Genomic DNA, 130,000 nt, shown 5'->3' with positions numbered 1-130,000 from the left:
TTACTGAGGGCTGAGCGACAGGTGGATTTACCTGAGATTTACAACCCAATCACATCGTTCGTCCGTGCACGTCAGGGGAGGAAGCTAGCTGTACATTTTCACTCTCAGTTTTGTGTCAGTGCTTCAGTTCTGGTCCAGGCAGTAAAAGCACTCAGCTGGGGTTTGGGAACTGGTTCTTCTGATTGGTCCACACGTTTCAGTTTCCACCTTCCTTAGTTTGTGTGTTCTACTGCAGTTTATTGTCAGGAGTACTGTTCACACAGTACTGCTCACACCGCTCACACCGTACTGCTCACACCGCTCACACAGTACTGCACACACAGTACTGCTCACACCGCTCACACAGTACTGCACACACAGTACTGTTCACACAGTACTGCTCACACCGTACTGCTCACACCGTACTGCTCACACAGTACTGCTCACACCGCTCACACAGTACTGCTCACACCGTACTGCTCACACCGCTCACACAGTACTGCACACACAGTACTGTTCACACAGTACTGCTCACACCGTACTGCTCACACCGTACTGCTCACACCGCTCACACAGTACTGCACACACAGTACTGTTCACACAGTACTGCTCACACCGTACTGCTCACACCGTACTGTTCACACAGTACTGCTCACACCGCTCACACCGTACTGCTCACACCGCTCACACAGTACTGCACACACAGTACTGCTCACACCGCTCACACAGTACTGCACACACAGTACTGCTCACACAGTACTGCTCACACCGCTCACACCGTACTGCTCACACAGTACTGCTCACACCGTACTGCTCACACTGTACTGCACACAGTACAGAAGCCAAAGAGAAGAAGAAGAAGAAGAAGAAGAGGAGGAGGGTGGGTCAGAAGGCTTTTTGTGGACGTATTGATCGTAAGAGGAGACACACTTGGACTGTGTGTGTGTGTGTGTGTGTGACCTCATTAATAATTCAGAGCAGCCCAGTGCAGTCTGGGAGGGTGAAAAACAGGAGGAATCCAGAGAAAGAAAAGGAGCAGAGAGAAATGAAGAGTGTGTGTGCATGTGTGTGTGTGTGTGTGTGTGTGTGTGTGTGAGTGTGTGTGTGTGTGTGTGTGTCTGCACGTGTGTGTGTGCTTGTGTATGTGTGTGTGTGTGTGTGTGTGTGTGTGTGTCTATATTTAGGCAGCAGCAGTGGTGCTGAGTGGACTGACATTTCCCAGACAAACAGGGAACTCCCAGACGTCCTGTGAGTTCACAGAGAGACCAGAGGCGGACACTCAGGACACGCAGCCAATCAGATCGATCGGACCAATCAGAGCTTAACACATGAAAAAAACAAATAAAAGGTGTAAAATAACTGTGATGGAACTGCCTCCACCCTCACCTCCATCACCTCCACATGGTCCTGAGCTTCCCTGTGCAGTCTCATTCTGCCCGTTGTGGACCCCACCTGTTCCTAACTACACCATGTGGCCAAAAGTGTGTGGACAGCTCACACAGGTATGAGTCAGGTGGGGGTCAGATCGACTCTGGACCTCCATCACCTGGTCTGAACACCATCAAAGGAGTCTTTCCCCAACACGTCATCAGTCCTAAGTTTAAAACTCATCTCGTCCACAAACTGCTGCTCCGTCGTCCCTGTTGAATAACCACCTCCAGCTTCAATATCTTCCTCCTCCTCCTCTTCCCTCTCCTTCTCCTCCTCCTCTCCCTCCTCCTCCTCCTCCTCCTCCTCTTCCCTCTCCTCCTCCTCCTCTTCCCTCTCCTCCTCCTCCTCTCCCTCCTCCTCCTCCTCTTCCTTCTCCTCCTCCTCCTCCTCCTCCTCCTCTCCCTCCTCCTCCTTCTCCTCCTCCTCTTTCCTCTCCTCCTCCTCCTCTCCCTCCTCCTCCTCCTCTCCCTCCTCCTCCTCCTCTCCCTCCTCCTCTCCCTCCTCCTCCTCCTCTTCCCTCTCCTCCTCCTCCTCCTCCTCTTCCCTCTCCTCCTCCTCCTCCTCTCCCTCCTCCTCCTCCTCCCCTCCTCCTCGGTGTCTCATCGTCTGGTGTGGAGCCTCCAGAGGAGGAAGCTAATAAAGTGGCTGACTGTGTGACTGTGTTGACGTATGAAGTGAAGCTCATTTCAGTGTTAGCCTGCTCCGTCCTCTGTGCCCGCGTGTTGACCGGGTTTGAGCCAATCACAGGGCAGGATTGTATTTAAAACTCTGCAGTGGAGCCCAGTAAACACTGAAAAGCGTCGCTAACGTGGAGTTTGTCTCATGTCTAATTTATCGGAGCTCCTCCTCGATGAATGATTGATGCTGAGGTGTAAAGAGCTGAGCCTGGATCGGGCTCACCTGAGTGCCAGGTGGCAGCCGTCAGGTGGCTCATTCTTGCATCACTCAGTAGCCTCACACGTCTACTGATTCAGCAGATCACATGTGAAGGTGAAGTTGGTTTCTGTCACTATGGTAACCTGGCAGATAAACAAGCTGTGGTGTTCTTCTCTTATGTCAACACGTAATCCAGTCGTCGTTCTGTTCTCATTAAAGTGAATCTGTGAGTGAAGTCGTCACATTGATGTGGTGAAGTAAAAAGTACAACAGTGAAGTACTCTCTGAGTGCAGTACTTTATCTATGTTATGAAAATGGCAAATAACACCTGGTTGATGTTGTGTTATTATGTCAACAAAAGGGCACAAGTTTCTGACAAATTAAATCAATCAATAAAAATGTTCATTGATACAACCTGAAACAGTTTGGTCGCTGTGGACAACACTGACCAAACAGAACACAAGGAAAAGTTTTAAAGGAAAGCAAACAGTTTTTGAACTTTAAATTGTCATCTTTTTTCTGTATCTTTGCTCAGTGAGAAAAGTCTGTGTTTACATGTTTTAACTTCAGTTTCTCACACGTTAAAAGTTAAACAAAAGTACACTATATGGACAAAAGTATTGGGACAGCTGCCCTTCACACCAACAGGGACTTTAATGACGTCTCATTGTAAACACACAGACAGCTTTGCAGCTCTAACAGCTTCCACTCTTCTGTGAAGGCTTTCCACAACATGTTGGAGTGTTTCTGTGGGAATTTGTGCCCATTCATGCAGTAGAGCATTTGTGAGGTCACACACTGATGTTGGACCAAAAGGCCTGGCTCACAATCTCCGTTCCAGTTCATCCCAAAGGTGTTGGATGGGGTTGAGGTCAGGGCTCTGTGTGGGCCAGTCAAGTTCTTCCACACCAAACTCATCCAACCATGTCTTTATGGAGCTTTGCTTTGTGCACTGGGGCACAGTCATGCTGGAATAGAAGACATTTGTAAACAGTTGACAGCGTAGAGTCCTGCTGCAGGACTCAGTCCTGTCGTCCTGCAGCAGCCCTCGATAACAGCGAGACATGATGTCCATCTCTCTGTGTTTCTCTCTCTCAGAGGACGTTCGCTGACCCACAGTTTATAATTTAACACTCATTCATGATAGATGACACACTCAGAACGAGTTGAATTCAGGCACAAAGTTCTGCGTTCGGAGCTGAAAGAGGGAGTGGAAAACAATTTGGACTGAAGGAGGAGGAGGAGACAAAGACTTTCTGTACTCCGTCTGCATGCATTCAAAAACAGGAGGAGGAAACCATGCAGACACGCAGCTGTGAGCAGAAACACACACACACACACACACACGAGAAGGTCAATGGGTGGTCGACTTCCAATAAAGGCAGCGAGTAGGCACTTCCTTCTCACGCAAGCCTACCTCCACCTCTTCCACACACACACACACACACACACTTACACTTAGACTCTCTCATTCGTGTACTAAACGTCTTTGCTGTGCAGAATCTCTGAAGGCCTCACCTGTGGGTGGACGCGGCTGTGAGGACGTGACAAGTCGAGCACGTCAAACATGTTGAACATGTTGAACAAGTCGAACACAGCGAGCACGGCCAACATGTCGAGGACGGCAAACATGGCCGCCCGCTCAGAGGCCCCTCACTCACAGAGGTCGTCCTGTAAAGCTTAGACTTATGATCTGTACGTGTTATTTATGTGAGCTAACGTCCTTTTTGACCAAAGTCAAATCTTATAAAGTACATTTGGTATTTTTCAGGCATTTGTGCTCTCACTCTGATGCACCACCAAGGAAGTTCAGTTCAGAGGTCCTCTTTGACTTGGACCTACTATAAAGTATTTAGAATCCACACACGCACACACGCACACACACACGCACACACTGAGCTGTTCCTCCAGACAGCAGCAGATATCATCTTGACATGCTTGTTCTATAATTAAACGTCGTTCAGAGGAGGATCGGACTGCAGCTGCACGAGACACACAACGCCTTCCTTCCTGTCCAACCAGCTACTGTTACACACACACACACACACACACACACACACACACACTGTATACGTGCCCACATGACGGGCTTGCAGGAACACGTTTCCTCCTGTATCTGGATCTTGAACATGTCTTGTGTCGACGTGGACGCTGATGTCTGATCAGTCCTGATGTTTTAGGACTCTTCTGGTGTTGGCCTAAAGTTAAAAAATATCTTGGGATGAATATTTCATTTACACGCAGTCTTTCTGTCAGGAAACAAATCGGACTAGAGAGTGTGTGTGTGTGTGTGTGCTGTTTTGGGTTGTCCTGTTCTGATTATTGATCCATTAACGTCACTGTGATGTTGCGGCTGCATGTGGAGTTCATTTGAATTACTTTAGAGACTGCTGGATCAATATCTTTATCCATAATAATACATCATAATTTATTTGTTGATTATATATTTGTTCTATTCATCTGGATGACACTAAGTAGCAATGAAAGGTAATGTTTCCCTCTGAGATGTAGACTATAAGTAAAACTCTTAAAGTACAAATTAATCGAATTTTTTGTTATGAAGAGTTCTTGAGTAAATGTACTTCGTTACTTTACGCTGCAATCTAACAGGCTGACTCATCATTTCATTTTTTACTCACTCATCTTCAGTTTTCAGTTTCTTTGTATTGCTAAACAGCGCCACCCCGGGTTGTAACTGCAGTGAACGTCAGTCTGTCTGTGGTGAAAAGTGGTACTGCACCCACACCGCTGAGGTCGCCCTACGTCGACCCAGCTGAAGTTGGTAAACTTTGATTAAACTTTGATTAAAAAATACTGTGAAGCTGCCACGTGTGCTCCCGAAAGTGTAATTGTTATGGAGAAACACCACACGGCCTCACAACGAAGAAGAACGTTAGCTTAAGTCATTCATGAAACAACCAGCAGAGTTAGCGTGAGCTGCTCTCACGCTGCGGCTAATGCTGTTAGCCGACAGCTACGACGTGGGCGGAGGTGAGCGGGACAACAGCGACAGGTGGATGTTGTGTTGTGGAGAGTAACTACGAGTAACTACGTCAGCTCTATGAAGGAAGGAGACAAGTGATGTGAGTCACATACACCTGCTGTGTGCTTGTTTTCGTGGTTTAAATGTACTGCTGTGGCTGAATGTATGTGGTTATTTATTAGCTAACCTCCCCACAGACACAACCACGTTTAATATTTCCTCATTTTATCAACACGTGGATCAGAACATTAATTATATTAAGAGATTTTACTGGGGAAAAAATACTTGCTTACATCAGGAATAAACTAAAGTCTGTGAAGTAAGCGGACGTTAATATCGCGATGTGTGAAAAGTAGCTTGTGGACATTCTGTGGACTGAGTGGACTGAGTGGACAGACTGTCGGTCAACATGCTCGTTAGCTGCTGTGTAGTGAAGCGATCTGAGGGACAGACATGAAGACAAAGGGAGGTGGACGGCGGTTTGAGCTGAGGAGACAGAGAGATAAAGTGGTGCTGCACATGAGGAGGAGAAGAAGAAGAAGAAGAAGAAGAAGAAGAAGAAGAAGAAGAAGAAGTGGTTACTGGTCTGTCAGGTGATGGAGGAGAGCAGCAGGTAATGGCTGCTCTCTTGTGTGGATTTCATCTTCATTTCTCTCAGGCATCTTAATGCATCCACACATCTGTGTGTGTGTGTGTGTGAAGGAGGGGGGTGAAAGAAAGAAGTAAAAGGAAGCTTATATAAAACTGAAATACAAAACAATAATTTTCCTGGCTGATATGAAACATATGAAACTTGTTTGGCTGCAGGCTTACAGCTCTGACCAATCACACGCTCTTCTGCAGGCCCAGGTGATGACATCATCTTCGAGGACATCCAATTAGATGATGCTATGTGACAAGATTTGACTCTCCTGTTTAATGCACATGTTTTTATGTCCTCATTATTATTATTATTGTATTGAATATAGAGAGGGAATAAAATCAGGTCAGTGAGCTTGAGTAGAGAATCTGTTTTTTCTTTTCAGAACGGTTTTGCTAGCACCACCGTGAGTGAACGCAGCTCTGCTACAGCAGCAGGCTTCAGAGTGTGTAGTCATTCAGAATATGGCAGAAGGTTTGCACGACATTATGAAACAGGTTGGACTGCGGTGTTCAGACAAACGTGCCTTCATGTTACTAGGAGGAGTCGTATTTTACAGATCTTCCCAGTGATGCTCTGGGTGGCTTCAGTCGCCCGCCGCAGAGCCTTCCTGTCCCTGGCCGTGCACATCCCAGCCCAGTTTGTGATGTTTCCGGTCGGGCTGCTTCCTGTCGCTCCGCTGGTCGTCTCAGGGAGATTTAGCCTTCTAAAGTTTCCTGAGGAAGTCCAGCCGTTTCTGAGCTTTCTTTACCAGGGTGGAGATGTGTGATGTCCACGGCAGGTTGTCTGTGGTCGACCTGATCCCGTCCATCTGCTCCACCTCTGCGGCACCGACGAGGACAGGGAAGGCGAGCCGCAGGTCCATCTCTGCCGTCCAAATACTTCATGTACTGATAACATGCCTCTGTATGGGTGCACAGTGTGAGCAGGAAGTCCTCGGGTGTTTGTTCAGTTTTCCGGTCAGTTTCGTGGAGGAGATGGTGCTGGATGCTGAGCTGAAGCCGGCAGCCAGCGCTGTGATGTGGGTGAGTGGAGACTGGGTGGAGACTGGGTGGAGATCCTCTGTGGATCTGCTGGCTCTGAATGCAAACCGGTGAGGGTCTGGTCTGGATGTGCTGAAGAACCAGTCTCTCAGGTGCTTCCTTGTCACCTGACACACGCTTGTCTCAGATTTCACACTTTAAAGGTGAATTCCAGTATTTTTACACCTGGACCCCACATGTACATATTTGGTTGTGTAAGTGGTTCATATTCTCCTGTCTGTCTGTCTGTCTCTCTGTCAGTGGAAGGTTTGGGGTCCTGGTGAAACCTGATGCTGTCTGTGGTTCTGCCTGTCTGCCCTGCTGATCCTCTCTTTGTGTCAGACTGAACTGTCACACACTGCAGCAACGTGATCGTGTGTGAGCCGTCTTACCTGTCGCCTCACCTGTCCGTCTCTCCTCCCTGCACTCTCTACCTGTTCGGACCCGTCTGCCTGTCCGCTCTCTCCCGTAACCTGATCCTGTCTGTCTGCTGTCTCCTCAGTCTGTCGCCCATCAGTCCTCCATCCCGTCACACTTTCTGTGACATGAATGTGAACTGTTACATTCCCGCAGAATCAAATCGCACTGCTGTCTGAATGGGGCAGATGTTTGATTAGTTATTCACATCACGACTTGTTTGTGGTCGCCTCCTCAGACTGACAGGCCCATCAGGTGCTGATGTGTCCGCCCTGCAGGTTTTCCATCATACCGTCCAGTCTTCATCAGGTGACCCCGTCATCAGTGTTTGAGTCCTGATTCACTTGTGTGCTCCTGTTGTGTGTCTGTCTGCCTGCCTGGCGTCCCGCCTGTCTGTCTGTCTGCCTGCGAGGCGTTCGGGGCCAGTGTTTCTTTCAGCCAGAGGCAGCTCCTTTATATTCAGTGTGCGTCTGTCAGCGTACCTGTCGTCCTTATCTACCTGTGGATCAGTGAGCGACACGCTGAGCCGACGACCGCTGAGCTCTGGCTTCATCCCCAGATTCACTTTGTGTTGTGCTGTCAGACGTGTGGATGACGAGTCCCGTCCGCCAGCCGGGACCTGAATGCTGCATTGGCGTGTGGCGTTGACGAACAGGCCGTCTGCTGCTCTGATGGCGGCCAGATAAACGCGGGACAAAGAGAGATCAAAGTGGAAAGTTTCCAGCTCAGACTGGGCCCACGGGACCCGCTGACCTGATGGAAACTGAACCCGGGTTCCATTCAGTGACAGCATCAGATTCAGATCACATTTTTCACACAACACACACTCAGGTGTGCCAACAAAAGCAAAGCGAGGCTGCAAGGCGAGCGATTGTTTTTATCCTCTGAACGGCCGGTTAGTTTTCCTTCATCAAATCTCACAAATATTTGTTTATTTATTTCCTCTTAATTAATTTGAGAATTTACAGTTTCTGTGAGATTATATGTATTACGTGTCAGGCTTGTTTAAATGTGGGCTCGTGCTTGTGTCAGATGGGGATGTAAACCTTAACACTAGTTAGCTTGGTTAGCTTGGTCAGCTAGCTCCTGGTCCAGGAGGAGATGTATGTTTCCTCCTGCGCGGGGATGCAGATGCTGTGGACGGTTAGCTGGGACTGAGCTCGACCTTAATTTGTTTCCGTGCTCTCACCAGATGTGTCTGTTGTGCTGTTGTTGTTGTTGTGGTTCTCTGTGTTTGCGTACTGCCCCCCAGTGGATGGGAGTGTGACAGCAGTTTGGCTTCACATCAGCAGCTCTGTGTGAACTTAATCCTTCGGCTGCTTCTGGTTCAAAACATCAGAATGTCAGTAAACATAACGTCCAGCCGTCTTCAGCTCTGCAGGGGTTTGGTCTTAAAGTCTGGGACACATTAACATGTTGACCTGATGATGGAGTGATCACAGCTCATCCATCACGTGACACATCACGCCGCTGAGCTCCTTCAGCCTGCCTCAGTGATTGGAGGACCAAGCAGCAGCGACACGAGACGGCCCGACAGAACACGGAACAACGCGGAGGAACAGACTGAGAGAAATTAAAGAACAAACTAATAGAATCAAGATGGAAAAGAAATGAACAGAAGACACGAAGATGGAGAGAAGACGTGTGATGCTGTAATCAGACCTCAGGCTGTTCCTTCTCAATTACAGCCTCCTACACTGTGTGTCTATATAAAGACATGGACATTCTGATTGTTCTTGTGTGAGTGTGTGTGCGCATGTGTGTGTGTGTGTGCGTGTGTGTGTCTTGCCGCAGTGCCACATCTCTCTCCTCCCACTCTGAAGCTAAAAACAAACGCGGCGGCTCTCATTACACACACTGAGAGTCCAATCAATACACTGAGGCCTCTGGGGGCCCACCCTGCACTCTGACTGTGTGTGTGTGTGCGTGCGCGTGTGTGTGTGCGTGCGCGCGTGTGTGTGCGTGCATCAGCCATAAGTTGAGTCTGTTTAAGGTTGTGAGTGTAAAGTTGTCAGTCAGACGAACAAACAAGAGTGAAGAATGATCAGAGTGCAGACCTGCACCAGGTGTGTGTGTGTGTGTGTGTGTGTGTGTGTGTGTGTGTGTGTGTGTGTGTGAGAGCAGAGGAAGGCTGCTGCTCGACATGCAAAACTCCATTAAAGTCATCACACACGTCCTGTAAGACTGGAGAAGCCGTCGAGGGCTCGTCCAGAGCAGTTATTAGCCAAGCAGTGGTTTGAATGTTCCTCCCCTCGTCAGTCCAGCAGACACACTGCTCAGTGATTAAAGCAATTATTGGTATCTGGTGAGGCCTTCACTGTCTGTTGGACAAAGACTGTAAGACATTGAAAAGTGTGTTCTTTCAGGATGTTGTTGGTGTCTGTTGTTAAAAGAGCCTGACGGAGTCTGTCATCAACACACACACTCTCACACACACAGTCTATATTTAGCTGACTGCTGCAGGAGAAAACTCGTGAATTTTTAACTCTCTCACTCTCCGGCAGACGTGGGGATCGCCGTGGCAACTCCCTGGTTTCCCGGGGCGTTTGGAGAGCCCCGTTACAACATCACTTTGTCCTCACACACACACACACACCTGTATCTGTGAGGACTCCTGATGCTCTGTGGTTTGGTTTAAACTCCTACTGATCCTAATGACAGCTGCTGATGACACTCTAAGCTAACTGCTAAACGTTAGCGTGTTAGCATTTAGCACAGCTGCTCCTGGCTGTCAGCTCCTCTCCTGCTAAGACCTGACAAACCTCCCACCTCCTCTGATTTCCTTTCTTCTCCTCATCTTTCACCTCCTCATCTCGCTTTAGTTCGTTCTTTTCTCCTGCTCTCATCAGGCCTCATCTTTCCTCTCCTCTAATCTCTTCTTTCACTTCAACTCCTGCCCTTTTACCCTCCTCTCATCTTTTCCTGCGCCTCCCTTCTCTCATTTCGCCTCCTCTTTCCTCCCTCCTCCTGCTGACCTCCTCCTCACATTTCTGTCCTCCCTTCTCTTCCCTCTCTCCTTTCTCCTCCTCTGTTTCTGTTTTCTCCTCTCTGCTTTCATTTGTCCTCTTCCCCTCCTCCCGAAACAAGGACACAACGTGAAGCCCACGATAGGACAAAGTTGTCCGGCGCCAGTCGATTCCAACCAGTGAATCTGACGGTAAACGTTCACCTGCACTGAAAAAGTCGCCGGGCTTTGCAGGATGTTGTCTTCAGCAGCTGGACGTTTCACTTGTCTGGAACCTCGATGTCTTCCAGCAGCAACTAGAAACTCTGATTCAGTTCAAAATCAGCTTTTACACAGGAACAGAGACAGACAGGTGGAGACACAGACAGACAGGTGGAGATGCAGACAGAGAGACAGGTGGGGAGAGACAGACAGGTGGAGACACAGACAGCCTCCTCTGAGGTTTCCTTTTAATTATAACTTTGTTTGTAAGAACTCATCTCTTCAATTAACCCTCGGCCCGGCCAATCAGATGGTATCTCGTTAAGGCGGACCCCGTCAGCGGCGAACGGTCACCTCTCTAATCCGCCTGTCTCTGTGGGACAGGAAGTGCCGTCCAGCTAATTAGCCGTGAGCGAAGTAGCGTCTCCCTGCTGAGAGCCCTAAACTCGACCTCCATCACCAAACCTGACGGAGAGCAGAGAGTTTTCAGTGCCAGAGAGGATTGTGGGTAGGATGGCTGATATGCTGTCACCTGCAGAGATTAAAACTACCAAACTTCACTCAACTTCCCACTGCAAAACTTTGAGAGGTTGACACCAAAGACAGCCAGGATGTAGACTGAGCCCCTCAGACGCATTTCGCTCTCTGCAGATTGAAACTGAACCAAAGAACCAAACCTCATTATCAGATTCAGATCTTGGAAAGACATTCAGAGCCCACTTGGTGTTTCATTGCAATGTTTTGGGCCAAAGACTTGTGATGCTCAGCTGTCACTTTGAAAATAAGACTGAGGGGGTTGAATAGTTTTTAGGTTAAACTACATCCAGTATCTGTTCCTGTCTCGCTTCCTTTAGGATCCACTGGACCGTCGTTTACGAAAGGAAAGGAGGTGACTGCAGCTGGCTGTTCAGGAAAGCAAACGATCAACACGACCAACAAATCATCATGTAAGTTCCTGCTGCTCTTTCAAAGTTCGGTGCGCAGACGTATAATCAGATCATAGCCAACACATGAACCATATGAAGTCCGTCCTCCAACAAAAACAGACTTGTTTCTCCAGATGACGTTTTTTCAGATTTTTATTGTTCCAATAATTAGTTGTCATGATCGTTGTCAGTGTCATAAATAGATCCGTTGATTCTTCATACAGTTAGAAGTCATATCACAGCGTATGTACACAGATTTAAACATTACAAACAGAAACAAAGCAAGAGTCTCTGCCCAGCACATAGACTGATCCCGCTTTGTCAGTGCGCTGCAGACTCAGAAAATCACTTCAGTGTTTTCAGCGCAGCTCGACTGGCTCCTGACCTGTACGCTCCGACGGGTGACGCATCATTTAGGAAAGCGGACTGGGTTGAACAGGAGCAACATGATACTCGTTTGTCCTTCCTGTCCCGGCACAAGTAAAGCTGCACTGGAAACACACAAGTGTTCACCTGTTTTCAGATTCTTATGGGTTTTTTTTTTTTTTTTTTGCAATGTACAAACAGAAAGAAAGCAGAAATGTACAGGCAGTTACAACATAAAGCATCCAGGATATAGTCAGTCACCAGAAGCATCCTGTGGCAGACATTCAGTCCAGGACATAGTCAGAGCCCATGGGAAGGAAAGGAAATAAAGGGGCAGAGCAGACAGGACAACATTTGACTTTCATTTCCTGTCAAAAGTTTAACTTCAAACTTTATACAAAATCACAAAACAGAAGCAGATTTATTGATATGGGCAAAATAATAATAATGTATTGTTTGAAGCAGGAAGTAGACCCTGCCCAACAGAGGCATCAAACTCACAAAATCAGCAGCCACAGCTGAGGGTTTCACTTGTTTTTCCTACACTGTTTGGTGTCTGCAAAATAAAACACGTTACAGTTCAGGTGATCCAACATGTAGACACGGAAACCAAAGGACGCAGACGGACCGACTGTTCAGTTTTCACCGAGACGCTCACAATTTACTTTCATTTTATGTTCTCGCACATCTGAAATTTTTAATTTTGTCTTATTTTCATGCAGTTTTTTGTTTTTGAATTTTAAAATAAAGTGATGAAGTTCATGAACCTTTTTTGGAATAAAACACCAAGTAACCAGCCACAATCACACACCATGGGAAAAGACTGACTGAACGGAACACAGAGTAGTTTTACATCATCGCTGGGCTGCAGAGACACCAGGAAGTAACCACAGCCCAACATAGAAGCAGTCCGTAGTTTCAGACGTTTTTATGTGGCTGAAGCTTTCCTCTGCTGGCTGGTCGCACGTCCTGATCGTCACACTGAACCTCGTGTTTGCCACATGTACTCGTTTTTATTCCTGTGATGTCTGAGTTAGCTTCTCGGCTGATGCTTCAGTTGGATGATGAACACGGCTGAACTGCGAGTCTGACAAACTTGCTCTCATGTCCTGCATCAGCAGCAGGTCTTTGCTCAGTTGTCATGGAGATATTTCCTGTGAGGTGATGACTTCACCGTGACTGAGCAGACATCAAGCTGCTAATGAAGGCCATGAGAGGTGGCTGAAAGCTCTGGGAGAAAACGTCTTGTGATGAAGAATTTTTTTGAATGCAATTATAAAGTACAATTTGGTTGGAATCGGTTGCACATCGCAGATGCTCCAGCACATAGACAAACCCCTGATGTACAGTATCAGTTTGTTGCAGACAGGAAGCTCAGGACATAGCCAGGACTCAGCAGACATTAGATTGCTAAAGCGACAGTCTGAAATCACTTGAAGACGTAGAAATTAATTGGAGCAAACAGTTGTAGTCTGTGTTAGTATGTTTTCCATGTTGTAACCAGGGCTTGACACAGGAACTGAGTGATGCAGTCTAATTGCAGTACATTCAAATAGCAAGACAACTTGTCCATTCCTTCTGGACTGAAGTTTCCTCCCTTCGCATCTCTTCATCGAGATACAACAGATGGACTAATTCCAGCATTTACTCACAGCCCGTCACACAGCGATGTAGTGAAATCATAGCAGCTGCAGTCAGTAGTCAAGGCCCAATGTATGATGATAACAGCAGGGAGAAATGTTGGTTCCAGGTGTTAGTCTGAGCCCAGGTCACACCCTCCAGCTGAGGAGAACAGCAGTAGTGAGAAGGAGGGGAAGGAATGGATGAATCCAGGAGATAGTCTCACCCCGACCCAGCCGCTCCGGCACAAGGACTGCTCTCCTTACTGAGACGGACTAATTCCTGGGACAGTAGTTCCAGGTCCTAAAACAGAGACAGTATAATATGAGCCCAGCTGACGACATGTCTTCATATCAGTACGGCTGATCACATTCATGTCAGCATGAAGAGAGCGAGCGTCCCTGATCAGGAGGTCAAAGGTCACACAGAGCACAGCTGACAGCCAATTAGCAGTGCTAACAGGTTACGTTTACACTGTGAAGCTGTTCGTGTTTCCTTTTGAATCAGCTCGAACGACTGACAGTCAGATGTGAAATCAGTCCAGGTCAGGTCATCGTCTCGTGGCCGTTTGTGTGTGTGTGTGTGTGCGCTACCTTCTGCAGGTGCATGTTCTTGGTCAGCTGCTCCTCCAACATGTTCTGCAGCTTCTTGTTCATCTCTCTCAGATTCTCGTCTCCGGGTTTGACCAGATCTCTGAGGACTGAACCCAGACCTCCACGGTCTCCCTGGGAGCCTCCATGGCCTCCGACTGCACTACCTGACACGTCTGAGGAGGAGAGGAAGGAGGAGTTACGCACCATACACATATGATCCCAGTGAATAACAGTCGAACTGTGGGTCTGATGACACTGTGGCTGATAAACGTGACATGCAGGACAACATGGAGGCAGCCAGCAGGAACAGGATGACTGCCAACCACGGCAGGCCGAGGGAAGACGAGGAGGACCACTCGTCCGCCTCACTGATAACTCAGAGGCCTTATGTCTCAAAGTGGAAGCACGATGCTGTCCTCACTGCGGTGACGGAGACGCCACAGAGGAGGAGCTTCATCGCCTGCAGCTCAGGAGCATCCAAACGCCAAGCCTGTGGTGGACCACAAAGCTTCACGTACTGATGCTGCTGCAGAGGAGCTACAGCGTGTTCAACCCGGCAGCACAGAAGATCCACACATTCAGCACAGCTTCGGGCTGAACATGCTGACTGTGCACTGTGTGTGTGTGTGCTGTAAATATTTAACAGCTGAACACCTGGACGTGGATTTACAGCTTCACACAGCAGGAGAACAGCTGGATGTTTCCACTGAATCAACCAGCAGCAGTCTGAACTCTGAAGACGTCACAGTTTGCTTTCTGTAGCATCATTAGCATTACTGTTATGTAGCAGTAGTAGCAGTATCAGTAGCAGTATTTTCCACCACCATGCAGACGGAAGCTGCTCACAATGAGCTCTGTGGATAAGAAAGACGTGTTGCTGTTGAGGTTTGATTTGGGGTGAACTGTCCCTTTAACCCAGCCTCTCTCTGATTAAATCTAATCCATCTGCACAACAGACAACAAGTCAGTGACTCAGAGCGTGACGGCAAAGTTACCAGTCAGTCGGCAGGAACCTTCAGGATCAATCACCTCCTCGTTCAGAGGAAACACCAGCTGCTCAGTGTGGACGGAGTCTGAACAGGAGCTGCTGAGGAGCTCTGAAGCACTCAGGGCTTCACCACGAGCTTTGACTACATGTCTCTCACACACACACACACAGTCCAGCTCAGCTCGCAGTGTTACTGCCCATTAGCTTCACCAGTACTACAGTGTTAGTGGGAGAGAAGAGAATGAAACCAGCCAGACATGAAATTGAAAACAGAAGCAAACAGGATGAGCTGGAGGAAGAGCTAACTGTTGGTACAGCAACCCAGACAGCTTTTACTTCTGAGAGATCAACTGCTTTCCTTTGATTCTGTCCAAAACCCCGACCAGAGTGGTGGACATGTGGTGGGTCTGCTTCAGGGCCCACAGACAGCGCCAAGTTAACAGCATCAGCTTCAGCTTAGGATTCAGGAGGAGTGATGGTGGCAGCGAAATCAGCTAACAGGCAACTGATCGTACTGACTGATCAGGTGTGGATCAGGAAAATGTCTTCCGGGGGACAACAGGACAAAAGTTAACTGATGCTGATAGCGTCCAGCTCGGTGTCTGTGTCCACCCAGAGAGACGGGACAGACAAAAGAGTGAATGCTGATTGGTGGGAACAACACGAGCACAGTGTCGGACCTTAAACTGAATTCACTGCTGACGACATCCTCGCCTCACCTGCGTGAGTGTGTGCATGTCTCACCTCTGCGGCTGTCCATCACGTAGGTCTCGATGATGGCGCTCTTCCTGCAGATATCTTCAGCCATTGATGAACAGCTCACCTCCAGATGTTTGACCTGAAGAAGAATAAGACAACGTTCAGAGTGGAGTACAAGTACGCGCAGGAGGTAAAAGTCCTGCTTTGCACATCAAAACGAACGCCTGCAGCCCTGAAACAGCAGAGGATGTTAATAATTCATCTGAAACATAAAAGCAGGCTGAACTTTTCACTGTCGACCCGAGTGAAGCGTTCAAACCTCGAGCCTGGACGTCACAGGACCACATGCTAAAGGACAGGGACACGTGAGATGTGGTTGTCATGGGAACAGAGCAGGGACACCTCACCTTCTCCTCCAGCATCCACTTCTCCTGCTGGACCTCGGCGAGCCTCTGGAACAACTCTCCGACCTCGTCGTCGGACAATTCAGCAGGACGCTGGGACTGAGGACTGCCGCCTCCAGACTGCCGGACAGAGACGAGACAGACACACAGACAGGAGAGTGTAAAGGCCTCACTGTGCTCGCTGTATCGTCAGTAGGGACAATCAGTCCACTCCTCAATTAGTCTGTCTCACTAGACTCCACTAAGCGGTGGTCACGTGAAAGTCAGTTCTCCTCCAGTCCTGAAGGAGGCGCTGATGCACCTGAAGCTGTTAAAACTCACTGAACTTTAGAAACTGTAACAACACAGAAACAGAGGGGAGGATGATGATGGCATAGTTCAGGGTGTCATCATCACATCGCCGTGGTAACAGTACACGACCCGTCACACACAGCAGGTCACATGATGTCGAGCAGACAGAGAGAGAGGCAGCTGGAGAGAAGCTAATGAGACCTTGTTCTGATTGGTCGGCTGAGTCTCCTTCATCATGTCTCTGTAGGAGAAGGAGGACACCGAGGACGAGTCTCCGGTCTGCTGAGTGCGACTGGGACTGTTGATCTCTGAGAGGACGAGCTCCTCCAGACCTGCAGAGACACAGAGAGACTGTGTGGAAGCACCCTTTAATCTGGCACATGGTCCCTTTGAAGAGCTACCTGACGAGGAGGGGGACCTCAGGGTTCATCAGTACTCTGTGACCTCATCCACCAGAGCTCAGACCTTCAGCCAGAGTCCAGTGGAAGCATTTCAGCATTCAGTTGAACAAATGTAAGCACCATCATTTCAGTTTGAATGTGTGGACGTGCAGACACACGCTCCTGAGAGCGTCCACATTTCACTGAGGACGGGGAATCTACCAGTTTGTTATTTACCAACTAAATTTATAAGTATTTTGTAGTCTGGACAACTACAGTTAGAATACAGCAGTGGACCGTCCCTTTAACGTATAGGGCCGTCCCATTAAGGACAGCGGACTGTCCCTTTAAGGCAGGTGCTCTGAGGGGGCAGAGATAAGCAGGCTACTTTAAAATGTCTGATTCTCAGTTTGTGCAGGAGAGCCTTTTAAACATTCATCACTGCTCATAGATTATACATGATGCTGAGGACTGCCCTACACCACTGTGTGTGTGTGTGTGTGTGTGTGTGTGTGTGTGTGTGTGTGTGTTTCGCCAGCAGACGCCAGTGTGTCCACCTCAGCTTTGGGAATCAGAGCGCTGCATTAAATATTGAGCAGCAGGTTCCGGGCTGAGCCAGGACCTCCTGATGCAGGGTTAGCACACGGCCGATTATCAGACCCAACGGTCGCATTACGATCACATCTCAGCCACTTAGGACACACACACACACACACACACAGTACTGTTGTCTCTCCTTACTGAAGCATTTAAAGGGGAATGCTGTCCATTTAAGCCCGGCATGTCAAACCGGTCCACAGGAGGGCCGGTGTGGCTGCAGGTTTTCTTTCCAACCAAGCAGCAGCGCACCAGACTTGACTCATTTAATCAACTGATCTCCGTCTTCAGACAGCTGATTGGTCAAACAGTGTGCTCTTGGTTGGTTGGAGCAAAAACCTGCAGCCACACCGGCCCTCCTGTGGACCGGTTTGACATATGTGATTTAAGCGGTTTAAATACTCGTGGTTTGAGTGTGACGTCGGGCTCTGCTTCACTGACAAAGTGTTTGTCAGCAACTGGCAGAAAAACATGGACTTCCTGTGTGTTTAACGAGCTGCAGTCAGAGGACAAACGACCGACAGTTTTTCCTCTGTGAGGAGTTTCCTCATTGACAGGACAGTTACTGACAAGACAACACGTGTTGTTAAAGGTCAAACTGCTGAGCGTTACTGAGGTGTTTAACCGAACCCCGAGTCTGAAGACGTCTCACGTCTGAGAGTGAACCCAACTCTCAGGTCAGGTGTGTGTGCATGTACCTGTCCTGGTCTTGGTGTTGGTCAGGATCTCCTGAAGTCTCTCCTGCAGTTTGTCAGCTCGCTTCCTCTCCAGCTGCAGCTGCCGCTTCAAGTCTTTCAGCTGGACACACACAGACAGACACACACACACACACACAGTCCAGGATTTACTTTTTAATTATTATTTTCCATGCATGGCTGCTCTTAAATTACTCTGCAAAATATATTCCGTCTCATCTCAATTCAGATTGTGTCTGTCTGCCCGTCACTCCTCCATCCGTCTGTCCGTCCATCAGGACATCAGTCCATAAACGTTTACTCACCGCTGCACTTCCCTTCTTCTCTAAAATCCTCTGTCCGTCCACCGTGTCTTTTATCTCCTGCGGACACAAACACTTGGGTTATACAGCGGAGTCTTGCAGACGGGTCGTTTGAGTGTTTTACTCTGTAAACCAATCAGCATCATCTCTCTGATGTTTGATGATGAGCATCGCGGCTGACGCTGTGCTGATGCACAACAGCTGACACAACACAGGAGGCTCCGCTCGGTTCTGGACCATAAAGACGACCTCGTGTCTGCTCATACTTCACTCAGTTGGACACACAGAGCGAACTGATGCCAGATCAGTTCAGCCTCGTCAGTATACCAGTTGTAGTAGTAGCAGTATGTTTGTAGTATTAGCAGCTTGCTGTTACCTGTTTGAGTTTTCCGATGCTTTCATTGTGCTCATCCCTCTGTTTCTCCACCTTCTCCAGCTGCTGCTTCAGTCCCTCCATCTCTGACTGCTTCTCCTGCAGGACACACGGGGACACTGGGTTTAAACCGGGACTTCAAGCTGGGAGCACAGTGACACCACAGGTGCTCATAGATTCTTATCACAACTTTGTTTGTTCAAGTGTTCATTTTTCTGATCAGTGTGGTTTGAATGAGTTAGTTGATGCTATGGAACGGGGCTGAAACGAGTCCTGATTGGCTCAGACGGCATCACTACTGCACAGACTCTGGCTCCAAATGACATCACCAGAACAAGATGGCAGCGCTCATATCAGGGCTATTTTGGCTTCTTATTATCTTTATGAATGTCAGTATTCTGAAGAAAACCCAAAGAGTCTACGTTTAATGTGATAAATCCTGACACTTAAAAAGCTGAAAACATCAAATGTTTGACATTTTTTACCTGCAAAATGACTGAAATGATTAACTGATTTCAGTTGGTCACTAATTTGTTGCAGCTCTGCTTGGCGAGCGTCTCATTGTGTTTCACACCTGCTGTCTCCTCTCGGGTGGGAGGGACAGGAGGAAAACTTTTCTTCCTCTGAAAACGGTTCACAAGGCCACATTCTCCACCTCCACTGATGCCCCCTCGCTCTTAATCCAGCCGACTGAGGGGGAAACGCGCTTCATTCTCCTCTAATCTTCTGCTGCTAATTAATTTGACTAAAGACTACATTAAAAACACCCACAGGCTGCAGCCGCCCACCTGACGGGGGGGAAAAGAATCTGCAACTTCTGAAGGAAAACTACTGCGTCTGTGAACACACACACACACACACACAGCTCATTAGGCAGGACGAGCTGTCTGTTCACCTCTGAAACACTCAGATTTTACTACACTGACAGTCAACAGAGCAGACAAGACGAGAAATCTTAAAACACTCGGCGACCTGACATGAAATACGCACAGCGAAGAACTGAGGACAGCAGATCATCAGGAGGGCTGCGTCCCATCGCAGGCGCCGTCGCAGTCCGAGACGTGACGAGTGAAATTCATTCCGGCCACACTCGGCGTAACTGATTAGACTTCCTCCATCTTTAATTAACTTTTCCTATTAAGTTTCCTCATTCTGCTCTTAGCAGTGAGCTGTTATCCAGCAGATAACACACACACAGTTAACAGTCTTCAGGGAGAAACCGTCCCACAGGAGCACAAAGCCTGTCTGGTAATCTGATTGGCTGAAAGGACTTGTTACATCCACACTGACACATCCCATGATGCTCAGCGGGTCGTGCCTCAGTGGTTCGTTATCAAATTGTAACGAGAACAAACGTATAAGCTTGATTCAGTGAGCTGGCAGGCAGCACATTAAGAAAGTGACATATTTTGTCATTGGAGGGAACTCACTCCAACGAAATTTGTGCTCTGCATTTAACCCACCCAAGTGACGTGCACACACACACAGCAAACCCGGAGCAGTGGGCGACCGCGTGCAGCGCCCGGGGAGCAGTGGGGGTTAGGTACCTTGCTCAAGGGTACCTCAGCCATGGACACCGGGACGGGGAATCGAACCAGCGATCCACCGGTTACGGGTCCAACACCCTAACCGCTGATCCACGACTGCCCTTAAAAGCAGAGGACAGCGCCCGCGGTTCGTACCCCTGGCCCGCGGACCGATGGAGCATTGAAAACATCAGATACGTTTTTTTTTGGAAGTAACCGCTGAGCTAAACCTCCATCACATCACAGACGTGTTAACAGACTCAACAGAGAGAGTGTGTGTGTGTGTGTGTGTGTGTGTGTGTGTGTGTGTGTGCCACCGTCATGTCGTTAGCTCTGACACATCAGAAGACAGTGACTGAAGGTGAACAAAGTGTGAACTGAAACGCTGGTGGACGCTCGCTAATCCACCACAGTGACACCATTTAACCTGTCTGCGTTACCATGGAGACAGCTACGCTTTAATTAGAAACGCACATTCAGTTGGAGCTGGATGGGATTCAACACACAAACACCCACACTGACTGCATGTATAAACAAACAACTCCCACAAACACATAAATATGTATACTTAATATATTTATACTTCAGATTTCCTGAAACATCTTGTACTGTGTGTGTGTGTGTGTACCTCCAGCTGAAGTGTGTGTTCTTTGTGCAGCTGTTGGATCTCATCCTGATGTTCCACACACTTCTTCTCTAAGTTCTCCTGCAGAGACAGCACACTGTTAGACGAATGGGAGGACGTCCTGATTGGACCTGACTGAGTTGTCACTCAGCAGGAAGCCCCGCCCTCAAGTGTTCCCTGCTCTATGGGCTGTTTGACTCTAGATGTGACTGTAATTTACACAACGAACTTCATGCTGTGTTGAAGAAGACTTGAAACTGGCGACTGATGAGGAAACGGTTGACTTGCTGTTGAAGGACTTCACACAAAGGCTGCATAACTTTCACCTTTAAAACCCTCCGCCAACCAGACTTCCTGTGTGGGACTGCGAGGCCACGACGCGCAGCTGACGCCATATGCATACGTGAAAACATGCTTCATTTACTTGTACTTTTCATACTTGAGTTTCTTGCCAGAAAGCTTCTTTAAATATTTTAGTACATTTAACATCAGATACTTTTACTCGAGTATTATTTGTATATCTGAGTGTTATTTTTACTTAATATTTTAGCACTTTCACTTTTTACCCAGCGGTGATGTCACCGTGTGACGGCTAACGAGTCAACAGCCGCACTGACCTCAGCCTCCTTCAGTCGCCTCTCGAACCATCCTTTGGTTCCCTCCATGGACAGAACCTGAGCCTGCAGCTCCTCCACCTGCTGCTGAAGACCCTCCAGCTCTTTGGTCCGAGCCTGACAACACACACGCACACACAGGGATAGTGTTGATGTGGAGGAGGAGCACAATCACAACACACTGCTGGTTTGATGTCAGACAGACAGACTGACAAGAATTCACTTTCCAGACTTCCTCATCTTTAACTTCCTGTCCTTGGTTCGCCTACTTCCTGTCTGTGCCCTCCTTATTTCGCTTCCTGTTTACCTTTTCATCTCTAAGCTGTTGTCGGATCTCCTCCTCAGAGCGATTCTTGTCTTCATGGAGTCCTCTGAGCTCCCTCTCATATCGAGCCCTCACCCCGAGGACCTAAGAGGGGGAGGAAACAAGGAGAGGAAACAGGACCGGCGGGTCAGATTCCAGCGTGATGGTTTGCATTTGTATGTGTTTGAGCTCTCTGTGCCTCACCTCCTTCTCGTGCTGCAGTTTGAGGTCTGACAGCGCCTCCTTGTGGTCAGACTTCTCCTGGTTCAGCTGTATGGCCATGTCGTCCAACATGGCCTTCCTCTTCTCTGCTGTCTGTTCCCGCACACACACACACACACACACACGTTATGTTGTGATTAATGTTAGTGTGTTTAAAAGCTTAAAGGTTCTGTGTGTGTGCGTGTGTGTGTACCTTCTTAGCTTCGTCCAGCTCTCTCAGCAGTTTGTCCTTCTCTTGTCCTTCTTCTGTTAACTGCTCCAACAACTTCCTGTTGGCAAAATTTGACTCCTGAAAGAAGGAAAGAGACAGACGGAGGAACCAGGACGTCAACAGAGTGCAGACGTCTCGTTCAACAAATGTTTGCATCTTTGTCCCACTGAGGACACAATGAAGAGAAAAATGCAAAAAAGAAAAGAATCGAAAATAAACAATGTTGTTTTTGTGATGTACTACTGCTGGGGAGTTAAACGGAACCATTGCCAGCGTTTGGGTGGAGATGGGGCTCCAGTATTGAGTTCCCACCCACACACCCATCTGAGCCAATGAGGAGCAGCACTCAGCTGTCAATCATGATGTTTCAGCCCCTTGTTATAGCATCTAATTAAAACCAAACTGTTCAGAAAAATGAACACTTGAACAAACAATGTGATAAAAACTACCTAAAATGACAGAAACCATTTGACATACGCTTTGAGTTTTTGGTTTGGCTCATGTCCCATCTGTTAACATGGAGGGGGAGGAGCTTATGAGCTGAACTGCAGCCAGCCACCAGGGGGCGTCCAGATGTTTGGACATCTCTCATGTCAACCACCTTTATATACAGTCCATATACTGGTTCAGTAATTTCAAGACAAACAGAATCTAAACTTCCCGTCATGTGATGTTGACAGTATTACATACGTTGATGTGGTTTCAAAGCAGCCTGATCAGCTGCAGCATCCAGTCAGTGATTTATCATGACAAGTTTATCAGGTCGATATGTTTGTTTCCTCCAAACACAACTTAGAGTAAGGAGACGTCCTTCACAATAACAAACTGATCTAGTAAGTGAAGCAAGACGAACACTTAGTACTAACAGTACTAACACCACTCTGTAAAAATACTCCATTAAAAGCCTCACCTGCAGCTGGGAGTCCAGGTCGTCCCTCTGAGCCAGCAGACTCTCATGTTCGACTCGTCTCTGCTGCAGTTCGGCCGTCAGCGCCTCCTGCTGCTCACGTAACAGATTCATCTCCTGCGTCTTCACTGTCTGGATCTGCACGTCAGTTAGAAACTTCAATTAAAACAATCAGACCTCTCTAAACAAAACGTCCCGTTAGTGGTGATGGTGACTGGTGGTGAAGCTTAACGAGTCAGTATGACGTCGCAAACTGCAGGTGGCAGCAGAAGAGTAAAAAGCAGCAGAAGGGCAGAAGTGAACAGGAAATGAATGAAGAGGACAACAGATGACTCTAATCTCACATTTTATTTTGTCACATTTTCTGCTGTTCAGTGAACAGTTCAGACGGAGTCGACTCAGTGCTGTCAGTGAAGCAGATGAGGAACCTACACAGGGTTCTAGCTCAGGTTATGTATGAAGTGTAGCGAGGTCTTCAGGTGTTGGGGAGTCTGTGTGAGCCGCTGGTCTTCAGTGAAGACTTCGCCTTGTGTTAACATCGGTGGAGTTTTATCACCACCAAGCTGAAACAGGTCGCAGCTCAGAAATCAGTTCACGCTGAGTATCTACACCCACCAACCGCCAGGTGAAGCTAACTGAACCAAGTGACAAAGCTAACGTCAGCATGCTAATATCTCACCCGTTTAAACAGTCAACGAGGTAAAACAATAAATTATGGTTCAAAATGATTCCATCTGTAAGGTTTTATACAACATTTCACTCACAATAACACGTTCATCAAATATGTTATCCTAAATTAGCTGCTGTCAATTAATCTTGACTGGACAACATTACAGCTGTATCCTAGCAACCAATTTACATATACATTTTTTCTAGTTTAAATATTTCTTAAGTTTTACCAGTCCTTTATTTCAGTAAATCACCAACTACTCCAACTAAGTCCTGTCTATAGATGTGGTTGCGATTTATTTAAGTATTAATGTTCTGCCGCTAGTACTAGCAGCAACCGAAGTCAGGATTCTAGGACAGTTTTATACTTGTTTTGTTTTTTGTGTTAATTTAGTTCTATGCCAGGTCCTCAGGGGAAACGTTAGTTTCAGACCATCAGTCTACGGTTAAGGTTCTAGAAAAGGGTTCTAAGCAAGGTCTGAGATATAATTACCTGTTCAAGAGCACACAGGTTGGTCCTCAAAGCACTGTTCTCCTGTAAAATGAGTAAGGTGTTCTAGATAAATCTGTTCAGGATCAGCACCAGTATAAACCTAACTTATGGGCAGACAGTTTTCAGATTAGATCTGTTGGTAGCGATGTTCCTCCTGTAGCTATTGGGTAAATTCTTGATAAGATTTGTATTTCTGAGCTTGTAAGTTGGGTTCAAGAGTACTAGTTCTGGAGTACCCAGAACCCCAAAGTTCTAAGTGATGTTCTCAGGTATATCATCAGCTCCTGAGCAACAACATTATCAGTCTTGTTTTAAGCTTCAAACAGAATTCTCTGGGGGTTTTTAATCATGGTTCTATGTGATGTTCTCCTTGTACCGAGGAACACTGTTTTGGGGACAAACCTCTAGATGATGTTCTCTTGGTTTATTACCTGTTCTAGAGCAGCTAGGTTTGTCCTCAGAGCATCGTTCTCCTGCAGGATGCTGTCCACCTGCTCCTGACTGACTGCACTCTGATTGGCTACCTGCAGTACCAACCCACCGCAGGCATGCGAAGAACAGGACAGAAAGAACCGAAAACAACAGAAAGAAACCAGCCAAGAGTACCAATAAAGCAGCAACCAGAAAACAAGAATGAGATGGAAAAAGACAGAAAGAGAGGAGGATAAGAGAAAGACAAAGCAGTTGAGGCAGAAAACACCAGACTTTTCCACTGCCAAAGTGTATACAGAAAACAGTTTTCCTGCCATGTGAAAAGCTCCTGGTCTGTTTCCCTGCATGCATCGAGTCCTTCCTCCCTCTTCCTGTTCTGGTCGTGTGTGTGTGTTACCTGGTCTTTCAGAGTGTGTACAGCCAGTTCGTGTTCCTTTTCTTTGCTCTGCAGCTGCTCTCTGAGCTCTGCTGCCGTCTGAACCAGAACACAAACAAAGTCCAGTCACTGTGCTGCTTTAAATGGATTCCTACATGATGTGGTCATTCACCACATACTTCTACTTCAGTAAGTTCTTGAGTGGAGTATTTTTACACAGTGGTATTGGCTGTGTGTCTCAGAGGTTTGACCTGGTTGGCTGCTGTGAGGTCAGCTTGGAGTTTCTGGATGCGGATGTTCATGGCTTTCAGCTCCTCCTCCTTCCTTTGGTTGATCTCGTCAATCTTCGTCCTGCAGACAGACAAACAGCATGTGAACACCTGCTGCACAGCACACAGACACACAGTACTGACAATACTGACAGTACCGAGCGCAGTAGCAGTACTAGCAGTAGAGTTAGTGCAGTTCTGACCTGCTGTCGTTGTACAGAACTTCTTTCTCTCCCTGCAGACGCTGAAAGCTGAGACAAAACAAGAGAAACAAACTTTAGGATCCATCATCGGAGTTCTTAGTCGGTTCAGTCAAACATCCGTTGTGGCTGCTGTTCCTAACGTGTGTCAGTGTAATGTGAAGGCGTCTCACCTCTCCTGCTTCTTCTTTAGCTTGTCAGACAGCTGGAGGACAGACAGGAAGTGAGAGTTTAAAGTTTGTTGTAAGAGTCTTTAAGAAGACGTGATGTTTGTGGCAGCATAACGTTTGACCTTTTGTGCGGTCATCAGTTACCTTGGTTATCTCTTCCTGCAGTTTGGTGATCTCAGCCTGTTTGGACGCCTGGAGGCAGACACACGTGAACGTACACTTTGAGAGCGAAAGAGCACACACACACATCTCACTGGCTTCTTTCCATGCAGTTTGAGCTCCAAAAGCACAGCATCTGTGTCCTCTGTGTGCCTAAAGATTCATGTTTCCGCAAGTCCAGCGACTACACGACAGCTCGGTGTCGTCATTTAACAGTCATTACTTTTATTCATGTTCATATTCACAAGGGGCGGCTCTGATTCAGACTGATTCCTGTGGCTTCAACAAACATGAGATGTTTCTTCCCATTCCCGCAGCAGCAGCAAGAAGCAGTTTTCAAAGCAATGACTGTTCGCTCCAGGTTGATGTGAAATGCATGCTGGGACATCTGGCTTCTCTAAAGCATCCTTGATGAAAGAACTTGGCCTCAAATCAGGACTAGAAAACGGACTCGGAACGGGCCGTTCTCTCGCTCTCTTTCCTAATCAATAATCAATACAGGTTGTTCTTATTTTTGACTGTGTGTGTCCAAGCAGCTGTGCGATGCCTGAGCAGTGATCACTGGACCATTTTAAAGGTCCTGAGAGAAGAGCTGCAGTCTTCTGCTGCTCTGCTACATGCTGACATGTCACCGCTGCTCCACAGCTGCCATTTATGTTCCTGTCATGAATTATTCAACTTCCTGTCACACACACACAACCATTTTTATTTGATCTATTTTACCCTGCTGCTCAGTCTGATGTGAGGCCTTTAAATAAGCTCAGTGTGGGCGGCCATCTGCCTTGTTCGGTTGGGTTGTGGGCACGCAGACAGACATGCAGACACGCAGACAGACACGTAGCAGAGCAGAGGTGTTTTACACATCCCTGTGCAGTTTGTCATTAACACCTAATGGCAATGAATAACCTAAAAAAACAGACTTAAGGTATGAGAAATTATCTGTGTGTCTTGGACAGAGCTGTCAGGTGTGACTCAGGTGTGTGTTGGGAGTAATTCAGGTGTGTGTCAGGTGAGACTCAGGTGTGTGTCAGTACCTCCAGCGTGTGGATCTGCTCCCTCAGCAGCCTCTTCTCCTCCTGCTCGGTGTTCAGTGCCATCTCCAGCTCTGGTCCAAAGCAGTGAGTTATTGGACAGAGAGCAGCCGACCAGCCTAGCGCTGCCTGCTTAGCTACAATCGTCTCTACGCTCTTCTCTGACAGGCCTAAAGGGGGCGCTGCACACAGCAGGGGCAGTCTGTTAGGCCAGACACACACTGCAGCAGCTCGTCACCTCTACGCCACGTCTGAGAGCTTCTCTCTGGAGGCCACACCTCAGTCTGACATTTTGTGTTTTGGCTGCAAAGTCAAACGCCGACCATGAAACGTCAAGGCGTACCGGGTTGTTAGTGGGGCATTCGCTGACGACGCGCTCATGAGAACTCTCTCATTCAGGTCAGTTTGTTTGTTGAGCTTTCATTAGAAATTTATATGACGTCAGAGTTGGTCATTTTTTTTCTAACCTCGTGTCAAAAAGGAGGATCAGTTTGTCAGTATTGATACCAAAATAAAAGTTTGAGTCTGAGTGAAAACTCACACTTCACATGTAAATCATGAACTCTTTGACCAAAGCACACACCAGCAACATCCTGTGGTGAGTGTTCAAGGGCTGAATGCTCAGAAACTTTTGCTGATGTTTTAGTCTCCAAATCCTCTTTAATCCTCTTTGTTTTGTCAGATTGTAAAACACTTTGAATTGCATTTAATTGTTTAAAAAAGTATAAAAAGTAAAAAAAAAAAAGTATAAATAAACACTGACTGATTGATTGATTGATTCATAACAGATCTACTTTTAGATATTTGGTATATTATTATATTTTCACTTAGTGTCGCAAGGTGTGAAGTCAAACTTGAGGTACAAATTCCTGAACTCCATCTGTCACGTATAAATACTGCAGTAGTATTACTGTAACGCAGTGAACTGGAGTCAACTGGTTTTGGCTTTGCAGCTTTGCCAGCAGATTACGGAGTCTTGCTGATGTTCGCCGACTGATGCCCACTGGGTCGGTCGGCCTGTAGTGTGTGTCTGCCTTCAGCCAGCTCACTGCTCTACGCTGCCTCCTCACCCTCCTCACCCTCCCACCTCAAACACAGGCCACAATTCAAAGAGTACCGAGAAGACGTGAAGGAGAGGTGGACCTGCTCTGGAAAATACAACAAGGCTTTTATCTGCTCGTGTTGGAGGATTTGGGATCATAAGCACTGTGACAAGTCTTCACTTCAGACCAGCGAAGAGACTTCAGGGACTGAGGTGATGCATTCAAGGACACAGAACAGTAAGAGGAGGAGTGGTGGACTGTTGTGAGGATGCACCTTGAAACAGGAGAATCTATTACTGCAAATTTGTTCATTGTTCTGTCCAGCCTGTCACACCGCTCTTCACCACACACAAGCACAAAAAACTCATGTAGCTGCAAGATGCTGGAGTGTCCTTGAATGCATCAGCTCACTTCAACTGAGAGTTTCAGCCAGTTTCAGCCCTGAACAAACCAATCAGGTCATGATCGGATGACATAAGTAAACACAACCTAACGTTTTACTTCACTGACTGCTGCGAGACTCGTCGTGTTTCCTCGTGTCGAGACTCACACCAACACTGAACATCTCTGCGAGCCAAAGCTCCCCAAAACACCATGCATGGATTGATCCGCTTCTGGAAATAGTCCTCAATAGTCCCCAACAGCTGTGTGAGCAGCTGGCTGGTTTGGGAGGAGCCTTGAAAAGTTCATGTTTGCAGTAGGGACCGACGGGCCACGACAGGAAGTCAGACGGCGCTGAGGCGAACGCGTTGTTGGTGTGAGTCTGAACATGAGATTTACTGACTTAAAGAAAAACACCAGACTGAAAGCCAAAGGATAACTGGAAAAAACACACCTGTCTGATGTCATCACTGATTTGTATGAATGATTTAGACAAAGCTGAAAATAATCTGATAACTGACACAATCTGACAACCAAAAACTCGGCGAGCTCGATTTAACTCGGACCAGCATGTGTTCAGCGGTGAGCATAAAGGCAGCACACCGAGCTCACTGACGGGTTATGGTGGAGAACTCGGTTTCTTCACATGTGAAATTCAGAAGCTCTGCTGGTCTACGAGTCGACTGAGCTGTGAAGCTCCGATGTCCAAAGGTCAGACTAACAGAACATATTACAGCAAACACAGAAGGTTTTCACAAGTCAAGCAACTGGATGTGATCAGACCAGAGAGTCTTGAAGGACCACATGAGAGGAAAGGAGTTTCTGTGTAAAGGGAAGTGCTGTCTGATAAGTCAGGAAGTGTAAACTCACCATGAAGCTGCTTCCCTGTGAGCTCCAGCTGAGCCTCCGTCTGTCAGCAGAGACAAAACCGACACACAGATCATCGAGTGTCCGTTCTGGGATTCATTAATCTCACATGTTATTTCACTGTTTCTGGGACAACGCAGGAAGCAGTCAGACGTACGTCGATGTCAATCACCTGTTCCAGGCTGTCATTGGCTCCCTCTGCTGCAGGCTCCTCCCCTCTCCCTGTGACGTCAGAGACTCCGTTGGCGCTGGCTAACCCGTCGGTCTCCGTGGTAACGCCCTGGAGCTCTCTGTCGCAGCGCTCCTGGAGGGCTGAGGGAGAATCACAGTCGGTCACACCCGGGTTCATCAGGTATTCGTTAGCTGACTGAGTGACCGATCGATGGTCGAATCTCACCAGCTGTTTGGTTTTATTTTTATTTTCACTTTGTGTCTTGCTTCTCTGTTTTATTCTGAAGAACTTTGATCAAAAAGGTGCCAAAGAAATACGCGTTTCCTAACTGATGACCTGGTACACAGAGAGGACAGCAGCAAGTAAACATAACAACAACATGACTCGTCTGTGCCGACATGTCCGACTCCACCCGCCCTCGTCACACACTCCAAACACACACCTTTCATTTTCTTCTGGAGGGTGGAGTTTTCAGCCTGGAGGCGGAGAAGTTCTCCATCGACAGGACTGGAGGCGGGGTTGGATGCAGAGGCGGCTCCTCCTTCCTTCAGGCCCTGGTTCTCCTGTTCCAGCTGCTCAATCTGCGTGCACAGCTGGAAAAAACAACAACAATGGCATCAACATCCGGCGTGGCGTTCGAGGACCCGAAGGGCTTGGAGAATAAAGGTAGACTGCACAGAGAGAAAACTCTGTGTTTCATCCTGTTCCTGTGTTTGATCTCTATGAGGTCCATCCAGCTGTTCACAGTGAAAAACTGCTACTACAGTGACCTACATTCAGCATGGTTCCTGAACGCATCCTGATGATAAATGAAAACAAGGTGTACGTCATGAGGAGAAGTCAGACGTACTTTGGAGAGCTCGGCCATCAGCGTGCTGTTCTGTAGCCTGAAGTCCTCCTCCTGACTGTGCAGCTTCCCCTGAAGCATCTCGTTCTCACTCAGCAGTGCGTCCACCTCCTGAAACAGCAGCCAGCCAGAGGACAGACGTCCACAGGTCAAACTCTACAAACACCTTCACTGTCTTTAAATGAACGCAGCGGCTACTTGTGGGAAAAAGTAAGAAAACCTTCACGACAAACAAGAAAAGAACTGATGGTTAAAGTAACAGAAGAAGAAGAAGAAGATCAGATATGTACAGCTGTCAGAGGTGACAGGTGAAGACCACTAGAGGGTGCTGTAACCTGTGCTAACCATAACGACCACAGAAGAAGACTCACCTGCGCTTTCTTGCTTTTGTTGAGAGCCTGAGGAGGAAGACAGACGTAACATGAGCTGAAATAAGACGCCTCATTACAACACGCAACAGTCGAGATGCAGAGAATTCATTTAGAAGAGTGAAGCACTGATTACCTTCTGTGCTTTGACAAAATCTCTTTCCAAAACCACATTCTTCTGACGGACGGCGTTCAGCTCTGAAACACAACAGCAAAGTCATCCCCGAGTCAGGAATCCACGTTATTTCAAAGAGGAAAACAAGGAGACGCCTTCACTCTACCCGTCACCGATGTTTCAGATGCTTCCTGCTCCTGCACACCTGACTCAGGTGATCAACTCGTCATCGGCCCCGCGCCCGGCTGATCACCTGAATGAGGCGTGTTGGAGGACGAGAACATCTGAAGCCTGGAGAGCAGGAAGTCCACAGCTCCCTGACTGGTCAGAGCCGTCTGAGGCGACGTTTAAAGACCCTCCCCTTATGTTTATCTCAAATTCATCTTTGACATAAAGTTCAGAAGTTTTCTACACTTTGGCTATCATGATATCATATGTGGCAGGTATGAGTCACTTACACACCAACATGTGTGAAGACAGGCCTCAGGTTTAAAAATGCTGCAATTTCCCTTTAATGTGGTGACGAAGACATCACAAAACAAAGCACACAAACATCATGGAACACACAGGAAGGACTGAGGAGGGTTTTACCTGCCGTGTTCTTCCTGAGATCATCAGACAGCTGGTAGTTCTGAGTCCGCAGCTCCAACAGCTGAGCCTGCACGCGCACACACACACGCACACACAGCATTATCACTGCACCTCACTACCCTGCTGCAGACTGAATCCACGGGTTGTGTGAGCGGTGACCCGCCTGTTGTGATCATAATGTCACGTTGTGAGGGTCGACGGGATGAAATCGAACACTTCATTATCATTTTCATCTCTGCTTCCGGTGGGACTCCATCCCAGGTCCAGAATGAGAACGAGAGCCAGACCCAGAGTCTGGCCCAGAATGAGAGCCTCTTATAAGGAAGTACCTGAAGCCCACAGGAATATGGGCGCCGACAGCCGTTCACATCAGTGGACGCGCTGTCATACTGTCAACGTACAGGCACGCGAGTGTGGGACGTCTGTATGTGAGGTGGACTGCAGGTGCGAGTGTTCACCTCGTGGGTGTGGATCGAGTTAAATCAACACGCGGAGATCTTTACTGATCCTCGCTGACGACACTGCGGGGCTGCTGGATCACACGGGTCGCCCTTCACCATGTAAACAGAACCACTATGTGCAGTTAGCATGCTAACAGGTGTCACACACCGGCAGACTGTGAGGCTAACGCTGTAACTGTGCTGAGAATGAACAACAAACCCCGCTGTGTGTTAGCCTGACGCAGACCCCGTGACTGTCATCGGGCCGAGTGTCCCGTCAGGGCTAACAAGTCGGCTCACTGACAGATACAAAAAACTAAAATAAGATAAAAATAAGGGTTAGCACCAGGAAAGCTACGTGGAACAATTTCTCCTTCTGCTGTTTCCAGAGCAGGAGGCTAAGCTAAGTTAGCTCACTAGCCAATCGACACCGACCTAGCATACAGTACAGTCCGCTGCCTGTTTGACAGGCTTCCACCAGTTTGTTACTATCTGATCAGATCAACAGCACAGCTCAGACTGACCGTCACCTTCCAATATCACATTAACACAAGCCGAGCCGCCGGGCGTAACGCTGAACCCCGTTAACTACTCCCACCCGAGCGGCTAACGGTTAGCATGAGCGAGCGGACGCGCCTGCCAGTGATGCCGCACCTGTCAGCAGAACGGACAGGTGTTGTTCACACAGCTGACAGCTATCTGTGCGTGAGCCCACCGACCCGAAATAACAGCCGTCACATTTTTTCCTCACCTGCATCCGATGAAACTCCTCCTCAGACAGAGCCTGCGACATGGCCATGTTTACTTGGACTGCCAGCTAGCAGGCTAAGCTAGCGGAGGAAACGGAGCGGCTAAGAGATAGGATGAGCAGGAGCCGGGACAGAGGTCTCACTCCGACTCTGTTTCTAACAACCGAGAATGGACTACAGTGTTTTCAGCTGGTGTCTGCTGATGGAATGTAACGAAGTACATTTACTCAGAACTGTGCTTCAGTACAGTTTTGATTTACTCCACTTTATCCTAATACTCCCCTACTGCTTTACCTTTTTTGACAGCTTTGATCAGGATGCTACGTATTACAGATTTGACAGTGAGCTGTAGAGTATTGTTACTGGATGAACTCATCAACTCTCGCTTGTTGTTCTGTTTGATTTGTCTTATTTTGATGTTGATATCTGCCATTTGTTGTGTCCCTCCGGTCTCTGTGTCCTACGTGTTGCTGTCTGACTGACTGGTGGGGACGCATGTTGGCACCTACGTCACCCTGAGGAAGGAAGCGGCCGTCTGACACACGTTGGCACATTAAAGTTTAGCAAGCAAACATTGTGAACTTGGTGTGATTTCAAAGTTTCCCCGCACTTCCTCCCCGCCCCGCCGTCCACGCGGAGACACGGCTACCTGCTGCTGAATGATTAACCAGCAGGAGTCACGCAGAGACAGAAGTGAGAGCCTCAGAGGTGGAGACACAGTTTCAGTTTTCCGTTGGTCAGTCAGCAGCTCGTCACTCACACACACTCACACACACACAGTCTGAGCAGGTCGGCTCAGGTGTTGGATGTTGTCTCTGCGACATGGAGCTGCTGTCCTCCCTGCTGTCCTCGCTGAGGACCGTGGATCCCGGGACTCTGGATCAGGAGTACAACGTGAGTGAGTCTTCAGTTCTGTGTGTGTCTGTGGGGGGACCGGGTTCACAGCTGGACACCGTCGAGCTGTGAGTTTAGCTTTGGTGCTTAAAACTCAGATCAGTTTTCTCTGAGAACAAAACCCTGACGCGAGCGCGACGCGACGTCCAAAGGTCTGCAGTCCGCCTTAACACATGAGAGGAGCTGGAAGTGAAGTGAGAAGGTGGTGCGTCAGGACTCAGGTTCGTGCTGATGGAGGCTTACAGAGCGCGCGTCAGGACTCAGGTTCGTGCTGATGGAGGCTTACAGAGCGCGCGTCAGGACTCAGGTTCGTGCTGATGGAGGCTTACAGAGCGCGCGTCAGGACTCAGGTTCGTGCTGATGGAGGCTTACAGAGCGCGCGTCAGGACTCAGGTTCGTGCTGATGGAGGCTTACAGAGCGCGCGTCAGGACTCAGGTTCGTGCTGATGGAGGCTTACAGAGCGCGCGTCAGGACTCAGGTTCGTGCTGATGGAGGCTTACAGAGCGCGCGTCAGGACTCAGGTTCGTGCTGATGGAGGCTTACAGAGCGCGCGCGCACACACACACACACACACACACACACACACACACACACACACACACACACTCGACGTGTTCTGCTTTCCTGGAAAAAGCTGCCGCGGTGCCGGCTGACCTCTGCGCTCTCCATTCAAATGAGCTGCAGCCCGGGATCTGATAGAGAGGCCGGGCTGCTGATCTGAGCCCAGAGCACCAAATCCAGAACAAAGATCCTCCTCTGTCAGGAAGAACCGGAACAGGTCTCACGTGGCTGCGCCGTGTCTCTTATTGGACCTGCACCGCTCACAGACTCACAAAGTTTATTTACATACATTCAAATGTGTGCAGTGCAGAACACCTTTTAAAGAGCTGGTCTTTGTGCCTCTCATGAGACCACGACAGGATCAGTTCTGAGGTGCTCACACACCAAACTGACGAAGTCTGTGCTGCTTTGGCTTTGACTCTGATGCTCAGCTGTACCGCCTCTGAGTCCTCGAGTCCTCAGGACCTGCAGGACCTCCTCTGCCCACCACTGTGGCCCGAGACCTCAAAGGTCCAACGCCTTTTAATTCCATTAACATCCGGTTTGTTGGGTCTCACGAAGCAGACTGTGGACACACACACATACATACACTTTGTTTACTGACAGTGTGGTGTTTGTGGACAAAGCATCAAAACGTCAGTGATGCTCATGGATCAGGATCCTGTTGGACAGCAGGCGAAGGTAAACGAGTCCGTCCAGAGCCAGCGGCTCAGTCACGTCCCGACATGCCGTGAGGACACCGCAGGGAGGTTGGACTCAGGCAGAAATAACCTGCAGACTGTCTGTGACTGTCTGCTGTTTGGACTGAGTGTCTGTCTGTCTGTCTGTCCACACTCAGAGGACTTGGTGTGAACCTGCAGAGGACCTGCTACCCGTTGTTGTCTGAGTCTTTCACACGCGCACGCCACATTTACTTCCTAAATTAAACGTCTTACGAGAGACAAACCACAGCCTTCTGTCAGCTGGACACTTTGTCCACCGCCACACTGTCTTCATTTCCTGTTGCCCACAAACCGCAGCCTCTCAGGTGCAGTAAAAGCCTCAGTGAGACACTTTGTCCTCCCCTGAGTTTACTGCAGTCTTTACAGGCTTTCACAGGACGGCTCTAAACACACGTCACACACACACTTTGTTTCGGTGTGTGTGTGTGTGTGTGTGTACCTGGAGGTGACTCACTCAGCACTCCTGCTTCCTCTTTCTGGCTGGTTCGTTATTAATCCAGCAGCGCTGCTTCCTTGTTGTCGTCGTTCCTGGAATGACTCATCAGGATGAAGTGTGAACACCTGAGAGGCTCAAGTCCGTTTGCCTTATTTTCCCTGAACGCATCGTCGTGTCTGTGAGGTGTTAACCAAACCACACAGCAGCCACCAACATCGCAGAAACACAAAGTGACCAAATAACTCAGGCCTCCTCCGGAAGCTGAACTGAAGCTGAAAATGAATAAATGTTCCACACAGCTTTAGAAGTCAGGCTTCAGAGGAAAATGATTCATTTTAATGTTGGTGCAGCTTCAGGCTGTCAGCCGTTTTTCACTCGAATCTCATGAGAACTTCTCAGGTTCTCTGAACATCACAGAGAGGAAAGCATGCGGTGCAGGTGACTGTCCTCCCACTGCTGCATTCAAGTACACTCCTCTCAGGACATCTGAGAACAGTTGGCTGCTGTGTAAATATGATGAAGGACATGAAGCAGATCACAAGGCTTTGGTCTGCTTTGAAGTGCGAGATGTCGGACTGTCCTCAAATGCACCAACACAATGTGTTTCTGCTCATGGGAGCTTCTGTCACCAAACTGCTGAAACAGGAACTGTGTGTGTGTGTGTGTGTGTGGGCGCGCGTGCGTGCGTGTGTGTGTGTGCATGTCTTTGGGGCAGGTGGTGCGTTCACAGACCTCCATGTTAAAGAGAGAACTGGGTTTGACCACTGAGGCCGGAGCCCTGAAGGAAAACATCAAGAAGAACAGATACAAAGACATCCTGCCATGTAGGAACACACACTGTGTCCTCATGTCCTTCTGTCCATCCTCACATGTACAGCACACCGTGTTACAGAAATATCAGACATAAAATCCCTCAGTGTGTGTGTGTGTGTGTGTGTAGATGACCAGACTCGGGTGGTTTTGTCTCTACTGACTGCAGACTGTGACTCTGATTACATCAACGCCAGCTTCATCAAGGTGACCACTGCTTCACTCCTCCTTCTCCTTCTCCTTCTCCTTCTCCTTCTCCTTCTCCTCCACCTTCTCATCCTCTTCCTCCTCCTCCTCCTCTTCCTCCTTCTCCTTCTCCTTCTCCTTCTCCTCCACCTTCTCCTCCACCTTCTCATCCTCTTCCTCCTCCTCCTCCTCTTCCTCCTCCTCCAGGTCCCATAGAAACCTGTTATACAGTCTTGTAAAGTAATTAAGTACACTAACCGAATTACAAGTTTGAGGTACTTGTACTTTATTTGAGTATTTCATGCCTTTTTGCAGCTTTGTTTCACTGTTTTTATCTGTCGGCTTTTGTTACTTCACAAAGTGGACTTTCTCACTGGTTATGCTGTGTTTGATCGGCTCTGAGCTGTGCTGTAATGCTGGTGTTTGTCCTGCAGGGGGCGTCAGCAGACAGAAGGTACATCGCCTCCCAGGCTCCTCTGAGCTCCACTCTGACCGACTTCTGGAGGATGATCTGGCAGCAGGATGTCAAGGTCCAACACACACACTCATCAGTTGTTATTTATATTTTTGAGCAGGAATTAGTCTGGGCCACACGCAGTGAAAGTGATTGCAAAGGAATCAAATGGATTGAAATGAACTTAATCGATAACGTTATGAAGTGGGTAGAGGAGGCTGTGTCTAATGTCTGGCCCTGTCGTGTCTCTGTGTTCCAGGTGATAGTCATGGCCTGCAGAGAGATAGAGATGGGAAAGGTAAAAACAAGAAGACAAACATTTCCAGTCCACCTCTTCTCATCAGTTTATTTGGTTAGGAAAAGAAAAAAAATCCAAAGCTTAAAATCTTATAAAAAAAACATTAGAAGAATTTCCCTTCAGGGATAAATAAATGAATTTCTGATTCTAATATAAAACTATAAGGTCCAAGAGGCAGACAGCGAAGCAAAACTCTGCTTAATCAGGAACAATACAACAACAACTCCCACAATCCCACACTGCTTCATGACATCATCAACGTGCGCCTTCTGCTCTCACAGAGACACTTTGTCCTCTGCAGAAAAAGTGTGAGTGTTACTGGACCCCAGTTCACCAGTCGGCTGCATTTGGACCCTTTACTGTCCACAGCGTAAGACACACACACACACACACACACACACGCACACACACACACACACACAATAATTCTAATGTACTTGCAGTTTATAGCTTCATGTAGTAAAGACAGAGCAGTATTGCAGTAGAAGTACTGCAGTATTGCATCTGCATGTGGCAGGTCAAACAAGCGTGCTGCGTGTTGTTCCTGTTTGTTTCCAGCAGGGGGAGACACGTCCTGATGAGGACCTGGTGGTCAGGACTCTGACTGTCACATACCAGCAGGTAAGAACAGGATCAGGTTCCTGAGGGGCTTTCTGGATTACAGTTTTGTCAGTCTGAACAGGAGGAGGACTGGGACTGAAGCACATGTTCCTGATGGAGCAGACCTTCACCCTCACGCGGGTTCAGGTCCAAACCGTCTCGGCTTGCTGTCGTCCCTTCAGTAGCTGCTCGCCTCCTCGATGATCCCAAAGCATCACATCACTTCCTGTCTGTGGCGTCTTTTGTCCTCAGCACTTTCTGATCAAACTCCTTTTTCTCCAACACTTTATTTGGGGCTCAGTTTTTAAAACAAACACCCTCCCCCTCCCCTCCCCCCCGGTCCTCCCTCTCCTCCCCCTTCAGGGCAGCCGCTCACTGACTCAGTATCAGTTCTTGTCCTGGCCCGATCATGACGTTCCCTCTGAGGCTGCAGGAGTCCTGGACCTGCTGGAGAGAGCCAGGAACAGCCAGGGAACACACACCTCGCCTCTGCTGATACACTGCAGGTACACACACACACACACACACACACACACACACACTCCATCCGCCTCTAAACGGCTGTTCATTCCACATCATTACTGACGCTTGTTTTTGCCAGCAGCACAGATCTCAGGTCAGATGGTCATTAACATTCAACAGGCTGTATCACACATATGGCAACTCCTCTCTCTCTCTCTCTCACACACACACACACAGACAGAAAGCAGGAGGCTGTGAATATGCAGCAGGTAACACCTGCTAACGATGGCGCAGTTAACATGCACACTGCATCTGTTCCTGTGTGTGTGTGTGTGTGTGTGTGTGTGTGTGTCAGTGCCGGCTGTGGGAGGACAGGAGTCATCTGTGCACTCGACTACATCCACGACCTGCTGGTTACAGAGGTAACACACGCTAACACCACACATGGCCACTGAATCACAGACACAAATACTGCAGTACTCATACTGCTGTGAAGTAAACTTTGACTTTTCACTGTGTGTGTTTTGTGCTGCTTTCATCTCACTTCATATTTCGTCCTCCATAAAAGAGGAAATGAAATAAGAGCAGTAACACAAATCATCTGGGCTTCAGATGTCAACCACAAACTTCATGGGTTGTTGTCAGCTTGGAGCTAAACTCAGTCAACAGTCTTTGTCTGTCATGCAGCAGATCACATCAGACTTCAGCATCCTGAGGGTGGTCCTGGAGCTGAGGAGACAGAGACCGTCGGCCGTCCAGACTAAAGTACGTGACCCTACGGCATCAGGCCCGTTTCTCCTGAACACCTTTTGACGCTTTTATTTTGAAATACCCGATCAAAGACAAGCCAGCAATTTAACGCCCGACGCTCTTCCATGTGGGAGTGCGTGTTTATGTGGGAACTGGACTGGAATTAAGATGACTGACAGTCAGTGTGAGGCTGAACAACAGATGATATGTTTTACCATCTGGTGATCAGGAGGTTTACAGGACGCAAACATCTGCAGCTCCACCTTCACCTTCAGCTACACACCTTTAGCTCACCTGCGTGTGCACTGGGCCACAGTCAACAAACTGTTGCCACAAAGTTGGAAGCATAGCATTGTCCAAAATGTCTTGGTATGCTGAAGCATTAAGATTTCCCTTCACTGGAAGTCAGGGGCCGAGCCCAAACCCTGAGGAACAGCCCCATGTCTATGTAGTGTACTTGTACTTTACTTGAGTACTTCCACTTTGTGCACCTTCGTGCTTCTCCTCCACTGTGTGAATATTTTCAGTGCAGCCTCTCAGTTCTTCTTCTTCTTCCCCTCCGTTCTGCCAGTAACACAGTCAGCGATTCCTTTATTCAAACACGATGACGCACATCCTCTCCAGAACGTCAGCTCCAACTCCGTGAGGGACAATTTACTGAAACTTTTCTGTCTCCTGTGCAGGACCAGTATGAGTTCATCTTCACCGCGGTCGCCGTCATGTTCGAGCGAGCCCTGCAGACCGCCAGTGGTCCGCTGTACTGCAACCTGTCACAGGTAAAACACACACGGGACACGTTCACCACGAAGGGTTAATTATGAAGCAGCACGCTGGAGTCAGTGTTGAAGGAAGTAGACAGAAAGAGGAAGTGGACCCTGAGTCTGACTTCCTGCATGCAAACTCACTGCTGCAGACGGTCTGACAGCAGAAGGACACACACACACACCGAAGCGTGTGTGCTGGTCAACACTCTACAGGGAGAAACTCACTGAAACTGAAGCAGACGTAGCAGAGGACGCATGCTGACAGGTAGGTGGACTCCACGTGAAGCTGCAGGGACACATTCAGTCCTCCTGCAGTCCACCAGCCCCCTGGACCCTGTGGACTTCGTGAGGCTGTGTTACTGCTCATTTTGTCTCTGTGTGTCTGCTTAACGAGATCTGGAGCTCAACCGGACAACCAGGTCACATGTTACTCGATCAGAGAGGACACGCTGACGTTTGGAAACACATTTGTACTGCGTTCTGGTGGTACAGGAAGAATTCAGCTGCTGTACTTCAGTAACAGTACTAATACCACACTGTAAAAATACTCTGCAACGAGTCAAACTCTGTGTTCAAACTGCTACTTCAGGAACAGCTTGTGAGTATAATCAGGAACATGAACTCCGAGTACTCAGAGTACTCCGAGTACTCCTGTCCTGTCTGACCTCAGATCAGCTGACTCCTGCAGGAGCTTCCTGCTGCAGCTCATTGTGACTGCAGCTGATGATTCCTGAGTTCCTGCAGGTTCACGAGCTCAGCTGAAGACCAGCCAGAGTCAGTCAGATAAAAGCAGTCAAGTGTGTGTCAGCATGTCGGCTGTGGGGGGAAGAACATCACTGAAACGACCGTTAATACGTTAAGACTTTATTTAAGGCCTGGAAATTTTTCAAGACCTGAAAATAACCTGGAAAACTGAACTAACCTGCTGTGCTGCTTTCTGCTCTCCAGCTGAAGGCACCAGAGCAGAAAACCAAGAGAACACCTGCTTCCTCCAGCAAGAGGTACCTGTCTGTCTGTCTGTCTGTCTGTCTGTGTCTGTCTGTCTGCCTGCCTGCCTGCCTGTCTGTCTGTCTGCCTGCCTGTCTGCCTGCCTTTCTGTCTGTCTGCCTGTCTGTCTGTATGCCTGTCTGTCTGCCTGCCTGCCTTTCTGTCTGTCTGTCTGTCTGCCTGCCCGTCTGTCTGCCTGCCTGCCTGCCTGCCTGCCTGCCTGCCTGTCTGTCTGTCTGCCTGCCTGTCTGCCTGCCTTTCTGTCTGTCTGCCTGTCTGTCTGTATGCCCGTCTGTCTGTCTGCCTGCCTGCCTGTCTGCCTGCCTTTCTGTCTGTCTGTCTGTCTGTCTGCCTGTCTGTCTGTATGCCTGCCTGTCTGTCTGTCTGCCTGCCTGCCTGTCTGCCTGCCTGCCTGCCTGTCTGTATGCCTGCCTGCCTGCCTGCCTGTCTGCCTGCCTGCCTGCCTGTCTGTATGCCTGCCTGCCTGTTTGTCTGTCTGCCTGCCTGTTGGCTGAGAGGCGTCTCACCCCGAGGTGTTAATTTAACACTTTCTCACCCTCCTCCATCCCTCCATCCCCATATGTTACCACGTTACCATGGAAACGGAGCAGAGTGAGGGCACCTGGGAAGAGAGAGGACAGCTGAAGGAGAGGGAGGATGAGGAGATTTGAGTAAGAGGAGAAATGAGAAATGATCTGGAGGAAAGTGAAGCAGGAGGATGGAGGAGTGGGAGGAGTGGTGATGGATTAAAAACCTTTCTCCTCTTCCTCTTAAGGGTGAGGTGGTTATTAAGGTGTGTGTGTGTGGGGGGGGGGGGGGTGTAAGGGGCCCCTAATGGATGAGGACGAAATGTCTTCAAGAACCCTGACAAGTCCAGATGCCCTAAGAACTTACTACGCAGAGGATGAAGAGATTAAAGTTCCCTTTCTTTCAGTAAACCTGCTTTCCCTCCTGTGTCGCGGTAACCATGACGATTGCGATCACACAGCCAGAGCAGGAAGTTGAGGGCAGAGTGACTTCCTGCTGAAATGCAAATATGCAGAGCAGCAAAAGTAGTGTTAAACTGACGGCGGACGACTGATGTTCTCTCAGCTGTGCAGTGCATCATGGTACCTGAAGTCCAAATATGTGTCTCATGTGGCCCTGCCATTTTTCTGTCCTTTCCACTTCCTGTTTTGTCTCTTAGCTTCCAGATCCTATAGCTGCTATTGTAGAGATAATAATACAAGACAAAAATCTGGCCTCTGATTGGATTCTGATTGGAAATGGTGAACAGGAGGAGGTCATGTGACCTCAGCTCAGCTTGTGTTGCAGCAGTGCATTAGCTTGATGCATGAATTTCTATTTGATACTGTGTATTTCATTGATAACATGATTTCGAATGATGAAAAAGTAGACTGTGTGCAACAGTCGCTAAAAGAAGATATTAAACAAGAATATTCTATAATTATTTATACTTTTTCTTTGTCAATTTTAATGACACTGATCGTTTTGTTAAATAAGTATGTGACTTTACAAAGTAATTCTCAGTATATTAAAGCAAATTGGAATCTTTTGCAAACCAGATGTTGTAATCACAGGAAGTTTTCCTATTCGACACAGCCCCATGAGTGCACACAGCAGAAACCAGCAGAATTAAACAGCACCACATGGGCTGCCCAGCTAGCAGCGCGCTAAGAGGCATTAGCATGTTAGCGCGCTGCTAGCTCAATACTTTCAGGAACACGTGCAAAATGTGAAAGCAAGCTGCTGGTGTTTGTTCTCACTTTTTGTTCTGCTGTTTTTGGCTAGAGAGGAACATTAAAAATGTTAAACGGCTAGAAAGAAAACTTCCTCCCTGTGATTCACATGTGGAGAGGAGTTCATGATAAACCCGAAGGACTTGTTTGAACTCTGTTAGTGCACGTCTTCTTGTGTTTTCACTCTTAAAACCTTTTGCTTTGACCTTACAGAGCTGGGGTCAGGATCTGGCTAGCTTAGCTTAGCATAAAGACCGGAAGCAGGCGGTAAACAGCTAGCTGGGCTCTGTGGACACTTCAGAAATGCAGCTCTGAAGCTCACTAACAAACAGAAATGTAGAAAAGTTTTCATGGGGATCCTGTGCGATAGCTCTGTTAGCAGCTAACATTCCTTTATCATATCTCTCTCTTTCTTTATGTATACAGACAGTCACAAAAGACTGACATGAGTGACACATATGCTGTGGTCAACAAGCCCAAACATCCCCACCCACCTTCAACTAGCTCCACCCACTCCGCTGTGGCCACGCCCAGATACAGCAGTGAGAGCAGGTAAAGATACACCTGAGGTTCCTGTTCGCATCTCACCTGTTTCAGGTCGTATCAAACACTCGTCTCGTTTGTTAACCCTCAGGACTCTTCCCCCGTCCCATCACTATGACAACGATCCTGTGGGAGCTCCGGTCTACAGCACCGTCAGACACCGAGCTAAACCCTCTGCCACACCTGTCTATGACACAGCAATGCCAGCCAATCACAGGCCGGGGGAGGGGCCATCATCACCCAACAAAAACGGGGAATATCATTTGATGCCAGGTAACAAGGAGTGGGAGGGAAGGGTGGGTGGAGGAAAAACAGAAGGAAGTGAGAGATGATGAAAACAGATTTGTGATAAACATAAATAAATTTCTCTTCCAGCTGAACCTTTTTCACCAGCAGACGATGACTATGAGGATCTCTCCTCCTCCTCGCTGTCAGAAATGACCAACCTCTGTTCACCTGGTGGTATCGGTCAGTACACCTGCACAGATGCTCTCTGACTTTAAAGGAGCAGTCCGTCATTTTGAGAGCAGAAACATAAAAACAACACATTATATCAGTTAGCAGTTAGCAATTCGTATCTTGTCGCTGAGATGTTGGTTTTCATTGTCGACGGTGCTCGACTTCTCTGTGTTTTGAGCGTGTGCTTAAGAGCGTTCTGTTGTTTTTCAGGCTTTAATTGTCGTATTCAGAAGCCCAGAGGACCCAGAGATCCTCCTGCCGAGTGGAGCCGCCTGGAGAGATGAAACACCCGAACCGGGTCAGCTGGACTGGATGAATGGGACTGGAGTCGTGCATTAAGCGTGCGGGTTGACGTGGTGCTTGTCGTTTTGTCCTCCTGCTGGTCACACCCAGCGTTTCTGTCATGTTCGTGTTTCTGCACAGCAGGTGGTCACGTCTGTGTTTTACAGACTGTTTCTGAGGAGAACTTCACGTAGGAGCAGGAGGAGGATTCGCCTGGACACGGTTTCAAACCCCACAGCTGTTTCTGATTGGGTCTTTCATATGTATTCTGACGGACTCCGAAGAGTTAAAGGGAAATTTCTGTATTTTTAAATTTGGGTGAATCTCACCGTGTTCTGACTAATTGGTTATTATTATTCTGCACGCCCAGACTCAGCTATACATCTCCACAAAATTGTGACTGGCTAATCAATTCAATAATAATATTAATGGTTTAGTTTGTGATTGTTGCTGTTGCTGTTCTTTACTTGACTGATGATTACAATATGTTAGCACATCTTTCTGTAAAAGTTTTAAATCAGGTATTCCCACTGCCTGGATTAGCTTCCTGAGCACCTCAGTGAGAAACGTTACTAACCTATCACTGATAAGGACGCGTGTGTGTGTGTGTGTGTGATTACACAACGTCACACGTTTACCTGCAGGTAAAACACAAGTACAGCCAAGTGTACTTCAGGTATCAAAAGTAAAGGTACTCATTATGCAGCGTGAGCCTTTTCACTCTGATGAGTTCATGTGTGAGCGGCTTTTTATTGGTGAAGGTGATTTTAAATATTTTGTATGGAGGACAACAAATGTCACACAACTATAGAACATTTCATTCATTTATAATTAATTTTACATTCAAAATATGCATTAATAAATGTATAAATTAATAAATTTAGCAATGCTAACAATACCCGTATATCTTACATACGATTGTCAGAAGTCGAAACAAAGCGCTCTGGGATGAACATTTTTTTGTTTCTTTTGTAAAATTGAACTATTTATTGGTGGATTAATTTTTTCACTTTTCTCTTTTTTTGTCATCCATTAAAATATCAAATAACCAATGACTTTGTAATTTACTGTCAGTTTGAAATGTGTCGTCACAAACACTAAACAACTCTGGCATCAGACGTCGAGCAGCTCTCCTCACGACGGCCGAACTTTACGTGTCAAATGTGTGAAATAACCTTTGAACCCGGAGCCAAACTGATTTCATGAAACCCCTGCAGTTCCACTGCTGACCACCAGGAGGCAGCAGAGCAACAAAAAAACAGCAGCGCAGAGACCCCCAAAACTCTGTGTTCAGCTTCATGCTCTGCTCTCTGCACTCAAGGGCGTTTACAGGATGTCATCCATTGAGATGAGGTGTAGTGGCGACCAGCTGGCCCCGCCCATCGTGCGCACACCTGAGCAGCAGCAGCAGCAGCAGGAGGAGGAGGAGCCAAATGAAATCTGTGCAGCTTTGGCTGAGCGAGTGTTCAATCAGCTGATCAGTAAACTGCAGTTTGTTTGGTTGTGTTTTGTATTTCATAAAGAAAAGTTTTGAGCAAAACGTTTGACGGCTTTCAGTTTGTGTGAAACTGAACTGAAGTTTCAGGAGGTTCAAACTGCAGGAGGACAAATCAGCTGCTTCACATGCTTTCATCTGTTTGCTTTGCCAACACAAATAACATAAATTCATGTGTCATAAGAGTGAAAAATGGAGACGAGAGAAAGTTAACATGAGAGAGAGAGACAGAGAGAGGAAGAGGAGTCCTGCCGCTGAGCCCTGTTGCTAGGCAACTGTGCAGCTCCCCTTTGAAGTTTCCCTCATTGTTTTTTTTTCTGAACAATCAGGTCAGAGCGAGACTCAGCAGTAACCATAGTAACCACCTCAGCACCAAGCTTGGCGGCCATCCCGTCCCCGGAGAGAGAGACAGAGGGACAGACACAGACAGAGGGACACACAGAGAGCAGAACTTCTTCAGCCTGAGTTCAGGCTCTCAGGCAGGCGCCCACCTGTCAGGAAACACTCGGGGCAAAGCTCATCCACAGAGACGAAGCCGTCTTTCTCCCTTTGGCCTCTAGAGGGCAGAAAAACTCAACACCAAACGTGTCCTCATGTTGTCGACCCTGATGTCATGTTCTCAGGTTCAGCTGTGTGTTTCAGGAATCTCACGTCGTCCATCTTTGTGTGCAGTCAGTGAGAGGAAGCAGAAGGTTCAGAGCAGAAAGCAAAGAAACACCAACTCCATGTTTCAGAGATCCCTGCATGTTCTGCTTTCAGACTGTTTGGGTTCTGAACAATAAACTGTGTCAACACACACACACACACACACACACACACACACATATGTGTTGTGTATCAGACAAACCTCAGAGAAGTGGAAATAAATAAAGACAGAGACAGAGAATTTGTTCTGCTCTGCGGCTTCGACCTCACAAAGTCAGGATTTAACTCACAGCTGCACACACACACACACACACACACACACACACAGAGGTCCATTGTCATGCATGCTGCTGGCTGTTTCACGCCGACTTAAAAAGATTAACGGGTGATCGGCATCAATTTACACAGAAGGAGGGGAGGGATCTCTTCGAGACGCAGAGATGGATATATGGTGTTCAAATTAATTATTTTACTGAAGCAAAATAAACCAAATGAATCCAACTTGTAGACAATCATCAGAGAAGAATATGAATGAATGTTTTTGTGTGAAAATTAGTTTGTTGGTTGATAGCCTCCAGAAGATGTTAAAACCCCCGGCTGCCCTTGAGCAAGGCACCAACCCAACAACACTCAAATTTTTCCTGCCCGTCCGGTGGGGGAATCGAACCAGCGACCTTCCAAGCACAAGCCGCTTCTCCAACCTCTAGGCCACGGCACGGTCTGTGTGTTCACTCACTGATGGTTAAATGCAGAGAAGAATTTTGGTGTATGCAAAAAATATACTGACAATAAAGTTTGAAGGTTTTTAGCTTTTCTGTATCCAACGTATCCTTTCATTTGGGGCTGATGATGGAAGTGGCTGAAGAGTGAGCCATCTCGCTTCATTCCCATCTCTGTTGAGGCCTGCACATGCTCAGTACTGATCAGGTGCAGTCACTGAATGGACACAGAATGTCAACATGTGTCATGGCATTGCGACAGGAAAAGGTTTTGGTGTTGTGACCTGCTCTGATTGGCTGTGACTGAATCCTGTTCGCTGTATTCAGACGTTTTTCAGGTACCGCGGGACTGATGACCTCTGTGATCTATCAGCGACCTGCGGAGCGCTCACGTGACCAGTTATGTCACCAAATCGATGAGCTGTTTGGTTCATCACCACACACGCCAACCACAAGCCGTGGATGACGGCGGACGGTGACAGGACAGGCCTGAGAATCCACAGCCACTTCCTGGACAGCGGCGACACTCGGCGCATGCGGCAGGTGACCCCGGCCATCACAGGGCGACCGCACCCGCCCGTGACGGTGACGCCTCGGATGTGCTGGACCACTTCCCTGCAAGGTCTGAAGCACAGTAATGCTGTTTGTTTGTCGTCCGCTGATGAAGGTTCTCCTCCCTCACTCCTCCTCTCATCTGATTTCTTTTTCCAGGGTCGTGTCTTCCACAGGAGGGAAGCTGACAAACTGACGGAGAAGAAAAAGAAACAAGCAGAAGGAAAAGGAGGGAGATGAAATGGGAGGAGTGGAAAGAACAGAAGAAGCTGAGATGAAAAGAGGAGAGGGACCGACCACCTCAAGTGGCTTCAATTAAGAAAATTACAGAGCGAGAGAAACAGAAAGAAGGAAAAACCCAAACTGTCAAACTGAGAGTTGATTACAGGGTGAACCTTGTGCCTGCAGCCCAGAGTCCTGCAGGATCTAACCCCAGTCTAAACCTGAACCTGAACCCAGCCCCGACCAAAGGCTTATTTTAGGCTCCAGCTGGAAACACTGAGTCTGCTGCTGCAGTCAGACGCGACTTCACGCCACCTTCGCCTCCTTACGCCCGACTGTCAGATGTGTCGATGAAGCTCAGACTGCTCGCTTCCTGTCGTTCGCTTCAGTGTCTTTTGTTTCCTGTGAGTTGGACACGAGGACTAAAGGACACTTTCATTTCATTAAGCCACTTTTCGTGACAGTAGTGTCGTCACCCTCTTCAGCCAATCACACGTCCCCATGCTCAGCAACAGGTCAACAACAACCACCAGAATTGGCTCCCGTTTGCTCTCGTTGGATAGAGAGATAGATAGATAGATAGATAGATAGATAGATAGATAGATGGATAGATAGATAGATACTTTATTGATCCCAAGGGAAATTCAAGCATCCAGTAGAACATTACAGCAGTGTAGGTTAGTCAAAAGTAAGCAAACAAACAACCAAACAAGGCCTAACTGTTAGTGGGAAAAACAGACTAAACATAAACTAAATAAGCTAACATGTGCTACATAAAGTACAACAGAGTGCAGAGAAAGCAGGTGGACCAGACTGACTGTGTGTATAAAAGCAGAGACTAAAGAGCCACAGTGTGAACACATGTAAACACATTGTTACTCAGAAATGAGTCATAAAGTGCAGGTAAACAGTATAAGGTGCATAGTGGATTAAATGTCCAATAAATAAATGTGATTTCTGCGCCTGATGTGACTCAGGCTCAGACTGTCGCTGGGGTCGTGACCCCTGAACATCCAGAGATGTGTTGTAGAGTCTGTTTAGCTCCTGTTAGCTCCTGTTAGCAACAAGAATGTCAATGTTATTCAGAGGAAGCATAAGGCTGACGGTACTGTTGTACTTTTACTGCATGAAGATGGGAGTATTAGTATTACTCTTATTGTTGTTACTTCATGAAGCTGATGATTCTGCTGTACTTTTACTTGAGTAGGAGCTCAAGTCTTAATTGGACGTTCACATTCTGATGATCTGACAACGGCTGCTGCTGGCAGGGAATCTCCCACAATGCATTGCAGCAGGTTGGATAAATCCTGTTCCACATTCATGTCAGACACTCTGATCTCTTTCCTCAAAACACAAATACATGTTTGTACACATATGAATCCTTACGCGCTCCACCCTGACCTAAAGTCAGCCTCTGTTGCCCTGACCTGTCTGTCTGACTTACCCTGAGCCCGTCTGCCCACCTGTCTGTCTTCCTGTCTCACTGTCTCTGTGTGGCCTGCAGCAGCTCGTCTGACTCTGACTCATCAGGCCGTCAGGATGTGACAAATCAGCAACCACACAATATGTTCTGTTTTACTGTTGTTTTTAGATCAGTGTGTGTGTGTGTGCTTGTGTGTGTGTGTACCTTACATTTCATTATCAAATAAATATGAAGTAAATGTACTTTTAGAGGACTACATAACAACATAACTCGAGTTGTACGTTCATGTTTGAACTGCTTAATGTGTTTAAGAGTACTTATACTACTTATACTTCTTATATTTCACTTGTTATGAAGTTATGTGGTTTCACGTTACCACAGATTCAGGTGTAAAGTACTTTAAATAACAAAATACACTTTTACTTTATGTGTACTTTAAAGCGAGCTAACGTGCTAACAGGCCTCGGGTCACCTTCTGCCAGTGGAGGACTGACTGTCTGGCTGCTGATTGGCTGCCTGTCCCACTCAGAGTTGCAGTTGACTCCGCCCATGTGTGACGTCACAGTGTACTGACACACCCTGGCGTGCACTTCTACATCACTTCACCAAACAGTTCCATCACTTTGTACTCCATATCTCCTGCACTCATCACCTTCCTTCTCTGTCTTGTTTTCTGAACTTTCTCTCCACCTCCTCCCCCTCTTCTCTCTCTCCCTCCTTCCATCTCCTCCCCCCTCTTCTCTCTCTCCCTCCTTCCATCTCCTCCCCCTCTTCTCTCTCTCTCTCTCTCCCTCTCCCTCCTTCCATCTCCTCCCCCCTCTTCTCTCTCTCCCTCCTTCCATCTCCTCCCCCCTCTTCTCTCTCTCCTCCCCCTCTTCTCTCTCTCTCTCTCTCCCTCTCCCTCCTTCCATCTCCTCCCCCCTCTTCTCTCTCTCCCTCCTTCCATCTCCTCCCCCCTCTTCTCTCTCTCTCTCTCTCCCTCTCTCTCTCTCTCTCTCTCTCCCTCCTTCCATCTCCTCCCCCTCTTCTCTCTCTCTCTCTCTCTCCCTCCTTCCATCTCCTCCCCCCTCTTCTCTCTCTCCCTCCTTCCATCTCCTCCCCCCTCTTCTCTCTCTCCCTCCTTCCATCTCCTCCCCCCTCTTCTCTCTCTCTCTCTCTCCCTCTCTCTCTCTCTCTCTCTCTCCCTCCTTCCATCTCCTCCCCCTCTTCTCTCTCTCTCTCTCTCTCCCTCCTTCCACCTCCTCCCCCTCTTCTCTCTCTCTCTCTCTCTCCCTCCTTCCATCTCCTCCCCCCTCTTCTCTCTCTCCCTCCTTCCACCTCCTCCCCCTCTTCTCTCTCTCTCTCTCTCTCCCTCCTTCCATCTCCTCCCCCCTCTTCTCTCTCTCCCTCCTTCCACCTCCTCCCCCTCTTCTCTCTCTCTCTCTCTCTCCCTCCTTCCATCTCCTCCCCCCTCTTCTCTCTCTCCCTCCTTCCACCTCCTCCCCCTCTTCTCTCTCTCTCTCTCTCTCTCTCTCCCTCCTTCCATCTCCTCCCCCTCTTCTCTCTCTCTCTCTCTCCCTCCTTCCATCTCCTCCCCCCTCTTCTCTCTCTCCCTCCTTCCACCTCCTCCCCCCTCTTCTCTCTCTCCCTCCTTCCATCTCCTCCTCCCTCTTCTCTCTCTCCCTCCTTCCTTCTCCCCCCCTCCTCTCTCTCTCTCTCTCTCTCCCTCCTTCCATCTCCTCCCCCTCTTCTCTCTCTCTCTCTCTCCCTCCTTCCATCTCCTCCCCCTCTTCTCTCTCTCTCTCTCTCCCTCCTTCCATCTCCTCCCCCCTCTTCTCCCTCTTTCTCTTCATATCTCTCACTTTTTGATTTTCTCTGTTTGTGTTTCTTCTCTTCTTCTCTGTAAATCAGTTGTTTTCTCTCCTTCTTTCAGTCCTTTGCTGATTTTCTGTTGTCCTCCACTTCTCCATCTCATCCCTTCATTTTCCCTGTATTGTCATGCATCTCCTCACTCGCCATCATTCTTTATCTCTATATATACACCACTGCACCTCTCTATACATATCCATCCCTCTCTCCCCGCCCTCCCCCTCTGTCTCTCCCCCTCCCCCCTCTCCCTCTCTCTCTCTCTCTCTGTCTCTCAGTGTGAGTCATGCTCTCTCTCTCAGACTCTCTCCACATCTGGCTTTAGGAGGAGAAAAACAGCAGATTAAGGAGTCGGACTGAACCAAATGACAGTTTTTGTTGGGGGGGAGGCTGTTAACCAACCTTAAAAACACGTACGTCCACCATTTAACCATAAAATCGACTATTAATTCCTGTTTGGTTTATTAAAATGTTGTCAGTCGTGAATCTGCGCCTTCAGTCAGCCGTCGACTTGAAGTTTTAGTGGGTGTGATTGGCCTGCTTTGGTTGGGGCGCCCCTCCCAGCCGGGTGCAGAGTGGTACGGTCCAGAAGGAGGGGGGGGGGGGGGGCTGGCAGTGGCGGAGCAGGGGCAGACCGAGCCGAGCCAAGCCGAGGCAGGCTGTGTGTGAATGGGGGAGACGCGCCGCGCCGCTCCGAGATCCGCTCTTTCTGTTCTGGATTACTGATTCACTGTTGAACCTGCCCGGACTCCTCCTGCTGCTCCACCTGAGCGCAGCTCCCTCAGGTTTCATGTGAGGAGAAGAAGAAGAAGAAGAAAGGAGAGCAGCAGCGCGCGTGGGACTGTGGATTTAAATAAGTGATTGGACTTTTCTGCGCGTTTCCGTCCAGGTAAGTCCGGAGGTGTTTGGGGGCCGTGTGGGGCCGAGCGGGCTGGGAGGTTGTCCGTGTCCTGGTGGCAGATCTCGGGGTAGCGGGGTGGAGGTGGAGGTGGAGGAGGTGAAGGGGGGTGTATGCGTGTGGATGTTTTGGGGGAAAACGCCTCGACTCCCCTCCGCATCAGCGCTCATTTGCTGCTTCTGCTCCGTGTTTTTTCCGGATGGAAATGTCCTCCCTTTCCACAGTTTTCCCCGCAGTGAGTGGGGGTGAGGAGCGGGGCCGGGTGGGGGTTGATACCCCAGGTAGGGCTGCAGTTCCCTCCGGGGTATTCCGCAGGCACGTCCGGCCTGCTGGCGCACCGAGCGGAGCGCCTCGCTTCTCCTTTTCACCCGTTTTCAACTGCTTGATTCGATGCGTGAAAGAGGCGGTTTGTGGCTGCAAATGTGTGTGTTTTTCTGTGCGTGGAGGGGGAGAGTGGGGGAGGTGGGGGAGGAGGGGGTCTGGGAGGTAGCGAGGCTCCAGACGCCGATCCATTAAAGAAGAACAAAGGGGGGAGGCGGCAGAAAAACGTTTAAAATCGCAAGAGAAAACGCAGAAAAGGCGTGAAAACGTCCCGTCCGGGCGGCGCGGGGCCGCCGCGGGGCCGCTGCCCGCACTTCACGCACAAAATCCCCTTTTGTGAGCTTCTGAATCCGCCTCCATCCGTCCGTCCATGTGCTGAAGAGGAGCCTCCATCCTCTGAACCACCGATACTGATCGATTTATGTTCCAGGTCGAATCAGCAGAAACGATCGATCTGTTCGGCAGGTTTCGGAATCGGAAGACGCGATCGTTTTCGTTCGACTGATCGATGGAAATGATCGTATCCATCCAGGGCAGGCTGAAGGTTATTAATCACGTAGCCGGTCGGTTGTGTAACGTGTGATTATTGAGCTCCTGATCGATCCTCAAATAACTTTTCAAGATCCCAACTTTAAAATGATCAGAGTGATCAGCTGTAATGATAAGGGGGATAAAATGGAGACTGATTGATTGATTGATTCATTCATTCATTCATTCATGTGAACAGAATGAGTCAGAGAGCCTGAATCAGCAGCACATCCAACCGATCAGTAATCAATAATTGTTTGGTAATGATTCTGTGTGGATGTAACTTGATTAAAATCACAGATTAAAGCTGGAAGGAACGCAGCTGTTTGATAATCAATCATTTGAATTGATAGTTTTCAGATTCCCGCACTTCGCCTGTTTGGGGTTTTCAGTTTTTCTTTGTCTTCTTGCTCAGTCAGCTGATTAGTTTTGTTCTCTTAGTCGTTCAAAACAAATATTTTCTTTTAGGCCAAACAGTTCAGAAAATAATCATCAGAATGATCAATAACCAATAATCTAAATCATCATCAGCTGCATTTAGGAGCCTCAGCTGTAAACAGGAGTTGAGAAAATTCTTCCCGTTTCCAGCCGATCACAAATCAAAGAAACAGAAGGGAGTATTGATTAAATTCACAGCAATAAACCAATGAAACATCAGGAGGAAACACAAACAGCAGAATAAAAGAAGAAGAAACACACACACACACACACCACACACAGTCACATGACCACTGTGTGTTTTTAAATCATTAAGAGACGAGGATGAGGATGGTGGGATGAAGATCAGTCAGCGTTTCACTGCACGTGTGTGTGCGTGTGTGAGCGTGTGTGTGTGTGTGTTCTGACTGTAGTCCGACTGTTCTGTCCACAGCAGTTTGACTCGCGGTCCGAACTGATCGGGGGCCGTTTGCTGACCGAGGCGTCCATGTTTGTTTTAGTTTGCTGTGATGCGAGCTGAACGCAGCTTGTTGTCTGTAATTCTTGCGCCGATGGCGTGTGATCCCGTTAAGCAGCACGTGAAGTCTGTTGTCCACAGAGAGACAGCAAAGCGAGCCGTTTGTGACGTGTTGGTGCTCCTTGTGACGGCGTTTCGTGTGGCGATGGGGCGGAGACGGGACTCGGACGTCCCGACCCTTCACCGGGTCGGCTTTGGTTTACCTGACGATGTTCACGCTGTGTTAGCATGCTAAGAGTAACAACACATTAGCATGTTAGCATCGCTCGGGGCTCAGAGCCAACAGGAAGTCAGTAACACTGAGGTCAGAGGTCACTGCTCTCCAAAGGGCTCGAATTGCTGCCGTCTCTGGTTTCACTTTGAGCTTCACGGAGCTAACGACCACTTCAGCTTCAGCAGCTCAGTGAGCTGGTCCGGAAAGGCCGCGATGTGGTGGGCGTGCAGCTGGAGCGTGCTGTCTCAGTTTCACGCTATCTTGGACTGTGTCCCCCACCCAGTCCACAATGTCCTGGTCAGGGACAGGAGTTGGACAGACTCAGTCCCCCTCGATGCTCCACAGAGCGGCGCAGGAAGTCGTTCATTATGTTTCTAACCGCTGATTTCTCAGATACAAACGGGAAGTTTAAACTCGGACTGATCGACTCGCCTGAAACAAAATTAGGAAACACAAAGCAAACTGAGCTGAACCTGTGAGGTTCGATGTCGTCTAATAAAATATTGTGTTCGTTATCGGAGGCAGCTGAAACCGGTCGCCACCTTCTGCAGTAACATTAAGCAACGCAGCGTTAGCCTCGCGCAGCATCCAAAAGCCTCCCCTGAGTCCCCAGAGTGAAGGTTCCTGCCTGTGCTGTCAGTGAGCTCAAAGGGGACCCCTGCTGGACACTCAGGTGTCCTACGCACACAAATCAGCACAATCATACTAATTAGTTTAATAACCGACGAGTGAGGCGAGTGGTGCTTAATCGGCTAAGTCGAGCACACGCTCAGATTTCAAAATTCACAGTGCGACTTTTTTAAGACGTGAGCGCGGAGAAGTTTTTATTACGCACAGGAAGGATGTGATGCAGTGTGGGGAGGAGCCATTCAAAGCCCAAAGCTCCCAGGAAACCAAACCGCCGGCGAGCTGCCCTGTGCAGGAACATTCACACCTCGGGCCTTTTCACACAGCCAGCTTCACTGTCCGGCTGCACATCTATCACACGTCACTGTGTGTGTGTGTGTGTGTGTGATGGGATTTCCTCCTCCTCAGTTGAATCCTGCCATTGGAAATCCATTACTGCTGCTTATTATGGAATATTGATCATACGCATGCGTGTGTGTGTGTGTGTGTCTGTAAATTAAATCTACAGCACTTTGTCTTTCTGCAACACAAACACACATTTGCAGTTAGACTCTAAATAAACACACACACACACACACGCTGAGTCAGTGATGGAGTCGGTTCTGAGATAATGCTGAGTCAGCAGTCAGACTCTGATATGATGTTGTCAGCCTGCAGCCTTCACTTCTGAGCCTCCATAACCTGTCTGTCTGTCTGTCTGTCTGTCTGTCTGTCTGTCTGTCGGTCGGTCTGTCTGTCCTGCTGCAGTGATGTCATCTCTCTGTAGGCCAACATTAAAGTGGGCTGAGTGTGTGTGTCTGTGTGTGTGTGCTCAGATTTGCGTTATGACTTTAAGAGGAGGAGGAGGAGGTTTGTGGTTGCTGAACTTGGAGTGTGTCGGGTACTTTTTGTAAACGCAGCTTCTCCTCCATCGACGTTTTTTTCGTTGTACTTGAAGTACAGCTTTACTGTGATCGCAGTACTCTCACAGTGATACCAGCAGAGTACTCAGTGAAAACACTTTGTTCCACCTGAACTTTGTTTAGTTAAATGTCTCACCTCGACGTCGGCTGAAGTCCAGACCGGAGACGAGCCTGCCGGCGTTCAGCCACAGTCTGATGAGTCTAAAGGATCTTTGATCCTGAACCTCCACTCATTTCATTTTTCATGTACTGGAACCGTGAGCAGCGAACACGTCCTCACTAGAGTGAAAACACTCGACAGTATCAGCCTCAGGTGTGACACTGCAAGCCCAAAACACACACATCTTCTTATCAGAGTACACACACACACACACACACACGCTGAGGAACAGGCAGGAAACACTCAGCTGACACTCTTCACTTCCTCCCTCGTTGCCTCCTGACCTCCAACAGCTGTGTGTTCATGTGTGTGTGTGTGTTTGGCCCTGAGAGAGGTCAGGGTCAAACACATACACACACGTGTGTGTGTGTGTGTGTCCTTCCACAGTCTGTGTTTTCCACATCAACATGTAAGTGAAACACGAGCAGTGGATGGATGAAGAGGCTCAGTGACACAGAAGTAAACGTCCTTAACTCAACCTTGTCCTTGTCATCTATTGTCTCTGGCCACGTGTTGAGTCTCATAAAATCCACTTCTGTAGTCCACATAGTAAATATACACGAAATTTGCCCGTATGTTCGCCAGTCGTGGTTTCGGCCCACGGTGGACCATCCCGTCGTCGTTTCAGCAGCGAGAGGTCGCCCGCAGGGTTTAAATCCACGTCAGGTCCGAGCTCGCTCACCTTCTGCAACAGATCTGAAGTCTGCGTTTGTTACGGTTGGTGACCCAGCACGGTGGTCTCATTGAAGTGAATGAGCCAGCCTGTCAGGCACCTCAGTGCTGCACCGTAAGGGTTTCGGGTGTGAGACCGTTTTGTGGCTTTGTGTCACTCGCCCATGCAGCTACGTGAATGAATCTGGTCGCAGTGCTGCACAGGTTTCATTCCTTTGCAGGTTTTTGCTGATGAGCCGCAGGTTGCGCGTCTGCAGACCGTCAGTTTTCAGGTGGATTCCTCTGTGGATCGTATAAACAGCGTTGTTGCTGCTCTAACATGGCGGCCGACCGTCAGCCCCCAGCAGGCTGACTGTCTGTGAAGGAGACTCTGGAAGCTGCTCTAGTGGCTGAAGCTCCCAGATCCTGAGAGGCTGCAGGACTTTTTCAAACGTCCCAAACACTTTGACAGCAGTGAAGCATAATGACAACCAACGGGATCTTTAGTATAAACTCAGTTGCTCTTTTGTGATAACAGAAGATATAAAAAGGCTAAATGGACACGTGTATGTTTGCTAACAGGCTTTGTGCCTTTACATCCATCTTATTCACTGGGAGCTCCAACAAGACTTTGTGGTTTGGACTTTGTCGCGTTCGTCATGGTGGCAGATCTTCCTTAAGGAGCAGATAAATCCAGATGTCATCATCAGGAGACTTGAAGATCAGTTCTTCCCACAGCCTGAGGTCTCCATGATCTGAAGATGAAGTCCTCAACATCAAATCTGTGTCGACAGGGTAACAGACATTACCTGAAGATGATCTCCTGGGAACGAGGCGCCACTCTGTCTTCTTTTTGAACACTCTGTGAGAACATCGCTGTGAAATGAAACCTCGTGGCCGTTAAACGACTGGAACAGCAGCACAGCTCTGTTTCCCACCCTGCCCTGGACGGACTTCACACGTTTTAAAATAGCTGCTGTTAACGTTCTCGGCTGAAGGCGTCAGGTAAATGGGTTTTATCAGATGCTAATGAAGCCAGCAGCGAGAGCGTCGGCTCCACAGACCTTAAACAAGAAAAGCCTTTCAGCCTTAACCCCAGCAGAAACCCTGATGGACACGTCTGATTTCGTCTCAGCTGGGAGATAAAATCCTGTAATGCTTGACGTTTAAAGGACCATCCTGGTGTTTTTGCACGTTTCAGCTCATTTATCACACAGCTTGTACATTTGACAAGTTTCTCGGGTCAACGCTGAGTCAAACAGAACTTGAAAAGCTATCAGGCTCTTTGGCTTCACACCCCAACCACCACCAAAGACGCAACAGCAGCCTGCAGGTCTTCAAACTACATATCTGACAAATATTCTCAAGTCACGGTTTGTCCTGACTTGTAGTTATCTACAGGCTGTAACGGCAGAGACCTTCGGGGGCTGAACTGGGCCGATCCAGCAGCACATCTCAAAGCGGCTCTGCTGGGAGCTCCTGGTTCGCCTTGACGTGTTATGATGCCAGAGGACTGAATGGGCCGAAGGTTTGACCCCAGCAGCTGCCTGGCTGGTCCTTAAACTCCTGTGTGTCTCCGCTGTGCTGACGACGGACAGACGGCCTCTGTTTTCAGTCTCTGCCAAATTACCAATTAAGGCCGTTCTCTTTAATTCAATTCATTAGAGTCTGAGCTCTCGTCCCAGTGAGAGCCAATCACAGCAGCCCGGTTAGAGACTGCTGGAATGTTTCTGTGTTCACTGACCTGAGATCAGCCAGAGCAGAAAACACTACCAGACGCATGTCTGTGCAGTCTGCTGGTCAGCTGGACCATCAGTCTGTTTTATAGGACTTTAGTTGAAGATCACATGTGATCTGTTGACTGATTGCTTGATTGACGACCCAAACGGATCAGGGTTCCCTCACTGAATGAGCTCGTTCGTGGTTATTGCCAGGCTGCAGTTCTTGATGAGAATATTAAATCTTCTTTTCTGATTTGAATGTACAGAAAATGAGAGAAAACAGCAGCAGCGTCTCCTCGGAAAGCAGCCTCACGGCTCGACTCTGGACGGTCTTTAAAGGCCCGCCGTCCTGCTGCGTAAAATGAAAATGAGCCCCCAGCTGAATCGTAAAGGTTTAAAAATGAAGGTCAGAACACGTTTTATTCCTCACAGACGCTGCTGCTGACTCTGCTGTTCATCCATCCGTCCTGATGCTCTGCTGCTCCTGCACTTCGGTCACATTTACATTTTGTTCAGAATTTTGGCGCCCACTCTTCCTTGTTGATGCTCTGACTTTTCTCGCTGATAACTGTCATACGTGTGAGCTGTTGCAGACGTCCACTGTCGACTCCTAACCATCACCCATCACCCATCAGCTCCAGAAAAGCTCATTTTGATGAGAGTTTACGATTCGTGATGTCTTCTGTACAGAACGTGATGAAGTCCAGCGGAGTCTCAGCTACTGGAACCGATCAGCGTCACGTCTGTGAGCTCTTCATGACCTCGGAGCAGATAAATTTAGCCCTCAGTGCAGTTAACTGCAGCGGGACTTGGCTGTCGGTCACAGGCAGGAGTAAACTTTGGTTGGGTTTTCTTCCCCCTGCAGGCAGTGCAGTGTTGATCTGAGGAGGGGTCAAAGGTCACCAGAACCGCTCGATGAATGAGCTTCCTGTTGGTCCACGCATGTTCACAGATCGTGTTTTGTTTTGAATCCTCCAGTGAGGAGCTTATCATGTCTCATCATCATCATCACTAAAACCAGTGGGAATGGAGTTTGAGTTGAGGTGAAGCTCTGAAAGAACACGAAGCGTCTTCATTTGAATTTAAAGTTTCCACTTCAAGTTGAAGCCCCGCAGGTGATCAGACTGGCTGTGAGCACTGAAAGCAGTTCAAGTCTAAACGGTGAAGACAACAGACGTGTCGGCTGTCAGTTGAAGATGAACGACTCTCTTTCTGTCTGAGATGTTCAAGTGGAACACGGATGGAGTCGGTATGTGGTTAGCCTAGCTTAGCATAAAGGCTCAAAGTGAAACAGCTAGCCGAGCTCCACCCAGAATTCAGTAACGCATCAGCCAGCACCTCTGAAGGTCTGAACGGTCAAAAAGAATCACCGTCTTCCTGTACCTGACTTTTTGACTGCAAAGAGCTCATTTTAGTTAATATGCAGTTGCAGCAGTTAACACGTGTGTTGTGCTAAAGCAGCTAATTTTTAATTTAATTTAAGTTACTTTATTAATCCCAAGCTGGGAATTGATTTCTCTGCATTTAACCCATCACTGATTGAAACACACACACACGCAACATGCAGTGAAACACACACAGGAGCAGTGGGCTGCATCAAGCGCCCAGGGACCATATTGGGGGTTAAGTGCCTTGCTCAAGGGCACATCATCACTCCACCACACTCAAATTTTTCCTGCCCGTCCGGTGGGGGAATCGAACCAGCAACCTTCCGATCACAAGCCGCTTCTCCAACCTCTAGGCCACGGCTGCCCCCAGAAGCTGCAAAGCTCAGCAGAGCAGCAGAGATGGTGACATTAATGTGGCTTTAACCAGTTCAACGCACAGTATCAGCCTGTAGCAGATGTTTAACTCCAGTCTGACCCACAGAGCCAACATGGCCGCCGCTGTGACCGCCGAGGCTTTGTTTAGACTGTCAGAGTCTCTGGTTTCCATCAGCTGATCCATTAAATAAAGAAACTTCAACCATCTCACGGTCATGTGATTAATAGTGTTTCCCTCTAATGAAATAACAGTTTGATAGACTGAAGATGGTGAACATTGTGCGCGTGTGTGCGTGTGTGTGGTCACAGACCTTGTGGTAATGACACGAGTCCTAATAGATGGACTGTTTTATACACACACGCACCGCTAATGGAGCAGTTATTTCACGGTCTTTTGCTGTGGAGTTGGCTGCTGACATCAACAGCGACCTGCTAATTGCCGTCCAATGACATCACGGCGGGCTGAGGTGCACACGCGTGCAGTAAGACGAGACTGTGAGCAGCCGTTTGTTGAAACCGACCAGATGAAACGCGTTGATCTGTGAGCTTCGCAGGTGCTGCCAGGTGGATTTTGTTCCCGTTAATGTGGCGTTGTGGTCCTTTATGCTAAGATGCTCAGCTAATAGAAAACATGGTTTGTTGCTATGCAGAAAATCGGTTTCCTGCCACATGAACAGTTTCAACATGAACACTGTTGCAGCTAAAAGATGTATTTCAGATGATTTTAATGTGTGTTCATTCAGGTCAGACAGAACAAAATGATGTTCTGCCTCCCGCCTTCATGTTGAACGAGCCTCAGAGTGACGGCAGCGGCAGGCCGTCGTCAGTTTGGTGACACGAGGAGAGCAGCAGCAGGGCAGAGCTCAGATTTACAGACAGACAGTGAACTCACCGGGCCGCCTGTTAGCCTGTTAGCGCTGTAGCTGCTAACAGCATGGTGAGTCAGTTTGCAGAGGTTTGTAATTACAGAGGCCGGCCGAGAGGAAGAGGCAGTAAAATGAAAGTGGACGTATTAAAGTACACGGTGGTTTACAGTTCACTGTGTTTATGTAATTACAGGAAGTGACACAACAATCAGACTAAACGAGATCAGAGCCACTGTTAGGCCCCGTGCGACAGATTTACTGTCTCACTGTCTCACCCTGAAGAGCAAAGACATTTAATGGCCCAATCTGGACATTTTTGATCAAAGAAACAAAACCACGTGAATCCGCTTCCAGGGACACGCAGAGCAGCTGTGCGTTCAGATTTCACACAGGTTTCAGATGCGGAACATGTTGAACACATGTAACACTGACAGTCTCTGTCTTCGAGCTCACGTCCTCAGCAGTGTCCTCCAGATCCTCCTGGAGGATCCTGAAGTTTATCCAGGCCAGGTCAGATGTATAACTGCTCCAGTTCCTTCTGGATCCACTTCAGGGTCTCCTCCCAGTTGGACTTGCCCAATAGGATCCTGACCAGATATTAAAACCGCCTCAGCAGCCTCAGACTCTAGGACGGAGTCTCGAAGCTCGTTTGGCCACTTGTGTCCACGTTCTTGTTCTTTTGGTCGCTACTCAGATCTCGAGTCCTCAGGTGAGGGCCGAAGCTTTGCCTTCGGGCTCAGTTCCCTCTGAACCACAGAGGTCGGTCTCAGTGCCCTTGTTGCTGCTCACCACTGAATGCGTTAATTGTTTAGTCCATAAAAGGTCAAGATGTCTTCACTGTCCCTCTTTAGTCCAAAACCTAAACTCCTGTGAGTTCCTGTGGGACTGAGAAAAGCAGAAACAAGTCAGGAGTTTGGCTACACAGATGGATGCAGTGAAGCTGTCTGTCTGTCTGTCTGTCTCTCTGTCTGCCTGTCTGTCTGTGTCCAGCTCTCAGCTCCTGTAAGACCACCCTGAAGCTCTCAGCACCCAAGGCGACCCTGCAGTCCTCTCCACCAGGAAGCTGCAGCACAATGTGCCTTTGTTGTGTGTTTATTGGAGCCTGAGCCTCAGACAGAGCACCACTCACATAGATGGATGGTGGAGGAGGGGGTCAGAGGGGGTGGATGCAGATGGAGGTGATGGAGGGGGTGAGGACAGGGTGGGGTGGTTTATGGCTCCTAGTTAGGCGGCGAAGTGGGCGTGGTCACGTCCTTCCTGGTTAACTTCAGACTGAATGTAAAAACATTTAAAACGTTCTCACTCAACAATACGTTGAAGATAAAACAAAATGATGACACAAAGTGATCTGAGAAGATTTAAGTTTGCTTTCCATAAAATGACTCAGCAAAACCCTGAAATAAGCTGCTGTTCACAGGAGCAAGTAGCGACTCGGCTGTTTGAGTCTATTAGCTTTGTCTCAAAAACAAAAGTAATCACGTGGTTAAGATTTAAGATAAGAACTTTATTGATCCCACAGGAAATTGTTGATCAGATCTCTAAATGTTTTTGTCGGTGAAGGCCTGAAGATTTGATTCTCACTGTGTCTGTTAACGTGTGTGCACTGAATGAACCTACGGTGGCCTGTTAGGGCCAACCATAAACATTTCATTTATCTGGAAGAATGAAGGACGTTGGTTAGTTCGTCTCTGAGGTGTGAACCATCCGTCCAGGTTGTAAACACGACGTGTTTACGAGAGCGACGTGTCATCACACCTGTCAGAAAGTCCAGCTCACCTGCAGTCGCGGCGAGGACGTCGGCGGGAACGTTTCTCCTGACGCTGAGGCAACGTTAACGCAGCCTTAACTTGGCTCAGCAGTGAGCTTCTTGAGCCAACCCAGGACTCACTGTTAGCATGAGAACACACACACACACACACACACACACAGAGCAGAGTGATGGATGCTCCAGTGAAATCGTAGTCCAGTTAGAGAAACTCTATCTGTCTCCTCTGTCTGCCCAGCTGTCTGTTGTCTTCTCACACACACACACACACACACACACACACACACACACACACTCTGGTCCATCTGTCGACCTCTCCTCTCTCTGGTCTCCCCTCAGCTCAGTAGGCTAATTAACTAATGTGCTGATCTTTCACTGCCTCTTTGTGTTTGTGTGTGTGTGTGTGTGTGTGTGTGTGTGTGTGTGGCAGGGTTAATTGTTGGACTCGGCTTACTGTACCTCTGCCGCTCGAGTAAAAACTTTATTACCCTTCCATTAAGAAGACGTCAACTCCGTGTTCCACAGCAGACTCTTCTTCTTCTCCTTGATCTTCTTGTTCTTCTTCTTTGCCTTCTTCTCCTTCTTGATCTTCTTCTTCTTCTTCTTCTTGATCTTCTCCTTCTTCTCCTGCCGTCTGATTCGAAGCGGTCAGTCTCAGCTGATATTCTCTCTGCTGCTGCTGGTCGTCGCTGAAACGCGTCTCGTGGTGATGTGATGGGTGAAAAGCTGTGCTCTCGATGAGCATCGCGACCGTCTTCACTGCTGATTATTCTGCAGATGCTATCGATCGATCAGTTAGTCTGTGAAATGTCAGAAAACTGTGAGTGTGCAGTGACGTCTTTTTTACCTGACCAACAGTCCAAACCCAAACCTACACGCTGGAGATCAGTTAATGCAGTCAGCAGCAGTTCCTGTCACTGATGGAGGCTTCGCCATCAGTTCATGAACGCAGCATCAAAATTAAAGTTGGTAGAAACGCTGGGAGCAAACGCAGGCGGCAAATCAAACGTTTTCATTCAAGGCACGACTGTAGATCAAGATTACACTGATTTGTGCAGGGGTTTTAGAGTGTGTGTGTGTGAGAGAGAGATCAGCTGTCAGTCAAACCCAAACGCAGTAAAAATGGCTGCCAGGATGAGAGTGAAATTTCCATGCAGCTCAGTGTTACTGGAGCTGCGGAGGCTTTATGAGGGGATCAGTGAGAAGACAGACGGAAACAGATCAATACCTCGCTGTGCCCCGATCTCTCTCTCTCTCTCTCACACACACACACACACACAGCTCATCTTCACACTCGTGTGTTACAGGCTGCTTCTTGTAAAAATAATATCAGGTTTTAAAGTTCCTCATCAGGTTGACGCTGAGTTCACAGTGAAGTTTATTCATCTGCAAAATGTCGGATAATAAAGTCAGGGTTCGTAGGTCAGAGTCCAGGTGTGTCACCACAGGCTGAGCTCCACCTCGTCAGCCCAAACCACCTTTGGTTCTGCCGGGTCAGAGATTCACTTGCCGTGGCAGCTCACAAGAACAGAAGAAGAGTGCAAAAAGTGTGCAAAAACAGTTACAAAAAATATATAGAGATAAATGAACAAATGTCCTGTTGAGCTGTACAGTCTAACAGCAGTGGGAATGAAGGAGCTGCTGTAGCTCCTTCCTACACTGAGGGTGTAGGAGGATGGCGATGGACTTCCAGAGAAGAACATTACCACTTACACCAGTGAACGTCCAGGGCTCGGACATTGAGATGGTGGACAATTTTAAGTATCTGGGTGTTCACCTCAACCATAAACTGGTCACATAACACCGATGTCCTGTACAAGAAGGGCCAAAGTCGCCTCCACCTTCTGAGGAGACTGAGGTCCTTTGGAGTGTGCAGGCCCCTCCTAAGGACTTTTTATGACTCTGTGGTAGCCTCTGCTATTCACTACGCTGTGGTCTGTTGGGGACCGGGACAGGAAGAGACTGAACAAGCTGGTCAGGAGGGCCAGCTCTGTCCTGGGCTGCCCACTGGACTCTGTGGAGCAGGTGGGTGAGAGGAGGACGTTAGCCAAGCTGACATCCATCATGGACAACACCTCTCACCCTCTGCATCAGACAGTAGAGGCTCTGAGCAGCTCCTTCAGCGGCAGACTGCTACACCCTCAGTGTAGGAAGGAGCTACAGCAGCTCCTTCATTCCCACTGCTGTTAGACTGTACAGCTCAACAGTCTAGTCCTCATTTCCTCCCTTATGAGGACTTTTATATAGCTGTATATTGTACTGTGTTTGCTGTACTTTGTAAATTGTTAATTTATTTTACCTTTATATATATTTTTTGTAACTGTTTTTGCACACTTCTTGCACTCTTTTTCTGTTCCTGTGAGCAGCCACGACAAGTGAATTTGTCCACTGCGGGATCAATAAAGTTCATCTTATCTTCTAAATGTCTCCAACAGGCTCCTGTAGTCGAGCGTGTGCAGCCTCCTCACATTTCCTGTCTCTCTCTCCACAGCCATGTCCCTCTGAAGCTGACTCTTCATCAGACCTGCAGCCAGCTCTTCTCTCCTCCTCCCCTCCTCTCCTCCTCCATCCCTCCATCCTCTCCTCCTCCTCCTCCTCTCTTTATCCGCCATGCTCCCTTCCCTTTCCTCTCCTTTTCTCCTCTTTGTCCTCCTCTCCCTCCTCCTCCTGTCCTCCCCCCTCCTCTCTGCCCCAGCTGTTCCTCCCCCTCCTTCTATGCCGTCGGGCTGGGCGGTGTACCGAGCGCTGGACACCTCCCTGACCCACCTGACCGTCCACCGGAGGACAGGTGAGGTGTTTGTCGGTGCCGTCAACCGAGTGCTGAAGCTGTCGGCCAATCTGACGGAGCTGAGGAGTCACATGACCGGACCTGTGGAGGACAACGCCAAGTGTTACCCTCCGCCCAGCGTCAGGGCCTGCGCTCACAGGTCTGTCCACACCATCTGACTGTTTTCTACACCTGTGTGTATACTGCCTGTCTGTCCACTTCACCTGTCTGTCTCTGCCCTCAGACTGGAGTCGTCCGACAATGTGAACAAATTCTTACTGGTGGATTACACTGGGAACAGACTGGTGGCCTGCGGCTCGATCTGGCAGGGCGTCTGTCAGTTTCTCAGACTGGAGGATCTGTTCAAACTGGGAGAGCCGCATCACCGCAAAGAGCACTACCTGTCTGGAGCCAGAGAGGCTGACGGGATGGCAGGTGAGCTGGGGTGGAGGGGGGCGGAGTCAGATACACCTGAACAGGTCGAAAGTTGAGAGAAAAGGAAGGAAGTTCTGAAAGCTGTTGTTGATCCTGTTTTGTTTTCTTCACAGTCTGCCGTCGTGTGAGCTGTAGAGAGGTCTAAGGTGTGTTAGCTTAGCTTAGCTTAGCATAAAGTCTGAAGCCTCACAGCTGATGGAGTGTGGACGAGTCTGTTAGCCAACAGGACACAACATTCAGAACAGGCAACTTTGGTGCATTTCTTCACTTTTGGTGGCTAACAGTTTCTCTTTGTGCTAAGCTAAGCTAAACACAAGCCTGTTTTGTTTTGGAAAAGTGTGTTATAGTTTGAAGTTCACTTTGTAAAGTATACTTTATGTACAAAAGTATTGGGACAGCAGCCCATCACACCAACAGGGTCTTTAATGACGTCTCATTGTAAACACACAGACAGCTTTGCAGCTCTAACAGCTTCCACTCTTCTGTGAAGGCTTTCCACAACATGTTGGAGTGTTTCTGTGGGAATTTGTGCCCATTCATGCAGTAGAGCATTTGTGAGGTCACACACTGATGTTGGACCAAAAGGCCTGGCTCACAATCTCCGTTCCAGTTCATCCCAAAGGTGTTGGATGGGGTTGAGGTATTTTCATCACTGAGGTCCTAGTAAACAAGCAGTCGTGATGTGCAGGTTCACACTCAGCAGATTTTGTGCTGACGTCATGCCGAAGTTTCAGTGAAAAACAAAGCTCTGGTGTTTCCCGCCTGCTTTGTTCTTGAGAAGCTGGCAAAGTGTTTCAAGCTGCGTGTGTCAATCATGCGTTAGGATGTCAAAATGTTTTGCAGGTTTTTATGCAAAATCAATTGCTGTAGTTTTCAGTGGGAACAAAAAGCTGAATGAAGGCTGTCGGCACAGAACAGCAGATGAGTGACAAGCTAACACACCACACTGGAGTGATTCACACTCATAGCTCTGCTGAAGGGAGGGAAGATGAGTGGCACCCCAGTGAAAACCCTTCTCACCTGGGGCCTCTCAGGAGCCGAGCTCTGTGCTTCTGCTGGTGTTTTCACTGCACTTTACAAACTGTTTCAGGCTTCACGAGGTCCATATGGAGTATCTGCATGCAGCTCAGAGTTGGTGTCTGCAGGTCCTGTGTCCACAGCTGTGTCAGAGCAGGAGATCCACGCTCACATCCACGGGCACAAGCTGCTCGCTGCCCGAAAAGGGCGTCGGACAGGATGAGCCGCCCCGTAGTGTTTCTGTTTGCTGCGTTGTTCACTTCTCTGTGTTCTTGTTTGGCTGCACTGTTTCTGTTTCTTTCTGTGATGTGATGTCACATTTCATCAACCAATCACAATCAGCAGCACTGCTTCCAGTCCCTGAAAGTATGGGAGGTCACCTCCTCAGCAGGGCTCCAGTTTAGGTCCAGGGACTCGTTGCCAGAACTGAGCAGTGGAAACAGAACTGCAGACGGTGGCTGCACAGTTTAAGTCCTGCAGTAGAAAAGGAGGGAAAAAGTAGAAAAATGCCTGATTGGTTTGATTCGACAGAGGACATGTTCGTGTTGAATCATCAGAAAGCACGCCAGTAAGAACAGAGGTCACCTGTCAATAGGCCTCATGAGTTTGTTCCTCCCCTCCAGGTGTGGTTGTCGGTGAGGACGACTGGATGGCCGACCCAAAGAGGAAGAAGCCGTTGAAGGGCGACAGCCGCCTGTTCATCGGAGCCGCCATTGATGGAAAGTCCGAGTATTTCCCCACTCTGTCCAGCAGGAAGCTGGTGGAGGACGAGGAGAGCGCTCACATGTTCTCGCTGGTCTACCAGGACGAGTTTGTCTCCTCACAGATCAAGATCCCGTCGGACACGCTGTCCCTGTACCCGGCCTTCGACATCTACTACGTCTACGGCTTCTCCAGCCGCACATACGTCTACTTCCTGACTCTGCAGCTGGACACGCAGCTGACTCAGATGGACGCCGGCGGGGAGAAGTTCTTCACCTCTAAGATCGTCAGGATGTGCTCCAACGACACTGAGTTCTACTCCTATGTGGAGTTTCCTCTGGGCTGCACCAAAGACGGCGTGGAGTACCGACTGGTCCAGGCCGCCTACAAACAGAAACCAGGGCGACGGCTGGCCCAGGCACTCGGCTTGTCCGAGGACGACGACGTCCTCTTTGTCGTCTTCTCGCAGGTAATCTGCCTCCCTCTGTCCTCGATGGATGTCTGTTATTTTCTTTATCACTTGTTTGTCTTTATCCTTCTTTCTCTGCCTCTTCCTTGTTCTTTGTGTCCGCTTGGTCTTTCTTTTGGTTCCTTTTACTGTAGTTGTCCCCCTTGTCTCCGTCTCCGTTCTTCTGTCTCTGTGATGCCTCTGGGCGTTGTAGGCTCACTCTCTGCCTGGTGATTTTGTGTGTTTTCAGGGTCAGAAGAATCGCTCTAACCCTCCCAGAGAGACCGTCCTGTGTCTGTTCACCCTCCACGACATCAACCTGGCCATGAGAGAGAGGATCCGCTCCTGTTACCGCGGCGAGGGGCGGCTCTCGTTGCCGTGGTTACTCAACAAGGAGCTGCCCTGCATCCACACGGTGAGAAGTCGCTCTGTCACATTCTCAGAACGAGCCTGCTGCCGGTTTACTCACATCAGGGGGGTTTGGACTAGATTGTAGAGTTATGATAGAGTTCTGAAACACTGGGAGGGACCTCGTGTGTTAGCGCCTTGTGAAAAGTCTTCGCAGCCCATTCTGTGGAAGGAAACACTAAACAGACCGAGAACCGAACGAGAACACGTGAACCTGCTGCTCGGGTTCATGAAGCGCTTAATGACTTGGTGATTAACGCTCCAGTCCTGCTCCAGTCCTGCTCCAGTCCTGCTCCAGTCCTGCTCCAGTTTCAGGCTCCAGTCCTGCTCCAGTTTCAGCAGGTGGAAGAAAACCAGCTACAAGCTTTCTTCAGGTCTTTGTTTCTGTCCCACTGAGGATACTGTACACCATGTGGCCTGAAGCTGCCTTCAGGCTGCAACACACACACACACACACACACACACACACACACACTGGACTGTAAGCACAAATAGACTAGATTTGAATGGAAAAGAAGATGATAACATATAAAAACCAAAATGAAGAGAAGGACAGAAGAGATCCCCGCCTCTGTCTCTCTCTCTCTCTCTCTCTCTCTCTCTCTCTCTCTCCCTCCCTCTCTCTCTCTCTCTCCCTCTCTCTGTCTCTGTCTCTGTCTCTGCAGTGGGGTTATTTCAGGTCGGGGGTAGATGATGTTCTTATTCATGGCAGTAATGGCCTGCAGTGGTAACCATGGCAACTGAACAGGGAAACCCGCCAGGATCCGAGTCTGGGGGCCAGGCTTGAATTTGGGAATGGGATGTTGGAAGGGAGGGAGGGGGGAGGGGGCATCAGCCCACCAACCAACCAACTGACCAATCACAGCCAATCAGCCATACACTGATGAATGTGACAAAATATAAGATTGTGTGTGTGTGTGTGTGGAGGGGGAGGGCAAAGACAGAGGAGATAGGGCCAGTGTCCAGGCCCTGACCTCCTTCTTTTGTCATGAACAGAGGGGTGTGTGTGTGTGTGTGTATGTGTGTGTGTGTCTCACTGAAGTAAACACAGTGCAGTGTGAAGCTCCGTGTTTGTCTTTCCACCAGAAACAGGTGGAGCCCGACTAAACTACAGCCTTTTGCTGTGTTTCTGTACTGAACTGAAGCGTCTGACAGTCTCAGGCTCTTCAGCTCAGCCTCTGAGCTCAGCATAGGAAACATTCAGGAAGTAGCGTCTCCGACCGCTTCGACCAGTCAAGGTGACAGCCGTCAGCCGACTCTGGTCAGCGCTGAACCTGTGAGGACAAGCAGGCCCCCTGAGGGAAACCAGACTGAGTGGACTGCGTGTTCTGATCCCCTGACAGAGTGAGACGTCTTCTCTCTAACTCATCACTTCGGTCTCAGGAGTCCAGTTAAACTGTGATTCATATCAGATCAGGGATCTAAACCGACAAACTTGATCATTTGTGATCAGCACCTTCATTATCTGATCCAGAGGAGATCAGTGTCAGATTTAGTATCCACAGCTGAAGCTCACAAACTCAGAGGACTTTATGACACACACTGAGATGTTTAGGCCTCACAATCAACTGAACAAAATCTGGCTTCATTTTTCTCATAAGTCTAAGTTTAAAAACACGTGTTTTCCTGTGTGTCCACGCTGAAGGCTTCAGTGTGATCTGAGTTTATTGTCCAGCTCGTCTGCAGCTGAGCCGTCTCGCGGCCGTCTGTCCTGGGGACAAACCCACATCGGGCTCACTGCAGCATCATTTCACAGCCCGTTCAACAGACAGATGCAGGCATCGGACGTTCAGCGAAGTAAAAATCGATGAAACGTTATGTCCTGCAAAAACGGACTCTGAGCTTCACAGCTTCTCTGTCATCCTTCAGATTTCTGCCCGTTTCTGCTGCTGAGAAGCATCCAGGCCTTAACCCGCTAATGACAGGGTGTTAGCCAGCCTCACTGAGAGTGTGTGTGTGTGTGTGTGTGTGTGTGTGTGTGGTGCCTGTAATAAGCCTCCTCCCTGCTTCTGTAACACACAGACGTACAGAGATATGAAACGCTGCAGGACTCACATTGAACCCGACATGATGTTTTCCCCGTGCAGCACAAATGAACAGGAGCGTGTAGGCGGGGCAACGACAGAGTGATTGACGGGCATCTCAGCCAATCGCAGTGAGCTGCTTCTTGCTTCATCTTTGTTTTCTGCAGTGTTCAGTGGACAGTTTTGCACGGACCTCCGAGGTCCAGTCGCCATGAAACTATCAGAAAATAAGCTTCGATTTTTTTGATTGGCCGCTGGTTGTCACTGGCCGTCTCTTCATGACGGAGGGGCCGACCTCCTCATTCTGCTGGGGTCCACCCTCTCAGGAATGGACTGGAAATCGGGCTCGTAGTTTGACTGTAACCCTGCTGGAAGGGAAACATCACCGCCCAGACAGCAGCGCCCCCTGCCTGAATTCATGTGAGCTGCATGTGAGATACGCTACAGCGACATCCTGCAGCCACGTGAATCTGACAGAAACACTTCAAATAAAGACAAACCCCCACAGCGTCTCGCTCTCCTTCTTTCTCTGATGATTTCAACAAGTGAAATCAAAAGGTTTTCGTACACTAAATCAGCCTGTGCAGTAGTTGTGGTAATAGTATTTTGTACTAAATGGAAGAAGCAGTCATTTTAATTTTCCCTCTTTCCTTCTTCCACAGCCGAAGCAGATCGGAGACGATTTCTGCGGCCTGGTGTTGAACCAGCCGCTGGGAGGCCTGAGGGTCATCGAGGGGAACCCGCTGTACGAGGACCGGACCGAGGGCATGGGCGCCGTGGCTGCCTACACCTACGGAGAACACACGGTGGTGTTCGTGGGAACCCGGAGCGGACAGCTGAAGAAGGTAGGGAGACATGGAGACAGGAGGGAGGGATGAATGGGTGGGTGGATGGATGGATGGGTGGATTGATGAGTGGGTGAGTGGATTAATGGATGGATGAGTGAGTGGGTGGATGAGTGGGTGGGTGTTGATTTGGGCTGCTGTGAGGGAAGAAAAGTTTGTCTGTGCTGAAGGAAAAAGAGAAGAAACGACTGAAGCGTCTGTGCTGCTTCCTCTGCTCAAATGGTCGCATGAATCTTTTAAAATCCCTTTTGGGTCTTCGACTGCTTTCTAGAGTTTCTATTTACGGAGGGGAGCGAGGAAGATGGAGGGAAAATTGCCTTATTCATGTTTAAATTCACTGCAGGCTCTCAGCAAACAGAAACGGTGTGTCTGTCTGCGTTTCCTGTCGCCTTCACTTCTCGTTTCCTGTCGGCCATCTTGAAACAAAACGGATCCTCTTCGCCTCAAAGCGTTTGGCTGGTTCATGTTCACCACAGTGTGTGTGAAGACTGAGCTCGTGAACATCTGACGTCGTGTCGTCGGTTTTCATTTTGCAGTCAAATGAAGGAGCTCGTTGGCGTGTGACCATCTGAATGTTTCCTGCTGAACCTTTGAAAAGCCCAGCACACCTCACAGAGTACTGACACATGGCGTCACCTCGGGGCCAAAGTCCGACCGTCCAAACCTCAAATTCGTTAAAATGATTAAAAAATTGAACGGAAAAGCAGCAGGTGATCGTCACAGTAGTAATTAATCAAATAACCGATTCAGCTGCGCTTGCGTTTACACTTTTTGTGCCAAAGTCTTCCTCACTGACAGAATAACTGAATGAACGGTAATATGAAAATAAGTGCAGACATGAGTTCATTTGCTTCGGTATTGATTCCCTGTTTGTTTACTTTCCCATTTAACTTTAATCTTATTTATTTATTTGCGTTTCATGTATTTATTTGTGCGATTCTTCATGTATTTGGCCGTCGAGTGTATTCTCAGGTAGTCCAGTCGATAACCAACAGGCCAAAGGTCGACGTCGTGGTGCATTTAACAGCAGATTATTTCTTTGTTTTTCGGTCGTCCGTACCTTCCAGCAGCAGACCCTCCAACAATAATAAGAGTGAAGAATGTGATAAATATTTCATTTCTCGCGGATGCTCGGTTTGTGCTGTGCAGCTGCCGGCTCGGCTCTTGTTGTTATCTGTTCTGAAAGGAATCTGAGCCTTGTTTTGATTTCATCACGCAGCAAACAGTCGGTTCATTTCCAGGGTTTTTATTGGCAGGCGGGACAGGTGAACAGGAGCAGGACCAGAGGCCGTCCTCTCTGCAGAGACATGTCGGGAAAACGTCCCACTTAGCAGCAGCACATGTGTTCTGTATGGTTTAATGGCTGTTTCCCTGCAGGACAGACGCTGTCCTCTCTGCAAGGTTCAAGACTCGACCGAGTCTTCTTTTGTTATGAACTTCAGGTTGGTGTTGTTTGAATGAAACATGGCGGTCGGTCTGAAAGGTCAAATCATGCATGTGAATCGTCTGACAGGAGGAAAACTTGTGCGCACATCCTCCACTGCGCTCCACACATCCATCTGCATCAGCAGCTGTTTAAATTAAAAGATGCGTTTAAAAAGCTCTTCATCTGACCTCACAATCATCTCCACTTTCCAGCTGCAGGAAGGATGAATTTTAATTGCCTGAAAAGTAAAAATGGAGGCTGCTCACCCCGCTCACCTCTCCTCCCACACAGCTGCTGCTTTAATATTCATGGACGTGGGGAGAAATTCCTCTGAAAGCTGACCTCGGATGGAGGGAGGAACGCAGGGAGAGCCCGAGGTGGCGTCTGTGCAGCGAGCACATTCGGTGGAAGTGGTCGGGTTTGATTGTGGATGTTGGCGGAGAACACTTTTATTCTATGTTTAGTGAAGCCTCCTCCTCCTCCTCCTCCTCCTCCTCCTCCACCCTCTGAGCTGCTGCAGTCCAACCAGACGCTTAGAAACAGGCGAGGAGGACGAAGTCAAGCTGCCACGGAGTCTGCTGAACAACAGCCTTCATGTTTCCCATCAGTTATCAGACAGAATCGTCTTCCTCAGCGCTGCGACTGCTTTCAGGTCGTTTCTGTAGTGATTCATGTATTTATTATTGTCACATAGACACGCCTACATGTCTGAGCTACACACACATACACATGTAGGTCGGCTGCGTACACGCTGAGATGGCGTGAGGACAGAGGATACTGCGATTAACATCATGATATAACATCTCTTTACATATTCACGTTTAGCTCCAGCCTCAGCCTGAACCTTACAGGCCTCCCTCCTCTTCATCGTGATGATGATGATGTGTGTAAACAGAGACTGGTGGGGCACACCTGGACACAAAACCTGCAGAAAACACACCTTTCCTGAAGTATCTGCACGAGCATAGCTGTGAACTCATTCCTCCGTGTCTGCTGGAGCGTCCCACTGGTCTCCAACTGGGACAAATGAACTGAATTAAGGAGAAGACTCACATAAGAAGACATATTGTCCATCGTTAGGATGTGGACACCACAGAGAAACTCAGCAGAAACATTCAGATTTCCTCTGGGCGGGCTGCCTTTACAGAAGGTTTACCATACCTTCATCATCATCATAACCCTCATCATCCTCATCATCATCATCATCCTCCTCATTCTCATCATCATCCTCCTCATCTTCATCATCATCATCATCATCCTCATCTTCATCCTCATCATCCTCTGGTGTCTGCTGGTGTTTGTCGCTGACAGGAGAGTAGAGCCCCGCTAACCGTTTCCCCTGCTGCCAGTCTTTATGCTAAGCTAGGCTAGCAGCTGTCAGCTCGGAGGTTAAAATGAGCCTCCCTGATGGCCTCTCTGTGTGCTTCAGTCCTGGTGAACCCATGACTCCAGAGAGCCTTCTAGTCCTGATTCAGACTCTGCTGCTGGCTGTGTCTTCCCACAGAGACAGAAACAAGTCGTAAGTCCTCCGTCCACTTCTGTCCCTCTGTCCTCTGCTGCGTCCAAACGTCTTGTCATTTTACTCCACCAGTGAGAAAATACTCCTGTTGTGGTCCTCCTGGTTGGTCCTCATGTTCTGCTGCTTTGTGTTTACCTGACAGCTGAAACAGTCAATCAGTCAGTTAGCCGATTGAGAGGAAATGACTCTGATGATGTTTTACTGAAGGATCTGAATTCTTCTTCCAACACTCATCCTCTCAGAAAGTCTAAGACTGACTACAGTGAGTGTGTTTTCCCATTTGTGGAGACTTTCTGACTGTTTGGGCTTCACGTCATCGTTCAGACTGAAGCGAGAAAACAGCGTCTCCCTCTCGTTCTATCTTTCCAGATGTGTTTGTGTTTTTCCTGGCATTTGAGTGGAACTCCTGCAGAGTTTGTTTTGCTCTCAGAGGTCCCAGTGACGAACTGACCCAGGACCACAGACACCACAGACAGACTGAGGACTGGTTGCATGTACAGATAAAACCAGGATCAGCATCAACACAGCAGTGAGCTCAGCTGTTCCCCAAAGGTTCCCCCTCACAGACAAACGGGACGGGACGGGACGGGACGGGACAGTCCCTTCTGCTCCGTATGAACAAACCAGTTGTTGTGTTAGAACCAGTTCGAGCTGTGTGTGGAGGTCTGAGCCAGAGCGAGGACCAAACAGGAACCAAAACCTGAAGCCTCGCAGCGATGTTTAGTTTGTGCGACCACACACAGAGGAAACCTCGGCGTGTTCCGACAGGGAGCTAAATCCAGATGAAACGCACACTTCTAACCCTTTCTTTAAACTGCAGCTCCACCCTGCTTCAAGTACAGAGAGTCAGACCGGGATCTGACCAGTTCGACCACAGTCCTCAACCACTGCTTCTCAGCTGGGCGTCAGGTGCCCAGAAGACACCATGAAAAGAATGGCGGAGGACTCAGACACGTCTGGTGTTTCAGACAGGTCATTCAGGAAGTTCTGCTGTGAACACCTGATGAAACTCCCAGGACTCTCCTGCCTCCCAGTTTCCCCCCCAGAGTCAGTCAGATCAGTCACAATTCACCTGAGACTCGCTCCTTCATTTTGACAGAATTGCAAAGGGAGTTCTGAATGTGCGTGCCAGGCTCAGACTGGCTGCTGTCAGCCAGAAAACGAGGGAAATGTTATCCAGAATAATCCAAATTACCTGCCAACAGGAGAGCCCACAGGTGTCTCAAATCTGTCATACGAGATCACAGAAAATAATTCCTGAATCTTTTTTGTTTAAAGATGTCTGCCTCCTCTTGAACACAATGGAACAACGTGACGCTTCAATGTGCTCAGAACAATGAAAAACCACATCTGCACAACTCAACGCTCAGAATCACCACAGGGCTTCTCAGGATTTCCACCGAGCTTGTGAGCAGTTTCACGTAGGAACTGTAGTAGTACACGTAGTATCACCATGCTAAGGGAGACGTGCACCGTGACAGGGCCGGGCCAGCTGAGTCCCCCTGAGTCCAGTCTTAATGCTAAGCTAAGCTAAGCATACAGACAGTCTCGAGCATCTCGTCAGGTTGATGAGATAACATAAGATGAACTTTATTGATCCCACAGCTCACAAGAACAGAATAGAGTGCAAAACGTGTGCAAAACAGTTTATAAATGAACAGTTTTACAGTAAACCCTGTACAACACACTGCTGTACAGGCTGCGTGCATGTCAGCAGTTGGTTGTGGAAAATAGAACTGAGCTGTTCTACGTTCTGCATTGAGACTTGGTGTTGACCTGGCAGAGTCTCTGGGGTTCTGGACTGGTCTGAGGTGGTTCATTTTGTGCAGTGACAGTAGAATTACTTCAAATCAAATGCTGTTAGAAGTGACAACAGTACATATTCTCAGCATCGTCAAATAAGTTTTTCTAGTAGAATTGTGTGTTTGTGCTTATCGCAGTTCTTACTTTATTCAGTCTTTGTATCTCTAGTTGTTACGTTGTGTATTGTAGTTATGAAAGATGCAGTAGTAGTAGTTGTAGTGGTACCAGTATTAGTACAGTAGCAGTTCATCGTTGTATCGTTAGTACACTCAGTTAGTAACAGTTAGTAGTTGTAGTAGCAGCAGTATTGTAGGTACTGGTTGTAGTAGTAGTGGCAGTCGCCGTGGCAACAGCAGTAATAGATTTCCCATCTATCAGTGCTGTTTTTGTGTCTGCCGATTGGCCCAGAGAGTGTGATGTCATCAGCATGTTGAGAGAGAACGAGGCGACAGGAAGCTGGAGGGGACGTCCCAGGAGGAGGGGTGTGTGTGTGTGTGTGTGTGTGTGTGTGTGTGTGTGTGTGTGTGTCAGCAGCTCTTTGTTCTGCTTCCAAAGCAAACAGGCCTGAGGGGAGAGAGGAGACACGCTGCACTGACCGCACCTCCCCGAACACACACACACACACACACACACACACACACACAGACAGCTGACCTATCAGAGTGGGTCGTGTGGAGGCCCTTATTTTTTTATGGTTGTGGTTTCTGTTTGGTCTTGCAGGTCGGTTTGTCTTGAAACAACACTGTGTAAAGGCTGTCATGACTAAACGGGTAGGAGATGGACCCCCTCAGTACCTTTATGGAAGTGTTTGGTGTCAGACTGTATTTCTTTGGAAAAACTAAGATTTGGTATTAAGGGTCAGAAAGACCTTTTTACAGCAAAGTTTGACAGTGTTAGAGTACCTGGGAACTCAGAGTGCAGCTACCTGGAATGGTAGACCTAATAAGGACTTTTGTGATCATTGCTGTGGATGCATTGTGGATTTGCTACATATCTCACATAATCTGCATATGCACTGTGCTGGGCTGTTATAATTTATAAACTGATCTCAGATCAGATTCACGACCCAAAGGACAGTGTGCTCATTGAGAGGAAGTGTTAGCCTCACCTGCAGATTCCCGTCAGGTGTGACTGATGACTGTTCAGCAGGTCCTAACAGGACAGCCTGTGTTCACAAATGATTCCCATTAAAGGTGCATTCCACTGATTTCACCCCCAGATAACCAGTCAGCTCAGCCTGTTGCTGTGGGCGGATACATGAAACGTGTTGTCACCCTTAAACGTCTTGTCTTTGGACCAGCAGGTGGTCTCTTTTACTCTTGTTTTACACGGCGTTCCAGCTCTTCAGGTGCTACTGCTGCTGCTGGTACTGCAAGACACTGCAAGGCACTGTGAGGTACTGCGAGGTACTGCGAGGCACTGTAATGTACTGCGAGGTACTGTTAGGTACTGCGAGGCACTGTGAGGTACTGCGAGGTACTGTTAGGTACTGCGAGGCACTGTGAGGTACTGCGAGGTACTGCGAGGCATTGCGAGGCACTGTGAGGTACTGCGAGGTACTGTTAGGTACTGTGAGGTACTTTGAGGTACTGTGAGGTACTGTGAGGTACTGCGAGGTACTGTGAGGTACTGCGAGGTACTGCGAGGTACTGTGAGGTACTGCGAGGTACTGCGAGGTACTGCGAGGTACTGTGAGGTACTGCGAGGTACTGCGAGGCATTGCGAGGCACTGTGAGGTACTGCGAGGTACTGTTAGGTACTGTGAGGTACTTTGAGGTACTGCGAGGTACTGTGAGGTACTGTGAGGTACTGTGAGGTACTGCGAGGTACTGTGAGGTACTGTGAGGTACTGCGAGGTACTGTGAGGTACTGTGAGGTACTGTGAGGTACTGTGAGGCACTGTGAGGTAGTGTGAGGTACTGAGTACTGCTTGTACTCGTCCAGCTGGCTGGCATCTCTTTGTGTCAGTCAGTATAAAATCTTTCCATGAACTGACACACTGGAGGCCTTTTCTTTCTTTTCCAGCATTTTTACACTTCCTCCTCCTCCTCCTCCTCCTCCTCTTTTCCATTAGCACAAAGTGAATTAGCTGAGATGAGTCAGCCAATCAGCTGTGGCATTCAGAGGGAACAGAGCCATTATTGGCTAATGAGACGACAGGGAATTGAAGCTTTTATTCTAATAACAGTAATGTGTGTTTGTAACCGAGCTGCCTGCACCTGCTTCTCTCTTCTCCCAAACATCCCGGCGACTGGGGAGCGAGTCGTCGCAGCCAGAGAGGGAAACGAATCTGTTGATTTAGATTCATATCGATGATCATTATTAGGAGAAGCCTGCACCTGTTTCTCTGGAGTCTGGAGACGAACCAAAGCTCAGTCGACTTCAGGGACGTCGGAGCTGCTTTCCACAATGAAGACGTGATTGTTGATTAACTTTTGTTCTGTGAGGCGGCTGCACCTGCGTGTCTCACCTGTCGAGAGAACGTTTAACCTCCTGTCTTTCTACCTTCACCTGCACCAGAAAACTGGCTGCGGGGATTTAAAGAAGTGTTTGATTTCAGGCTGTGACTTTATTCATCCATAAAATCATGAAAGTTTTAATTCACCCATTTTAATAAACGTGCTCTGAAGTGTCACCGGGTTTGGTGAGCCGACTTGTCCTCTAGCGCCACCATGAGGATTTCAGGGAAACATCTCACGTCGTGAAATGTGGTGGAGACCCTCGTGAGCGTGTTAGCATTTAGCTAGCAGCAGCCTCATGAGCAGGTTCATGATCCCCAGAGGGTGAGCCTCAACGTCAGCTGTGACACGTTCACATCAGCAACCTGCGCTTCGCAGCTGTCGATTACAGTTTGAAATTCACCGATCAGTTTTCAACAGTCTCAAAACCAGACTCCCAGCCAGTCACATCACTCGCTCAGCAAAGGGACGCCGCTGATTGGTTAAAGGTTGTGAGAAGGAATTAATGGTAATGGTGACGCACACACACACGCGCACATCAATTAGCCGATAAGCAGGGATACTTTGAGGTTGAACTAATGTTGATTGGTGTGTGATTGGAGCTGGAAGCTTCACACCTGAGATCACTACACACACACACTCTCACACACACACACACACACACACAAACACACGTGTCTATACAGAAACATGAACTGCTCACACACATTTCCTTTCTGTTCACTCTGAGCTAAGGACCAGCTGGTGTTTTTGTTTTGATTGGCTATAAATTGGATTAGAGAAGACTGTTAGTTGCCATGGTGACAGAGGAATCACCTCCTCCTCCTGTCTTCCTGATTTGGACATTTGATTTGTGGCAAATTAACCAGTCAGATACCTGAGTGGAGTGTGTGTGTGTGTGTGTGTGTGTGTGTGTGTGTGTGTGTGTTCATTACTCATACCTGTGATGGATCAGTGATGTCACCGTGATGTCACAGTGACATCACAAGTCCAGTAACTTCTGTGTATGGAGGCCAAAGGTCAGAAATGTGCCCGAAAGCTTCTCAGACACTTCTGTCTCTGTGTGTTACTGAGCACGTGCAGTGGCTCCCCTCCACTACTTCCTCTTTCCTCCTGCAAATAAACAACTGCAAGCAAAATAAACACACGCGTCATTTGGAGTAGGAGAGGACATTTTAACAAGTTTATTTACTCCTCTCGTGTGTGAAGTAACTGCTGTCATCTTGTGTCAGAGTCAGGCTGAGAAGAACACGAGGCCTTTGAGTACACACAGTAGAACTACTAAAACAGTACTTTGGTAAAGTTTGGTACTGAGGTAACCACCACGTCACACCAGATCAGCCATGTTTTCTCTGAGTGTGATGTTGGCCCATCGTGGTCATCATGATGTCCTGATCCCACCTGCTGCAGCTCCACCTGCAGACTGCAGCTCCGCCTCCTGGCCGTATCTGTTTGGCTGTAACAGTAGTCTGCCCCCACCCAACCTCCACCAATCACAGCCTGTGAATGGATCAGGCAAAACAGGCCTCTTCTGAAGCCTGGAGGTGGATTTATGTCTCTGCCTGGACTGACAGCTGCTGTCAGGGGCACAGAAGTGTGTGAGTGTGTGTGTGTGTGGTTGTGTGTGTGTGAGTGTGTGTGTTTGTGCGTGCGTCTGTGTGTGTGTGTCTGTGTGTGTGTATGTGAGTGAGTGTTTCCAGATGTGTTGGTCAGAAGCAGATGTGGGATCAGTGCCTGTGATGAAGCTGTAAGCTGCTGTCACTGAAGTCTGGCTGGCTGTTGAAGATGTTCACAGAATTACTGAGTCATTTCTTGATTTTACAGAATCCCACGTGTGGTTGGATGTAATTTGTAAAAGCGAAAGCTGCGCTTTGCTGAGGCAGCGCCGCCACAGATGTAGCATCGTTAGCCGACTGTAGCTGTTAGCCCATTAGCTGCTAATGGAGCCGCGGCGTGGCGTCACTTAGCTCTGCTGCCAGCAGCTGCAGGTGTGAAACCTGCTGATAAAATGTGTGCAGGAGCCAAACCCTCAAAGTGTGTTTGGATTTGAACACATGGAGTCCATTGATCAGAACACGGCCTGACCTCCACTGGTCACATGTAGCTGTCTGTGAGAAGGAGGAAGCCTGCAGGACTGCAGCACGTCCTCTCAGTGTGTGTGTGTGTTAGCACTGGCGTGTCGTGGTGCTAACTGGGTGAACACAGCACTGATTTACTGTGTTTGTCTGACTGTTTGACCTCTGTGTGCGTGAAGCGATGCCATCAGTCCATCAGGAGACGAACACAGTCAGCGAAGGCAGCATTGCGGCCCTGAAGGGGTCACACATTACACTGCAGATGGTAACGTTCAGCCGCAGTTTGGTCATGTTTACGCTACTAAACATCTCGGGGTTCACAGCGTTAAACACACGTTACAAAGAGCAGCGAGGAGGAGCTCCCCCTGCTGGTTATCTGAGAGAAGCCACAGTGGGCCATCATTTTATTGTTCTTACGTCTTACATTACATTAGCTGTAGGGTAACTCTGTGTGTGTGTCTGTCTGGGTGTGTGTGTGTGTGTGTGTGTGTGTGTGTGTGTGTGTGTGTGTGTGTGTCATCTGGACTCACCTTGGGAAATGACTTCATCTGCTTCTCTCGCTCGTCTCTTCTCTTTCTTTTCTCTCTCTCCTTATTGACTGTGTTTTACAGCAAAATCCATAAAGTTTGTCCCAAAGGACACGTTTCAGCCTGACGTCACACACACACGCACACAAACATGCACACAAACACACACAGAGTTGTAAAAACAGTGTGTGGTCTGAATTAAAAGCGAGTGAGTCTATCTGCTTCCTCCCTCTCTCTCTTTCATGGCTCGTCTACAAAATATTCTGTAAAGCTGTGTGTGTGTGTGTGTGTGTGTGTGTGTGTGTGTGTGTGTGTGTGTGTGTGTGTGTGTGGTGAGCCACTGAGCTGCTGCCACACCCAGTCTAAATCTGAACATGGTCGGACTTCTGAAAAACAGTACACACTCCAACAGACGACAGTGTATGTGTATGTGTGTGCGTGTGTGTGTGTGTGCGTGTGTGTGTGTGGGTTCCTGAATGAGCAGATTTTAACTTTGACCTCGTTGTTTGCCATCCTTGCTGCTCCACACGTCATGCGTGTGTTTCATCATATGTGTGTTTTAATGAAAAGCCACCAGCAGGCTTTTATTGTGAAACAACCACAGGAAGTGTTGTTGGTGATGTTTCATTTTGAAATGTGGTGGTTTGTGTAGTAAAGATGAAAGTGGTTGCTGAAGGAGACTGGAAACGACAAAGCTGAGCTGAAGCTCCGACCTGCCGTCAGACTGGAGGTTAAAACACAACTTTAATGTCATTTATTGTGAATTCATGTGGAATCGCTGCTTCCTGTTGGCTCAGGTGGACTTTTGGTTTCTGGTTGAAAAGTTGAAAAGCTTGAGCTCGTGAGCTCGGCTTGCTCACAGACTCATGCTTCCTGCAGCTCGGTCGGAGTTCCAGAGCTTCAGACTCACAGCATCGCTTCTTTAACTCGGCCGACGTGTTAGCAATGAGACATTTAATGTACAGTTTATGGACAAAAGTATTGGGCCATCTACAACCAGGTGGACGGAGAGAGAGAAGGAGGACGGGCAGCAAACACATGAGAAGAAGGGAGAAGAGGAAGAGGAGGAGGAAGAGGAGGGACAAAATGTTTGAGCTTTAATCCACTGAGCACCTGAAACTGGGTCACATTAACAGAACATACAGAAGAGCAGGAGGAGGAGGAGGACTGTGTGTGTGTGTGTGTGTGTGTGTGTGTGTGAGAGAGAGAGAGAGCTCCTGATGATGACAGTCCCTGTCGTGGGCCAACAGCAGATTCACACTCTGCTGTCACTCATTTGTGTTTCCATGGTTACCAGGTGACCAATTACAAGCTCCTTCAGCATCAGTCTGATTGAAACAGAATTTTTTGTCTCATGGAGTTCGTTAACAGTCTGATGTTTGTCACTGAGACACACACACTCCACAGCGAGTGTGTGTGTGTGTGTGTGTGTGTGTGCGCACTGAAATGACCAACAGTCATTTTATTTTGTGCAGAAGTTAATGAGCTCTTTGGGGCGTCTCTGTCTCCGTCTCACCTGGATCGTGTTAAGGAGCTCAACAACCTGATCGTCCAGTACAGGAAGTGAATGAACATTTTCCTCTGTCTCTGTGTGAGTTAACGAGCGCCGGAGTCGGCCCGACACCCTGCACTCCCGCCTGTCGGTCGCCTCGACGCCCTGGCCGTCAGTCGGCCCGACGCCCCGCCCTCCGCCCGTCTGAGCTCACGCTGGTCGCAGTTGGATGCCGTGAGACGACGTAAACACACACATTCTGATGGGGTCTTTTGGCAGACTGCTCCTTTAAGACTTGTGTTTGTCCTGACAGAACGGAGTCCCTCCCAGACTCAGGTGGACACGGACGTGACGAGGACGTCTTTCCCGGTCAGGAGCTCCAGCTCAGCCGCTTTTAAACGCTAACGTGTCAAACGTGTTCTGCTTCCAGCTCCTCAGAAGTCAGGATCCGCAGCTCGTCTTCATGACAGAGCTGCAGAACTTCCTGACAGGAAGTTGGGTTCTGGGGGTTTGGACGGCTGGATGGACAACAGGGGACACCTGGAGACGTCACTTTGGGCTTCAGGAAACTGAGCATTTTTCACTTTTCATTTGACGGACTAATCGATTGATCAGTCAATCGTCTGGTGATTTTCTCTGTTGTGGACGTGCAGAAACACACAGTGTGTACAGCTGTGTGGTACACAGGACCTGTACTGCAGTACTTTCTGCTTCAGACACACAGCCAATTACAGAGTTTAGTTTACACTGACATTCCTGTGTGTCCTGCTTCTCGTCAGTGAGACACAAACACAAGGAGGTCTGTCTGCCTGCCTGTCTGTCTGTCTGCCTGTCTGTCTGCCTGCCTGCCTGCCTGTCTGTCTGTCTGCCTGCCTGCCTGCCTGCCTGCCTGCCTGCCTGTCTGCCTGCCTGCCTGCCTGTCTGTCTGCCTGCCTGTCTGTCTGTATTAGTACCAGGACATTCCTCGTGAGAAGGACGTTTTCTGCTCTTCAAACACCCCGCCACAGTAAAGTACATGATGTTAGAACAAACTTGTTGTAGTTTTTCAAGATTAAAGCATGAAGTTCTGATGCTGATTCTTTGCAGATTTGGTTTATTGATCAACATTTTAATCAACTAATAACTAATAACTGAAGCACCAGCAGTATCACACACATTGCAGTTCTCCTACTGAGTACTTTAAGTAGATTTTGATGCTAATACTCTTGTACTTTTACTTAAGAGGGATTTTGAATGAAGGACTTTTTATTGTCTTTGTTCACCACTTTTCCTTCAGTCCTGCCTCCACCAGCACACACACACACACACACACACACACACACGCACACCTTCAGCCCGATGTGGTCTGACGTGGGTTTCGGTCTTATCAAGGCGGCTTCGTGTTTATCAGTGGGTCACTGAAGTCCTGGTTCCACCTCAGCGTGACACAGTGGACCAACAGCTGGCTGAAACACTGTGTCTCCATCACACGGCTGAGAGCAGCGGAGCACCAAGTTTCCCTGTTCCTCCACCAGCACCACCCTCCTCTTCCTCCTCTTCCTCCTCTCCTTCTTCCTTTTGCATCATCTCCCTCTCTCTGCTCACAGCTGCCCTACATAGTGAAGGATGGATACTGTTGCATCACCACACACTCACACACTCACACACACACACACACACACACACACACACACACACACACACACACACACACACACAGATGCCTTCATATCACACACTCACACACACACACACACACACACACACAGATGCCTTCATATCACACACACACACTCACACACACACACACACACACACACACACACAGATGCCTTCATATCACACACTCACACACACACACACACACACACAGATGCCTTCATATCACACACACGCAGAGAGAGAGAGGGGTGTATTAATTATTATTCGGTTGCCAAGGAGATGATGGAAGAACGAGCAAATCTGTCAGCTCCCCAAAGAGACTGAAGACTCTTCACACTTCATCCTCCCTCCGTCTTCATCTCGTCTCGTTCTGCCGCTCGGTCCGAGGGGGGTGTGCATCATCTGTTATATCATATGTGAGTGTTGCCATGGTGATGGTAATGCAGGCCTGCCGCGGCACTTGTGTCTATCAGTCCTGAGAGCTGAATCAATTAGTTGATTAATCCTTTAGTCCACAGATTAATGATTGAAGTCGTTTGTCGGCGTTCCCTCGTTCACGCTTTTCAAACGAGTCGAGCTGCACGGAGGAGAAAACGTCATCACAGTTAAATCAGCACATTTCCAATGGAGCTTCTGACTGGCGTTTTTGTTTTCTTGATGAAGACAAGACAAGCAGTTGAAATCATTTGATGGACACAACTACCAAAATAAGAGTCCTGGCATAAAAAATACGCAGAAATGTCCTTTAACTGCACTGTCACCGATCGTTTTATTTGATCAGTAAATTACTAGAAAGACAGACAGACAGACAGACAGACAGACAGTATGTGTGTGCGTGTGCGTATGTCCTGCTGCTTTCACCTCCTCTGTCACTTTTAGTTAGTGTGTGTGTGTGTGTGTGTGTGTGTGTGTGTGTGTGTGTGCGCCTGAGGGGTTAAAACCATCAGTTGGTGGTCTCAGTATTGTCTACAATGCGTGTGTGTGTGTGTGTATGTGTGTGTGTGTGTGTGTGTGTGTGTGTGTATTGGGGGAAGGGAAGGAACTAATAAGCTTAACTGCCTCCCACTGCCTGTTTCACCCTTCAGTGCCCTTCCTCCTCCTCCTCCTCCTCCTCCTCCTCCTCCTCCCTCAGGCTCTGATGGCTGACTGAACAATGTTTAGTGTCTGTCTGAAGGAGCTAATGGATAGAATGGCCCTCCAGACACACACGTACACACACACATGCACACACACATGCACACACACACACTCTGTTGTCTCGTCTTTGTCTGATCTCCGGACAGAAGGAGGAGGTGACACTTTTATTTTCAATCTTCTTGTTCATTCACGTGTTATCCTGACGTAGTTGCCGTAACAACAGCGATGCACAGGTACGTCATGATGACAGGTGAGTGTGAGGAGGTTTAAGCTGTCCAACCAGACACACTGCCGACCTGTTGGCAGAGCCAACAGACAGAGTTCCAGTGGAGGTTCTGCCTCCGTCTGAAACAAAATGAGGCTCTCTGAAGAGGTGCTTGTGAGAATTAAACCGAACGATTTCCAAAGGTAGTTCTGACTGGCATTTCCTTGTCCAGCAGTAAGAGGGCTGAGATGCACAGATTTAGTTTGGTTGCCTTCTACAAATCAACACAGTTTAATCACATATGAGCCAAACTTTGTTCTTGTTTTAAGGGAAAGACTTTGAACATGTCAGACCCTTCAGTGCAGCTCACACACACCAAAGTGCCTCACTGTGGAAACACTTCAGTATCAAAGGACGAAAACTATTTTCAAATTTGTCCACATTAGTGAGGGCACAGTGTGAGAAGAGCAGCAGCAGCTGGATGAAACCTGAACCTGTGTGTGTGTGCGCGCGTGCATGTGTCTGTGCGTGTGTTGCAGTGAAAGTGCAGGCTGCTGCTGAGTGTGTTTCCGTGTGTGTGTGAATGAAAGAGAAAGGCAGACAGATTGAATGAGCGCTCAATGAGTCCGTTAACAGACACTAATGTGTCTGACAGAACAAGACTTCCTTTAGAAAGACTACAAATTTAAGGTCTGCGCCCAAATAAAAACACACCTACCAAAAAATAAAAAAAGATTAAATGAAAATAGAAAATTAGACTTCAACAGACCTCTTTCCTAAACTCATGTTTATCATTTAACTAAACTTTGTTTGGCTTTTCCTGAATTGTGAATTGCGTTAGGTGTTTCTGATATACAAAGAGAACAGGCCTTGTGTGCAGGAAACAGGAAAGTTTAAAGAGCAGATTTCTAAAGGAAGTTCTGAGTTGTTTCTCTGACCAAACACCACACAGCAGATTAAAGCCTGTGCTGTCAGTCATGAGGGAATGTTCAGCTGTCCACATACTTTTGGCCACACAGTGTTTGTGAGTTAGACAGGGCGTTAATCAGTCTGTTAATAGTCAGTGATACTCAGTGGAGCTGCGGCTAACAGAGTAATGATAGTACTCAGCAGCTGTGTGTGTGTGTGTGTGTGTGTGTGTGTGTGTGTGTCTAATCAGATCACTTACCGGAGTCACTGGTCTTATAGCTAATATGTCTGCCTGTCTGTGGTATGTTTTTCAGGCTGGTAATATCCACACACACACTCACACACACACAGTGTCTGTATTATCAGTGACAGAGTTGGTTCGTCTTCGATGAGCTGGCAGCTTTACTCACCTTCTTTTTCACCATTGGACTGGATGACACATTTTAATAGTTATTTTACACTCGCACGCACACACACACACACACACACGCACACACAATACTCAGAGGTATTGCATTACAGTGGAATTTCAGGCAGCTGGCTGCAGGCTTCTGTGTGTGTGTGTGTGTGTGCAGTAATATCAGGTTTCCACCAATAGCCGACCAGCTGAGCAAAGTAAACAGTGGAAATGAGTTTTCTGAAACGTAAAAACGGCTGCAGGACTTCAGTTTGTTTCTGACTCGGTTTAACACAAACTGAAACCAATCAGCGTTTGCCATCCCAAACCGTTTAACATGAAACTGAAGCTTAAATCAGAAGCTTTCCAGTGGGACTTCTGAGTTGGATTGTTGTGGACAAGCAAAGTGCACTTTGTGTGCACAGAAGACTGATGAGAGTTAAATCAACACATTTTCAATGGAAATTCTGACTTGGTTTGTTACACGACAATAAAGAAGCGCCGTGCTCTTTCTCTCTCTGTGTGTGTGCGTGTGTGTGTGTATGTGTTCAGTGTAATTTGTTAAATCGCTGCCAGCAACTTTTAGTGTGAACGTCCTGTTTGTTCACTTTTTGGTATGTTCTCGCTGTAGTACACACACACACACACACACACACACACACACACACCCTTATCAGTCTGGAGGAACCTTGAAACCTTTACTGTCAGTTAATCAATCAGTCTTTAACCTGCTGATCACACGCTGATCTATTGATCGGTGATGATCAGAGGCGTCAGGTCTTTGACTCAGTGAGGAACCCGAGAGTCAACACACAGGGATTTTCTTATTGAACAACACACGTGTGTGTGTGTGTATGCATGTGGCAGGACAAATATTATTGATTAGGATCTCCAGTAGTGTACAGTACAGGATGTAGGAGCTGAAATCAGCTCCACTTTTACCAGCTGCAACATTAAACTGGTGGGAGGAGCCTTGATAACTGACTGGACTAATGTGTCAACATCACTGTCTCCCCACTTTCACATCTCGCACACACACACACACACACACACACACCGTGTTAGAACTACTGACCACAAGATGGCCGACGTGTCAGCACTTCCTCCCACAGCACAAAGTGAAGTCAGAACACCCCTGTTGTGAGCGCTGCCATCTTGTTCTGGTGACATCATTTGGAGCCAGAGTCTGTGCAGTGGTGATCGGGGGGCGGAACCACAGCATCAAGTTCCTGCTTATACACGCACTGGGCCAATCAGGAGCAGCACTCAGCTGTCAATCATGACTTTTCAGCCCCTTTTTGTAGCATCAAATAACTAATTAACACCAAACTGATCAGAAAAATGAACACTTGAACAAACATGAGCGTGATGAGAAGTGCTAAAAATGACTGAAACCATCTTTGGGAAAAATGTATCTGATGTGTACTTTGAGTCCCATCTGCCAACATGGAGGGGGAGGAGCTTATGAGCTGAACTGCAGCCAACCACCAGGGGGTGTTCAGGTGTTTGGGCTTCAGTCATGTTGTCTATTTTTATATTCAGTCAAACGTATTTTAATGGTAAATAATAAAGTATATATGATATTATACTACAGTTATTGTTAAAAATTCTAACATGTTGAATGAGTCACTTTGTTACGTGATCCTGTCAGTTAATGAAAGTCTGAGGTTTGATCTGACAGAGGCAATGTGTCTGTCAGCACAGACACACACGCACACACACACACTCAGACAATACAACAGACAGCAGACAGATTGTCTCAGGGTGAGAGGTTAAAGGTCAGAGTGAGTGTGTGTGTGTGTGTGTCCTCAGGCTGTGTGCAGAACAAAGCAGGTGTTGACGGTTTGAATCTCAGCCGGAGGTCAAAGGTCACTTCCTCTGTGCCACTCAATTCATTTTCTTCTTCCTCTGCTCGTGTCCTTCTGATTTCGTGTTCTATTCTTCTTCTTCTGTGGTTCCTTTTGATTTACAGTTGATGAAACTACGCCTTTGCAGCCAGTAATTGTTTGTTAACAGACAAATGTGCTATAACTTCATGAAAACACATAATTAAAATGTGCTCCTAACAGCTGAATTAGCAAACCAGCTCAGCCACCAGACTCCCATTCAGAGTCTGAATATTTCTTTTTGTTATTTGTGTTCCGGTTGAAAACAACATGTCATGAAATCAAACACATTTTTACAAAAGGCTTTGGTGTTTGGGAGAATTGGGCTTGTGAGACATCATCTGACAGAAACTTCAGTATCAGTGATGCATTCACTGTCTGCTGCAGTGTCCTACTTTAGCATCTCCTCCCTCACTCTGCTGCTGTGTGTGTGTGTGTGTGTGTGTGTGTGTCCGTGAAACAGGATTGTGTAACTGTGTGTTCTGTTGTGAGTCTGACCGATTACCTTGTGTGTGTGTGTGTGTGTGTGTGTGAGTGTGTACCTCGTCAGCTCTAATTAAGCGCGGCTGCTTAACGAGCAGACAGCTAATTAACACACTCAGAGAACTGGATGCACTCTTCCTTCATCTCTCGCTCGGCTTTCTTCCTTTTTCTTTGTTTATTTCCTTGCTTCCTTCCCTTGCTCCTTCCTCTCGTTTTTATTCCCTTTCTTTTCTCCATCTCCCCACTTCCCTCCCTCTTTCTTCTCTTCCCTTTCTTCCTCATTTCTTTCCTTCCATCCATCCATCCTTCCTTCCTTTAATCCTTGCTTCCTCCATTTCTTGCTCCTTTCTTTCCTACCTTCTGTCCTTAATTCCTTTCCTTCTAACATTTTTTTTGTTCCCAGCTCCTTCCTTCATCTCTGTTTTCCCCCTTCCCCCCTCCATCCTTCCTCTTCCTCCTCCTCTTCCTCTGTGGTGTTTTTCTGGGTCAGACACAGAGAGGGAGGTGGGAGGTTTGGGGAGATTTGGGGAATCTTATTTTAGTCGCTCCACATTTTCAAACCAACTGCTTGTCTCCTCATCAGCGCTCTGCCATAGTTAACATTACACACACACACACACACACACACACACACACACACACACACACACCATCATCATCCTTCCTCTCCAGTGAAATCTAATCCCGGTACTCGTCTCCTGTCTGTAAAATGGCGTCTGTTTTTCGTGCTAGAAATGGTCCAACACTTTCCCTTCAGAGTGAGACATCTCAACTGCTGCTGCTGCTTTGGTTTTCGTGGTCCACAGACGATCAGTCCTGGTGATTGGCCTCTGATCATAATGCATCAGAGCGCCACCTGCAGGCAGAAGCTGAAGATGTTCTCTTGTGAAGCTGCTCTGCTCGCTGATCACTTTTTGCCGGCACGCATTCAAAAAGTGTGTCGAGCTTTATTTTCTGAAGTGTCGTTTTGTGTGTAATAAAGAAAGAAAATCATCCAATTCAGAATGGAAGTCTTGTGTCTGTGCAGCCTTTGAAAATGAAATGAGGACGTCGCTTTGTCAAAGGAGCCGAGTCCAAAGCTGTCAGATGTTTGTTTGTACATGTTTATTGAACAGGTGCGGACGTCGGGATGTGGGGCTGATTGTTGACCTGTAAAGTCCTCGCTGTGAAGACGACTTCCTGCGTGTTTCTTATCTTCCCAGCATGTAGTCAGATACCCGACATCTGATGTGGAACTAAAAGTTTAGATCTTATTTAAAGCAGGATCAAATGAATTTTTCAGAACACCAGACTCCTTTGTGTGTTTATTTTCAACACCAAAAAGTAAAGGATTTGCAGGTTTGGAAGGCGAGTCTTGAAGTCGCTCTGCCTTTGGTGAAAGTAAAAGTGTTGGTGTTTTTCAACCAGCATGTTAGCATGTTAGCATAGCTCACTGCTTTCACACGTAGCATCAGGCTAACGTGTCACTCCCTGTGTGTTTCAGATCCGTGTGGATGGGATCCCACCGCCGGCCCAGAATGCTTTGCTGTATGAGACGGTGACGGTGGTGGAGGGGAAGCCGATCCTCAGAGACATGGTGTTCAGTCCAGACCACCAGTACATCTATCTGCTGAGCGACAGACAGGTAAACGCGCACACACACACACACTCACTGATCTCTGGGCAGTAAGAGAGGACAGCATTTTGGTTTTCAGTGCTCACCACATTCATCCTGGTCCAGCACACCAACATCTGACCCTCAGTAAACTCTTAAATCAGAAAAATTCTAATGGAAGATCTGACTGGAGAGGAGAAGCTCCATACATGAGAAACATCCCAAAACATCTGACCTGCTCAGTCATCTGTTTAAAAGAACCACTTCAAATCATCATATTTCCAACAGAAGTTCTGCCTGCGTTAGTGTGTGTGTGTAGGTCAGAATATGAATTCTGTTGTTTTAACATCTGCAGACAGGAAGTTGTGAATGTGAATCGTTCAGCTGGCGCCATGACATACGCTGTGTTTCTGTGTGTATGTGTGTGCGTGTGCGTGTCCCATGTTAAAACTCTTATTGTACCGCTGAGAGGAAGCAGGGCTGAGTGTGATAACTGTTACTTCCTCTGCAGCTGACACACACACAGAAATGTGTTTGACTGATGAGACATTTTTCACGTGTTTTTGTTTCTCATCGTGTTTTGGTTCTGATGTCAGTGAATCAGCTGTTGGACATTTCAGGGTTTCCATAAACTTCAGCTGTTTAACAATCTGATTTCCACCTGCAGTGTCCACAAACTTTTGGTCATTTACCATCATTTACCGTCATCATCATCATCATCATCATCATTGTAGTCGTCGTCATCATCATCGTTCGCAGTAGTGTTGCTCAGTTGACAGACAGGGAGACGCGTTTAGTTTTTATAACCTGCTATAGATGAAGCCACGCCCACATCTGTGTGATGAAAGCCTCGCGGCTGCGTTGCCATAGTCACCACTTGGAATCAGAGCTGCCGACCGGCGCCTGTGGAGTCAGAACATGTCTGCCAGTGGTCAGAGGGCGACGTGCTTCAGATTAATGTTCATCACATCCTGATAAACACTGCTCACACTTAAATCAGATCTTTTTCAATGGAAGTTCTGACTGACTTCTTCCATGAAGAAACCTCCTGCTGAGTTAAATTAGAAGATTTCTAATAGAAACTCTGACTTTTTCTGTGGAAAAGACCTTAAGAATGATCAGATTTTCAATGGGAGTTCTGCATGAGATAAAATTTCTCTTGCGGTGATGAACTCAGGCCCTGCAGCTGCGTGTCACGATGAAGTCTCGTCTTCACATGCTGGTCTGTCGAGGTCCTGCAAAACATCAGTGGAGACTTTACATGTCAGTGTTAGAAGCTCCTGTTTGTTTGTTTTTTTCTCTTGTTTGTTTGTTTGTGAAGTGCAGTGCGGCTGACATGAGAGTAATGTCTGTCATGTCATCACTGCTGCTGCAGTCAGAGTGATGCCTTCAGTTCATGCGTTCAAAAACATGTCAAATTCGTGTTTTTGATTTTGTGAAATATAAGAACTTTACATGATAAAATGAGCCCAAACAACATGAGCTGCATGATTTGATGTTTTCATTCATTTTTACACATGATTCATTTGTCTGCACATCAGTGAACAAACAGAGAGAATGAGAAGTGCAGAATCAGCTGCTTTGTAAATGAAGTCTGGCACAGAGGAGATACAGCATCACTGTTTCTTCTACAGAAACCCTGATAATGAGGTCAGGGTGTGTGTGTGTGTGTGTGTGTGAGTGTGAGAGAGAGAGACAGACAGACAATGAACGTATTCATGTGTGAACATTTGAATGAGACAGACAGACAGAGTGTCCACTGTGTTTACTGTCTCCCTGCTGCACTGACCTCTGGGTAAAAGATACTCCTCACACACACACACACACACACACACACATGCTGACTAACTGTCTGTAAACTCAAGACAAATGTGTTACACACAGGCCTCAGGCTGTGTTGCTGTCAGGAGGAAACCACCAAACTGCACACAAACACACACACACACACACACACACAAACACACACACGCACATTATGGTCAGTTTAACAGTAGATTCAACATGTTCACCTCCATAATAATGAGGATGATAAATCGTTGATCAGTTAAAGTTTTGGAACTGATGATTTAGATCATGAGCATGTGATAATCTGTCATGACTCAGCATATCTGCTAACAGGTTCTGTGTGTGTGTGTGTGTGTGTGTGTCACAGGTGAGCAGACTCCCGGTGGAGAGCTGTGAGCAGTACAGCAGCTGCTCCGACTGCCTGGGATCAGGAGACCCTCACTGTGGATGGTGTGTCCTCTTCAACAAGTAAGAAGCAGTCGCCGGCGTCATGCGGCACAGATCACAGATCTCAGGTCAGATTCACACCCCTGTTTAGTGTCGGCGCAGGAAGCAGTGTGCCGATGACAGTGTCCGCGGTTCAGCATGACCTCTGAGCACAGAGGTCCACCTCCCCTTTGCTCAGCTGGAGTCAGGATGCTGAGGTGCAGGTCTCGGTGGACATGTGGACACAACAGCCGAACCACCAGTACTTTAGCGTACTTGGTCTCCGTTTCCTGGTCTGCTGCTCCTCACTGAGCGTCCTGTGAGCTTTGGGACCGTGTTGTTCTTCTAGATTTATGTCAGGTTTGATTTCGTCAATGAAAACCACAATGAGAAACAGAACTGTGTTAATAAACAATAACATGAAGCCCAGACAAATAAACTAATCGCTGATGAGAGCGACAGCTGTAACCATGGTAACATTACACTGATGGACAACAGTGCAGGACAACAAAGACCAAAAGTCTGAACTGGTCTCTGCAGAGTCTTCTAACTGAACCTGATCCAGCAGCACTCAGACCTGATGTCCAGCACGGACGTTTGCTTCAGCTGGAGGCTGTTAGAGCAGCACGTTAACAAGCAGGACGTCACAGTCACACGTGTTCACGTGTCCACATACTTCTGGCCACGTACTGTAATAGGAGGATGAAATGAAAGGAAAAGAAAGAAGAGGAGAAGAAGTGAAAAAATATGTGTGTGTGTGTGTGTGTGTGTGTGCGTGTGTGTTCCCATGAGGCAACATTAATGTTTCTGCACACACACACACACACAGAGCTGACATTCAGGAGGTCTTTGATGTTCAGGCAGGTGCAGGAAGTTCTTCTTCAGATTAGCATCAATTAGCTTCCCCTTCAAAGTAAAAGCCCCGACTACCAGTGGATCAATAACTCCAACCAGACTGACAGAAATGTCGTCGTATGTTGTTGTGTCAGTCAGTTAGTTTAAAACCTCGAATACTGATCCTGGATCAGCAGGTCCACTGGAGGAAGAGCTGGAGTTCTCAAACTGGAAGCTCCTTTACTTTAGTGATGCTTTTAACTGTTGTGCCCTCCATCCAGGACTTATACCAGTCCAGGGTCAAAAAACGGGCAGGAAGCATCACTGCAGACCCCTCACACCCTGCACACAAACTGTTTGATCTGCTTCCCTCTGGTAGGCGTTACAGAGCTCTGTATGCCAAGACCACCAGACACAAAAACAGTTTCTTCCCCCAGGCTGTCTCCCTGATCTCCCCGTAAACCACCTGCCATTGTGTGAACCATCACACTGTTTGCACTACCTCATTCCACTGTTTGTACATGTATATATATATATATATATATATTATATATTATATATATTTTTTCCTTTCTTGTAAATATTTTATTCTTCATTTTATTATTATTATTGCTATTTTGTATTTTGTATGGTGCACAGGACAGAGAAAAATCCAGAGTCAAATTCCTTGTATGGTCACACATACTTGGCAAATAAAGCTGATTCTGATTCTGATTCTGATTCTGAAAGGCATTGTGGGAGATGTAGGCAGATGAGAACCTGAAGCGTTCATCATCATCACACTGAACTTTATCCATCCTGAAACTATATTATTAATAAAATAAATAAATTAATAAATGAACAAGTTAAATTTAAAAATAAAGACTAAAATGTAGAAGATTAGAATGACCCCATGGTGACCTCTGACCCCTCCAGGTGTTCCAGACAGGAAGCATGTGACAAGTGGGAGGAGCCTCAGCACTTCAACACCCGACTGGACCAATGTGTCAACATCACTGTCACCCCGAGCAACATGTCAGTCACATCCCCAGCAACGCAGGTACACACACACCCTGAACCACTGACCACAAGATGGCCGACGCACCTCCACTTCCTCCCACAGCACAAAGCGAAGCCAAAATATCCCTGTTGTGAGCGCTACCATCTTGTTCTGGTGACATCATTTGGAGCCAGAGTCTGTGCAGTGGTGATCGGAGGTGGAGTCACAATATCGAGTTCCCGCCTACACACCAATCTGAGCCAATCAGGAGCAGAGCTCACCTGTCAATCATGGCATTAAAACCAAATTGATCAGAAAAACTAATACTTAAACAACCATCTTTGGGAAAAATTCATTTGACGTGTACTTTGAACTGCAGCCAGCCACTAGGGGGCGTCCAGAGGTTTGGGCTTCACCCATCTTTATATTCAGTCAAAGATATTTTAATGGTAAATAATAAAGTATACATGATATAAGCCAATCACTGTAACAGTCAGTTCTGGGACAGGTGGCTAGGTGACACACACACCTTCACTCAGGTATAAACACACACGCACACACACTCTGTCTCTGTGTGTGCAGTTGACCATTCGAGTGCAGAACGTCCCGGCGCTGTCAGGAGGCGTGTCCTGTGTGTTCGAGGACCTGAGTGAAACCCCCGGAGAGGTGCTGTCCAAAGGCCAGGTGATGTGTATGTCACCGTCACTGAGGGAGCTGCCCACACACACGCAGGCCTACGGTAAGACCGACACACACGCACACACTCTGCTGTGCGCCTGCTCTTCTGTGTCTCCATGTACTTTTACTTGTCGGTAAAGTTGTGACGTTGGTTTCAGCAGAGAAGCGTGAGGTCCAGCTCAGCCTTCGGTCCACTGAGACCGGACATCAGTTCATCACCACCAGCTTCGTCTACTACAACTGCTCTGTGCTCAACTCGTAAGTCTCCTTCTTCCCTCTCGTGTCGCCTCACCTCTTGTTTCCTTTCCTACCGCCTCGAGGGGGAAACATAATCTGTGTGGTGGGCTCACTGGTTTCCGTGGTAACAGCAGCTCAGTGCCTTGGATACAGAAAACACAGAAACGCTTCCTCTCTCCACTGGGAGTGTTTAAAGTCTTTTAACATGCTGCTGTGGATGGCCAGAGGGCGCCCACACACACACACACACACACACAGCTGTCTCCCTCCTGTCTCACCCGTGTCTCACCTGTCTCCCTCCTGTCTCACCCGTGTCTCTCCTGTCTCCCTCCTGTCTCACCTCTGTCTCTCCTGTCTCCCTCTTGTCTCACCCGTGTCTCTCCTGTCTCCCTCCTGTCTCACCTCTGTCTCTCCTGTCTCCCTCCTGTCTCACCCGTGTCTCTCCTGTCTCCCTCCTGTCTCACCCGTGTCTCACCTGTCTCCCTCCTGTCTCACCCGTGTCTCACCTGTCTCCCTCCTGTCTCACCCGTGTCTCTCCTGTCTCCCTCCTGTCTCACCCGTGTCTCACCTGTCTCCCTCCTGTCTCCCTCCTGTCTCACCCGTGTCTCTCCTGTCTCCCTCCTGTCTCACCCGTGTCTCACCTGTCTCCCTCCTGTCTCACCCGTGTCTCACCTGTCTCCCTCCTGTCTCCCTCCTGTCTCACCCGTGTCTCTCCTGTCTCCCTCCTGTCTCACCCGTGTCTCACCTGTCTCCCTCCTGTCTCCCTCCTGTCTCCCTCCTGTCTCACCCGTGTCTCTCCTGTCTCCCTCCTGTCTCACCACTGTCTCACCTGTCTCACCCGTGTCTCTCTCTCTCTCTCTCAGGTGCACTTCCTGTGTCAGCAGCGTGTTTCCCTGTCACTGGTGTAAATATCGTCACGTGTGCACAAACAACCTGCAGGACTGCTCCTTCCAGGAGGGACGAGTCAGCAGCATGGAGGTATGGACACACACACACCTGAGACAGATGTGATTGGACAATCTCCTGTGATTTGTCACGTTTAAAGACGTTTCGGGAGCTGATTCTCAGATCTGTCGATGAGTCAAATGAACGATGAGTCAGCTGCTCTCAGTCTGCTGACTCGTTAGCAGAAGCCGAGCGGGATCGTCCTGTTCGACGGGATTGGTGCTCGGTGTCATTACAGGGTGACAGTAACAACCTCTGATTGGCTAATTGGTTAATAGAAGATGAATAGCCACTTAATTGACATGAAAGCATCCAATCACTGCAATTAATGTTAATTACAAGGCAATTAGCCTGACTAAAGAGAGCGAGAGAGACGAGGAGAAGACAAAGACACGCGGATTCTCTTTATTCAGCTGGAGACAAGACAGACGGAGAAGCTGCTCCATCTGTTCACCTGTAGAGCAGAGAGAGAGAGCTGCAGCTACACCTGAGCTCCGCCCTAACCTGCCTGGATGAAGGACTCTGACTCTCCTATCAAACTTTCATTAGTCTTCTTTCCCACATCGTTATCACTCGTTATCGTTATCACACTTTCACTCACTCCTCAGTCTGATGGAAAAGTCGATTCTGTGTTTCTGCCGCCTCGTTTCACAGAGGAGTGACAGGTGAGCTGAGTGCTCGGATACATGCAGAGTTCACCAAGACACACACACACACACAGACACACACAGACACACACTCACACACACTCACACAGACACACACACACACACAGACACACAGACACACACAGACACTCACACAGACACACACTCACACAGACACACAGACACACAGACACATACAGACACTCACACAGACACACACTCACACACACTCACACAGACACACACTCACACAGACACACACTCACACAGACACACACACACACACACACACACACACACACACTCACACACACTCACACGGACACACACACACACACACACACACACACACACACACTCACACTCACACACACACTCACACACACACTCACACAGACACTCACACACGCACACACAGACACACACACAGACACACACACAGACACACACACACACACACACACACTCACACACACACACACACTCACACACACTCACACGGACACACACACACACTCACACACACTCACACAGACACTCACACACAGACACACACACACACTCACACACACACACACACACACACTCACACACACTCACACGGACACACACACACACACACACACACACACACACTCACACACACTCACACAGACACTCACACACAGACACACACACACACACACACACACTCACACACACACTGACAGTCTCCATGGTTCCTGCTGGTGTCTGCTGTGCTCTGCTCCTTTTCCTGTGGAGCTGATGGTCTTCCTGTCAGTCACAAGCCAATTAATTACCGTGGTGACGCTCGTTAATAAAGGTTTCACCCCACAGAGAGACACAGGCTGTCTGTGTGTGTGTGTGTGTGTGTGTGTGTGTTTCCAGCAGCCTCAGGCTCAAAGCTTGGATCTGTCACCAGCTGTCCATTAGTGAACACACACTCTGACTGTGTGTGTGTGTGTGTCCTCAGTCAGTGATGACAGTGTGTGATAAGCTATCAGCCTCGGTCAGCTGTGTGTGTGTGTGAGTGTGTGTGTTAGAACACTACAGACTGTTTTCAGTGAGTCTCAGTAGTAAAGACATTCAACATGTCTGCTGTCTGTTCATAAATTCTGTCATTTGAAGCTTCAGTTGCTCCCAAACTGACTGACGGCTTTTCAGCACAGACACAAACAGACACCAGCAGGAGCAGTCAGTTATTAATAATATCTGCTGCTGCTCTAATCAATAATTCAGGTGATCGACGGGGGGTGTGGTCACCTCCACAGGGACGCGTCAGCACCTCCGCAGCTCTGTGGGACCTTTTAGCTTCTTTTAGCTCCCCGTTTTGGTTTGGCTGCTCGTTTCCTGCTTCCTGGTGGAGCCGGCGGAGCGTTTGGAGGAGGCGGCTGAAACCGAAGCACAGCTGAGGTGTTGCTGTCTGTCTGCTGGGTGCAGAGACACGCAGCTGCTTGCTAACGTGTTAGCTTTTAGCTTTTGGCAGTTCAGCTAAAACAGTTTGGGTCGCGTTGGCTGATGGTTTCTTGTGGTCGGATATTTGTCACTGTGACGGCGTCCTCGGAGGCGGATCAGGTGAATGAACCAACAGGGTGTGTGTTGACGTTTCTCTGTCTGTCCCTCTGCAGGGCTGTCCTCAGATCCTCCCCACCTCTGACATCCTGGTCCCAGCTGGGATGGTTCGTCCAATCACGCTGCGAGCTCGTAACCTCCCCCAGCCTCAGTCGGGCCAGAAGAACTACGAGTGTGTGTTCAGCATCCAGGGAAAAGTTCAACGCATCCCCGCCGTGCGCTTCAACTCCTCCTGCATCCAGTGCCAGAACACCTCGGTGAGACGCACCACATTACCCAGCATGCACTGCTGCACAGACTGCACACGCCGCACGGAGCAGCAGCAGTACATGCAGTAGCAGCAGCAGTATACAGAGTAGTAGTAACAGTACATGCAGTAGCAGTAACAGTACATGCAGTAGCAGCAGCAGTACACAGAGTAGTAGTAACAGTACATGCAGTAGCAGTAACAGTACATGCAGTAGCAGTAACAGTACATGCAGTGGTAGCAACAGTACATGCAGTAGCAGTAACAGTACATGCAGTAGCAGTAGCAGTACATGCAGTAGCAGTAACAGTACATGCAGTAGCAGTAACAGTACATGCAGTGGTAGCAACAGTACATGCAGTAGCAGTAACAGTACATGCAGTAGCAGTAGCAGTACATGCAGTAGCAGTAACAGTACATGCAGTAGCAGTAGCAGTACATGCAGTAGCAGTAACAGTACATGCAGTAGCAGTAACAGGACATGCAGTGGTAGCAGCAGTACATGCAGTAGCAGTAACAGTACATGCAGTAGCAGTAACAGGACATGCAGTGGTAGCAACAGTACATGCAGTAGCAGTAGCAGTACATGCAGTAGCAGTAGCAGTACATGCAGTAGAGCTGAATGTGCAGGAGTTTGTCTGACTGAACAGAATGAAACACTCAGAGGAGGGTGAAGGTGACTTCATCGACTGGGAGACATACTTGCAGCATCAGCAACCACACACACACACAAACACACACACACTAACTGTTTTTTCCATTGTATTGAAAAATGGATGACATCACCAATCAAAATACAATCCCCAGCTCTTCAGCCAGACGCTCTCCCTCTCTGCAAATGTCAGTGTGTGTGTGTGTGTGTGTCAAAAATGACTTGTGGCCTACAGGGGTCAGAGGTCAGGCTTCAGGTGGACAGCTAGTATTGATGTGTCTGAGTTCTGAATTTAAATATGTCAGAAACACACACACACACACACACACACACACACGCTGTATAGATTGATTATTGTCCTTCTCTGAGATGACACTCACCGTCCACTGCCCTGCATTCTCAAAACACACACACACACTGTCTGCTCATGCTCATTTCCTGTCCATCATCTGTCTTCCTGTCAGTGTGCCTGCCCCAAAGACGCTCCACACACACACACACACACACACACACACACTTTGTACTGACATACCAAAGCTGAATGCAGACAGTAGCACACACACTTACATACAGATGGTCAGTGTGTGTGTGTGTGTATTTAATTAAGTTATTACTCCCAGAGGAAATTGGCCTTTTAGCATAACAGTGCACACACACACACACACACACACACACACACACACACACACACACACAGTGTTCCTGTATGGTCACATCCTTCACACAGACTCCATTCAGTCCACAGTGTCAGTGTGTGATTTACAGTCAGTCCACTCTGACAGCTGTGGTGAACATCTGGAGAAAAGTCAGACATGAGTGTCAGTTTAGCATAAACACTGTGAGACTTTAAGAGGAGGAACTACGTCTGTCTGTCTGTCTGTCGGTCAGTGTCAGCCTGTCTGTCTGTCTGTCAGTCGGTCAGTGTCAGCCTGTCTGTCTGTCTGTTTGACGGTCAGTGTCGGTCTGTCTGTCGGTCGATCAGCCTGTCTGTCGGTCTGTCTGTCTGTCGATCAGTGTCAGCCTGTCTGTCTGTCTGTCTGTCTGTCTGTCTGTCTGTTTGACGGTCAGTGTCTGTCTGTCTGTCGGTCGATCAGTGTCGGTCTGTCTGTCTGTCGGTCAGTGTCAGCCTGTCTGTCTGTCTGTTTGACGATCAGTCTGTCTGTCTGTCTGTACATGCAGTAGTAGTAATAATACATGTAGTAGTAACAGTACATGCAGTAGTCTGTCAGTCTGTCTCTCTTGATGTGAACAGACTGAGGACGATAAATAAATGCTCTCGTTCAGTCTTTGCCTCCAGTCTTGTAAGTTGACTCTTAGAGACACAAAACATTATTAATTAATAAATATGCAACCAATGAAGAACAACTGTGAATCAGCAAGAGTTGAGGCGAATCAGCAAAATCAGTGAATGAGGTTGTGTTTTTGTACAGTGCTCAGTGGGGATTGGCCCCCAGAAACAGTTTTCACCACCTATTAGGCCTTATAGCTAATAATTAATTATTATATTGCCATTAATTAGATAGAAACTGTGATCCACTGGTAGCTCAGACTGGTCTGATGTTGTACTGGCTTGTCCTTCATTTCCACAGTATGCAGTACCTGCTGAATGTGAACTGTGACCTTCCCTTGGGGTTGGATAGTGTCTATCCTCCATAGATCTGTCTGGTGTGTGGTGTGTTGGCGTGATGTTTGGAACACGCCTGCTGTAAACGTGTTTCCGTGCTTCTTTTCGTACGCTGCAGCTTGTGAAGCCCGCTGAGGCTTTGTGTCGTTTTTCGTCTGTACAAATGAAACTGACTTGACTCGACGCGCTCCTGCTGCTGTTGCCTAGCGCCTCTGACCCCATGGCGACGGGCTGAGTGACCGGGCAGGGGTTGCCATGGGGACGACAGATACACACACACTCCATCCAGCAGCTTGAGAAAGAAAGAGACAGACAGAAAGAGGAGAGGAAGCGTCGAAGAGGAAAACATGACAGAGAAGAAAAGACGGGAATTCAGTTTCCAGTCCCAGAGGGAACGCATTTCCTACTGAATTACAGAGAAGAAGAAGAAAAGTGACACCAAACACACATGACACCACTCGGCTGGTCCCCAACAGCCAATAAACACAAGAGGGGCGAAGACAGACCGAAGACGGGTCTCAGACCTGTCCAAGTCTGTCTGACGTGGGTCTTAGCACGTGACAGGCATGTTGAAAGAGCTGCTGGTCCGTATCGAACCGAATCCGTCCTAAACCCAGACTCATCCCGCAGTTCAGCGTGGACCTGCTGGGATCTGATGTGACATCACGATGTCCCGTCGGCTCGTCCCGAGTAAGGCGCGTGTATGTCGTAAACCACCCGGCGGTGCTGGGATTTCTGTGCCCCTCCAACCTTTACCTGAAGCTGACCATTTTCTCTGCCATGACTCAGCAAAACCCAACACAAGACGCAGCCTGAACCGAGGACGGACTCTGTCCACTCTGCCATGACTCAGCACAGAGAAAATCCTTTGGTACTGAAGACGCTACAGTCAAACTTCAGTGGTACATCACAGTAGTTTGTGTGTGTGTGTGTGTGTGTGTGTGTGTGTGTGTGTGTGTGTGTGTGTGTGTGTGTGTGTGTGTGCATTCACTTGGCAGTCTGAATTACATTGGGCTCAGCTGGCTGCTTTTAATGGAAAATCAAGACATTAGACACACACACACACACACATCTCTCTCTCTTGATTAGTCCTGTTATTTCACATATTTCAGCTGTGTGGTCATCACACACACACACACACACACTGTCATGAATAATGTGGTCATTCATGCTGCTCTGCAGAAAAGATTTTAATATCAGTATGTGTGTGTGTGTGTGTGTGTGTGTGTGTGTATGGTGAAAAGCAGTAAAAAGATGGTTGGATGGTGAAGTAGATTTTGCTGAGGAAATAAAATCCAACTGAAGCTGCTGTGACTATGAAATTTGTTAATTTTCTGTGTGTGTGCGTGTGTGTGTGTGTGTGTGTGTGTGGCTTCAGATTATCGGGTGCCATTCGAGTTGAGCTGACACATTCAGGACACTCAGCTTTTCTCCTTCTCTTCAGCAGCATTGGAAATGATGTATTGTTCATTTTACAAAGACCCCACACACACACACACACACACACACACACACACACACACACACACACACACACTCTTTTTGTTCCATTAACACCCCACGGTTTGCCTAAGATGAGACACACGGCGAGCGGCAGGTAGATCAGCTTCTCTTCAGCTCTAAATCCATTATGATGTTCCTCTGACTGCTTTTTGTTGGTTACCATGGAGACCTGCAGCCGCCATGACAACACACTCTGCTGCGTGTGTGTCTTTACAGCTACGGGGTTTATCCTTTATGCACGGGTTTTGTGGTACTGCTGTACTTGTACTGTACACTGCTGTAGGCTGTGTTGGTGTTAGCAGTATTGGTAGTACAAGCATGTGCTGTAAGTTAGCGCAGGGACAGCAGCTGTAGTACTTCAGTAGTAGTAATACTAGCTGTGAGAGCTGAAGCAGTACCAGGATGTGTTCTGATACGTTTCATCACACTGTCCTCTCCGTCCCTGTGCTGGTCTCTGTAGTACTGGTACGACGGGGACGAGACCGGTGCCCTGCCGGTGGACTTCTCCATAGTCTGGGACGGGGATTTCTTCATTGACAAGCCTGCAGCCATGAAAGGTAAACACAAAGCGTCATTTGCTTTCTGCTCTTTAAAATACAAATTTTTAGATTTTTCACATCACACGAAGCTGATGTGAAGAGGACAAACAGTGAAACACACAGCAACATCGTTCGCTCAGACTCGTCTTTTCTCGTTTCCTTTTGTGTGTGTGTGAGTTGCAGACGCTCGCGATGTTGCCTTTCAGTTCAGTCGTAAAGATGAATAGCAGAGCTGATGCCTTAATGCTGGATTTATTCTGATGGCATATCGTGATGCTCGCTGGAGTTTCCCTCTCGGTGAAGTCGATCTCGTGTCTTCGCAGCTCTGCTCTATAAGTGTGAGGCTCAGCGCTCCAGCTGCGGTCAGTGCCTCAAAGCCCCGCCGGCCTTCGAATGTGGCTGGTGCACCGAAACCAGGAAGTGCCTCCTGCGGCAGCACTGCCCCTCGCCTGAGCAGAACTGGATGCACCACGGCCGGCACAACCTGCGCTGCAGCCACCCGCGCATCACCAAGGTAGGGAAGAGAAGCCTCGCCGTCCGTGAGGGACTCTGAGTGGTCCTCATCCGGATACGAGCCGAGTCAGCAATAATCAACAATTCTGTCTTTAATACTCCAACTGTTTCTGCCTCTACAAGAAGGGTTGCTATCAGTCACGGATCGGAAAGACTGTGAAAATATCATCCAATCAGATCGCTTCAGTGAAAGTACTCATGCCACTCTGTGAAGGTGCTCTGAAGTAAAAGTCTGGCAGTGCAGTTCGTTCGGTTCCGTCTTGTCTGGTGTGTAAGCACCTGATCTCCGCCCCCACAGATTGACCCTCTGACGGGTCCTCGTGAGGGGGGGACACGGGTGACGATAGAGGGGGAGAACCTGGGTCTGCAGGTGAAGGAGATCGCCCACGTTCAGGTGGCGGGGGTCCGCTGCAATCCGGTCCCGTCGCAGTACATCAGCGCCGAGAGGTGAGTGTGAGTCGGCGTGTTGGTCTGAGCGTGTGGCGGAGGCGTGTGCTGACGCCGTGTCTCTGCGCGTGTGGTTGCAGGATCGTGTGCGACATGGCCGAGGCCCTCCTCCCTCACTCTCCAGGCGGCCCCGTCGAGCTCTGCATCGGCGTCTGCAGCGCCGAGTACCGAACGCTGTCCACCCAGACGTACTCCTTCGTGGTGAGTGAGGGACACTAAAGTGCTCTGAGTAAACAAAAACAACAACAAAAATGTAACTTTCAACCAAAAAGATAAAGAAAAGACGAAATATAATCCATTTGTCGAAGTCTGTGACTGATGATGTTTGATGTTTATTGGCGTATTGATGACGAAACGTCCACAGGTGTTTCAGGTGCTTTCAGCACTAACGTGCACGTGGGATTTTAACAAGCAGCTGGAGAAATTCTCAAAGTTAAAGGAATAAAATGTGGATGTTTAGATGCTGTGAGATCAGTTTTGTTCTTTTACCTGTCGATCAGCTTCAGTTGTTCTCATTGTTTAAACAAGATTCTATTTTTGGATCAATGTTAATCTTGTACCGTCATGCTTTTGTTTTTATATGGACTTCAGCAAGCGTTTCCATGGCAACAACAGCCACTGATAATCTCAACAAGTAGTATTTACTGCTGACCTGTCCTGGTGCCTAATTCCTCCTCCTCCTCCTCCTCCTCCTCCTCCTCCTCCTTCTCTTCCTCCTCCTCCTTCTGCTCCTGCAGAGCCCCAGTTTCGCTCGAGTTCGTCCAGAGAAGGGGCCTGTTTCTGGGGGAACCAGGCTCACAGTGACGGGTCGACACCTGGACGCCGGCAGCTCGGTCACCGTTTACATCGACAAGGAGGAGTGTCTGTTTGTCAAGTCAGTTCAGCTCTGTTGAATTTATGAGTTCTTATTACTGAAAAGATAAAACGCGGTCAGTAAAACCTCATATGATGTAAGTGACCGAGTGACCGACCAATCATCGATCTCCTCTCCTGTTCCTTCTGTTCCAGACGGACCAATCGGGAAATAATCTGCATAACTCCCGCCTCTCTGTCGGGCTCTGGCCCCGCCCCCATCCGCCTGATGATTGACAAAGCCGAAGTGACGAGCTCAGAGATCAAATACATCTACACCGAGGACCCGACCATCACCAGCATCGAGCCGAACTGGACCATCCTCAAGTAAATGCCCCAGACCCACGTCCTCCTCAGGAATGAGAACCCAGTAATCAATCCGAGCGTTGATCTGTAACCGGAGGGTGTGTGTTTGTGTGTGCAGTGGCAGTACGGTGATCACAGTGACAGGAACCAACCTGCTGACCATCCAGGAGCCCAAAGTCCGAGCCAAGTACGGAGGAGTGGAAACCAGTAATGTGAGAACAACCTGAAACCTGAAGCACAAAATCACGTCAGGGCACAAAGTCTCAGCATGATCAGGAAGTACTCAGATCCTTCACGTAAATAAAAGTACTAATACAACACTCCACTTCAAGCAACAGCCCAGCTGGTGCCTGAAGCATAAAAAGTACTTGTTGTGCAGTAAAATGTACCCTGTGGGTATTTTACAGACACTGTTACTGCCTCATTCATGGGTATGTCACACAAAGTCTTAATTGTTAACAGCTGATAGTTTTACTCTCTCAGGCCTCCAAACTGATCCTGATGAGGTCGAATCTCATAGGCTCCCTTTTGTCATGTGACCCTTCATCACTTTTCATCAGTGATTTTTTTTTTCCTGTTTTTTTCCTCATTTCATTTGTTCAGTTAGTTTTCGGCCTGAAATCTTGTTTGTCTACAAAACAAAGTGAAATGTCTGAGAAAATGACCATAGTTTCCTTTTTTCAGTTCTGTACTGTGGTCAACGACAGCACGATGACGTGTTTGGCTCCTGGTTTGGTCTACAGTAAACCAAACCCACCAGAGGGGGCGCTGCACCCAGACGAGTTCGGCTTCATCTTTGATCAGGTAACACACACACAGCAGGAGTGTTAATAGCTCAGGACAGGAATTATGATTTATTAGAAACAGAAAATGTGAAACATTTCAATGAGAACAGTAAGATAACAGAAGATAATCACTTGACTGGGAGTTCAGGCCACGTGCAGGACTCAGCAGGAGTCCAGAAGTGATGGCATGAGTCTGGAACTGGATTCTGAATTAGCTGAATGAAGGCTCTAAGGCTCTGCTGGAGCGTTTTGGACCAGACGATCCAGGGATGTTCTGCCGAGGAGAGAAGAACAGCCGGTCAAGACTGAATGATCGTGTTCATCTCCGCCTGAGGCTCAGTCGGCCTGAGTTCACATTCTCCGCCGGACAGAATCGAAACGAATCAAGCACTTGACCTGCTGGTCCGGAGTCAGAGAAGAGAAGTTATTTACCATCCAGCTGCTCATACGAGGCCAACACAACAGGACCGAGGACGAGACCCTGTGGAACACCACAGCAGATGAAGAGGGTAGACAGATCCCTGTACCTCAGGTATAGATGGGTTGGATTGTTCCAGTCTGTCCCAGTCAAAGGCCGACTACTGAACTGGTTGAAGGGTTGATCGTAGTGTTCAGTCCGACAGGAGCTCTGTCCTTTACCAACATGTAACATATGAACCTTATTGTTTTTATTAATATCATATCAATATTGTCATGCTGTCCAGGTCTCTTCTCTGCTGATCCTGAACTCCACCGCCTTCACGCACTACCCCAACCCGACCTTTGACCCCCTGGGGAGTTCTGGGATCCTGGAGGTGAAACCAGGGTCACCCATCATCCTCAAGGTGAGAGAAAACACACAGGAAGTGCAGCAGTCTGACTCACCCGCAGTATTTATACACAAGTGGACTCAACAGGTGTGTGTTTGTCAGGCAGTTCTGCAGAGTACATTTACTGAAATATTGTACGTGAGTGCAGTTAAAGTACTTGTACTTGAGTATTTCTATTTTCTGCTATCTTTTTTATGTTTTTTTCTATGTTTTTTTTAAATAGATAAAAAGAAGATAAAATTTTATTGATCCCTTTTACTTCTAACATTGTTTGGAAATCCTGCCTCCTCCGGTCTCAGGGTAAAAACCTGATCCCTCCTGCTCCCGGTAACAACCGTCTGAACTACACGGTTCTGATTGGAGAGTCTCCCTGCCTGTTGACTGTGTCAGAGAACCAGCTGCTCTGTGATTCGCCAGATCTCACGGGGGAACAGCGAGTCCTGGTAAGCCCCTCCCTCTTTCTTTTCACCTGTCACTGACAACTGAACATGATTGGTTAAGCACTTACCAAAACAACTTTGCAGGAGTTTGAAGTGATTACATTTCCTTCATGTTATAGTTTTACGGACAGGAAGGAAAGAAATAAACAAAGAGAAGAAGGTGAGAAGCAAGAAATAAAGGAGAGGAAGAAGGAAAAAGATGGAGGGGAAGTAGGAGAGGAAGAGAGGACAAAAGGGTAGGAGAAGAGGGGAGGAGAGAAGGGAGTGAAGAGGAGGAGATGAAGAAAAGAGAGAGAGGGGCTTATAAAGGTGAAAGTCATTAAGTGAAGCTGCAGGGAGTTATGGGTAATTGGTCTGATGTCTCACACACACACACACACACACACACACACACATTGAAAGAGAAGCCAGTGAACAGCCTTATTTCTGCCAAACTATTGATACATTATTAAAGCTATTGATTATTAATCAATACAGAATGTCATGTTGCTGCTTCCTCTCTTGCTCATCAGTTCATCATCCTCATCTCTAATTCATCACTTTGTTCATGTGAGCTTTCATCTGTTTAATGATCGATATGTACAGACCGTAAAAGGAGACACTCTAATAAAACATTAACACAGGAGACAACAGAGATAATGAATTCACATACAATATGAATGTGTATGTTAAGTTCGTTTAAGACCAGGACCCCAAAGTAGACTGGTGAGTGGGAACAAAAGTTCTTTAATCACTCCACAAACTAAATCCAGCAACAAAAGCAGGCTGTGGAGGCAGGGAGCTGGCTGCCAGGAAGAAATCTTCGGCAGGAGAATCTCGATTCAGGTAACAGGTGAACAGCATGCAGAGGTAGAGCGTACAATAATGTGGCAGCAAGCAGGAGTGGAGGCCAGGCTTATAAAGTGGAGAGAATAGACTGATAGAACTCAGGTGTGCCTCAGCTGCCAACAGGAGGAGGAGTCAGCCACACCCCCTGCCACACCCCCAGCCACACCCCTGTCACCCCCCCCTGCCACACCCCCAGCCACACCCCTGTCACCCCCAGCCACACCCAGGCTCTGCAAGAGGAACAGAGAGCACAAAAAGAAAAGCACCACAGAAAACATACTAAGCCAAACCATAACAGTGTATGCACACGTGTGTGTGTGTGTGCGTTTCTACCAGTCTCTGCTGCCAGCCAGACACACTAGGACCCACCTCAAAACCAGAACCAGACTCTAGCACTGGGACCGGACCCCCTTCTTTCCAGTCCTCCACGAGACCAACTCGTGTTGTTCAGTCAATCAGACCGTAGTGCTGATCTGAGCACAGCACTCACCACAACAGCCACACCGAGACCCACTACAGGACGTCCTGCCGGTCTGGTCTCTTGAACTCTGCGGGTCTGAGCTCGAGTCGAGCCAGCTGTGCTTTGTGTTGTGGGATGAAGATGAGCGAAATCAGCAGTTGCTAGCAGGAGAGTGAAGAAGTCGACTGTAGACTCCAAACACTTTTTAAGACAGAACACTTGAAAACATTAAAAAACTGAGCCAACATCAACAGCCTGTGGAGAAACAACAGAGCTGACGTCGTGTTGTGTAGCAGAAAAATCTACTGAAGCTAGCATGCTAACAAGCTCACAAACCGGCCAGAAAGGAAATATTCTTGCATGTATTTTCCTTATTAAACAAAAAAATACAACCAAACACCTTCTGAAGTCAACTCAAGTGATTTATTTTGGTTTGCTTGAGGTTTTTTCTGTATGAAAAGAAACCAGCCTGAACTGAAATAAACAACAAGTTGACCAACTCTGAATAAAACCTTTGTGTTCAGACTTTAATGAAACTGCTCAGTATTTTGAGTGTGTCAGTACCAGAAGTGTTTCAGATCTCTTCCTGATGTAACGCTGTCTCTCCCCGTCTGCAGATCCTCGTCGGTGGTCTGGAGTACTCCCCGGGTACGCTCCACATCTACTCCGACAGCGCCCTCACGCTGCCTGCCATCATCGGCATTGGAGCAGGCGGAGGCGTGCTGCTCATAGCGATCATCGCCGTGCTGATCGCCTACAAGAGGAAGACCCGCGACGCCGACCGCACGCTCAAACGCCTCCAGCTGCAGATGGACAACCTGGAGAGCCGGGTGGCGCTAGAGTGCAAGGAGGGTACGTTTGGGCGCGAGGAGAACACTCAACCACGATGTCTGGATATGAGGAGTTTCTAGAAACGTTAACGGCCAAATCTAACAGAGTTAACCCTGAAGACAACCTGCTCAGAGCAGTTCAGAGAGGCAGTGAACCTCATGTTGGGAGTACGACGGAGTACTCACTTTGGGAGTACAACTTACGGCCACAGAGTTACTCCTGAAGTTACCTGCATAAGCCCATCACCTGGCTTTGCCCTCAGGTGTTAACAAACGGGGGTTAACTTCCTTTCCTTCTTCTTCCTCCCCGCAGCCTTTGCAGAGCTGCAGACAGACATCCAGGAACTGACCAACGACATGGACGGAGTGAAGATTCCCTTCCTGGAGTATCGGACCTACACCATGAGGGTCATGTTCCCCGGAATAGAAGAACACCCGGTCCTCAAAGAGCTCGACGTATGTACAAACATCACATCTCACATCCGCAGAGCAAACACAGTGACATCACAGCCCGAGCTGCTTTTAAACTCTCTGCAAAGCGAAACCTCCACAGCGTCTGGGCCCGAACGCAGCTTTAATTAAGCGAACCCAGCAGGAAGCTCTGAGCCACTGAGCCTCTGTTCTCCGAATTAGATTTTCTCAGATCCTAATAACGAGGTGTGGAAGTAGATCAGTCTCTGGGTGGAAGGATTTCCATGAATTGGATGAGAAGTGGCAGAAAAGTTTCTTTGACTGAAACTCTGCTCTCAGAGGAGCCGTTTCAGCTCCAGAGGTTTTCGGTCTTCTTAATCCAGTCTGAGTCCTTTTAATGTTCCTGCACGCTTTAATCTTTCTCCTCGTTTAGATTTATTGGGCTTTCCATGAAAATTAGGGCTTTGTGTTTCAGTATATACAGCCAACTGCTCAGAACGGTGGAGTTAATTTCACTGTAAGATATTTAACTCCACCGTAAATATTAATGTGAGTCTTACAAATTTACAATTACCAAATGAATGAAATAAAAATGTTTATTGCATTTAAATATTTTCTCAGAAAGCCACCTGAATTAATTATTTCTATATGTGTGTCTAAGTATTCAGATCGTTTGCTGTACGTAAAGAAAAGTACTTAGAGCACGCTGTAAAGATGTTACTTTGGCAAAAGAATGTCAGTCTAATCAGGAAGTTTTTCACTGCTGAGAAGATGGTCTGTTCATCTTTGGCATCTAAAGAGCCAAAGAGTTTTGAAGCTGGTGCTAAAGAGGCCGAGGAATCCTGAAAAGGAAGAAAAGCTACAACACCCAGCATGCATTGCGTTACCTTCTTACATTTGTGTGTGTTTCAGTCTCCGGCTAACGTGGAGAAAGCTCTGCGTCTGTTCAGTCAGCTGCTCAACAACAAGATGTTCCTGCTGACCTTCATCCACACTCTGGAGGCTCAGAGGTCTTTCTCCATGAGGGACCGGGGCAACGTGGCCTCGCTGCTGATGGCGGCTCTGCAGGTACCTGTTAATGACCTGTATGTATAATTAACACCTTCTAATGGCTGTCATTAGACGGTCTGTCAGTTCTTGTCGTTGACCTTTTGAAGGTGTTGATAGTTGGAAGGTGGTTTTCACAGAAGATAAACGTTATTAACTGAACGTTTCCTGTCAGGGTCGAATGGAATACGCTACAGTGGTGTTAAAACAGCTGCTGGCCGACCTGATCGAGAAGAACCTGGAGAACAGGAACCATCCCAAACTACTGCTGAGGAGGTCCGTCCTGCATCTTCATCACCACTGAGACCATCTAAAATAAAAAGAACATGGACCTGACCTTTGACCTGTGTGTGTGTGTGTGTGTGTGTGTTCAGGACCGAGTCTGTAGCTGAGAAGATGCTGACAAACTGGTTCACCTTCCTGCTGCATCGATTCCTCAAGGTAAGCCGTCATGTCTTCCTTCCTTTGAATCCCGTCTCCTTCCTTCCTTCATTTCTTCCTCATCTTCCTACGTGACCTCATGAACTTCTTCCTCTTTAGTCTGTTTGACCAATCAACCTGCAATGGTGAAAGGCTTCAGATGTGACATGTCTGTCTGTCTGTCTGTCTGTCTGTCTGTCAGGAGTGTGCAGGTGAGCCTCTCTTCATGCTGTACTGTGCCATAAAGCAGCAGATGGAGAAGGGACCGATCGACGCCATCACCGGAGAGGCTCGCTACTCTCTGAGCGAAGACAAACTCATCCGACAGCAGATCGACTACAAGCAGCTGGTAACACAGACACACACACACACACACACACACACACACACACACACACACACACACGTGAGATCTGGATGCTGATTCTTTCACTGTGACATGTTGAACTTGATGGTCAGATGGCCTCTCACAGCCACAGCATGGCAAACACACTGAGAAAGTGTAAAAAATCTCAGGCAAATGTCTGTCTGTCTGTGTCCGTCTCTGTCAGACTCTGATGTGTATCCCTCCGGAGGGCGAGGCGGGGACGGAGGTGCCGGTGAAGGTGTTGAACTGCGACACGGTGACTCAGGTCAAAGACAAACTGCTGGACGCCGTTTACAAAGGGATCCCGTTCTCTCAGAGGCCTCAGGCCGACGACATGGACCTCGGTATCAGACACACACCCACACACACACCCACACACACACACACACACAGGACTCTATCAGCTGATGTTCGCTGTAGTTTTTATCAAACACAGAACAGTTTGGGGACTATTTTCAGCAGTAGATGAATCCACATTTGGGGTTCTGGTGGGGTCTGTGAATAAATTATAGTGTATATGTGTGTGTGTTGTTGCTGATGAAGGACAGCAGTGTGGCTCGTTGATGTGTCCATAATAGAGTAAGATAAGTCAGGCTGTGCTGGGCTGAAACTCGCTAACCACATGTTTGTGTTGTCAGAGTGGCGCCAGGGCCGACTGACCAGGATCATCCTGCAGGACGAAGACGTGACCACCAAGATCGAGAGCGACTGGAAGAGACTGAACACACTGGCTCACTACCAGGTGCACACTCACACACACACACACACACACACACACAGTCGTGTTTCCATTCATTTCCTGGACGTTTAACCACCTGACCATAACAATCAGCATCACCTGTCTGATCCTAAACTTACCTGAACCAAACGCTAACCTCAGCCTAACCTTAAAGCAACTCTTCACCCTGATATTTAATGATTCATGTTGTGGGGACTTGCATTTTGTCCCCATAAGGAAGGCGGGTTCTCAAACACACACACACACACACACACACACTGTGTTTGTGTTTGTGCTTGCGTCTCCTCCTGAAGAACAGATTTGTGTTGTGGATGATGCAGCCTGGTGTTTCTGTTTCTAACGAGGAAGATTTTAATTATCTCATAGAAATGAAAGTTATTAAATATTAATATGTTTTCATTAATACGTTTTCTTGTGAGGAGACAACGCGCTTCCCTCCTCAGCCTCAGTCCTCTGATTGAGTCGTGCTTCTCTGTCAGCTCCTGCAGTGACACATGTGGACAGCATCCAGATCGTGGACGGGATAAGAATCCACTGAGTTAGCTGACTGAGTGGATAATTAGTCAGCTGATTAATGGGGCGATTGGCTGATTGACTGATGTGTGGCTGTGTGTTGCTAGGTAACAGACGGCTCCCTGGTGGCGCTCGTCCAGAAGCAGGTTTCTGCCTACAACATCGCCAACTCCTTCACCTTCACCAGATCGCTGAGCAGATACGGTACAACACACACTCTCTCTCACACACACACACACACACACACACACACACACACACACACACTCACAAACTAATGGCAGAAGATAACTTCTCTCTGTCTTTGTGTCTTCAGAGTCGTTGCTTCGCACATCCAGCAGTCCTGACAGTCTGAGATCCAGAGCTCCTATGATCACTCCAGACCAGGAGACAGGTACTGCTGCAGAAGCCATAGCAGTAGCAATGTTTGTTCTGAGCAGTACAGTACACGCAGTATACTGTGTGTACTGTACTGCACAGTATGTGTTGACTGTTTTCAGGAACTAAACTGTGGCACCTGGTGAAGAATCACGAGCACAGTGATCAGAGAGAAGGAGACCGAGGCAGCAAGATGGTTTCTGAGATCTACCTGACCAGACTGCTGGCTACCAAGGTAACAAACACACACACGCACACACACACACACACACACACACACAGCAATGAGTCACAGCTGTTAAAGTATTTAATGTCCTGCTCTGGTCCTTCCACAACCAGGGGACGCTGCAGAAGTTTGTAGATGACCTGTTTGAGACTGTGTTTAGCACCGCCCACCGAGGCTCTGCTCTCCCATTGGCTATCAAATACATGTTTGACTTCCTGGATGAGCAGGCTGACAAACGACAGATCAGCGACCCAGATGTCCGACACACCTGGAAGAGCAACTGGTGAGAGAAAATCCAACAACAGATTCCTCCCTTGAGATGACAGCGTCTGACAGATCTTTCCTCTCTGTGTGTCCGCAGCCTTCCTCTCAGGTTCTGGGTCAACGTCATAAAGAATCCTCAGTTTGTGTTTGACATTCATAAGAGCAGCATCACCGACGCCTGTCTGTCGGTCGTCGCTCAGACGTTCATGGACTCCTGCTCGACATCGGAACATCGGCTGGGCAAAGACTCGCCGTCCAACAAGCTGCTTTACGCTAAAGACATCCCCAACTACAAGAGCTGGGTGGAGAGGTAGCAAACATGCTAAGCAGTCAGTAACACACAGCTACAAGACAACAACAACAACAACAAGACCTATGTGGCTAACATTCTAACAAATGAATACTCTTAACGAGGCTAATGACCAAACAGCCTTATATTGTCGTACTCTGTCCATCAGTCTAGCCAGTGAAGCTCAGACGTTCAGCTGTAGGAACGAGAAGTAAAACACATTTCTAGCTTCACTTAAAGGCACAATGTGATGTGAAATGACTTCAATCGTATCAATTAATATTAACAGCTAATGAGGCAGTTGCCCTTTGGGCAAAAGTTAAGCAGTTGCAGTTACTACGGGAGACTTTGACGTTCATGTAATCATCTGAGTAAATTAACCTTAAAGCGGCACATTAGCTTGTTGAGACAATCAGTAAGGCTTGAGGTCATACACTACAACTGTGTGTGTGTGTGTGTGTGTGTGTGTCTGTCTACATGTGCCTTACAGGTACTACAGGGATATTGCCAAAATGCCCAGCATCAGTGACCAGGACATGGACGCCTATCTGGTGGAACAGTCCCGTCTCCATGGCAACGAGTTCAACACACTGAGCGCGCTCAGTGAGCTTTACTTCTACATCAACAAGTACAAGGAAGAGGTGAGGGGGGTGGGGTTACTTCTCTTGTTGATACCAGTTTTATTATCAGTACTTCCATGTCATGTTAGCATGCTTGTTGTCGGAAAGGAGAAACCTACAAAATGGTATTAAACTAGCCAATTCTGAAGCGAAAAAGTGAAGGTCATCTTGCAAACGGGCGCCTTCTCCGTTGGACTGTTGCACAAGCGACTGTACTTGACTGATGTCGTTCCGGTCTTTTGGTGTATTTACGTTCTGGACTTTTGGATGCTGCCTTTTCACTTGTGTCATATGAACACTCACCAAATTCTGATTGGTCGAGAGGATATACCGCATTTTGGCTAAAAATAGGTTCGGCGCTTATCGCGGTTTGGAAAGAAACTGTATCTTGCAGTACATTATAAACAAGGAAATATAGCATTGATGGAGCAGTGAATATGTTCAGTACAAAGCAAAATAGCATGACAAACTCGACAAACATGACAAATTTTTTTTAAATTGGCGTTTATCGCGTTTTGGAAAAGGGCTCTTCAAATATACAACCAGAGCTTTACCTTCAGAATCAGCTCCTCACCAAGATAGTCCAGGACATCGATCTCATGTTGGTCTTACCTTCACTCATAAACAGGACTCTGGGATGTGATTCAGTGACAATCAGTGAGACATTTCAATAAATAAAAAGCTCGTGGTTACTCACAAAATGAAAAGTCAGGAGTCTCTAAAGTCATGGGGATCCGTTTATTAGGGACCGATAATAACTGGCAGTGCCACCCCACCTCCCCCCTTGAAAACTGGCCAATATTGTGACTAAAAGTGTTCATCCATCCCAGGGGATGATTTGGCTTTGGACGTTTCATTGACACAGTCAGGAAAAACTTTACGATTATTTTCTTCTCTCCCTGCAGATCTTGACGGCACTGGATCGGGATGGGTACTGCCGTAAACACAAACTGAGGCACAAATTGGAGCAAGCCATCAACCTGATGTCTGGAAGCAGCTGAGGATGGACCGATGGACCGATGGACTGGAGGATGGATGGGGAAGAAGAACGGGGGAGGGGGAAGTGAAGGCATTTTGATTTTCTGAACTGTTTGAACAGTCAGCTGAACTTCTCAGTGTTGGACCGAACTGAAAGTCACTGCTCCGGCCCTTTAGCAATCAATCTATCTGCAACTTATGTGTCAGTGGATGGATTGATTGATCTGAAGATTGGTTAATTGGCTGGCTCTGATCCCAACTACCTCCATTTGGTGGGTTTTGGGGCTGAAGGTCAGAGAGTTCCAAACCGGATGCATTTACAACATGGTTTCATGGTGGAAGTCATTTGGAGGGGAAAAGCGAACGTTTTAGATGCATCTGTCAGTTTGGATTTGGATTTAAATTTGCTGCAGGTGTAATCAGGGATCAAAACAAGGGGGCATGGCTGTGGAAACGAGGCTGAAGACTGTGTCAGGTTTCATCACACAAAGGATGGGGACTAATGGACCTGACTGCAGGATTCAAAGCCTGGTGTAGAACTTTCTAGATGCTGGCTTGAAGAGCAAAAGGTCAAGTCAAGTTTCTGTCAAATCCGCAAACTTGTTCAGAAACTAAGCTGGTAGTCAGAAGATCAACAGGCCTGGTCTTGCCCTAAGAGAGTGGTTGTAGTGTGGAAGAATCCAGGCTAAATATCAAAAGGTCAAGTCGAGCCTTACCAACCGCTGAACCTCTTTGCTGATGTCTTTATTTTGGCTCATTTATCTTTACCTTGAATCCTTACCCTTGTGTGGAAGGTTCGTGATTAACCACAAGGCATTCGGGTCAACCTCTAAGGAAGAAGGCATCAAAGTCAATGTTTAACTTGTTTGTAAAGGATTCAGGAGGTTGTTGCAAGCTTTAACAAAGATGAAGGAAGCAAATAAATGGATGTTCCAAAAACTAATGACTTGATTGGACCTTGAAATCACTGCTTCATTTTGAAAGACGTGGAAGCCAAGTGGAAAACAACAGGAAAGTGAGTGTTTGAGTTGACACCATCTGACTTGACCTTGGACTGTTCAGCCAAGCCTCATCAGGATTTAGAAGTTTGCTCTTTAAATAACCACTCAATATTTTTTCTCTGGACAATCACTCTGTACCACAGCACACTGAGCCTGATGCCTACTGACCGACCAGTACCTGTGTCCATAAACCCTTATCCTCCCACCATCTTCTTTTCTTTGTTCCTTTCACCCTCATTTCCTCAGTGTTTGACCTCCTTTGCTTTATCCGTTTCCTCATTTCGTCTCTTTTCTGACCTTACCCATTTCCTCTTCCACCCAACTTTTGATTCCTCCTGCACCTCGACCCTGCTCCATCATCGGTCAGTCATGCTGGCCTCTGGCCATCATCTTAACTCCTGGCCATCCTATTGACTCTTAAGTAATGTACTGCCCGACCAATGAAGACTGTGGAATTCGCCAGAATAACAGAACAGAAATTAATCCAGAATTGTGTTTTGAATACATTCCAGCACAGGCAAGGTCTGTAAATAAGCAGGTTGATTTGCTAATTTTTCAGAAGGGAAGAAATTCTGAAAGTGCTTTGGCTGACCTTTTTCAGGACCAGAGCGACTTGGAAAATGGGGTTCTGGATTCAGTACCAGTTGGTAAACTTTGATCGCTTTATCGTCGGACCTTGCACATACACCCACATACAGCCATGCTTTACAGCGCCATGCTAACCGTGCCCAGGGGGAAATACTGTGCAAAGCTACAAGCCCAGTGCCATGTAAAGACCGGACCGTGTCATGTCAGAACTGGACCGGACTTGGACCAAACCCGGATCAAAAACAACCTGGAGTGGAGTTTTAACCGGACAAGAACTTTTAAGACTTGTGGCCATAATTGTAAAGAACAAAAAAAGAAAGATGAAAATAATAATGGTGATAAAATATAAAAATTAAAAAGAATACAAAAAGAAAGGAAAAAAGAAATATTGAAATGTTAACATGTAATAAGAACTTTGTGGATTTGACAGTATGGATTTTAAGGAGCTGAACTTGTATAAAGCTGAACATTATGCCACATCAGAGTCTGAAGAAAGAGAGAGCCAAGAGAGGGCAATGGATCAGACTGAAACCAAACCAGCCCAGTCCTCACAACGTCAGACGACACCAGGCTGAACCGGGCCAAACCGGATTAGACGGTAGTCTGTTCTGCTTGGTACCTGAAGGAGCTGAACTGAACTCAATCTCAGCTCTGTATGTCAAAGATTTAAAGACAAGAATTTCTGGTGCTTCTTTGCCAAACAGAACATGAGCGTAGCTCTTCGGATGGAGGCCTGGCCTGGACGTTCAGGTGGTGTTTGGAGGGGTTCAGTCGTTGCATGTGCATCTTCAGATGGAGTCTTTGTTTCCATGAGCTCTTGTATAGAAAAGAATGAGGATGCTTTCACACTGCCGGCTCAGTCTCAATTCTATCAACTGTTTGCCTTAAAATTCAAACTCACCGCTCTTTCTTCTGACCTCTGGTGAGGATGGAGCCGCTCTACCTTTACTTTAGAAAGGAGTGATGCTGGCAAACAAATGCACACTAAAAGCAACTGTATCCGAGAAAACTGAACCCAGTGTGAAAAGCTCTTATTCTTTGTTAGAATGATGGCTAAATGTTGGATGGAGAACTTTGGCAAAGCCCCCACACACCGCAATGTTTTCTGTGGTAGAACATTTTGTTAAGTTGTTTCAGGTCCAACATATGTAGAAATTTAAGTTCAGTGCTGATATTTGACCTTTTGAAAATACTAAAACTTCTAACTCTTCTATGAGCAGGTGAAAATGACTTCACTTCACCGTCTCCATCTCTAAAACTGAACACGCCACCGGGTCCGTGAGACTCCGGAGGAAGGCCGGTGGATCAGGTGAAAATGTTCTACCACAGCTGAAGCGTCTCTCTGTTGGCTCTCTGCGATGCCATGAAGCTACAAAGCACCTTTTTTTTCTTGCTGTTGTTTCACTGTCGTTTGAATCTTCGGGGCCAAAAGGACCCAAGTGAGGAGGAGGAGGAGGAGGAGGAGGAAGGGTCCTGATAAAAGACTGCCTTTTAGATGATTAATTATAGAATAGGGAGGGAAGCCACTACCATACCTATACCACTGTTCATGCAACCTGTGTGTGTGTGTGTGTGTGTGTGTGTGTGTGTGTGTGTGTGTGTGCGTGCGTGTGTGTGTGCGCGTGTGTGTTTTATGCTGCTGCTGCAGCTGCTGCAGTCGAAACTCAACCGTTAAATCGCCGATCGTATCTGCAGCTCAATTAAAAGTCTTTTCTTTAAACTGACACCATGTAAATCGGCTGATTGGTATCTTCAACACTTTTGAAATCGCTGATCAGATATTTTCTCAGTAAAAATCTCAACTTGTCCTTTAAACTGAAAGTGATAAATGGAACAAAATTGAGCTCATCCTCTTTGTGTCCTTGTCACAATTATGAGCAGAATTTTGTGGGTGAAACAAGCTGGGGGTTCAGGAGACGAGTTTCTGTCCTCACGTTGAAGGGTGGGGGAGGAGGAGGAGGAGGAGGAGGAGGAGGAAATGCCCGCTGCATGCTGAATGTGGAGAAGGAGGGTCAGTTTGCAAAAACGTGAAGAAGAGGAGGAAAATGTGACGTTCTAAAGATAAATAAATGTTAGAGTAGCACACACGAGGATGAGGATGAAAGAGGAGGTCAGATTCTCTTTTTGCATGCTGAAGTGAGAGGAAGGAGGAGGAGGAGGAGGAGGAGGAGGAGGAGGAGGAGGAGGAGGAGGAGGGATGTGAGGAGACTCTGTTGGAATACTGCGAGCTGGAGGAGAGGGAGAATACTGATCAATGTCATCCATCAAGCCAGCTGAGGGAGGAGAAAACAACCCCAGTGCACAGAGACCAAGAGAAAATGGCATAAACAGAAAGAAACGATCCTGATCCAGGACTGCTGGACGGCTCGTCGCGGTCCTGTGCGAGGAAGCAGCAGATCTGAAAACAGACGTGGACTCAGTCGGTGTCACAGTCTTAATGATTTGTTCTTCTGTCAGATTCATTCCTGATTTGAAAGCAGTCTGTTTAGAGGAAGTTTTTGCACGGGTGCTTGTGTTAAGACAGCATTTGACATGTAGGAACTTTGATTTTCGTAGGAATGTTTTTAATCAAAGCAAAGTATAAAGTTCCGCTCTCTTCACACCTCTAACCTGTGCTGTTCTGTGCATCGTGTCTTCGAGGCAGCACCGAGCCGTGGCCATGTTTCCATCGTACGGCTCGGTTCGGCTCGGCTCGGCTCGGCTCTGTCTTGGTTCTCCGTCGTCAGAGAGCGTCAGTGGTAGCTGGTACTCTTCTTGGTGTCGCCTTGGTCAGAGTTCCAGGGGAGCTGAGCCAATTAAAGGCTGCCGACCGCTCATCGGCTGGGGCGGACCTTCACTTACGTGGACCCGCCAAAGTCGTCTGCACTTTGTTTTAGAATTTCCCTCCGCGTTTGTGTTGTTGCTGTGGCAACGCGCCACGAACAGAGAATCCAGAGGAAACCCTCCCTTTGATATCGTTCACTGTTCCAGCTTGTGTTGTGAAGGTGAAGTTGTGGAAGGCTCTGATCCTGGTCTAGGATCAGGACTAACAGGGAACTTGTTGAAGGTGGGGAGGGTGAATGAGGAAGACGGAAAACAGGAATCTTGGTAATGCAGTTTAAATTCTGGACGAATTGACATCCGTATGAGTTTCCTCTGTGGCAGCAAGCAGCTTGTGTGTGTGTGTTTCAGTGTTGTCTCTCATAACGCGCACACACACACACATTTTAACATCATGTCCATCCTGTGAACACACACACACACACACACACAGCTGGGAGGAGGTAACAGAGACTGAAGAGGCTGGTGGGAGGGCCGGGTCTAATTCCTGGAACAACAAACAAAACAAACAGGGATTAGCTTGATACCTCATTTTAGCTGCAGTGTCCGACCATCTGCGCCGCGCACACACACACACACACACACACACACAGAGTTTTTAACATTCTCCAGGGGTGAGATATTTATTGATCTTTTTTTATTTTCTTTTAATTTATTTTTTATGATGAGATATATTTATTGGGGGAGGATGTACACGATTTTATTAGTTTGTTTAAGAGAAAGAAAAGCTCAACATCATACGTTTATCGCTAAAACACGCTCACACACACAAAAACACACAACGCATGTAATAAAACGTCCCTGAACAGGCTGGGAAACGACCACCGACTGTGAGAAACTGTTGTACCAAAGTATCATTTTAAATTCAGAAGGTTTAGTTTCACATTAAACCACGAAATCCTGTCAGTGAGCGTAAAGAGTCTCCATTTTCTTTTTTTATTGATCATATCCTGCTTGGAATCCCGAAACAGTTGAATTGCACTCACACTGAAGTTTTGAGAAGGAGAACTGGAATTGTTTGGAAGCTGAGGTTCTGGTTGGTCGTTTCTCATCCTGTCCTGTTTGTCGGATGACTGAGGCATCGATCGATTTGATTGATTAAAACTGTCAATCATACTCACCTCACTCAGGCATCGATCAGGAGTCAGAGGAGTCTTTCGAACTCTCTCGACTCTTCCTACTCTTAATCCTGACTGTTTCCATGAGTTGGTGAGCAGAGAGGGGGGAGGGAAACGGGGCTTCCCCGTTGAAAATGAATGGGGCAAGCGATAATCTCCTATTGCTGTCAAACAGAATTCTTCTAATACCTCACTGGAATTTGAATTTTTGTGATCCTAGCAACTGAAAAGACAAAGCTTGATATCATTGGAGGAAACTCCCATTTAAAACCAGTGAACCACTGAATTAAACCACAGTCTCCCATTGGACAAAAGAGGTAGTGTTGAGGTGATTTTTAGGAATTGTTTTGGATTTTTTCATTTGCAATCAGTAGTGGCTAGAAACAATATCTCATTGATTTCCAATGGGCGATTGGAAAACTTTCCTGCTATACCACTGGGAAATCGTCACCCATTGGTACAGAAGTACTTGTTAAGCAATGAAGCCCCTCCCACCCCTGCAGACCCTAACAGACGAGTCGAGCCGACAGCCAATCCCAGCGGGCTTCATTGTACCATAGCAAAACTAAATCACTGGACTCCCCGTTGAGCTTCAATGGGGAGTCAGATGTCCTTATTGTACCATAATATGATTATTATTACTATGATTATTATTATTATTCTGTGCCGGTGCTTCTCAACTGCCGTGGGATCAGGAACCACTGCGTTCAAATGAACTTTATCTGTAAGCACTTTCCTGAACAGTCTTGGATTTTAATCATCATGCCAACAAAACTCCCAGATCTGGCCAAGTTGTTTCCTGATTGGTCCTCATTTGGGTCTCTGAGCCACCAGTTGAGAAGCGCCGCTCACACTGGATCTTGTGTCTTAGTTCAGGATGGGATTGTTCATTCAGGTGGCGCTTCAGATGTCGGATCGTGAGGCTTCGTGACGCAAACACAACGTGATGAGTCACACACTGATGTCATGTAATGTGGTGTGACGTGAATGAGTAATCAACCACCAGAAGGATTTGTCAGAACCACAGGGACATAAACAGTCGAAAAGACCCCGATCCCATCAGGTGTGAGGGCACTGGATCACTGTGAGGAGAGACGTTTGGTTTGTTCCACTGTCTCTGCATTTGGGAACAAAACAAAGTCCTGAATGTGGCAGCAGAACCTGAATCTGATGGGATGCTTCTTACAGCAGGGCTGTCTGACACTCGCTCACGTCCAACATGACCCTTTATCAGTGACTCATCAAAATCTGTAAACTGCTGAAGCGTGTATGATGACGTCACGGCAGATCCTCGTGGTCCGCCAACGAAGCCTCCTGATCCGCCTGACGCTGCACCACAGCACCGCCGCTCATTCACTGCCTGGAAAAACATGTTTTCACTGCAGATGCAGAAACACACATCGCCTTGATGCAGTGCTTTCCAGGATGTAGTCAGGGCCCATTTTTTGTTTTTCTGGCCATTTGCCATTGCCTTGTTTTTATTCTTTCATTTTTGCTGAGTTAAATGTAATGATGACGACGAATTGAATCTTCTTCATGTAATAGCCTGTGTCAGTTTTTATACCATTGCCATTGCCTTCTGCTGAGTTTGTATATTTGTGTGATTTCACTAAAGTGTAATGGAAAAGTTGGACTCAAATTTTATTACATTTTTATTTTGTTATTACGTTAAGACTGGCTGAGTAAAAGTACACCGTTAAACATCAGATGAAGAGTCTGAAAAACAAGATCAAAATGTATGAGAAAAGTGACCTAAAAGACACTGACAAGTTTTATCTGCTCACTTGTAAGGTGATTTCAGGTTTGGTGGTCCGCTGTGCCGCCACCAGCCATCAAATGTTGACAAGGGTACAGACTAATTAATGGAGAACAATGATCCTCGCTTTGCAGGCCTTATCAGCTGCAGCAAGAAAAGAGCCGCTATCACAGTCTTACCAGGAAATACACTTGATTAAAACACACCAGAGAGGGAGAGACAGACAGGAGGAGAGACAGACAGTCGGGGGGGGGGGGAGACAGAATGGGAGCACATGAGTCCAGGCAAACGGTTCAGCGGGTCAAACACACAGTCGCTCAGACTTCTCTGACTTGCTTTTGTCATCCACGCTTCATTGATTCCTTCTGTGTTTGTGGAGAGATGGCGGGGGTTTTCCCATTCACTTCAATACACTCAGTTTGCTTACAGCAGCATCTAGTGGACATTAGAGGAGCTGCAGCCAAAAAGACAAGGTTGTGCTGAGGTTTTTAGAAGCAGAGAAGGTTTTTTAAGGCAGCGCTTCAAAGCGTCAAGCTGAAAAGTCTGAAGATCAGTTCAACCATCATAATGAAGAACAAACAAACCATAAGTAACTAAGATTTGCTCAGATACAGGTTTTTTAGTATTGCCATGTTATTCTGTTGTCTACTCCAAAACATGTCAGATTGAAATTCATCATACACAAGATAATCAATAAATTGATGTATTACTGTAAGTTAAGAAAGGCATACTGCCCACTGAGGGGTTCACTAGAATTTTATCAAAAGCTGTAACTCCGTTTCCCCGGAAACCCCTCAGGGTTTGACTAATACCTGGAATAATCATCTCCATCCCAGGAGGTTCCTATGGAAACGCTGTTCACTGCTCCATTAAGTAGGACGGACCTGAGGTCCAACCTGAGAGCAGCAGATGTTTCTCAGACTGTTTCTCGTATCACGTCATCACTGATTTACACGATGAAGAGGCAGTTAAAGCGCAGCTGCTTGGCAGTGCATCCGTAAAATAAGATAAAAGTTTAAACTACTCAGCGATATACAGTAACTCAAAACATACAGCAAGAATCATAATCCAGTGATGCATGTTACTCTGAAATGGGCCATTCAAAGGAGTACCTCTACTTTTGGTATTTCAAGTTATATTTGATGCAAATACTGCTACTTTACACAGTAATGACAGAATATCTAATATCTAATATGAAAGACTAAGGTGGGGCGGCAGGCAGGTGAGTGTCGCACGGGTAAGTTTTTCCAGGAAACTGCTGGTGAACCTGAACAAGAACACACAAAAATCGGTTCAGGAGGAAAAGCCGAGCAGGAATTCAAAGCAGAAGAGGCCGGACTGACGCTGGTGCACATGCAGTGGAGAAACTGGGCTTCACAAAGGCAGCAGGCAGAGGGCAGCTGATTGGCTGTAACGATCAACAGGTGTGCAGGGGGAGGAGCCCCGCCCAGCGCAGCCTCAGACCGGCTTCAGGTAATCAAACACGCAGAGACGAGACCAACAGAGACACAAAACATCTTGACAAACACTTTTTAATTGGAACTGGTTTACTTTAAAAAGTTCCACATGCAACACGCGTGCGTTAGATGATCAAAAGACATTTAAAGTGCAGAGACCAAATCCGCCCCGGCTTCGATTGGTTACTTCCTGTCAATCATTGTGACTTCACAGCCAATCAGACCAGTGTTGTGGTTGGAGGTGGGCGGGGCCAAACGCTGGCTGGCGTCCTGACTCTCGGCTCGTTAACACGATGAGCTGCAGCAGAGACAAACGAGCTTCGATAAAGATTAAAAAATTTGATTACAGCTCAGTGTGTGTGTGTGTGTGTGTGTGTGTGTGTGTGTGTAAAGCCCTGACGCAGACTGTACTGCCAGTTAACCAGCTGCCCAGTCAGCATCTACAGGTGTCACACACACACACTCTCACACACACACACGCAGCCACTCTCTCAAATTAACCATTAATCATAAACGGTAAAAAGCGCTGAATCATGAGTTTCTTCATCTCTGCTGCTGCTCAAAGCTTCACACACACACACGCACACACGCACACACACACACACACGCACACACACACAGTCATCGTCTCTTCAGTCAGCTTGTTTTTATTCCGCTGATGTTTGTGGGACTTGAGAGATGACTTGTGGGACTTTCTGATCTTTTTCATGTTGGCTTGTTTGTTTTAATCATTAAGAATCAACAGGAAACTTTCATATTTAATGAGCTCATGTTTATGTGTAGAAGTGAAACCTGATGAGCCCACGTCGCGGCTGTGCGTCTGGCGTTAGCGGCTGCTGTCTGATGGCTTCAGCTGCAGGGCGAACGTGATGAGATCCAACATGGAGGAGCTGATTCGACTGCATCGGCAGGAAATGCTGCCGGTGGCTCGATTCTTATTTTCCAAGCTGATCATAAATAACGTTATGAGCTGAGCTGAAGCCGCGGGATGTTTGTCTCCTCTTCATCATCTCCAGTCAGCTGATTGTGCTTTCATTACGACGGCCCAAAGATTAAATCGGGAACATTTTTACATTTTTAAGATCTTTCTGTTGTGCTTGAAAGGCCTTCAGAGGCCAGCGGCAGATCGTGTCAGAGTCCCGCAGGACGCTTTGCGAACCGTCAGTGGTGTTAATGTTCACCGAGTGGTGGAGTCGAGGCTTCGGGACGCCATGACAGCTGAGACGCTGAAGTTTTAATCGATTCTGTTTCTGTCACCATGACGACGAAGGAAGCGAAAACCTGAATCGCTGCTGCTCCTCCTCCCGTTGATCTGCTGCGTGTTGGAGCCTCCGATGTGCTCGGCGAGGCCACATCAGTACAGTAGAACATTATTAACGAGGAATAACGTGGACTCGTCAGGATTCTACTGTTGGCTTCATCACGTTCACGTCTTGGCCCCTCAGGCTCGGGCTGCCGTGACGTTTTGGCTACGAGTTCAGGTCTTATGAGCAGAAGCTCTGAGCTGCGACTCGTTGCAGGTTTTTGTCGTCCGGCCTCGTTCAGGGTGAAGGCGGAGGCGGAAACGCGTTCGTCGCAGAACGACGCTCACGTGTTCACCGACTCGGGAAACGTTTCAACAGTTTGGTGCAGGTTGAAGTAAAGAGAGAGAGACCTGCTATCCAGGGATTAGACTGCACCGAAGCTTCTCTCCGTCTGAGCTGCAGTTAATGAGGCTCTCAGTGTTTGTTAGTGAGATGAAAATACCCACAATCCCTCAGGAGAAAATTAACCACAAACTCTCCGGAGATGAGATCAAATACAGAGCTGTGGCAAGCTGCTCGCTGCTAAAGGAAAATGTCAGTCCTACTGTCACCATTTAATGACTTTAAAACTCTTATTTACATTTCTAGATTTTAATTTAAATAATACACATGCAGATGCATCCCAGCGGATCAGGCTATTCTCTGAGCTTCACTGGAGGTAATAACATGCACTCTCCAGAGATTAGATTGCACCGAGACTTGCTGTTCATTAATGGAGATATTTTGATGAAAGATATTTAGGTCAGGATGCACACGGCTGTGAACCTGCACGAGCTTTTCCTCTGAGACGACTGAGCCCTGAGTCTCCAGGTGATAGACACGTCCCATTAGCCCGGTGGCTTTAATGGGAACCGTAGCCTTGTAACCGGTAACTATGGTGCAATGGATCAGAAAAATGTCTGCTGTCCAGAGACTAAACTAGACCAAAACTCACACTCACACTCGTCACAGGGGAAACATCAACCCACCAGTGAATATGATTTAGATACAGACTAATCCCTGGAGTACGCTCACATGATGCCACATGAAACAGCAACACACACCATTCAAAGCAGTGACTCATGAATTTTAAGTGTAAATACTCGCATCCAGGTCTAGTCTGAGTTTGAATATGTGAGATTTAAGTCAAAGATAAAAGAATCCAGGATTAATCCAGCATAATTTAGTAACCTGCTTGCTGAATCTGACAGCTATAATTGAATTCAGGACTAATTCATATCCTGACTGACGCATTACTCAAGTACTGCACATCATTCAGCGCTAATCCAGATTATTAGATTCAAGATTCAAGAAACACAACACACACAGCAAACCCGGGGCAGTGGGCGACCGCGTGCAGCAGTGGGGGTTAGGTACCTTGCTCAAGGGTACCTCAGCCATGGACACCGGGACGGGGAATCGAACCAGCGATCCACTGGTTACGGGTCCGACACCCTAACCGCTGATCCACGACTGCCCTGTCATGTCCACATGCAAACACAAGAAATACTGTCCTCTGAAAAACCTGTAGCAACACATGAAATAATAAAATAAAACAAGATAATGTAACGGATGTAAGACGAGAGAAACGGCGGCTCGGAGAGGCGAGTTGGGTCAGGTGCCTTTCTTAACTTCAGGTGCAGGTTATCAGCTAATGTCACCCGTAAATGAAACTCGTTTACTGTATAAACACTCTAATCCCGGAGTAGTCCCAGTTATTATAATCCAGGGCAGGTGTTAAAACTCTGGATTAACTCACATACATACATAAACTACACATAATTCAGGGCTAATCCAGGGTGCAGATTAATATTAGATCGAGATTATCACAGGAAACCAGTGGCTTCTTCTGTCAGGATACGTGTGACAGGTGCATGATGGGAAGTGAAGTCAGACCTCACTGACTCCTCCCGCCCTTCCTTTCTTTCTCTCCTCACAGCCTCAGGTTTCTCCTCCTGCTCATCGATTGGCTGAATATAAATGTCATCTGTATGAATGGGAGCAGAGGAAACACACACACTCACACACACACACACACACACACCTCTCTGTCCTATCAGTGCAGCTCCAGCCAATTAGCTAATGGCTCGTTAAGAGCGGCGGCCATTACAGTTTCTAATCAATCAGTTAAGCAAAACAGATGAGGATTCAATTGATCCACTTCAGCTCTCCTATTGATCACATGATGCAGTCACCCCGGCAACCACATGGGACAAAAATGATAAGGCTGAGTCAGCAGGATGTCTGTGTGTGGGTTACGGTTATGGTGGTCATCTGAGGGTCCTCACAGGTTGGTGTGTGTGGGCTTCCAGGGCAGCAGGTCGTGTGCACGCTGACTGCTAACCTCATCACATTATAATGACTCGCACATTTTACTGTTGTGGCTCATTTTGAGTTTGTCCTCACAAGCATGCAAGAACAAGAACACACACACACTCACAAATGAAGTGGCCGCAACCAACTGGTGAAAAACACGATGAAACCGTTTTGTCTGCTGGTCTTTGAACACAACTTCATCAGCAGAAGGTTCAGCTCTCTGTTTGTGGTCCAGTGGGCCTGCAGCCATGAAATTAATGAGACTTTATGGGCAGGAGTCCCAGAGTTAAAGCACACACACACACACACACACACACACACACACACACACACACACACACACACACACACACACACACGTCGCTCTTGTTGTTTGGTCTGTTGTTCTTGTGGTCTGTGCTGATAAAACTTCAGCTCTTTGATGACAAAGTGGCAACAGGCTCCCAGACTTTCATTTTGTGGCCTGGCAGTTTGAAACGCGAGCTCACGAAGTGTTTGAGCCTCGTTAAAACCAGCAGCACATTAAGACGACATGACGACACTTTGGTTCACGTGCTGAGTGCAGTTTGTGACAGGACATGACATCATGGCTCAGTGATGCCGTTTGCTGGTGAGCTCATGCAGTGGATGTTACTGATGGAGGCAGACACATAGAATATTCTATTACAGTCCTGTGTGTGTGTGTGTGTGTGTGTGTGTGTGTGTGGCCACTCAGCCTGCTCTCTCATCATTAATACATGTCATCATTTCCACTCAGAGTATTTCTGACCTCCACACACACACGCACGCACGCACACGCACACGCACACACACACACACACACACACACACCGAGCAGCTTTTCATGTTACAGTAAGAACCTGCTCTCGTCAAATCCACTTCCTGTTCACACCTGATCAGATCTCGTGTACTGAGGCAGGACGAGGTCCGCCACAGAAACTGTGACAAATCCGTCACGCGTGGGACAGATGGACAGACTGTCAAACACATCCTGACGCTTACTGATTGGTCGATGGTCGGATCTTAACGATTCCTGACGTGAAGCTTCCTCTGGAGGCTCGGAGGCCGAACGCGTCACTCAAAGTGTCTGCTTCATCATGAAACAAGGAGAAATGTGATTGGCTTTCCAGCTGCTGGTCTCCTCCTCCCGTACGTTTCCTGGTGCGACGTGTGTTTGAGACCACTTCAACAGGATCAGGAAAAGACCCTAACCAAGAGCCCAAACCTCACCAGAACCTGACTGAGGGTGTCATCGTGATCCCTGGTTTGCAGGAAGCTGCAGCGCCGCCGTTTAAAAGACGGCTGGGTTGTTTATCCAAGGCGGCGTGTTTGACTTAGAACTGGTTCTGATATTTTATCAGAAAAACCACATCCTGGTGAGCAGCAGGGAGGCGGATGGAGGGAAGGTCACGGGGTCATTACGCACATCAGCGTCCTTGTGGTTGAGGTTTTCCGGTCTGGACCAACATTTTGACGGACGAGCAGACGGATCTTCACTTTCTGTGCATCCAAACCAGACTGCAGTCTAATCCTGTTTACAGTAAACTGCTGAACACAAAGTCAGTTAACCAGTGGCCCTGCCTCGTCCATATCAAATTAAAGGGAGATAATAACGTAATTGAAGCCATTCGTATCTGCCAGCTGCCATTTTCCTCAGGAGTCTGTGCTGCTGTTGAGGTCAGTGATTCATTTGTGGCAGGAAATTTATTTTGAAAAAACCACAGAGACGCTGAAAGAAAAAGGTCTTCTTCTTCTTCTGTCAGCGTCCTCCCGCGGCAGCTGGAAACAGTCCTCAGGAGCCGCCGGGGTCAACCCGCCCGGCAACAGCCGAGCAGCTTTTGCATCATTTATGATTGGGTGTCAGCCGGTCACATGACCACACGTGTCATGTTTAATGAATGAAGTCTGGCCATCACATTAAATCATCTGTTTACTGCAGAGACGCAACAAAGCAGAACAAAATGTTTCTCCGTGACCGATGGACGCCTTCCTGCGGCCGCTTCTTCTTCTGCAGCATCAGCTAAACGCAGCTCACGTCTGCGGCACACCTGTCCAAAGACGTCTGACTGCACAGCAGGAGGAAGACGAAGACGCAGAGACGAGCGGGACGCGGCGACATCTGAACTTTACGACATGACAAAAACGATTTCTGTGTGCGTGTCGACGTCTCGCTGGTCTTCACGTGTGGACGCTCCGCCGACGCGACCTGTCTCACCTGAGGATTCACCCTAACTGAATCTGACCTCTGAACCTCAGAAGGAAACGAACATCAGTGAAGGCCAGAGGCAACGACGCTGTGAAGGAGTTCAGTCACTGCAATCCTCCACCTCCTGTCAGGCCGGAACATGAAGAGTTAATCTGTGACAGACACACACACACACGTGCACACACACACACACACACACACACACACACACACACACACACACACACACACACACACACAGCATTCAGAGCTGAGACCATCAAAGCCTTCTCTTCATCCTGTAATCCTCACCACTGCTAATCCCTCTTTCTCTCCT

General features: G+C 47.8%; 3 protein-coding genes and 3 long non-coding RNA genes across 19 annotated transcripts; 4 read left to right on the top strand and 2 right to left on the bottom strand.

Moving 5' to 3' along the window:
• Positions 1–5,016: 5,016 nt before the first annotated feature.
• LOC124062737 lies at positions 5,017–22,490 on the top strand. Of its 2 annotated transcripts, XR_006844002.1 has the most exons (5): positions 5,017–5,370; positions 11,370–11,462; positions 18,813–18,915; positions 20,977–21,326; positions 21,471–22,490. It is a non-coding gene; the product is annotated as an uncharacterized LOC124062737 (long non-coding RNA). The 2 variants fall into 2 exon arrangements; XR_006844001.1 differs by having other exon boundaries at positions 5,027–5,370; positions 20,977–22,490.
• On the top strand, positions 5,820–6,269 carry LOC124062739. Its single transcript, XR_006844003.1, has 2 exons — positions 5,820–5,883; positions 6,078–6,269. It is a non-coding gene; the product is annotated as an uncharacterized LOC124062739 (long non-coding RNA).
• gripap1 (GRIP1 associated protein 1) lies at positions 11,577–32,983 on the bottom strand. 8 transcript variants are annotated; one of them, XM_046395638.1, is made up of 31 exons: positions 32,825–32,983; positions 32,533–32,729; positions 31,342–31,408; positions 30,772–30,833; positions 30,639–30,665; positions 30,271–30,378; positions 29,863–30,013; positions 29,406–29,560; positions 29,252–29,291; positions 26,961–27,139; positions 25,912–25,959; positions 25,771–25,802; positions 25,601–25,648; positions 25,380–25,479; positions 25,150–25,227; positions 24,752–24,844; positions 24,321–24,362; positions 23,162–23,296; positions 22,234–22,329; positions 22,023–22,133; positions 21,822–21,923; positions 21,518–21,631; positions 20,904–20,981; positions 18,753–18,848; positions 18,380–18,436; positions 18,078–18,177; positions 16,604–16,734; positions 16,115–16,231; positions 15,753–15,846; positions 14,021–14,193; positions 11,577–13,730 (listed from the first exon to the last, which is right to left on the bottom strand). In XM_046395638.1, the coding sequence occupies exons 2-31, from the start codon at positions 32,578–32,580 to the stop codon at positions 13,650–13,652; spliced, it is 2,763 nt and encodes a 920-aa protein (XP_046251594.1). In that variant the 5' UTR covers positions 32,581–32,729; positions 32,825–32,983; the 3' UTR covers positions 11,577–13,649. The 8 variants fall into 8 exon arrangements, with proteins under 8 accessions (XP_046251594.1, XP_046251597.1, XP_046251595.1 ...); XM_046395641.1 differs by having other exon boundaries at positions 26,961–27,031; XM_046395639.1 differs by having other exon boundaries at positions 29,421–29,560.
• Positions 32,984–33,202: 219 nt separating this feature from the next.
• On the top strand, positions 33,203–44,530 carry ptpn18 (protein tyrosine phosphatase non-receptor type 18). Of its 5 annotated transcripts, none has more exons than XM_046395648.1 (16): positions 33,203–33,424; positions 35,860–35,968; positions 36,085–36,161; positions 36,575–36,670; positions 36,854–36,892; positions 37,194–37,262; positions 37,454–37,513; positions 37,856–37,998; positions 38,310–38,376; positions 38,642–38,719; positions 39,388–39,480; positions 40,417–40,469; positions 42,621–42,746; positions 42,829–43,010; positions 43,113–43,205; positions 43,407–44,530. In XM_046395648.1, the coding sequence occupies exons 1-16, from the start codon at positions 33,353–33,355 to the stop codon at positions 43,478–43,480; spliced, it is 1,431 nt and encodes a 476-aa protein (XP_046251604.1). In that variant the 5' UTR covers positions 33,203–33,352; the 3' UTR covers positions 43,481–44,530. The 5 variants fall into 5 exon arrangements, with proteins under 5 accessions (XP_046251604.1, XP_046251605.1, XP_046251603.1 ...); XM_046395649.1 differs by having other exon boundaries at positions 37,451–37,513; positions 38,645–38,719; XM_046395647.1 differs by having other exon boundaries at positions 37,451–37,513.
• Positions 44,531–50,995: 6,465 nt separating this feature from the next.
• plxna3 (plexin A3) lies at positions 50,996–118,901 on the top strand. 2 transcript variants are annotated; one of them, XM_046396574.1, is made up of 38 exons: positions 50,996–51,268; positions 64,242–64,677; positions 64,762–64,952; positions 66,593–67,140; positions 67,370–67,534; positions 70,214–70,396; positions 89,839–89,979; positions 92,102–92,202; positions 93,910–94,033; positions 94,556–94,712; positions 94,813–94,909; positions 95,752–95,866; positions 98,109–98,309; positions 102,539–102,635; positions 102,941–103,131; positions 103,429–103,577; positions 103,658–103,778; positions 104,315–104,451; positions 104,586–104,756; positions 104,854–104,947; positions 105,420–105,539; positions 106,225–106,344; positions 106,629–106,772; positions 108,675–108,909; positions 109,201–109,343; positions 110,211–110,366; positions 110,521–110,621; positions 110,720–110,786; positions 110,968–111,114; positions 111,317–111,476; positions 111,771–111,874; positions 112,492–112,588; positions 112,701–112,778; positions 112,885–112,997; positions 113,102–113,271; positions 113,350–113,562; positions 114,032–114,182; positions 115,067–118,901. In XM_046396574.1, exons 2-38 carry the CDS (start codon positions 64,361–64,363, stop codon positions 115,160–115,162), a joined length of 5,715 nt encoding a protein of 1,904 aa, XP_046252530.1. In that variant the 5' UTR covers positions 50,996–51,268; positions 64,242–64,360; the 3' UTR covers positions 115,163–118,901. The 2 variants fall into 2 exon arrangements, with proteins under 2 accessions (XP_046252530.1, XP_046252529.1); XM_046396573.1 differs by having other exon boundaries at positions 94,810–94,909.
• LOC124063184 lies at positions 105,645–107,009 on the bottom strand. The gene is made up of 3 exons (XR_006844067.1): positions 106,838–107,009; positions 105,953–106,308; positions 105,645–105,794 (listed from the first exon to the last, which is right to left on the bottom strand). It is a non-coding gene; the product is annotated as an uncharacterized LOC124063184 (long non-coding RNA).
• Positions 118,902–130,000: the final 11,099 nt, after the last annotated feature.

Source organism: Scatophagus argus, chromosome 8 (genome assembly GCF_020382885.2).
Source record: "Scatophagus argus isolate fScaArg1 chromosome 8, fScaArg1.pri, whole genome shotgun sequence".
In the NCBI taxonomy this organism is placed as follows: Eukaryota; Metazoa; Chordata; class Actinopteri; family Scatophagidae; genus Scatophagus; species Scatophagus argus.
This window is presented reverse-complemented; position numbering and strand designations above follow the sequence as displayed.

Coding starts and splice junctions, on each gene's coding strand:
- plxna3 (XM_046396573.1), top strand. CDS start 64,361: ATGCTCCCTTCCCTTTCCTCTCCTTTTCTCCTCTTTGTCCTCCTCTCC. Junction 89,980..92,101: donor ATCTGCTGAGCGACAGACAG/GTAAACGCGCAC, acceptor TGTGTGTCACAG/GTGAGCAGACTCCCGGTGGA. Junction 103,132..103,428: donor GCCACCCGCGCATCACCAAG/GTAGGGAAGAGA, acceptor CCGCCCCCACAG/ATTGACCCTCTGACGGGTCC.
- gripap1 (XM_046395638.1), bottom strand. CDS start 32,580: ATGGCCATGTCGCAGGCTCTGTCTGAGGAGGAGTTTCATCGGATGCAG. Junction 27,140..29,251: donor CACAGGGAAGCAGCTTCATG/GTGAGTTTACAC, acceptor TGCTGTGTGCAG/CGCCCCCTTTAGGCCTGTCA. Junction 16,232..16,603: donor AGCCGACCAATCAGAACAAG/GTCTCATTAGCT, acceptor TCTGTCCGGCAG/TCTGGAGGCGGCAGTCCTCA.
- ptpn18 (XM_046395647.1), top strand. CDS start 33,353: ATGGAGCTGCTGTCCTCCCTGCTGTCCTCGCTGAGGACCGTGGATCCC. Junction 37,999..38,309: donor CCTCTGCTGATACACTGCAG/GTACACACACAC, acceptor TGTGTGTGTCAG/TGCCGGCTGTGGGAGGACAG. Junction 43,206..43,406: donor CTGTTCACCTGGTGGTATCG/GTCAGTACACCT, acceptor GTTGTTTTTCAG/GCTTTAATTGTCGTATTCAG.